This window comes from Mya arenaria, chromosome 5 (assembly GCF_026914265.1).
Source record: "Mya arenaria isolate MELC-2E11 chromosome 5, ASM2691426v1".
Lineage (NCBI taxonomy): Eukaryota > Metazoa > Mollusca > Bivalvia > Myida > Myidae > Mya > Mya arenaria.
Window position 1 is genome coordinate 36,476,532 of NC_069126.1, and position 134,696 is coordinate 36,611,227.

General features: G+C 37.3%; 10 protein-coding genes and 1 long non-coding RNA gene across 13 annotated transcripts in view; 5 read left to right on the plus strand and 6 right to left on the minus strand.

Annotated features, from left to right (window-relative positions):
* The first annotated feature begins 536 nt into the window (after positions 1-536).
* LOC128236265 (uncharacterized) lies at positions 537-1,650 on the plus strand. Its single transcript, XR_008261303.1, has 3 exons — positions 537-771; positions 937-1,103; positions 1,564-1,650. It is a non-coding gene; the product is annotated as an uncharacterized LOC128236265 (long non-coding RNA).
* A 2,162-nt stretch (positions 1,651-3,812) lies between these two features.
* On the minus strand, positions 3,813-8,455 carry LOC128235652 (uncharacterized). The gene is made up of 7 exons (XM_052950457.1): positions 8,428-8,455; positions 6,953-7,013; positions 5,764-5,917; positions 5,382-5,553; positions 4,783-4,991; positions 4,474-4,622; positions 3,813-3,954 (listed from the first exon to the last, which is right to left on the minus strand). Exons 1-7 carry the CDS (start codon positions 8,453-8,455, stop codon positions 3,813-3,815), a joined length of 915 nt encoding a protein of 304 aa, XP_052806417.1.
* A 7,966-nt stretch (positions 8,456-16,421) lies between these two features.
* LOC128236262 (uncharacterized) lies at positions 16,422-20,386 on the plus strand. Its single transcript, XM_052951147.1, has 4 exons — positions 16,422-16,534; positions 16,796-17,158; positions 17,549-17,683; positions 19,511-20,386. The coding sequence occupies exons 1-4, from the start codon at positions 16,504-16,506 to the stop codon at positions 19,588-19,590; spliced, it is 609 nt and encodes a 202-aa protein (XP_052807107.1). The 5' UTR covers positions 16,422-16,503; the 3' UTR covers positions 19,591-20,386.
* Positions 20,387-23,790: 3,404 nt separating this feature from the next.
* On the plus strand, positions 23,791-37,459 carry LOC128236257 (aspartate aminotransferase-like). Its single transcript, XM_052951141.1, has 13 exons — positions 23,791-23,925; positions 25,128-25,338; positions 25,496-25,630; positions 25,770-25,897; positions 26,143-26,206; positions 30,971-31,010; positions 32,845-32,935; positions 33,226-33,291; positions 35,206-35,319; positions 35,483-35,565; positions 36,119-36,272; positions 36,594-36,770; positions 37,196-37,459. Exons 1-13 carry the CDS (start codon positions 23,911-23,913, stop codon positions 37,232-37,234), a joined length of 1,317 nt encoding a protein of 438 aa, XP_052807101.1. The 5' UTR covers positions 23,791-23,910; the 3' UTR covers positions 37,235-37,459.
* Positions 37,460-39,755: 2,296 nt separating this feature from the next.
* LOC128235654 (uncharacterized) lies at positions 39,756-43,036 on the minus strand. Its single transcript, XM_052950458.1, has 7 exons — positions 43,000-43,036; positions 42,692-42,801; positions 41,812-41,983; positions 41,461-41,589; positions 40,998-41,204; positions 40,498-40,620; positions 39,756-40,285 (listed from the first exon to the last, which is right to left on the minus strand). The coding sequence occupies exons 1-7, from the start codon at positions 43,034-43,036 to the stop codon at positions 40,038-40,040; spliced, it is 1,026 nt and encodes a 341-aa protein (XP_052806418.1). The 3' UTR covers positions 39,756-40,037.
* Positions 43,037-51,218: 8,182 nt separating this feature from the next.
* On the minus strand, positions 51,219-66,953 carry LOC128236250 (methionine synthase reductase-like). Of its 2 annotated transcripts, none has more exons than XM_052951132.1 (13): positions 66,887-66,953; positions 64,729-64,884; positions 63,956-64,106; positions 63,081-63,198; positions 59,309-60,101; positions 58,609-58,752; positions 57,362-57,447; positions 56,385-56,541; positions 55,752-55,932; positions 54,897-55,174; positions 54,417-54,628; positions 54,059-54,300; positions 51,219-53,713 (listed from the first exon to the last, which is right to left on the minus strand). In XM_052951132.1, exons 1-13 carry the CDS (start codon positions 66,911-66,913, stop codon positions 53,634-53,636), a joined length of 2,625 nt encoding a protein of 874 aa, XP_052807092.1. In that variant the 5' UTR covers positions 66,914-66,953; the 3' UTR covers positions 51,219-53,633. The 2 variants fall into 2 exon arrangements, with proteins under 2 accessions (XP_052807092.1, XP_052807093.1); XM_052951133.1 differs by having other exon boundaries at positions 64,729-64,909; positions 66,887-66,952.
* A 2,111-nt stretch (positions 66,954-69,064) lies between these two features.
* On the plus strand, positions 69,065-110,008 carry LOC128236256 (limb region 1 protein homolog). 2 transcript variants are annotated; one of them, XM_052951139.1, is made up of 15 exons: positions 69,065-69,204; positions 80,863-80,956; positions 86,303-86,333; positions 86,485-86,624; positions 87,542-87,642; positions 89,067-89,196; positions 95,899-95,967; positions 96,394-96,458; positions 96,839-96,953; positions 97,942-98,028; positions 98,728-98,801; positions 99,404-99,481; positions 100,434-100,507; positions 101,779-101,936; positions 103,537-110,008. In XM_052951139.1, exons 1-15 carry the CDS (start codon positions 69,136-69,138, stop codon positions 103,782-103,784), a joined length of 1,533 nt encoding a protein of 510 aa, XP_052807099.1. In that variant the 5' UTR covers positions 69,065-69,135; the 3' UTR covers positions 103,785-110,008. The 2 variants fall into 2 exon arrangements, with proteins under 2 accessions (XP_052807099.1, XP_052807100.1); XM_052951140.1 differs by having other exon boundaries at positions 96,851-96,953.
* Positions 110,009-112,146: 2,138 nt separating this feature from the next.
* Positions 112,147-121,640, minus strand: LOC128236260 (acetylcholine receptor subunit beta-like). The gene is made up of 2 exons (XM_052951145.1): positions 120,896-121,640; positions 112,147-113,375 (listed from the first exon to the last, which is right to left on the minus strand). Exon 2 carries the CDS (start codon positions 113,230-113,232, stop codon positions 112,432-112,434), a length of 801 nt encoding a protein of 266 aa, XP_052807105.1. The 5' UTR covers positions 113,233-113,375; positions 120,896-121,640; the 3' UTR covers positions 112,147-112,431.
* Positions 121,641-125,109: 3,469 nt separating this feature from the next.
* LOC128236258 (prolyl 4-hydroxylase subunit alpha-2-like) lies at positions 125,110-126,413 on the minus strand. The gene has a single exon (XM_052951143.1). The coding sequence runs from the start codon at positions 126,390-126,392 to the stop codon at positions 125,247-125,249; it is 1,146 nt and encodes a 381-aa protein (XP_052807103.1). The 5' UTR covers positions 126,393-126,413; the 3' UTR covers positions 125,110-125,246.
* Positions 126,414-127,556: 1,143 nt separating this feature from the next.
* Positions 127,557-129,539, plus strand: LOC128235655 (prolyl 4-hydroxylase subunit alpha-1-like). Its single transcript, XM_052950459.1, has 2 exons — positions 127,557-127,977; positions 128,353-129,539. The coding sequence occupies exons 1-2, from the start codon at positions 127,557-127,559 to the stop codon at positions 129,537-129,539; spliced, it is 1,608 nt and encodes a 535-aa protein (XP_052806419.1).
* Positions 129,540-129,998: 459 nt separating this feature from the next.
* Positions 129,999-134,696, minus strand: part of LOC128236253 (RNA-binding protein 42-like) — a 9,322-nt gene continuing 4,624 nt past the window's right edge. The window contains exons 6-10 of the mRNA XM_052951136.1: positions 133,846-133,987; positions 133,115-133,206; positions 132,573-132,705; positions 131,588-131,782; positions 129,999-130,604 (exon numbers count right to left, since the gene is read on the minus strand). Of these exons, the coding sequence (XP_052807096.1) occupies positions 130,492-130,604; positions 131,588-131,782; positions 132,573-132,705; positions 133,115-133,206; positions 133,846-133,987 (675 nt within the window). The 3' untranslated portion in view covers positions 129,999-130,491. The remainder of the gene's footprint in view (positions 130,605-131,587; positions 131,783-132,572; positions 132,706-133,114; positions 133,207-133,845; positions 133,988-134,696) is intronic.

Sequence of the window (134,696 nt, forward strand, 5' to 3'; positions counted from 1 at the left end):
AGACTCAAATATAAGGCCTAAGATCTCGATCATTCGCATGATATGTTTCATATAAATATCATTCTCCATAAAAGTATTAATACAGTTCCGATTAAAAAAAAGTTTATTTTCTGGTAAATGGTTTCAATAAAGAAAGAAACCAAATAACCACTATGTTCGAAGGCAATCCAGACTCTTCCTTTCGGTTTCAAAAACAACACCTTGTATTGGTTGAAATTTGGCGATAAACTGTTACTGTTTAAAATGTATCTAAAGATATCGACACTGGAACTCATCAAATCTCTTCATTAATCTAGACCCTCTCAAGTAGAAAATATGACTTCCAACATTTCATTCAGTAAAAATGTTTAGTAATTTGGACTAGCAATGTTTTTGAAAAATATCCGGATATTGCGGTCAACGACGAAGGGTGACTGTGGTTTTGTTAAATTATCAAATTTGCTTATTACATAATGACGAATTTACGGTTTAATCCAATGTAGGTATGTGGCGGATTTGGTCATGGCTTTGGTTCAGTCAGCCAGGTTCTTATAGGCAAACGTCATGAATATGAAATGCTGTCAGTCGAACGACATGACGTAACGTCAGCAGGACATCATTCAAACATGGACAGGAGAAAACGTCAAAACATTATGATATCCTGCTGCGCCACTGATTTGTGTAATAAACCTGCATTACCTAGCACGACGGTTAAAACAACTACAGCAGCAACACCAACGACTAACCCCGCAACTACAACTGACCATGTGACTTCGACTCACACATTCAATGGTATGAAAACTATTTATTACGCCTACTTTCAATTGTACATGTATGAGAACAGTACTTCTGCTACTGCTACTTTTACACATCCACGTGGTCTCTCTTTGTCTGATTTGCACGCAATAGTCTGAGTCTTATGCTATTTTAAAGCCATAATAATATTCAACCCTTTAGGTTCCACGTGTAACCGTGACCTCATGTTTGTGCTGGATGACTCCCACAGCGTGACGGAGACCAACTTTCGGCACGCCCTCTCCTTTCTGTCGGGCCTCGTTCAGCGCGTTGATATAGGTCCCAATCAGGTTATGACGGGCCTCATCACATTCAGCACCACATAGCACGTACGCAGTTTGTGTTGTTATAGGGACGGTCACGTATTGTTTTCGCTACTGTACTTTTAAAGCTGCACCTTCACAGATATACCATTTTTACCATATAACTTTTTGTTTTTTTTTGTCTTGGAAAGAGCAATTTTTTGCGTAAATATCTGCAAACCAATGATATAAGATTGCTGACAAAAAATCAGATCGTAGATTTTCATATTTCCGTTCGAAAATTAATGTTTTATGGCTTAAACCGTTACTAATTGTTTAAGAAACATGTATAAAACATCAACTTTTGAACTTGAATATAAAAATCTCTAATCTGTTGTTTTTTTTTTGTCAGCAGTCTTATATAACTAGTTTCCATGGATTTTCATAAAAATGGGCTCGTTCCAAGACAAAAAATAAAAAAGTTGTCAAAACGTCCAACCTGTGAGAGTGCAGCTTTAAAGTGACACTTACCGTTTGTGTGTTTCAGATTCACTGGTTATTAAACACGTACGAGACGCAACAGAACGTTACCACCGCCCTGACTCAGGTGCCGTACGAAGGCGGAAGTACGCACACCGGCGAGACACTTGAGACTGTGCGGACGCGCATGTTCACCGCCAATGCAGGGGACAGACCGCAGGTGCCAAACGTTGTGCTTGTGATCACGGACGGACGGTCGAACACTCCTGCGGTCACCATCCAGCAAGCTGACCTACTTCACACAATCAGTCATGACGTCATCAGTGTCTACGTAGGCTCTGGTAATCTAATTTTTTTTGTAATTCCTATATGCGTTCTGTGTGCGAACCACCCTTTCCTCTTGGAGGAGAAGATACTTAAAAAAGGAATGTTTCCTGTTTGAATCTGCGTCTAAAAATAATCTGACCTTGGTTTATTTTTCAGCCGCCTACATGCCGGAGTTGATCGCCATAGCAACGGACAGCCACCACGTGTTGGTCGTTGACGACTACATCCGTCTCCATGCATTAGAAACTCAGCTTTTAACATCATCTGTAGCGCATGACCTCGCGCCAAGCCATGGATATATATGAATAGACTATGTTCTTTATTTATCAGGAATTTTAACTTCTTGTAATAAACTAAAAAGCTGTAAAATGGTTTCAAAATCTGGTTGTTTAAAAAGCTGTCATTTCTTTTTCCGGCTCGTGAAAAAATAGTGCTCTAAAAAAATTATATACAAGAAAAACTGTGATACAAAGTATCACAGCGGGCCCACAAACAGATCTACCATGTAAATATTTTGAAGTTGGTGATGGCTGATGTCGAGTCAAGCCTATGAAGGAATTAAAAGAGACCTATTTTTGTAAAACATTAGTCTATGCACAACTACAGTTTATATTAAACACTTCTTCCAGGTTTCAGTACAACTATAAGTTTTACAGGGGACAAAGTTTTGTGACAGACAAGACAGCACTAAATCAATATGTCTCTTGCTTAATCGGGAAAAGACATAAATACGGCAAACCAAAGTTACAGTTCTTGCACAAGCACAGCTGTAACAATGCTTTTTTTTATTTTGGTACGCATTTTTATATTCAGTAACAATTCTCGGGACATTTAGTTACTTATATTGAAAATAAGTTTCAATAACATATTAGTTAAATCGCTATGTAAATTGACACTAACTTTACAATGCATCAGAGTCAAGTTTTCATATATGTTACATTGGTCAGCTGAGGAATTGGTCAGTAACTTATCAATACGGCAGTATCGAGTTTTCCTTTAGTACACATTGGTCAGCTAAGAAATTGGTCAGTAAATTCTGAATGAGGCAGTAATTGGTCATCTATATGCACTGGACCATGAAATGTAATGACCATACAACAATTCAACACCCCGAGGGGCTTTGTGCGAAGTGTGACAACACGCCTTTGACTGGTGTATCAGTGAAAACATTTTATGAAAATTCATCAATGCATCTTTGTTCCAAATAAGAACAGATAATGAACGAAAGTTCTTTTAAATTGAACAGGGCATGAATACATGGCCAAATTACACTTTTCGGCATTTAGTGAATGATGATTGGAGAGGTCGAACGTGTAAAGAAAACAAAAGCGAATTATCATCGGATTTAAAACAGTTTTTCCAAGTTTTATCCCTCACTGTCAGAGATCAGTCTTACTCGCTTGCTTGAAAAAGGGTCGTTTTCCAGATAAAGAGGGACCACGCTTAGCTGTTGACAAATTTTTCGGCGTGGGTAGGGTAAAAAAAAAATGAGTTATTTGTTCATTCAAAGCTCCTCGGCCATCTTCATTTTGCATGTAGATCGCGTAGTAATTTAATTTAGCAGTTAAACTTAATGACTTTATTCTAAGTAATCTTAATTATGTTTGCAGTAATACACTTCACTGGCAATGAATTAAATCTAAGATTGATATAAGAACTGGCTAAAACGCAACATTTAATTAATGATATAATTCAAAATTTTACGAACTACTTCTACTGATGTACCGGCATACATCCGAGGTTGTGTTCGATGGAAAATGGCCGAGATGTTCCTAATGCGGATAACCTTAAAGCACATAATGCAATTGAAACAACAGGTACAACCCCGGCACTTAGAAATTGTTTGAAGGTAAAATGATTCAAGCCCGAGATATACACAACCATACGATGCATACAAACAACAACACGAAAGTTATTAGATCTAACATTTATTTAAAGCGCAAGCACGGTTGTTTTTAACTATAAATATGCATCTGTTCAAACGCATGACTATTTGGTGCAGGTTCCAATGTTGATATCGTTGCTATTGTTATCTGCGAACACCTCGTTGATGATGTCATACAGTGTGACGTCACGGTTGCGGAGTAGTGCCTTTCCTGCGTTCCCCGTGCTACAGGACGTTGAAACGCATCTATGAAGAAGCGTGGTAAACATGGTTATATTAAGCATTAGGAGGTATGATGACATGCTTTTGATTTTGCTTGAGATTATTTAAGTGGCTTAGAATACAACCCCATTGGCTGACTCATTGTCAATGCAAAATCTGACACAGGAAGACTTAGTCTGTATCGGATGAGTGGTAGAAGGCGGACCTTATGAACACCCGCGAAAGTTGATTAAGCCCAGAACTTAATTGGCTTAAAATGTAGGTTTTAATCTAAATAAATCAACATTGCAAAAATAATTGCATTTTAATGGAGGAATAATTAATACTATTGTTTCCCATTTTTTATTAAATATATGGTGCAATAAAAAGTTAACATTCAAACAGTAATATAATTCAGTGACGTTCGTCGTCAATGCTCTGCTTAAAGGAATGTAACAATGAACTTTGCAATATTGAGTCTTAAGTCTGAACTCTTGAGATTGTTCGAAATCATGGGCAAAGGACCTTAGTTTTCAAATTGTATTCAAAACACTGTCGGTTCACCTTATGTGAGGTCCGTTTAAGTTCTCTATCCGATGGTCGGAGTTGAAGAAAACGGAGGTGCCGACGGCGAAATACTCCATGGCGTTTGCCATCGCGTACGTGTCGTTCCAGAGCCGACGATTTCTGACGGCTGTATAAGCTGACAACAGCTGGAATACACGCCATTTTTTTCATTCTTGCATTAAATGGTTTAAAATGTGAATACTTATAGTCAAACACGTATTTCTGCTGTTTATAAAACAAAACTTTCTTTTTCAAAAGTTCTTTTACTTTCATGCGATAACTTAATACCTAATTAAAACCAAGTACCCTTTTCTTCATGCCTGTATCCAAGCCGTACTCGTGCACAGTGTGCGCAAACTCGTGCACGAGTACGTTAAGTGAACCCCGGTACGGATCCGCGGCAGTGCACAGTACATTGACGTCAAGTACCGCCGTTCGCTGACCACCCGCGCCCGCCACATTGATCCACTTCCGTCCGTCAAACGTGCATGAGCGGGCACAGCTGCCCCCACAACCTAAGACCGAACTCTGTTAAACTAACTAAATCAGTGACATCATGCCTTATCAATCCCTAATACATAGAAATGATTTATCAAAACAATGGAACTATCAGCAACACCATAACGGGAAGTAACGTACAGAGATGGTACACATCTGAAAGGGACAAACAATACAACAAGGTTAAAATCCCTTCTCCCCATGAATACTCTTTTATTTCATAATTGATTCCTGTGCGACAAATACTGTTAAACGCGATAGAAAGATTGCGTACCGAATAACGCTTTTATTTTTATTTGTTTGCGTACGGCATGCAACCCCCTTGAATACCGAGTTGTTTCTGAATACCGCGTACTTATAAGGTGGGTTTTAGCCTCATACAAGCGAGCTTATATCACGGGGCTTACAGTTATAGTCCTCTTGACAGCATTCCGGCGGGTTGGAGTTGGGGTAGTAGGATGGATACACCGTCAGCGTCTCAGCGGCCGTGAACACGCCGACGGTGACGGGACCGGTCGCAAGGCGAGTGAATATAGGCGGCGGCATACTCATGGTCATAAGGTGTATTATCTTTGTGGCCTGAAATTTAGACGACATAAAAGATCAAAAACGAAATATAGGCAAGGAGATAAATTAAAACGTGGCATATTTGGTACAAATCATGTCGTGTCGATTGCAAATACGTATGTGTAGGAACGTCATTGGATACGCGTGTGAACCACCGCACCCTTATCGTCATGTTTCGATTGATCAGAATAGTTATATCAATCAGAAGGAAAGATTCGTTACCGTATCAAGCGCGGCTTTCGACACGGCGGTCGTTGCATCCACCCGAATGTTAATGTCGCCAGGGTCCATATGGGAAATATGCGTCAGGTTCACCCAGCGGGAGTTAAGGGACAAGCGCGCAAGACGTTGCAGTCCGACAGGGGGCGCCCTCGTTCTCAATGGTAAATAGGAAACACGATGAGTTTTATTACAAGGATCTGATATATTAGGGTTTATACATGTTATGACTGTTATTTTATGACTGATAATCTTTTATATATAAGGCTTCTTATATTCATTTACTACCTTTCGTTCATTATCTTTCCATGTTCATTGGCATGGATTAAGATTTGACAGAATAATAACAAGTTCAAATCCTTTAACTTAAAGGAATAACATTTGTTTGCATGAATATAAACACAAAGATTATGTTTTAAGCAAAAATAAGATGATCAATATGATAATAACGAGGTATTTTTGCGATATATCTGAAAGGTTTCGAAACTTCACATGAATGTGTAGCTACACGAAAATAAGAAAGTTGCAGGTGATTTCATTTAAATTTAAACTTGGAGGCTGACTAATACTCGTGATCATATTTTAAAAGTGTACAACACACACCAGGATGACGAAGCGCATAAAAACTAGTCCACATGTAAAGGTATCCACAAGTTCTGAATGCTAATATATAGACCTTGGACAAGGTGTTTTTAATATAGTGTAATAAAGTGTTTGACGAACAAATACAACTATAATCAGGACTGATACTTCAATGGTCATATTCACATCAAATGTATACACAAAAATGGCCTTTACATTTCATAATACATTGTAGTTGACTATCGCTGCTGTAAATGATACAGTACCAATTGTTCTCGCTATTATTCCGTTTCTTCTATCATGTAACAATTCCCATCACTTTAACAATCACGCATTCAAATATCCCCAATGTTCCGTGCAAAAAATGTGTTCAACTCGGAAGACCCTAGGAGCCGTCAAGTGCATAAAAAGTCGTTGAACCTAAGCACCGTGGTTATGGGCCATGAATTTTAAAACGCCATTTGCCTCACTATTATGTCATGGTTTTAAACATGCTTTAGGGCCATATTTAAAAAAAAGCACATTCGGTTTAGGTCCATGATTTTAAAACAAACTATCAGTTTCAACTTTCAGTTTAAACTTAGATATGCATGCTTTATGAGACACTCACATGCTCCCCTCGAGACCCTCATGTGCAGTGAGCGCTACAGGAGGCGGCGTCCCCACGGAGTCTGAATGGAAACACGGAACTTATATAGCTAACCAGTCAAATATCTACATGCCAACTGACAAAAACACGTAACCTTAATACAATGTTGATCATTGACAATATTTATATGACTTTCATCGAACGATTATGTATCTAAAGAAGATTTTCAATAGCAGGATTTTTTCTCGGGAAATATTTCCTTAATGCGAGCTTGGTTTTAGAATTTATATTAAACAATAATATAACAACTATACCCCCCCCCCCCAAAAAAAAAAATTAAAAAATTAAAAAATAAATAAATAAATAAATAAAAAATAAATAAATAAATAAATAAATAAATAGATAAATAAATAAATAAATAAATAAATAAATAAATAAATAAATAAATAAATAAATAAATAAATAAAATAAATATTAATAGATTAATAGATAAACAAATAAATGAGTGAGTGAGTGAGTGAGTGAGTGAGTGAGTGAGTGAGTGAGTGAGTGAGTGAGTGAGTGAGTCGCAGGAAACATACAATTTAAACTTCTATAAAGTAACAAATAATTTAATAATATTTTCCATCAAGTGCTTTGGAAGTAAACACAATTTATGTTCTAATCTTTTTAAAATCAACACAAAACTAAATTTTGATAAAATCACTTACTTTTAGTGATGACAACAATTAAAAGAAATTTAAAGACCTTTTTTAACATACTGATAACTCTTATCTACCCGAATTAGACGTTGATATTAAAGTATATGCATAGATATACTTATGATATGGCATTAAGTATTAATACTTGGCTACTTTCTATCGGGGTCGTTAAAAATATCTATCTGAACAAAACTATAGCATTTAAAGGCCGATCAGATTGCTTTGATGTAATTTGAAAATAAAATATTTCAGAAAATTGAATAAGATAAAACAAACAAAAACAATAAAAGCAGACAACTTCATAATATACTTTCACAGTGTTTTATTTAACATTAAGCGGCATCACTTAACTCAAGCATAACCTACTCATCTCAGTCGGTAAGCTCGACGTCATTTCACTGCTAGGGGCGTCCCTGTCGCGGGGGATGGAACTTTACCCACGCTGTACTTACTCACCTCAGTCGGCAACGTTGACGTCATTTCACTGCTAGGGGCGCCCCTGTCTCGGGTGGATGAACTTTACTCACGCTTTAAAAACTCAGCTCAATCGGTTACGTTGACGTCATTTCACTGCTAGGGGCGCCCCTGTCTCAGGTGTTGGAACTTTACTCACGCTTTACCAACTCAGCTCAGTCTGTAACGTTGACGTCATTTCACTGTTAAGGGTGCCCCTGTCTCAGGTGTTGGAACTTTACTCACGCTTTCCAACTCAGCTCAGTCAATAACGTTGACGTCATTTCACTGCTAGGGGCGCCCCTATCGCAATGGTTGGAAATTTACTCACGCTTTACTTACCCAGCTCAGTCGATAACGTTGACGTCATTTCACTGCTAGGGTCGCTGCTGTCTCAGGTGTTGGAACTTTACCCACGCTATATTTACTCAGCTCAGTCGGTAACGTTGACATTATTTCACTGCTTGGGGCGTCCCTGTTGCGGGGGTTGGAACTTTACCCACGCTTTAGTTACTCAGCTCAGACGATAAGCTCGACGTTATTTCACTGCTAAGGGCGCCCCTGTCTCGGGTGTTGGAACTTTACTCACGCTTTACCAACTCACCTCAGTCGGTAACGTTGACGTCATTTCACTGCTAAGGGCGCCCCTGTCACAGGTGTTGGAACTTTACTCACGCTTTACCAACTCACCTCAGTCTGTAACGTTGACGTTATTTTACTGCTAGGGGCGCCCCTGTCTCAGGTGTTGGAACTTTACTCACGCTTTACCAACTCAGCTCAGTCGGTAAGCTCAGCGTCATGTCACTGCTAGGGGCGCCCCTGTCTCAGGTGTTGGAACTTTACCTACGCTTTATCAACTCACCTCAGTCGGTAACCTCGACGTCATTTCACTGCTAGGTGCGCCCCCGTCGCATGGCTTGCAACTTAACCCACGCTTTACCAACTCAGTTCAGTCGGTAACGTTGACGTCATTTCATTGCTAGGGGCGCCCCTGTCTTGGGTTTGAACTTTACCCACGCTGTACTTACTCACCTCAGTTGGTTAATTCGACGTCATTTAATAACCAGGGGCGTACGTCGCAGTATTGACGAATTAAACTGTAAAATGAATCACACACGGAGCACTTCTTAGAAACGAACGGTTGAGCATTTGAATCAATTTGAAATTAAAAAAAGACTGGACGGCATTTTAGAATGACTAGGGATGCGGGGGGTGGTCCTGTCGCATTGTATACTTTAACATCTACAATACAGAGTGTGAAGTGAAACAAGACTTGTGTTTATTATATATTGCTGGTACCACACACCTGGACATATGTAACAGTTGTTTAGATCTTGTACCCTTTCCCTACTAACTACATTTATAGTAGCATGAGCTAGCCTGGGTATACAAAAAGTATTTTTTTTTAAATATCCAGAGCAGCCAGAAGGTAAGCATAAGCTCTGTTGGTCACAGTTGGGATCGAGACTTGTCTATCCCAAACTACTTTTTTTTCAATTTTCTTGCGGTTCTGAAAACATTGCAGCTAGTAATGGGACTTGGACTGGGGACTCCCTGTTTGCAAGTTTGTGCTCTATCAACTTGGCTCACAGGCCCTTAGAACTTAAAATAACTGAAAGCTTGCAGTTAAATTTTTCAACCAGCTCGACAAACTGTTCCTGATAACTTAATTTGCAAACAATCTGACCTTAGTGGGTTAGTACTGGGACACACTCATGAACGGTATAATATTAGTATGGTAAACCTGGGTGCAAAAGTGGGACAGGTTCAGATCTTGAACCCCATGACTGATGACTACTTGAGTTCAAGCAATGGCTTTATTAAAACAGAAACCACCTTGCATTTAATGAAAAATGTCAACCATATTTTAAGCTTCACAAAGAAAACAGCCTGTTTATAAATAAATAGATTATTCATTTTTTATTTCAGATCCTGACATGAATCCAAGATGCTGGTAACTAGGCGGGACGGATTGTTACACAGAACCGCAGGTTTCTGGATGGGTAACTAAATTTCCATATTTCCGGTTTACTTGTGTTATTTATAAGCAAGAACTTATTAAACTGGCTATATTTTGTAAATCCCTTTTATCTAATGTCAAATAGTCATTCTCCTTTAAAAACAATACGACTTATTTGTCTTAGTATTTCCTATTATAGGAAACTGTATGTAATATATGTCCACTTTGTTTATATATAAATGTTTAATTAATTGTTTGTTAAAGCGTTATTGTTCTGATCACATGGTTGTAATAACCCATGATCTAAATAAATCTTGAATCTTGAATCTTGATAAAAGTAAATACACCACAAGAGCGAATCAAGTGGAAATCGTGCATTATGTATGTATTTACAGTCAGTTTGTAGCATTTTTTTTTACCAAATCTCAATTTAATACAAACTTTTAAGCTTATCATGCATATAGTTTGATGCACATTCTATAATTATAATAATAAAGATGTGCAGCATATATATGGAATGATCCACATCACTGGATACTGTATATATGTAACATTGCATGTGAAAATGCATAGCAACAAGTGATATAAGACTGCTGAAAAAATCACATTACAAGTTTTCATATTTATTTTCAAAAATTGATGTTTTATGCATTTTTCAAAAACATTTATTTGCGACAGAAATATGAAAAACTGTGATAAAATCTTTTGTCAGCATTCTTGTATCGCTGGTTTTCAGATGTTTACACAAAATTTGCTCATTCCTGGACAAAAGATAAAATATTATTAAAACTGTTAATCTGTAAGAGTGCAGCCTTGAAGAAAACAAATGAAATAAAAGGGTTTTTAATGATTTCTAGCAGATAAATCTGTTGTTAAAGAACCAAATTCAAGGTATCATTATAGCTGTCCGTCATGTCAGAGACAATACACTAATGTTATTGTATTATATTTGTATATGATGTATAGGTCCCAATTATTAGGTCTATAAATCCGGCTTTAAGTGATTTTGAGTTGTGCCCTTTATTTAACTGAGAAAACAACTGATGTTTTATTATACATATTTTACAAGTGGCTCTGTGAAATATTCTGTGACTGTTAAGAGGTGTAAATTTAAAATATTTTGTATATGTACTCAATTTTTTATCATTGTTTTTTTATCTTAAATAATTTTTGTTTTTCGTTTCAGAGACTCAGCACCATATCACAAATACTTCGGAACCTAGAATGAAAGTTACCGAAAGAGCAATAGACTTTCCAATCTCTACAAAATTCATCTTAACTGTTTTTCAAGGTGATACTTGAGACTACCAAAGACTTTTCAAAGACAGAATTCACAAAACAGTTTATGCCACCATCTCATATCAAAGGATTGTGCTTGAGTTGAACAGCCTTCAAACAGAAACTGCTTCAACACCTTCAATGGATTCATTCTGATTCAGTTTACCCTTGCTGTGATCTGAGCAACTATTTACATCAATTCAACATTGTAAATTGTTTAAACTTGAAAATTCTGTCTTCGTGCAACTCACATGAATCTATTTACTGTGGACTTTGATGTTGACTCTATACAGGAAGAAGAGACCATCTTTATACATGCTGGCATATCTTTTAAAAAGGAAACAAATATTTTAACCAACATACTACACTGTTATGTCATCCAAGGACTCAGCTACTGAGTCTGTAAACCAAAGCTTGTCCGAGTGATAACTCAACAATTCCTGGACGTATGGTCATCAAACTTGACATGAAGGTTGGGCCTGACCAGTAGATGATTTTAGGGCTCATCGGGTCAAAGGTCAAGGTCACAGTGAATGGTAAATTAATTTTAAAGCTTGTCCGAGTGATAACTCAACAATGCCTAGACCTTTCGTCATCAAACTTGATATGCAAGTTGGGCCTCACCAGTAGATGACCCCTATTGGTTTTGGGAATCATCGAGCCAAGGATCAAGGTCACAGTGACCTTGAATGGTGAAAGGTTGTCCAAGTGATAAATCAACAATGCCTGCCCCCATGGCCCTCAAACTTGACTCGGAGGTTGGGCCTTACCAGTAGATGACCCCTATTGATTTTAGGGGTCAAAGGTCAAGGTCAAAGTGATCTTGAAAGCAAACTCGACAATTCCTGGACCAATCATGCCATTCAGTCTGAATGGTCATCAAACTTGACATAAAGGTTGGGCCTGACCAGCAGATGACCCCTCTTGACTTTGAGGGTCATCAAGCCAAGGTCAAGGTCACAATATCCTTTAATGCAAAAATGATAACAAATCCTCTCTCAGGGATATCTCAACAATGCCTGAACCTATGATCATCAAACTTGACATGGAAGTTGGTCCTGACAAGGAGATGATGCTTATTGATTTTAGGAGTCATTGGGCCAAAGGTCAAGTTCAAAGTGACCTTGAATGCGAAAATGTTTCGAGTGATAACTTGACAATGCCTGTACCCATGGCCCTCAAACCTGATTTGGAGTTGTGTCTGGTCTGTAGATGAGTCCCTTTCATTTTAGGGGTCATCGGGTCAAACGTCAAGGTCACAGTGACATTGATTGAAAAAAGCTTGTCTGTGTGATAACATGTCAATGCCTGAATCCATGTCCCTCAAACTTGACATTTAGAATTTTGTTGACCAGCTGATGACTCATATGGATTTTGAGGTCATTTCGGTCCATGCTTATTTCATTCAATTGTTCATATAATCCTGACAACATGGCGGTCAGGTGGGACATAATGTTTGACAAACATCTCTTGTTGATACTTGGCTCATTTCTTACATGTAGCTGTAACATTTTGGGCAACTTCTCAATTATTTTGTTTAAGACATTTTTCATTCAGCTCATCTAAGCCTAAGTTAGTGTTCATGTTAACTTTTATGACTGCCTGTTTATTGTACTTTTTATAAATTATTTTTAATGACTTTTTCTCAAGAACCATTTGGCTAAGTATGTCTCCTCCTGAAATAGACTAATTCTTTTAGCTCCAGTTGTCTGTCTGTCCATCTGTAACAAATTGTGTCTGCTCCATGTCTCTTTAACCTTTTGAAGGATTTGATATAACTTCCCACAAATGTACACCATATTGAGAGGAAGGGTTTATTATTATAACTGTTGTGCAGTTTCTGAACTTGACTGTATTATATCTTGCATTTACCTCAAGCTGTTAAGTGAACAATATAACATTGACCAATACAAGGAACTAAACCTTCTAGGTCACCATTTTGGAATAAAGTAATACTTAAAGCTCATATTTCCATAAGAATCTGCTCATATACATTTTAAATAGCTTATACAAGTATATCATTTCAACATAACATCAGATCCTCCACTGTTTTATGTTTGCAACATTTTTTTTTAAACTTTGATTTATATATCATGACTTTTATGAACAAATACCAAACAGCAACTCACAGATCTATACTCATTTGGGTAGAATTTTGTAAATCCAAGCTTTGACAATTGATATTCAATGCTTTTTGGCAAATTGGGGCATTTTCTGTCACATTAAAATCAATATTAACAATAAATCTCCAACTTCAATATTCTTATATTTTTTGTGCCCATTCTTTGCCATTTATTTGTTTGACTATTGGTATACATGTATGTTTATTCATACTGTTTTTTTTTCAAAATAACGAATTGATAAAATGTTTGAAAAATGTTATTTGTTCATAACTTATTTAATATAACAAAAAGATGACTGCATTTTGTTTTATTTCACATCATGATCACTCATAGAGCAAGACTTAAAAGTATAGTGATATAGCCACAGGTGTTTGTCTGACTTTCTCCTACCCAAGAGGGCATGTGTTTGAATCCCAAGTTGGAAAACACAGTTCAAAGGTCAGTTGATGTATCCTGATTGCAGGCAAAGAGAAACACTCTTTGATGGGCACCTGTAAAATAGAAGATACATAATCTTTACTGTTATTCATAAAACGTGAAAGTTGTTAGTAAAATTAAAAAAAGAAATGGTCTAACATTTTTTTCAAATACAATTCTTGATAATATTTCTTGTAAAAGTACACATTTATCTTAAGGGATAAAAAAACATTACACAACAAATTTGTTTTGTAAAAGCCATTTCTCAAATTCAAATGAAATGCCTGCCTTGACAGTGATATTTTGTATTAAGATTACATATATTGGTAAAAAATCGGTAGTTTGCAAGAAGCAGTAGCAAGTATTTTCTTATTTCATACTATCTGTTTTTGAAAGACTGGGTCTAATAACACTAAAAAATATAATAATAATCCTACTCCCCGATTACTGTTTGCATAGTTTTTGAAATAGTTGGTTTAATAATACGCTGAGATATACAGTCATACTCAATGCTCTTAAGTGCTGCAACACTGCATCTTAGATGACTGAGTTTTTCTTTCAAAAGATTGCCTGCAATGAAAAACTTAATAAATCATATCAATTACAAACAAAGAGGATACTGTAATTGACAATGGGTCTACCTATTTGTAATGAAAAATATCATTTGTATACTGGTTAGTATATATGATTGTATATTAAAACATATTTGAGTGTGTAAACTTAAATACCTTAAGTAAACAGTTCAAATAATATTCCCTAACTAAACTTTTTCTTAAATTTGTACTTCCGGGGTTTTCAATCGAATAGAACAAAGAATTAACGAATGTAATAGTACATTTACCTTTTTGGATGTGATTATTTAACATGTTAACGCCAAAACAATTATTATACACAATACAAGCGATAAGAAATGAATACAGTTGGTATCGAACTGTGTCATAACCTGAAAACATTGCAATGTGACACAGGAAACAGCTGTTTAAACGGGTCAAACCATGCCGTAGCAACCGTAGTCGACAAAACGTTACCACCCACTGTATCTATCAAAATAAATAGTAAATGTCTATTTTGATTATTCGAAAAGCGAAGCAGATCAAATCACTATTTGTGAAATATTTTTAGTATACTCACATCTACGGTTTGTTTACATTTTCGTCCGATCCTTCCTCATTTTGAAGAGTAATTACGTACGAAAGCGTTAATAAAACGGTCGCAGAAATCTTCGCATGCAACTTCGTACGAAGTGATCGCTTGCTTAACATGCATTCATAAAAAATAGTCATGCATGACGAAAGTTGGCTCTTGAAATAACCAAACTGTCAATAGATGATAACAACGACACGATTTTGAAACCAGGCAGCTCTCCCTGTATATTTTTCTGCACATACACCAGAGGCACCGTCCCTCAGCACTTTCAGTGCTTTGATTATTTTTATTCGTAAATTTAAAGAAATACACAGCCTAGAGTGTAGCTCTTTAAGAGATTCATTATGCATCACTTAAGCAGAAAATGCTGAACACGCGTATGCAATTAAAAAGCAGATAACTATGGAGGCATATTACTGCCGTAAAATAACATGTTTACGTTTGAAAATTGTTTCGAGTTAGCCACTTAATTTTCGCGATAATTATCTAGCTATCTAGTTAATATTCGCGAAAAAAAATCCGTACAATAAATATTATAATACTTAAAACAGACTTGAAAGTGCCCATTTTTATCTGTACATCATTAACAGGTTATAACTTGTTATGGTTCGTTAAGTCCACAAATTAAGTAACATTATAATGCACCAGTCAATTTTAACCACGCCCCCCCCCCCTCCCAGGTCCGGGAAATAGCGGGGACTTTGACTTTCGGTCCAGCCAAGCCCGGGTAAAACTCCGCCCTACGGGGACGAACTGCTGGTAATATCCCCGCCAAATGCCCCCGCACCCGAGGCACCCTAGGTAAGGCCCATTACTTGTCATTTTTGGCGCGAAAACAAAACCACCGCATTCACCCGGCACTGCGGGGCCACCTGGAAGGTAAAAACACGGCCCATTTCCCCGGCTGTCCCAGATATACATCCGGACCTGGGGGAGGGGAGGTGGCGTGGTTATAATTGACTGGTGCATAACTGGTTAGCTAGAGAAGATTCGGCCTACCACTTATCTATTAAAATGCATTTCTGGCTTCGAGAAGTAACTGGACATCTATAGTTATGAATTGCGAGTTCCACTTGGTAAGTAACATAGTACTGCATGGTTTACTAGTCATTATGTTCACTTTTTTCAGATTCAATATTTACCAAGTTTAAGCACACTATTAAAGGATTAAGTGTGGTAATATGACATGGAAATTAAACAAGAGATATATGCACCACACCAAAGAATCACTACAGAATAAAGATGGATGTTAGAATGATATGCCACGTCTCATCTCTCACGTCTCGTCTGTTGCAATTCTTATGTAGAAAATCGGATGTGGAAGTAATGTACATTTCGCTTCAGAATGAATAATACAACAATGAAAAACACAGACAAGTAATCATCCATCTCGGCTGTTTCGTATCGTTTTATTTTCCTCAAAGTCATATAACAGTTCCTCGTTTAGTTGTGTCCATTGCAGGCGTTAACCTTACGTTAAGTAAATCACTCAAGATGGACATTATAATAGCGTACATACTTCTAGGTACATTGTATTTATGTTTTAATAGCTTACTTCATTTATCTAAGTCAACGAGTATTCTACCAGAATTGTTTGTCTTCATTTTTACAAGTTAACTTGACAACTTATTTATATACTGACTCGGCTTAAGAACACTATAATCTTTAAAGGTTTTAGTACAAAGATCACAGGCATGTTACAAAAAAAGTGTAAAGAATATTCGTCTGAGAATTAAAATCTTAGAAACGATTTTATTCAAACGTTTACACGTTTGCTTTCGTTTAGTACTTCCAGTGTATGCCACAAGTGCAGCAAAATCACCGACGTATGCAGCATTTCCGACAGAGGAAAGAAACCTGTATGGCACTTTGACAATGACGACCGACCAACAACTCCATGGAGATGTGATATTGAGGCTGACCCCGAATTTTGAAAGGAATATCAGCGTTGTTTGGAAATACCTTATCAATGGTGAAAATATTGCCCGAACAGTTTCTCAAAACGACACCAACTTCAGACTGTATGAAAATGGTTCGTTATACTTGATGCTGATAAACGCAAGCATTGGTTACAACGGCACGTACTTTTGGGTTGAGCAGTTGGACAGGAAAAAAGTTATGTCGCCATTTATACAGCTGATTCTGACAGGTATTTGATTTAGTATTCCAATTTACGCTAGGAAAGTTTTAAATCTAAAACTCCAACGGAATGATCTCCCCTGTTTTTCCGGTATTGCGGGTGAAGGTACCCACCATTCGGAGCTCCTCGGCAGATGAGTTCCGATAGGGTATCCGCCTTCCACCCAAGAGGCTGCGGGTTCGATCCCTCACTAGGAGTACTAGTATCTTATGGCCTTTCAAAGTGGTCACCATTTTCGGTTTCCACAGACTTGGGAGTGAGCAGTAAGCAATCAGCTTTCATTATTGGGCTAAACTAAATAAGTATAGACTAATTTTTGTGAATTGAAAAAAGTAATACGTTGGCATGAGTTAAGCATGGATCCTCTAATATAGAATGGTTAGTTTAGTTATTTTTCAGGTAACACAAATAACAACGGAGATGCAGATGATACTTTGTTTCCTCTCGTTCTGTCAACGACCATTGGAATCTGCGTTGTGTTCTTGCTCTTTATAGGAAACTTGATATTCTTCATCACTGCTTTCAAGAAAACGGGTAAGATTCGAGATACTTATTTATGAAACTTGCATGTAAAGCTGCGGAGATCTAGATGTATAGATACGTGTCCGCCTCGCACAAACGTGTTCATGTATTGGTTCGGTATAGATACGTGCCCCCATCGCACTAAAGTGTTCATGTATGTGTTTGTATAGACACGTGTCTGCCTCGCAACAAAGTGGCCATGTACTGGTTCGGTATATATACGTGTCTGCCTCGCACCAAAGTGGCCATGTATGGGTTCGGTATAGATACGTGTCCGCCTCGCACTAAAGTGGCCATGTACTGGTTCGGTATATATACGTGTCCGCCTTGTACCAAAGTGGTCATGTAGGGAGGGGTTCAGTAAAGGCACGTGTCCGCCTCGCACCAAAATGGTCATGTAGGGGTTCGGTAAAGACACGTGTCCGCCTCGCACCAAAATGGTCATGTAGGGGTTCTGTATAGACACGTGTCCGCCTCGCACCAAAGTGGTCATGTAGGGGTTCGGTAAAGACACGTGTCCGCCTCGCACCAAAGTGGTCATGTAGGGGTTCGGTAAAGACACGTGTCCGCCTCGGACCAAAATGGTCATGTAGGGGTTCGGTAAAGACACGTGTCCGCCTCGGACCAAAGTGGTCATGTAGGGGTTCTGTAAAGACACGTGTCCGCCTCGGACCAAAATGGTCATGTAGGGGTTCGGTAAAGACACGTGTCCGTCTCGGACCAAAATGGTCATGTAGGGGTTCGGTAAAGACACGTGTCCGCCTCGCACCAAAGTGGTCATGTAGGGGTTCGGTAAAGACACGTGTCCGCCTCGGACCAAAGTGGTCATGTAGGGGTTCTGTAAAGACACGTGTACGCCTCGGACCAAAATGGTCATGTAGGGGTTCTGTAAAGACACGTGTCCGCCTCGGACCAAAATGGTCATGTAGGGGTTCGGTAAAGACTAGTGTCCGCCTCGCACCAAAGTGGTCATGTAGGGGTTCTGTAAAGACACGTGTCCGCCTCGGACCAAAGTGGTCATGTAGGGGTTCGGTAAAGACACGTGTCCGCCTCGCACCAAAGTGGTCATGTAGGGGTTCTGTAAAGACACGTGTCCGCCTCGGACCAAAATGGTCATGTAGGGGTTCTGTAAAGACACGTGTCCGCCTCGCACCAAAATGGTCATGTAGGGGTTCGGTAAAGACACGTGTCCGCCTCGGACCAAAATGGTCATGTAGGGGTTCTGTAAAGACACGTGTCCGCCTCGGACCAAAATGGTCATGTATTGGTTCGATAAAGACGTGTGTCCGTCTCGCACCAAAATGGACATGTATGGGTTCGGTAAAACACGTGTCCGCTTCGCACCAAAAAGGTCATGTATTGGTTCGGAATAGTAACCTGTCTGGCTCGCATCAAAGTGGTTATGAATCCTTGCTCCAAAGTGGCCATGTATGATTTCGGTATAGATACGTGTCCGCCTCGCACAAAAAGGTCATTATTAGTTCGTTTCCAAACACGTTCTCTTGGCATCTCAAAAGGACGATGTAACTGGTCCCTACATTGTGAACAGACCCGAACTGTTTTTCAGCTTCGTCAAAATCGAGTTGAGATATATAATTATGTGATTCATTTAAACTTAACGAAACTAAACTAAAATAAACATGTATATGTTACAAAGCTTATACATATGGTAGTGTTAGGGGAAACAAAGGCTTACATTCCTTAATTTAACATGTAACAGACGATATTTGGTTTCCAGCTACTAGTATATTTCCGAATTCGACCCTATGATCACTATGGGGAGTTTGCTTGTAAAGTATATACATGTACATAATTCTACACATATTTCTGACTTGGTAGATGTATATCAAAATCTGGTGTTGAGAAGAAAAGGCGATGCTAACAGAACCCAGGACCAGGATTACATCGCTTGTGATTAAATATCAGATAAAAGCCGTCGTCTCGAGCTGACCAGTACGTACTCTTTGCACCTATACCTTCTACAGTAGCACCGCAAGGCCTCCCGAAACTTCCACATATAGCGCTCAGTGCTCCCGGAACACCTCGGCCAGTATCAAACAGAAATGAGCTTGCCGTAGATGGCCGAGTTATTACGATTGACAGTGCGCCCGGAACACCTCGGCCAGTATCAAACAGAAATGAGCTTGCCGGAGATGGCCGAGTTATTACGATTGTCAGTGCGCCCGGAACACCTCGGCCAGTATCAAACAGAAATGAGCTTGCCGGAAATGGCCGAGTTATTACGATTGTCAGTGCGCTTTAAATACCACATCACGTTGACAAAGTTATTCGTATTAAAGCACGTATTGAAACTCTTAAATGTATATATAAATAATACTTATATTTTCGTACTTTATCTATGCAGGTTGTTTTTGACAACAGTCAATTTGAGGCATAAGAGTAAATCGGAACTCACTCTTTTCGGAGCTTACGAGAGATGACCGAAGTGTTACGATTTCACGAGGGCGTCTAGATACATTAACACATTTTAAGGAAAGGAGGCACCAGCGACTACAAAATGCTACAATCAGTTAATACACAGAGGATTCCATTGCAAAACTGCTAGCTGTTATAAACACAATAAGCCGAACAGTGATGTTCATAGATATTCAGTCGTCCTGTGCCAGAAAAGAAACTGCATTTTTGTTCATGACATATACAATATCAACACATAACATTCACTGTAATCATGAAACCACATTTTTTCTCTCGTTATATCAGATTGGTTTGTATTAAATAAAGGAAAAAAAGTATTTTGGTTAATAGTGCTTGATACAATTAAGAATTAAAATTAATAGACAATTTAAGTAAAGACAGTGACTATAGAAGATGTTAGCTATGTCGAAGTCGTTTGAGCGTAGGAAATACTTCGAGAAAATGAACATTCGATATAACCGAAAAACAAATCACGTTTAATTCATCCCAAAAAATCGGAAAAAAGGTTCGACATACCAGAACATCGAGATAACAGAGTTCGACATCGCGAGTTTCGAATGTACAATTGCGGGTAACAGAGAATATTTAAACCAAATCACGATCATCGAATATTAAAGGAAAACATGAACCCATTTCTTACTCGAAGGAAAGAAACGTATCGAGCTGGATTCCTCATATTCCTACAAACCCTTAACTAAGCTGTATAATTATACAATGCTAATACCCTCAATTAATTAACCTACCTGTTGTAATATCAAACGCGGCCTTATCACTTTGGAACCGTAACTTCTTCAATAATTGAGACCGCGGTCGCGGCGCCTGCGGCTACGGCTCCGACGGGCCTGATTCAGTGCACTTAATTCATTATCACTACGGTCATTTTGGTTTGTCAATACCAGTAAAATCGTAACTTGTCTAAAACATGTAAAACAATGCTCTGAAAGAAACATAAATCAATTTGACCAAACCAAATTAAATCCCTTGAGAACAGTGTTTAGCCTCTTTAAGCGTATTTGGTATTTGCAACGTGTTTATATTATCTGACTACATTTAAATATGCATCTGAATCTTATTCTGAATATTATTGCCGCTATAAAGGGACCCACTCAAAGATTTTGCAACGTTTTTTTAATGGTTGCAATTTAGTTTTTCTACATCCTTTTATAAACAAACCGCACATTTTGTAAATACAAGCTCCAAATAAATTAATTTTCAGTGGCATATATTTCAATATTTGTTATCTATAGAACTCTTGTTTGAACTTGTGGTCGCGTGTTATCATTGTTGCAGTAATATTATTAAAAATAAAATTTACACGATTTTATGTCTGACCCAATAAAACGTGAACAACCCCCAACGATGGTCGCAAAGTACATTGTAAGTTAGTAAGTACAAAGTACATGCAATTTGCCTTTCATAATTATGAAAATAAATATATATGTGTCCATTGTCCTGGGACCGTTTTCAGTGAAGTCTTTTAGTGAAACCGTTCAATTAGAGAATGTTTTTCGAATTTTTAACAAAGGCTATTTTAAATATGTTCTATTATTCATAACAAATATTCATATGAATTTAATTTTTGGATATTTTTTCTTGCTTATTTTCATATCTTAAGTGTATAATCAGTTTAGTTTCCTTAAAATTCAACTTAAAAAAAGGATGTTGAACAATTTCACGAACAAGCTTTACGGACTTCGTTCCCTGATAATTGTTCTATCAATTGTTGAGAAATGCGACTTCAGAACAGAACAGTATGACCACACCATCTAGCGATCTTGCCTGCCTGTATAGCACAGTTACCGGTCTGACAACCACCTAGTTTCCGTTAATGTATAACCACATAGTTCCTAATATTGTATAAACACAGATCGAGTTCCGGGTGTTGTAGTTAGACATCCTTAACATAAAGTACGGACCTTAACCGAAAGTACGGACCTTAACATAAAGTACGGATCTTAACATAAAGTACGGACCTTAACATAAAGTACGGACCTTAACATAAAGTACGGACCTTAACATAAAGTACGGACCTTAACATAAAGTACGGACCTTAACCGAAAGTACGGACCTTAACCGAAAGTACGGACCTTAACATAAAGTACGGACCTTAACATAAAGTACGGACCTTAACATAAAGTACGGACCTTAACATAAAGTACGGACCTTAACATAAAGTACGGACCTTAACATAAAGTACGGACCTTAACCGAAAGTACGGACCTTAACATAAAGTACGGACCTTAACCGAAAGTACGGACCTTAACATAAAGTACGGACCTTAACCGAAAGTACGGACCTTAACATAAAGTACGGACCTTAACCGAAAGTACGGACCTTAACATAAAGTACGGACCTTAACATAAAGTACGGACCTTAACATAAAGTACGGACCTTAACATAAAGTACGGACCTTAACATAAAGTACGGACCTTAACATAAAGTACGGACCTTAACATAAAGTACGGACCTTAACATAAAGTACGGACCTTAACATAAAGTACGGACCTTAACCGAAAGTACGGACCTTAACATAAAGTACGGACCTTAACATAAAGTACGGACCTTAACATAAAGTACGGACCTTAACATAAAGTACGGACCTTAACCGAAAGTACGGACCTTAACATAAAGTACGGACCTTAACATAAAGTACGGACCTTAACCGAAAGTACGGACCTTAACATAAAGTACGGACCTTAACATAAAGTACGGACCTTAACATAAAGTACGGACCTTAACATAAAGTACGGACCTTAACATAAAGTACGGACCTTAACATAAAGTACGGACCTTAACATAAAGTACGGACCTTAACATAAAGTACGGACCTTAACCGAAAGTACGGACCTTAACATAAAGTACGGACCTTAACATAAAGTACGGACCTTAACCGAAAGTACGGACACAATGTTTATCTTCCGCAAAGGCGAGGTTAGGGAGTGTCTACTTACTTCTTGTAATGTCGATAAGACATTTTAATGTATAGATTAGCAAAGTTACAATAAATAGTATCATTTTGAGATGGTGAACATTTATATACTTAATAAGAATGCATATTTTACCGAGAGAACAACAGTAATTATTTCGCTCGTCGATACGCCTATCGTGTATATAGCTTTTTGTATTCACTCGGTGATATATATATATATATATATATATATATATATATATATATATATATATATATATATATATATATATATATATATATATATATATATATAATGCGATCTTACAATGAAACAAACAATTATACTCAATTTATACTATGTTTTACGGTGGTTAGTAGAGACTTATCAGTGAAATAAAAACTATATTTCACTGTTCCACCGGTGAAAATATCAGACCTCCTTTCCGAAATGACGAAATACACGATGATGCTTTTCTGAAAAAAAACTACAACTAACTGTCATTTTGTATTGTTGTGGGTCACAGCGTATACACTTGCACCGCAAATTCCCCAAAGTCAAGCACTGAGCAATGAAAATACAGATGTGAAATGAGTGTAGACGCAACAGTTTGATAATAAAATGCAACAATAAAAGGTTAACTATGCCAGAGCTACCCTAAAACCTACAGAGCGATAGCAATTGGATCATTAATATTCAAAGCCACGAAGTTAAAAGCGCAGTGGGCTGCAATCAGCCCTATCGAACGAATAAGTTCTCTTGGCCTATTGCATTTCACACTGGATATCGACCCGGTTAGTGTGCTTGTAACAACCGCTGAATCTCGCGTACTCTGGGAAATATATTTATCGGATTAAGCTCAATGTGTGGACTATAAACTAAACAATAGGAAAAATGGCTTTGCAAATCGTAAGTATCTTTTAATTTGTGTCACAGTATTAAAATTGTTAGTAGATAAATTAGTGTGCTAGTAATAATAGCTGAGTCTTGCGTGCTCTGGGAAATATATTTCTCGGATTAAGGTCACTATGTGTGACCTATAGAGGAAACAAAAGGAAATATGACTTTGCAAATCGTAAGTATCTTTCAAAATTTAATTCGCGTTACAGTAGTACATTTGTAGATATAAATGCATGTACACATGTATGTAAGTATGTCCTTTGAAGGTTATTTCCCCAATTTCCTCAACAATCCTAAGTCTAGGATCAAACTTTCTGTATTTGAAATGTTCCCCTTTTAACTTCAAGATTTTTAAAATCGGGCAGAATGATTTAAGATACTTAAAGTGTTAGGCTTAAGATATCTTAATAAAATGGGGCAAGGCGAGTCGTTAAAGTTACGTATTACACACAGGGGACAGTGGCATTGCCTACTTAATTCGAGATATTCCATGTCTATTTTGTAGCTCAGGTTACAGTACTCTGGTTTTGTCAATGTGGAAGTGGTTGATCCACGACAGAGTTGAATCGGATACCAGATATTGTACTTCCTAGTTAACAGCCAGAGCTTCAATTACAGGGTTTTAAAAATACTGTTCTCTCTTTACCATAATTGGGTTCTAAATCATTCTCGTGGAAAGACTAGATTTTAAAGGCACACTAACTGACTAGGTAAATCCACAAATTTGCTGAATCATGGGTGTCACAGTAAAATAAATATGAAGAGCTTGCGGAATACAACAAGTTGATATTATAATGTCTCCATTCATCATTCTTTAAGTCTGTAGCTACATTCACCGTAAAACAGGTCGATATTGCCAGTTTCTTGTGCCAACGACCCACAACCACCACCACCACCAACACCACCACCACCACCACCAACAACAACAACAACAACGACGACAAAGTTGACAACCATACATAGCTATATTCATGCTCGAGCCAGAATGTTCTTGATCTGCGTTGCCCATGTTAAGTCTGCCTGATACATCGAGCACTTTGGCGAATGTACCTGTTCTCGTTTGACGTTACTAATTCAGCCAATGAAATGCGTTTATATGTTTCGCCAGCCAATACAATTCCTGGCTTTAAGTATAATATGATGCGCCATATTACTTCTTAATTATGCATACCCAAAATGCCACATCCCGTTAAATTAACATTTTTTACCAGGACATTGGCCGGAAGTCGCTAGTTCGCGACACCCTGGAGAACTACTCGGCCGCCTCAAACCTAATGCACAACGAGCGCGTCCGGGAGCTTATGGCCGCCGGAGACACCATCTACCACTTCGGCTTCGGTCAGGCACCATTTCCGCTCATGGACAAGGCCGCCGACCGTCTTCGGAAGTTTGCAGACCGGAGCGCGTATCTACCAGTTGCTGGTGAGTGTCTCTGTGAGAGTCTACAGGCGATTCCGATTGCGCCCCTTTATATTTTAATAGCACATGTTCATCAAACATGGCATGTAATGCGATTTTTTATATCCTTCAAAACTGCTATACTCTAATTGAGAAGTAAGTTTATGTCTGTATTTTTCAGGTATCAAAGAACTAAGGGATGCGATCTGTGACTTCCATAAACTCCATGACGACATAGATCGAAGTGCTGATGACGTCATCGTGGGGCCTGGTAGCAAGGAGCTCATTTTTCTGCTTATGAACATATTTCATGGAGGTGAGTTATTGACGTCATATAGAGTGAATGCAATTCTCTATAACATTTGTCTGAGTTATGTTGATGATCAGCAACAGCTTAGGAAGACGTTGATGATGTAGTTAAGTTTATTATGCAATAATGATGATGATTCTTACAGACGTGCTGGTCATTTCCCCGTCGTGGACCTCGTATAAACCCCAGGTGCAGCTGTCCGGTCATAAACCGCACGTGATCACCGCGTGCCAAGCAGACGACTGGAAAATCACACCGCAATTAGTCAAAAATGTAAGTAGAGACGTCCACGCATGTATGACGTCATTATCTTACCAATTATATATTCATGACGCCACATCATGACGAGAGTTTTGAAAGGATATCCAGGGTAAGAAAAGTCAGTTTCTGCAGCATATCCTTGTTTTCATAGTATTCTCTTTTATATGACCTTTTTTACTGAGATGTCTCCTAAATCAGTGAAAATATAATACGAACGCTATATATCAAACAATGTTTTTTATGTACGTATATTCCAGTTTCTTCAAACAAGAGATCTTTCTCCGGTGAAACTGTTGATCTTTAATAACCCAGACAACCCAAGTAAGCATGTATAAATTACGTATTTTCTTTAGTGTCATAATAATTCAGCCTAAAATTTGCTCGATTAACAAAATCCAAGCTGCAATTTATAACGCTATGGTGTAATGTCGTACCATATTTGGGCTTCGCCTCGGACAAAATTGGTGATCGTCCTAGCGAAACGGCTTCTTACTCTGAAAAAGGACTCTTTTGAAGAAAAACTAGTACCGTATCTATTAGACGGTACACATTACGCACATTATACATTAACAGTAATAATAACTCGGGTAGAGGGTGCTGTAATAATAACTCGGGTAGAGGGTGCTATAATAATAACTCGGGTAGAGGGTGCTGTAATAATAACTCGGGTAGAGGGTGCTATAATAATAACTCGGGTAGAGGGTGCTGTAATAATAACTCGGGTAGAGGGTGCTGTAATAATTACTCGGGTAGAGGGTGCTATAATAATTACTCGGGTAGAGGGTGCTATAATAAAAACTCGGGTAGAGGGTGCTATAATAATTACTCGGGTAGAGGGTGCTATAATAATTACTCGGGTAGAGGGTGCTATAATAATTACTCGGGTAGAGGGTGCTATAATAATAACTCGGGTAGAGGGTGCTATAATAATTACTCGGGTAGAGGGTGCTATAATAATAACTCGGGTAGAGGGTGCTTTAATAATTACTCGGGTAGAGGGTGCTATAATAATTACTCGGGTAGAGGGTGCTTTAATAATTACTCGGGTAGAGGGTGCTATAATAATTACTCGGGTAGAGGGTGCTATAATAATTACTCGGGTAGAGGGTGCTATAATAATAACTCGGGTAGAGAGTGCTTTAATAATTACTCGGGTAGAGGGTGCTATAATAATAACTCGGGTAGAGGGTGCTTTAATAATTACTCGGGTAGAGGGTGCTATAATAATTACTCGGGTAGAGGGTGCTATAATAATTACTCGGGTAGAGGGTGCTATAATAATAACTCGGGTAAAGGGTGCTGTAATAATAACTCGGGTAGAGGGTGCTGTAATAATAACTCGGGTAGAGGGTGCTATAATAATAACTCGGGTAGAGGGTGCTATAATAATTACTCGGGTAGAGGGTGCTATAATAATAACTCGGGTAGAGTGTGCTATAAAAATTACTCGGGTAGAGGGTGCTATAATATTTACTCGGGTAGAGGGTGCTATAATAATTACTCGGGTAGAGGGTGCTATAATAATTACTCGGGTAGAGGGTGCTATAATAATTACTCGGGTAGAGGGTGCTATAATAATTACTCGGGTAGAGGGTGCTATAAAAATTACTCGGGTAGAGGGTGCTATAATAATTACTCGGGTAGAGGGTGCTATAATAATTACTCGGGTAGAGGGTGCTATAATAATAACTCGGGTAGAGGGTGCTATAATAATTACTCGGGTAGAGGGTGCTGTAATAATAACTCGGGTATAGGGTGCTATAATAATTACTCGGGTAGAGGGTGCTATAATAATAACTCGGGTAGAGGGTGCTATCATAATTACTCGGGTAGAGTGTGCTGTAATAATTACTCGGGTAGAGGGTGCTATAATATTTACTCGGGTAGAGGGTGCTATAATAATTACTCGGGTAGAGGGTGCTATAATAATTACTCGGGTAGAGGGTGCTTTAATAATTACTCGGGTAGAGGGTGCTATAAAAATTACTCGGGTAGAGGGTGCTATAATAATTACTCGGGTAGAGGGTGCTATAATAATTACTCGGGTAGAGGGTGCTATAATAATAACTCGGGTAGAGGGTGCTATAATAATAACTCGGGTAGAGGGTGCTATAATAATAACTCGGGTAGAGGGTGCTATAATAATTACTCGGGTAGAGGGTGCTATAATAATAACTCGGGTAGAGGGTGCTATAATAATTACTCGGGTAGAGGGTGCTATAATAATTACTCGGGTAGAGGGTGCTATAATAATTACTCGGGTAGAGGGTGCTATAATAATTACTCGGGTAGAGGGTGCTATAAAAATTACTCGGGTAGAGGGTGCTATAATAATAACTCAGGTAGAGGGTGCTGTAATAATAACTCGGGTAGAGGTGCTATAATAATTACTCGGGTAGAGGGTGCTATAATAATTACTCGGGTAGAGGGTGCTATAATAATTACTCGGGTAGAGGGTGCTATAATAAAAACTCGGGTAGAGGGTGCTATAATAATTACTCGGGTAGAGGGTGCTATAATAATAACTCGGGTAGAGGGTGCTATAATAATAACTCGGGTAGAGGGTGCTATAATAATAACTCGGGTAGAGGGTGCTATAATAATAACTCGGGTAGAGGGTGCTATAATAATAACTCGGGTAGAGGGTGCTATAATAATTACTCGGGTAGAGGGTGCTATAATAATAACTCGGGTAGAGGGTGCTATAAAAATTACTCGGGTAGAGGGTGCTATAATAATTACTCGGGTAGAGGGTGCTATAATAATAACTCGGGTAGAGGGTGCTATAAAAATTACTCGGGTAGAGGGTGCTATAATAATTACTCGGGTAGAGGGTGCTATAATAATAACTCGGGTAGAGGGTGCTGTAATAATAACTCGGGTAGAGGTGCTATAATAATTACTCGGGTAGAGGGTGCTATAATAATTACTCGGGTAGAGGGTGCTATAATAATTACTCGGGTAGAGGGTGCTATAATAATAACTCGGGTAGAGGGTGCTGTAATAATAACTCGGGTAGAGGGTGCTATAATAATTACTCGGGTAGAGGGTGCTATAATAATTACTCGGGTAGAGGTGCTATAATAATTACTCGGGTAGAGGGTGCTATAATAATTACTCGGGTAGAGGGTGCTATAATAATTACTCGGGTAGAGGGTGCTATAATAATTACTCGGGTAGAGGGTGCTATAATAATTACTCGGGTAGAGGGTGCTATAATAATTACTCGGGTAGAGGGTGCTATAATAATTACTCGGGTAGAGGGTGCTATAATAATTACTCGGGTAGAGGGTGCTATAAAAATTACTCGGGTAGAGGGTGCTATAATAATTACTCGGGTAGAGGGTGCTATAATAATTACTCGGGTAGAGGGTGCTATAATAATAACTCGGGTAGAGGGTGCTATAATAATTACTCGGGTAGAGGGTGCTGTAATAATAACTCGGGTATAGGGTGCTATAATAATTACTCGGGTAGAGGGTGCTATAATAAAAACTCGGGTAGAGGGTGCTATCATAATTACTCGGGTAGAGTGTGCTGTAATAATTACTCGGGTAGAGGGTGCTATAATATTTACTCGGGTAGAGGGTGCTATAATAATTACTCGGGTAGAGGGTGCTATAATAATTACTCGGGTAGAGGGTGCTATAATAATTACTCGGGTAGAGGGTGCTATAAAAATTACTCTGGTAGAGGGTGCTTTAATAATTACTCGGGTAGAGGGTGCTATAATAATTACTCGGGTAGAGGGTGCTATAATAATAACTCGGGTAGAGGGTGCTATAATAATTACTCGGGTAGAGGGTGCTATAATAATAACTCGGGTAGAGGGTGCTATAATAATTACTCGGGTAGAGGGTGCTATAATAATAACTCGGGTAGTGGGTGCTATAATAATTACTCGGGTAGAGGGTGCTATAATAATTACTCGGGTAGAGGGTGCTATAATAATTACTCGGGTAGAGGGTGCTATAATAATTACTCGGGTAGAGGGTGCTATAATAATTACTCGGGTAGAGGGTGCTATAATAATTACTCAGGTAGAGGGTGCTGTAATAATAACTCGGGTAGAGGTGCTATAATAATTACTCGGGTAGAGGGTGCTATAATAATTACTCGGGTAGAGGGTGCTATAATAATTACTCGGGTAGAGGGTGCTATAATAATAACTCGGGTAGAGGGTGCTATAATAATTACTCGGGTAGAGGGTGCTATAATAATAACTCGGGTAGAGGGTGCTATAATAATAACTCGGGTAGAGGGTGCTATAATAATAACTCGGGTAGAGGGTGCTATAATAATAACTCGGGTAGAGGGTGCTATAATAATAACTCGGGTAGAGGGTGCTATAATAATAACTCGGGTAGAGGGTGCTATAATAATAACTCGGGTAGAGGGTGCTATAAAAATTACTCGGGTAGAGGGTGCTATAATAAAAACTCGGGTAGAGGGTGCTATAATAATAACTCGGGTAGAGGGTGCTATAAAAATTACTCGGGTAGAGGGTGCTATAATAATTACTCGGGTAGAGGGTGCTATAATAATAACTCGGGTAGAGGGTGCTGTAATAATAACTCGGGTAGAGGGTGCTATAATAATTACTCGGGTAGAGGGTGCTATAATAATTACTCGGGTAGAGGGTGCTATAATAATTACTCGGGTAGAGGGTGCTATAATAATAACTCGGGTAGAGGGTGCTGTAATAATAACTCGGGTAGAGGGTGCTATAATAATTACTCGGGTAGAGGGTGCTATAATAATTACTCGGGTAGAGGGTGCTATAATAATTACTCGGGTAGAGGGTGCTATAATAATTACTCGGGTAGAGGGTGCTTTAATAATTACTCGGGTAGAGGGTGCTATAATAATTACTCGGGTAGAGGGTGCTGTAATAATAACTCGGGTAGAGGGTGCAATAACTATTACTCAGGTAGTTGATGCAGTGACATACATTGGAAGTGGGTGCAGTAGCTATAACATTGGTAGTGGATGCAGTAGCTATTACATTGGAAGTGGATGAAGTAACTATTACAGCTAATTATTCCAATGCTATATTTATGGTTGTTGACATCAGTTTTGTTTCAGCGGGAACGATGTACAACAAACCAGAGCTGGAAGCACTGAGGTAGGTGGCTGGTCTCTTTGCTGTGCTTACATTCAGTAAAACTGGAAAAGGAAACAATTCACAAAAAAGAATCACAGAAAACATTTTTCGGAAAGAGTATTTTCGAATTTACATGCAAACAGAGGAGCCTTTAATAATTAAGGTGGTTTCAACATTTCAATAGTTAGTATTGTCCTGACGCGTTTGTTGAAAGATTTTCATGAATTTTTCACTTATGAATAGGACGCTTACAAGAACAACATAATGTAATTTTCTCTTAAACATGGATATTACATTTCTTGTTTCGTAAGATGTTTGTTTTACAACAAAATATCAGCCAGTCTGAGCTGAGCGGACATTACATTAATTTATTTGGCCTTAAATTGTCTCTTTGGATCCGCTGATTTAGATAACACTCACTCGTATAGCACGAACCGAAACTGAGTGCAAATATCTTGAGTTTATTTAAGATACGAAGTACAAACAAGGTAATGGAAAATCCTGGTTTAATGAAATAACCATACATAGGACGATATGGGCTGACATGGATTTAACCTTTAATGTGCAAAAAAAATCCTTTCGTCTTCATATTATCTATTTTGAATGCATTTATATCTTGCTTTATGTAATGAAATGAATTGTAGAGATAGCAAATTGACAATGTAATCTGGTCGTGTTCTTGATTTCATCGTCGCAGACGCGTTACAAAATTGAGTCAATCACTGGAGGACATGCTGGTCCATTAATGAGGTCAAAAATATAAAACGTATGGTATAACGCGTCGAAAAAGTACAAATGCATATGAATTTTAGGATTTAGGAAAAGACCTCAACTATTTTCCGTCGCGATATTGAAAACGACACAATAAAAGACAGCCCACATGGTTTAGAGAATAATTAATTAACAGGGGCGGTTACAGGATTTGACGTTAGAGAGGGTGTAACTTATGGGAGTAAGCTTTTGACTTGCACCCCTCCTTCCGAACTGAAACTTATAGGGTTTAAGTGTTGGCAGAGGATAGGGAGTATTCCCTTAAGATATTTTAATCATTTCTAGTCCGAAATTGTTCATTTTGGGCGTATTAAAAAAAATCTCATATATTGAATTAAAAAATAATCGATTTTAGGGGATCCGCTAGTGATTGCTTATCTGAAGTTGCATTGGCTAAAGACATATAGGTTGATTACTTAGTGTATTTATCTTCACAGTATTCGCTGCAATGGTGATGAATCTCGACGTACATGTATGAATTTATGTTGTGTTACATAACACATGTAACTTTATGGTCGGCAAGCAATCCAGAACTCCCAGAACCGAATCATACTGCAAACCTAAAACTTTCTTTTCCTTTTTCACTATTTTTCTTTTATTGTTTTAGACGTTTAGAATACAAAAAAATAATGCATTTTTTATGTTCTTGTAAAAAATCAAAAATGTTTCATATTTGATAACTTCAATACCGCAGCTTATTGGCCTAAATTGTTCTCCATGCCCAAAAAACACAACATGTAAGCTAGCATGGGCGGATCCAGGAGTTGACGTGAAAAGGGGTGTAACTTAGGGGCGTAACCTTTTGATTTACGCCCCAAATAAGTTGGTTAAAATGTTGGCAGGTGGGTTTTGGGTTTCTCCCACAAGATCATTTTCACAATTTCTAGTCCGAAATGGTGCTTGCTGGGTGTGTTTTATAACTTGTTCCCCTATATTTAAATAAAACGTAAACTTGAACGATTTTACGGGGGCCTGCGTATGATTTAAAATGAAACTTCAGTTTGAATTCATTTACGTTTTAATAAGTATTTGTCTGGTAATGTACGTTGCCCATCGTCTGTAGAAAATGACGTCACTCTTTTAGCGAGGTGTTCCGATCGAATGGAATACTTGTACTAGCTGACGAGATCTACGCGCGACTCACATATGGCGGCAACTTCACTTCCATGGCAAAGGTAATTTGTTTTTCTACTGGGGTACAAAACTATCAAGCGTAGATATGTTTTGTTGTTAATACCTCTATAAGTTCAATATATAGAGAAGATACTTCATCCTGCGCACGTCCAAACCTATTCCATATGAGAGGCCATAAATTTGTCCGGCCCATGACTACATTTAAGTGTCTGTTGGGGATTGAATCTTGGACAGCTTTGTAAGACGTGTTGTGTCTTTTGTGGGAACGTACATCGGTTAAAATGGAGTCATGGAGTTACTTAAACGACGCTTTTGTTTTATTTGTTTCCAGGTGTACCCGGAAGGAACGATTCTGTGTTCCGGGATGTCCAAGTGGGCCAGTATGGGGGGATGGAGGGTAAGTGGGCCAGTTTGAGCGGATGGAGGGTTAGAAGGCCAGTATGGAAGGATGAAGGGTAAGTGGGTCAGTATGAGGGGATGGAGGATAAGTGGGCCAGTATGCGCGGATGGAGGGTAAGTGGGCCGGTATGCGCGGATGGAGGGTTAGTGGGCCAGTACGGGTGGGGGGAGGGTGAGTGGGTCAGTACGGGTGCATGAAGGGTGAGTGGGCCAGTATGGGTGGATGGAGGGTAAGTGGGCCAGCATGGGTGGATGGTGGATAAGTGGGCCAGTATGGGTGGATGGAGGGTTAGTGGGCCAGTATAGGTGGATGAAGGGTAAGTGGGCCAGTATGGGTGGATGAAGGGTAAGTGGGCCAGTATGGGCGGATGGAGGGTTAGTGGGCCAGTAATGGTGGATGGAGGATAAGTGGGCCAGTATGGGTGGATGGAGGGTAAGTGGGCCAGTATGGGTGGATGGAGGGTAAGTGGGCCAGTATGGGTGGATGGAGGGTAAGTGGGCCAGTATGGGTGGATGGCGGGTAAGTGGGCCAGTATGAGCGGATTGAGGGTAAGTGGGCCAGTATGGGTGGATGGAGGGTTAGTGGGCCAGTATGAGCGGATGGAGGGTAAGTTGGCCAGTATGCGCGGAACGAGGGTAAGTTGGCCCGTATGAGTGGACGGAGGGTAGGTGGGCCAGTACGGGTGGATGGAGGGTAAGTGGGCCAGTATGGGTGGATGGAGGGTAAGTGGGCCAGTATGGGTGGATGGAGGGTAAGTGGGCCAGTATGGGTGGATGGAGGGTAAGTGGGCCAGTATGAGCGGATGAAGGAGGTGGGCATGTATGTGCGGATTGAGAGTAAGCGGGCCAGTATGAGCGGAGGGAGGGTAAGTGGGCCAGTATGGGTGGATGGAGGGTAAGTGGGCCAGTATGGGTGGATGGAGGGTAAGTGGACCAGTATGGGTGGATGGATGGTAAGTGGGCCAGTATGGGTGGATGGAGGGTAAATGGGCCAGCATGGGTGGATGGTGGGTAAGTGGGCCAGTATGGGTGGATGGAGGTTAAGCGGACGAGTGTGTGCGGATTGAGTGTAAGTGGGCCAGTATGTGTGGATGTAGGGTAAGTGGGCCAGTATGGGCGGATGGAGGGTTAGTGGGCCAGTAATGGTGGATGGAGGATAAGTGGGCCAGTATGGGTGGATGGAGGGTCAGTGTTCCAGTATGGGTGGATGGAGGGTAAGTGGGCCAGTATGGGTGGATGGAGGGTCAGTGTTCCAGTATGGGTGGATGGAGGGTCAGTTGGCCAGTATGGGTGGATGGAGGGTCAGTGTTCCAGTATGGGTGGATGGAGGGTCAGTGTTCCAGTATGGGTGGATGGAGGGTAAGTGGGCCAGTATGGGTGGATGGAGGGTAAGTGGGCCAGTATGGGTGGATGGAGGGTCAGTGTTCCAGTATGGGTGGATGGAGGGTAAGTGGGCCAGTATGGGTGGATGGAGGGTAAGTGGGCCAGTATGGGTGGATGGAGGGTAAGTGGGCCAGTATGTGTGGATGGAGGGTAAGCGGGCCAGTATGTGCGGATGGGGGGAAGGTTGGCCACTATGGGTGGGTGAAGGTTAAGTGGGCTGGTACGTGCGGATGGAGGTTAAGCGAACGAGTATGTGCGGATGGAAGTTTGGTGCAATTAGGGTTTGTGGGCCAGTATGCGCGGATGGAGGGTACGACTGAATACTTATGTGTTTTATGTTGTCATTTTGCTAAATACACTCTATCCAACTGTGGACTTTCATCCGAGACGTTTCGGATTGGTTAAGAATTTCCTTTATTTGAAGCCATGTCAGTAAGGTTTTAAGTTTCATAAGAAATAAAAGTGTTTTTATTATATTTATTTTTTATTTTGTTATACCATAAACATCACTGTATTGTTTACCTTACAGTTGGGTTACCACATATACCCGCCCGGTCTAGCAGCCTTGAAAGAGGCCGTCCGGAGCGCAGCCAGCCACACATACACGTCTGTTGCTGCGCCCATGCAGTACGCCATGACTGAGGTACGTTTGCCTTTAATATCCATCCAACGTTTGTCAGAATGGTTCAAAACTGCGTTTTGAGACTAATTATATAATCATAATATCATTCTGTTTTACTCTTTTTATTCACGTTAATTAATGATATATTCAGATCGTTATTCTATTTATTTTGATGTCCGTCCAGGTTCTACAGGACACAGAAACCTGTCGACAATATCAGCAACACACGACCCGCATCATGGCCGCCGTCGCCAAATACTGCCATAGGTCTGCTGTTTGTTTAATTCACGTTCCATGTAACGCCTGTCTTGCCACCATCTCTGTTGTTTTCAATGGTTTGCAACGAAGCCTGTAACATCGTATGTGTCGGTCTTCCAGGCAGATAATACGACTCACTTATGTACATAATAATAATAATCCAAGTATTCTAAAACAAACAAAAAAATATCATGAAAAGGTAATCAAGGTCGGTATTCATAAAACATTCTTAGTTAAGTCAATTTCCTAGTATTTTTTTATAAAATATTATTTCCGTTTTAATTTGTTTCGAGTATTATGAAAATAAAGTACTTTTGACATTATTAAATGATGATGATACATTTCACTTAGGAAAATGACTTAAGTAAAGAAATGGCTTAAGATGTTTTATGAATACCGCGATCCTGGTAACACAAGAATCACTTTGTGCACTTACAGGGAGGCATGTCTCCACAATTTAAGCGATTCAATAGATCTTCTACCAGATCCTATGTGCCATGAAGGTATTTTAATTACGCGGTTCATTATTGGAAACGATAAAAACTCGAACGCGAATTTTCAGTGAGCTTACTGCGGTCGGGGTGACGGCCGTGCAGCCTAAAGGCGGATACTACATTTTCCCCAACTTCGAGGTGATTAGGGAGCAGCTGAGGCGTCGTGACGTCACTTCCTGTGAGCAGATGGTCAACACCATCTTCTGCGAAACAGCGGTCTCGGTGAGTAATCGAGAATAATTGTTTTCTTTAAGGGGGCAACATCGGTTATTGATATTAGGATATTAAACATAACTGAATGGATGACTTAAATTATAAATATATATCAACACTTTCTATGCAAATCTAGTACTAATCAAAGCTACGATTTGATCTTATTAGTTTGACCTGCGAGACGAGGATAACAAATCTATATTTTCTAAATACGTAAACCAGTAAAAATAGGAATGAAACTATGAAAGTAGTCAAGGCGTGCATACATCTAGCCGATCTGTCCTTAGGGTAAAAAATCGTGTTCACAACTCTGTCCCGACATTTCTGCAGCTGATGGCCGGTGGCCCTGGATTCCTACGACCGGAAGACGAGTTGACGGTGCGGTTGTGTTTCGTTCATTTTGACGGAGCGAAGGCGCTTGCAGAAAGCGAGCGTCTAGGTCTGGAGCGCCCCCTACCGGACAACTTTGTTCACACGCATTGTACTACCGTATACGAGGGCATTCAGGTAGGGCACCATGCAGCATGTTTTTAGGGGTGCAAGAAGGTTTTGAATGATTTCAGATAAAGAAGTATTTAGAACCATTTTGCATCAGTCCTTGTAAACATGTAAGTGTTATCCAATCACCAAATCAAAGCTCGGGTGTTAACGTTAAAAATAATTTATGATCGACATTCAGTGTTTTCAAAGAATTTTTTGAATAAATACCATGAAATACTTGTTTAAATATGTGGTATTTAAATGCCTTATCAAGTTTATTTACATTAATGTTTGAATACTTTTTATAATTCATATATATTTAAAAAAACTTAATTGAAAATATTCGAGATCAGGCAGTCACTATATATGAAAATGAAGAACAGACATTTAGATCCACGTTGCACTTTTTCAAAAACATTGGTGAGAAGATTTCTGTGATTTATTATTTTCAGAGACTGGTAGACTGGGTAAAGAAGTTGCTGTCGGAGTAAAAACCAGTAATTTACTCAAACAGTCCAGTTGGGGCGAAGCGGAGCTGACAAAACCTTGTATTTAATCAATAATATACGACCATCAACACCATTCAATTTTCTTTAACAAATTTATGTCTTGTATGTTGCAGCCTCCCATGTGCTCGCTGTGACGTAGTTTATTATTGTTGATGGTTGTGAATTTTAGATAAATTTCTAAATAAATGTGTTGTATTTATATCAGAATTCATAGTTGTAATGCTTTTGAGTTTACAGTGACAAAGAATGAGACATATACTGAAGAGTGAGAGTGAATGTACTGTAGATATTATGGAAAGCGGAAATGTAATTAGGCTACCATGACCTTTGGGGAATGCATCAGACCTAACACAGTTGAAGAAGTACTCGAGCTAACATGGAAATGTACTGGAGCTACAAGGGGGAGTGAAAAATGTACTGGAGGTAATAGGGCGAGTGAAAAATGTACTGGAGCTAACAGGGAAAGTGGAAAATGTACTGGAGCTAACAGCGACAGTGGAAAATGTACTGGAGCTAACAGGGAAAGTGGAAAATGTACTGGAGCTAAAAGGGAAAGTGGAAAATGTACTGTAGCTAACAGGAATATGGAAAATGTCTGAAGCTAACATTGAAAGTGGAAGATGTAATGGAGCTAACATGGAAAGTGGAAAATGTACTGCAGCTAACGGGAAAATGGAAAATGTACTCGAGCTAACATGGAAAGAGGAAAATGTACTTGAGCTAACATTGAAAGTGGAAAATGTACTGCAGCTAACATAGAAAATGGAAAATGTACTGGAGCATGTACATTATGAAATGTAATGAACCTACACGGATATGACGGATATATGTAATGAAGTTTACACGGAACTTCGGAAATGTCTAATAGGTAGCATGGACAATGCGAAATGTACTGCGGCTAATAAGGAGATTGGCAAATGTACCGAGGCTAACACGGAGATTGGGAAATGTACCGAGGCTAACACGGAGATTGGGAAATGTATTGAGGCTAACACGGAGATTGGGAAATGTACCGAGGCTAACACGGAGATTGGGAAATGTACTGAGGTATGTATTGAGGCTAACACGGAGATTGGTAAATGTACCGAGGCTAACACGGAGATTGGTAAATGTACCGAGGCTAACACGGAGATTGTGAAATGTATTCAGGCTAACACGGAGATTGGGAAATGTACTGAGGCTAACACGGAGATTGGGAAATGTATTCAGGCTAACACGGAGATTGGGAAATGTATTCAGGCTAACACGGAGATTGTGAAATGTATTCAGGCTAACACGGAGATTGGGAAATATATTCAGGCTAACACGGAGATTGGGAAATGTACCGAGGCTAACACGGAGATTGTGAAATGTATTCAGGCTAACACGGAGATTGGGAAATGTACCGAGGCTAACACGGAGATTGTGAAATGTATTCAGGCTAACACGGAGATTGGGAAATGTACTGAGGCTTGCACGGAGATTGTGAAATGTACTGAGGATTACACGGAGATTGTGAAATGTACTGAGGCTTACACGTAGACTGGGAAATGTACTGAGGCTTACACGGAGATTGTGAAATGTACTGAGACTAACACGGAGATTGGGAAATATACTGAGGCTAACAAGAATATTGGGAAGGGTACTTTAGGTACCAAGGATATTGGGACTATAATGAACTTAAGCAAACACTGAGATTGGGGAACCTACTGAAGCTAACAGTAAAATTGAAATTGTACTGACGCTATTACGGAGATTGGGGGATGTTCTTGAGCTAACAACGGTATATAGGGTTATGTAGCTAACACGGATATTTAGAAACAAACTAAGGCCAACACGGAAATTGGGAAATGTACTTAAGCTTACAAGGAAACAAGAATCGGGAAGCGAACTGAAGCTAACAAGAGCTAACAAGAATACTAGTAAATGTACTATAGCTAACAAGGATGTTAAAATGTACTGAAGCTTACATGGATTTCGGGAAATGTACTGGAGCTAACAAGGATATTGAGAAATGCACTGGAGCTGCCAGGAAGATTGAAAAACATACTGAAGCTTACACGGCGATTGGAAAAGGTACTGAAGCTAACACGGAGATTGAGAAATGTTTTTGAACTAACAAAGTTATCGGAGAATGTACTGCAGCTAATACAGAGATTGGGAAACATACTGTAGCTAACACGGAGATTGGAAAATGTGCTGAAGCTAATAAGAATATTGGGAAGCATACTGGAGCTTACACGGAGATTTGGAAATGTAATGTAGCTAACAAGGATATTGAGAAATGTACTGAAGCTAACACGGAGATTGGGAAATGTACTGTAGCTAAAAGGGATAAACGGAAATGTACTGTTGCTAACAATGAAATTGAGAAATGTACTGCAGCTAAGTCGCAGGGTTTTAGATGTGCTTTGGCTAAAATTGAGAGCGGAAAATATTGGAGGTCAAACAGGGAGTAAAATGATCAAATAAAGTACACGTACGATGTTTATTTCACACAAAGCACACACTACCCCGCCAACTTATGATATTTCCTCATTTAGAACTTATCACAGTGTCAATTGACTAGAAGAAATGTTCTTACATATAAAAATTACAAAATATAACATAAAATGAGAAATGATCAAGCACTGACAAGAAGCATAAATAAACATAGATGAATGAGATGCACAGAAAGTTTGTAAAAGGGTGAGCACGATAAAATAATGGACGAAGGGAAGAAAAATGTACAATTATTTGACTGGCTTATCAGTTATTTCCAAATAAATAGCACAGCGACACTGTATGCGCGTGGTTGTTAAATAATTCAGATAATGAACAGTGCTAGATTAACACTAACTACGAGAACCGACGAGATGATGCCATTTATTGTTTGAAATCCCTTAAAAAGGGGCGACGATCCGGAAGTCACGCTCACCGGAAGCGCTTCAGTGTTTACAGTTGGCAAGGGACGCGTCGTACTTGTTGATGACGTCATAATCGGGGTTGTTTTGGCAGCAGTTGGAGGACGTGTTGTCGTTGTGGTGATGGTGGCGGTGGTGGTTGTCGTTAACTCTGAAAAAAAGGAGAATAAGGTTTTGTTTTGGGGAGGGTCGTGTACTATGTGTTCACCGATTTCATTATGGATTGATAATATGGTCGGGAAAAAAAGAAGTTGGACATGCACATCTTCCCCTAGGAAACCCATACTTGAAACATGACACATTAAACATGGACATTTTAGTCTCTGACTAAAGTCAGTAACTTCCAAGAAATGAAGGCAATACCCTGAACGCAAGCAAAGCGATACTGATTTCGGCAAGAATCCGTCCGCCATTCCCACGAGCCATCTGGTCGCTTGGCGACAGCGAAGCACCTGTCTGACCTCTCCAGTTGGCTCGAATTGTCGTCTGCAAGAGCATAACGGTACATATATGTAGAAAAAAGTCGGAAGAGTAATTCAAAAACATTATAAGTGGAAGACTTCAATGTTTTTACAAGCATGATTGTCTTTTATGAGAACAATCTTTTACAAATGCTCTAATTTTACCTTGTAGCCAAACAAAGACATGAACACACTGAAAGTCCATTCAATATGTAGAATTGGCACATGCCAAATTGTCGTGATATGTACCAGAACCTTGTGTAAGCAAACCAGTATACGTTTTTGTCGATAATCTGGATGAACTCTTATATATTTTTTAAACACGCCATAGGAAAGATGCCTCGTATCGGACGTACGGTTACAAACTACTAATATTTTGTTAACATTTAAAGTATTGCGCACCATAATTCCAGACAACTATTTCTTTCCTGTGCAATCCCGTCCAGTAGTTTGGATTTCCGAGCACAACTCTGTCCTGAAAGGTCGCACTCAAGGTCACATTAACCGGTGCTAGGTAACCGATAGTCTCACACTGCGCACGCGCGCCGTACCACGTGTTTGCAGCATTACCATTGACGATACATTGGTTTATGGGCCCAGCACACTGCTCTAGAATATAGAGGGAAAAAATAATATTAAAATATAAATATTCAATACAGAAGAATACCGAATTTGAAAAAAATATTATATATAAGTCATATTATATTAATTATACTATCATGTGAATAATACAATAGTTAGACTCTCTCTCTCTCTCTACATATATATATATAGATATATATAATTTTAAAATACTAAAATATCAATAGATGCATTTTTTACGGATCGAATCGGATACTATAAACAAGCAAAACACAGTCCTCACTTGAAAGGCAGAGAAACGGCGTTTGGATGCCGCAGTCCCCGGGGGCCCATGTGTCCGTCATCAGGTTGTAGGCGAAACACTCTCCCTGGTTAGCAACGTTTTGCGCCCGCTTGATCTCCGTCGGCCGGACTGAAACAGTTTCACTGTTGTAAGATTATCCTGAAATATGTTGAGCTGACATGATTGTCTGCGTCAGTTTTACTTTAATAATAACTCTACTAAAACTCTAGACAGCCAGGGTGGCAACGAATAAGGGCTGGGAGAACTAGGTTTCCAAGACAACCGTTTCCTTCCGGCATATCATAAAATGCTACTGGAAGCGCATCCCCTTCCCATGCCCATCAAACTCACCTCTTCTGTAAACAGCCACCGTATCAACGTTTGGGCCAGTATTTCCGCACTCGGAGACAGAGGCGTCCGTAGGTGCCGCTGCCGCCTCACCTGGACAGGAAGTACGACAGAAAGTTCCCGGCACTGCAGCGCTACCGGTAACAATGCTGTCCAGGCAATAACACATCTGTCCCTGTGTACAGAAAATGCATTATTTGTAAATCCATCATAAAGCTGCACTCTCGCAGACTGTCGTTGTGACAACTTTTTTATTACTTTTTGAATGCGTTAAAGCTTCGAAACCAGCGATATATAAGACTGCTGACAATTATCAGATTGCAGTTTATCATATTTACGTTCGAATAATGATGTCTTATGGCAGTTTTACCAAACATTTGAGATTTTATGTTGTGAATTATCTAATATGACTGAATTGAAGGCATTGATGCACAAATCAGCCGACTCCGAGACAACTTTTTTTTTAAAGTGTCAAAACTGACAATCATTCAGAGTGCAGCTTTAATATGCATATGTGCGCTCATGACCGGCGAATTCTAGTTATTTACAAATCCTTGTCATTGACGATGATGTTAAAGCTGCAATCTTAAAGTAAGTTATATATATATATATTATAGTAAAGGTCACAATTGCCACTAAGGTTGACCTACTGACCTCAAAATCAGAAGCGGCCATCTACTGACCATGACCAATTAGCATACCAAGTTTGAAGATTCCTGTTTCAAACGGCGACAAAATGCAACAACATTCGTATGCATGACACACAATCACTGAGTACATATGTACAAGTATCCGTGACCACAAGTTTCAAAGCGTTGCTGTTGTTGTTTTTGTTGTTGCTGTTGTTGTTTCGACCTAATAACGGATTTAAATCCAGCTGTACCTGCATCCCTATGTAGAGGGATCCTGGACACTCTCGTAGACACGTGACTAGATAGTTGTCAACCAGCACGCGTGACTTCCGCGTGCCAAGAGTCTGGTTTCTATAGCAACCTGAAAGATGTAAAAGTTGACTGTTATTTCCATCTGCGTATCCGTAGCAAGAAGATCAAGGTGATTTCAAAAATCGACAGATGAATTTTAAAATAAAGATATAGCAAAATATCTTTTTTAATATTTAATGTTTCTATGTGGTTTTTTTTTTCTTAAGTTTAGACTGTTATTTAATGTCGCACAAACGCTTGCGTGTACCAACCTTCGATGGCGACAACGGCGGTGTAGCCGACATATCTGCCGACCCAGACTGGCTCTCCGACAGGTGGCGTCACCTGGCGGTTGAAAAGCCCCTGCAGCTCCAAATTATCCAGGATGGCAAGGCGACCGCCGCCTCCCCCACACGAGTCCGCCGCCGTTTCCCATGTGGCGGCCGTCGTTGACAGTCGGAACACAGCCTCGCTTCGGACGGCTATCGTTAATTAAAGCAATAAATCACATACTTATTTTTCCCATAATAAAATCTTCAAAGTTTACTGAAGTTGTGCTGTTGCAAAATTCAAAAGTAGTTTATTTAGAAATTTACGCGTATTGAATAATATTTCAAAAGCAGTTGAATTATTCTTGAAATAATAATAATATTAATTGAAAATATAATTATCAGAACGACATGCAAAACCATGTAAGATTCTTGGTATATACGAGTTTAAGTAGGTACAGGTCTTATAAATCGTTTCTGTTTAGTTTAAGCAACAATTCTTAATTTTAATACGTAAATGATCTTTATTAAAGGCAGTGAAGGGCGCTTGTAAAGTGGTCGCAATACGAGGATTTCAAAACACTATAAACGTTAATGATTTTCTTTATTTGTATACTATCAAATGCCTTTCTAATGTCAATGAAAAGTCATAATCAGTCACATGGCCTGAGGGGTTTACACGTTCTTCCTTGAATCAGTCAATAACATATTAACTGGGACAAATTATATCTTAGATAAAATATTTTACGCACTAGTTGAAAATAAACGTGATTAAAAACAACTGATTATAGTGGGTATTTTTACATAAATATTCTGCTTTACCGGTTAAGTCTAATAATCGACCTAAGAAAAACATACTACTTTTTGTTTGTTTTTACATTCAACATATGCTTTTGAATCTTGGTGTATAGCAATGCTAATATGATGGTGCCATCCCTTGAAAAGGCTTTTCTAGTGGTTATATAAAAATACGAGACCAAATGCATAGGGTAAATATTTTGGAGTGAAATTGAAGGGGCAGAAGCTATATAGGAACAAAGCAAGAGACAAGTCACAATGTATATACAGGTAACGTCGTGTTAGAGACGAGTCACAATGTATATACAGGTAACGTCGTGTTAGAGACGAGTCACAATGTATATACAGGTAACGTCGTGCTAGAGACGAGTCACAATGTATATACAGGTAACGTCGTGCTAGAGACAAGTCACAATGTATATACAGGTAACGTCGTGCTAGAGACAAGTCACAGTGTATATACAGGTAACGTCGTGCTAGAGACAAGTCACAGCGTATATACAGGTAACGTCGTGCTAGAGACAAGTCACAGCGTATATACAGGTAACGTCGTGTTAGAGACAAGGTAACGTCGTGCTAGAGACAAGTCACAATGTATATACAGGTAACGTCGTGCTAGAGACAAGTCACAGCGTATATACAGGTAACGTCGTGCTAGAGACAAGTCACAGCGTATATACAGGTAACGTCGTGCTAGAGACAAGTCACAGCGTATATACAGGTAACGTCGTGTTTCGAAAGGAAATATTTTTCATCATCATTAGATTATTTTTATATCATGGTGCATTTTAGATGCATGGCAAGACGATGTTTTATGATTAAAGGAAAGAGTATAAATAAGACACGATTGGAGAATCGTACTAGTACAATTTAACAATTTACCAACAAAATATGAAGATGGAAATAAGTGTGGTCATGTTTACAGAGAAGTATCAATGTATCATTTTAAGTAATATAATGATGACTACGTTACGGCTTCTTGATGATGATGATGATGATGATGATGATGATGATGATGATGATGATGATGATGATGATGATAATGATGATGTAATAAGTGTCTGTCAAAAGCAATGAAAAATCAAATTATAAAGTGAACAAGAATCGAGATGTGACAAAACCGGATTTTTAATGATTGGCAGAAGAGATTCAGTTTCAATTGCTTTCTCCTATTTTTTGTAACAGTGACCTTGATCCTTAGGGCCCCTAACACAATCCCATGGAAGTCCTCCATGAACTCTTCCTACATATCAAGTTTGGTCACAGTATGTCAACCATAACTAAAGTTATTCAGTACCAAACTGTAATCTATTTTTTAGTAACAGTGACCTTGACTATAGGGGGCCAAAAAGCAATCTGATGAAAGGTCTCCATAAACATTTTCGTATATACCAAGTTTGGTCACTTTATGTCAAACATACTTAAAATTATTCGATACATAAGATGACTTTGACACTGCCCTCCTACCAGCCCGCCCTAACAATGACGCAACGCATTCCAATAACTTTAGGAAAACCTGGTTAAGAATATGAAAATGTGCCTTTCAAAAGAAATTAAGAGTAAAATTTAAAAAAAAATCAAGGGCCATATTTTGTATTTAGGGTTAAAATGTAGTTATGTGACCTAATTGTTAGATGGTCGTCATTAATTGTGCGAAGTATTATGTGAAATGGATGAAGGGTATAGAAGTTTGTTTTTATTAAAATCCCAACTTGCCCTAAAACTTTAACCTAAGTTTCTAAGTCAATCAGGGGCCATTACTTGTTTTAAGGATAATACGGAGTTTTGTAACCTCATTGTGTGATGGTCCTAAACAACTGTGTGAAGTATTAAGTCTATTGAATGAAAGGTATATAAATTATTAATAAATATACCAAGCTTCCCTAAAACTTTAACCTAAGTTCCATAGTCAATCAGGAGCCATAATTTGTATAAAAGACAATATGGAGTTATCTAACCTCGTTTTGTGATGGCCCTGAACAACTATGTGAAGTACTAAGTGAATTGAATGAAGGGTATTGAAGTTATAAGTGAAAATCCCAACTTGCCCTAAAAGTTTTAACCGGACGACAACGCCGAGGCCGGGGCGAGTAGTATAACCTTCCTTATTCTTCAAATAGTCTTGCTAATAAAAAGGGTTTCATATTTGTCGAGTTTTATTCAACTTTAGCACTGGCGTATTCGGCTGTTTGGCTGCCTTTAGCAATCACGGCGACAAGTATTACAACAATTATGTTGAATACCAAAACTAGTATGATCGTTGATTTCTCATAATACCTTTACAACGACGAAACTTGCTGGCAATGACTTAAAAAACAACATATTCCTAGCAAAACAAGATTATAATGCATTTTTTTACTATCATATGGGTCATTTTCAAGAAAAACTGGTTGGAACAGAAATGCAGCCTAAAATTTCCGTATGCACTTTTTACTTGGCCAGTTTTACCATCTATTCTCAAATGTTTTACTTACCATACACGAAAAGAAGCCATATACAGAATCCTCTACAATATCCTTCAAAATCCATTTTCTAGTCTTGTTGTAATACCTCTGATAGAACACATCGAAACTGAGTCGGTAATATTGTCAATTTCCTATCCTTCGCAATTTCTCATCTACGAGTCACAATTAAAACTCATTCACTCACGATCTTTAAAATGGATCACTTACGGCAAATTTATTTCAAATTAGACATTTTACCACAAACTAATAAATTAATCACGTGGAGAACATAACTAAAAGTTTTAAAACCAATCACAATATTTTGAACCTGTCACACGGTTAATTTTCCTTGAAATACCAATAATTCAATAATACGTAAAACTTTAAATAGCTCATCAATATAATTATTTAATTTCAATTTAATATTGGATTGGAGAAGTAACGCACGCCAAACGTCACCGCCCGCGGCGTTGAACGGTGTTTACGGCGACTGACAGTCGTTGATGAATGACGGTCGGTCAGGAGAAGCGGACCGTCACTTCCTGCATCCCCACTGATAGAAACATGGTATTTTTAATAATGAAATGGGAGAGAAGGGACCGATGCAGAGTCGGGATGAATCTGACATATACAGTGATGCCAACGCAAATTTGAAAAAAAGGGGAAAGTATTTCGGAATAGAAGTATCCCCATCACAACACATACACAAATATAATTAGTGTATAGATCAGATAAAAGGCAACAATTTAGATTTTAAAGTTTTGTGGCCAAAAAAGACAAAATAAGCCGAAAAAAAGTCATCCCCGTATACAGCGGTCACTCTCGCTGATGGACGCAGAACGCGCTAATTTCACTTCTGTCATCATCGTGCACTGGCATTTTGACTAAACTAGAACCATCACTGAATTAGATTTATACCCCCGAACGCCGAAATCATAGGAAATGGCAGTGAAATATTTTGACATCCCACTTTAAATTGAAAGTGTTGGATAGAATATATGGTTCTTGTACATTGCACTTTCTCTCTTTGTCATTTACCATTGTATGAAGTTAAATTAAATTCCATCGATCCAGCAGTTTTCAAATTATACTCCGGACAACGAAAAAGTAACAAAGGGCAATAACTCTTTGATTGGCTAAAAAGTAATTGCTATTATTCACTGCAATTCCTCACATTTCGTTTTACCATAGTAGGGAGTAATTAAATTGCAACCAGTTATGTAGTAGTATTCCGTCTAATGGTTTTCAATTTATGATCCGGACAAAATAACAAAGGGCAATTACTCTTATTGGGCTAAAATATAATTACAGTTTTTGTACACTGCACTTCCGGACAATGTGCTGAACCATTGTCTGAAGTTTTTTTTATTAAATCCCATCTGGTAGTTTTGAAGTTATGCTCCGGACAAGATAAAAAGGCTAAAATATAATTACAGTTTTTGTACACTGCACTTCCGGACAATGTGCTGAACCATTGTCTGAAGTTTTTTTTATTAAATCCCATCTGGTAGTTTTGAAGTTATGCTCCGGACAAGATAAAAAGGCAATTTTTTCTGAAATAAAGGTAAATGAATGGTTCTTGTTTACTTTACTTACTGTATCATTTGCAATAACAAAGTTATGGTTCTTGTACTCTGCACTTCCTCTCATTGTGTTTTACAATTGTATGAAGTTTTAATAGATAGGTTCCGTCTAGTAGTTATAAAAATCACGCTCTGGACAGAAACTATTAACAAGGGGTAATAACTCTCTTATTAGCCAAAAAATAGTTACAGTTAATGTACACTGCACTTCCTCTCATTATATTATATTACTGAATTGATTTTAATTAAATTCCATCCACAATTTTCAAGTTATGCTCCAGACATGCAAACAACATATGTCGGGGGTATAATAACAACAGTCAGGGATGATAACAGAGCCAAGTTGCCAATCCTGAAAATGTCTGCGTGGGGGTCAGGGGGCCGCTCAAGGCCCCCGATGGGTCCAGGGCAAAGCCCTGGTGAGGGGACAAGGGGGGCGAAGCCCCCCGAAGCTTTCCGTATTTCAGGGATTCTAATACTCTTTTTTTGCCTTAGAATAGTGTTCAAGGAGTACACCTTTCGGTTTGGTAGATATAATTATGTTCAACACGAGACATCCACAATCAGAACAATTATCAGGTATCTTAGCAGTGAAGTTAACACCTTTGTCTTTAAACAAAGTTAAATTTACTTTTTTTTACCTGAAGTCACAGGCATTAGACATGTACCTGGCATTTTGGTTCAGTGGTCCACTTCCCATAAAACTCAACTGGCTATGATCAAATGACTGTGTATGAACAGTCTACACTGTGGGATGTTTGATTTATAATAATGAACAACATATCAATTATCATGCTTGCAAATGTTTATTGTAAAAGTGTTATTTATTCAATTTTTATGTATCATAAGAGTATTTATTCCATTTTCTGCACATTTGATGGGAATATAATGTTATTAATTAATATATATATTATTCCAAGTAATATCCAAACGCGACTTAAATGCTTTGGCAGTGTAGCCGTTGTGGACATGGTGGACTTTGACATATTCTGGTCCCCAAGCCAGATTTTCCCCTCATGGTGTTACATGAGTCCAGTAGCATACAAACTAGACCCACTTGTCCCACGGCAGTTCAAGTCTCTCAAACAGGGTTTCAAATTCCATGAAAATTGATTCAGAATCAGCCCTTGTGATTTTTAAGGAGGCCAAATGTCTCAACACTATTTCTTTCTCTATAGCAGAAAAATAGCTGCAACAGTTTTCTCATTGTTTGTGTTTGTTGACTTGTCTTAGTTGAAACAAAACCGAGATCCATTAACCCCTCCACATGTTCATCATTGAAATGGCTAGCCACTCCGTAAGTTATCTTGTATGATGATGTACACCTTTGAAGTTTTAATTCACTGAGAGCTTTTGTATCTTTGGCAAGTGTCTTAAGTAAGACACACTACTGTGGTGCCAGGGAGCATGTTCAGCCATAAATCCAAGTATCATGGCCTCTGGATTGAATTGTCAGTCAATGACAGGAACAACTGGATGCACTGGCTGAGTTGTCTGTTCATCCCTGACTTTTGTAACTATCAACATACCTGGAAATACAAATTACAACTATAGAATTTAAATCTCACTCAAACTGGGTCCTCAAGAAGTTTTGTTGAACTGTCTCAAATAGAAAATAAAATGACTGCCTCTACGTAATATATATTACTACTACAAAATATTTATTCATTTTTTTTTAAATTTGAACCAAACCAATTTTCATTTGAACCATAAAGGTCAACAGCCACTTCTTATTGAGAACAATGCTTCAAACATTATGAGAATAATAAAGAAACGGTTTACAGCGTAAATTTCCATCGGCCAAACAAAATTTGTAAAATAAAAATCGATTATTATGACACAATCCGAATCGGGATGTCCGAAATAATGTTACATGCGCAAAATTCATTCTCAGTTTGATCACTTTCTATTAACTTAAAAAGAAACGTTTCAGGAATTTCTCTTAAAAATAAATGGCAAATATACCCTTGAAATCGACGAATCGATGTTTTTAGAAGTTGGTGGTGGTCGTTTTTTTCCCAATTTTCAAATACCCGTTCATTCGTCTTCGTCGTCTGTCATATCCGGATGCGACCATCCGGATACTGTCTTCTGGTCCCATCGGTAATTTCCGTAATCACCGGAGGCTATCTTAACCAATCATATAGCTCGATTGCCAAGACGTAATTAGGTTCGTTAATTACCGGCTTTACGCTTCCGGAAAACTCACCTTTTGCACCCATATTGTTCGAACTGAGCTCGCATCGCTCCCTGTACCCCTCCCTCCTAGAAAAAAACTCAACGGATTTACATTAATCTCAAAATCGATCCGTGAGGCCTTCAATCCGGATTAATCCGGAAGTTTATCATCCCTGCAACAGGTATGGGGCGGTAAAATGCCGTCGGGGCTTATCCGACATTAATGTCACTCGAGTTAGCTGGCGTTTGCCGTCGATCACTGACAGAACGACATGGTACTTCGACAATGAGGGGGGGGGAGGGTCTTAGTTGGCTAGACATACGTCAATGAACATATATGTACATCGCATTCCTCTCCAACGGTTAAAGATGCACTTTTACTCCCAAATATGCAGTACCACAATTCAATTGTTTTAATTTACCGAAAAGGATGAAAACATATCAGAATCAATGGTTATTATGAAGGATTCCGTGTTTAATTTGAAAGAAAGGTGTTGTTGTTGCTGTTCTTGTTGAGTTTGTTAAGGTCTGCCCGCGCCCTATAGTCGCTGCATTATGGCTTGACCCCGTCACACCCCCAAGTGTGACTGAAACATTTTTGATGCCAAAGGGGGAGGTTTTCCCCCACCGTTTTGTGGGATATTCGCCAATGAGTAATTTTGAACTCCAAATGCCGCTGGCCCTACGATGAATGATATCTAGAGTGGTCCCACAGCTCTGACTATTCGATATGGTTTTATTTTTTTGGTCTTAACTTATTGTTATATAGAAATTGGATAGCACGCGTGTCTTAAAAATCTTTAACTATTGTAAGTTTGGTATTTCATAAAGGATAAAGCAATTTACAAGAAAGTGTTCTGAAAAAAGGTGCAGAAAACACTGTATTTCTACCTTATGAGAGGATAGTTGATCATTGTAAATCTTTTAGGACCAACAGTCTTTTAATTTTTGGGCGTCTTCAGCTAAATACACGTTACAAACTTGTTATCAGTAATTAATATTTTCCATGAATGCATTATATGGTATGTAGGTTTATCACTCATATTTTATGTTTGTTATACATGTGTATGCATTGATTTTAAAAAAACGAATATCATTACAAGTGAGACAATGCCGAATTTCTAAATCATATCATTTAAAATAATATGATTATTAAGAATCTTAACATTGGTTAACTTAAAACAAGATATTGCTTATACAACAAAACAAGTAATACTGATTTGATACATTTTTATAACTTAAAATCAAAAACATAATTTCTTTTACACCAATAAAACAAGAAACAACAACCGTTAAAAGTTGAAGCAATAACAATAACACAGACAAATGGATGAAGAAATGCAAAATGAAAAGGTGTCGTCTCATTTTATAACCATTCATTTTATAATCATTCGCCAGAGAATACAACTTGACTAAAACCAATTTCATATTCCCAATGATTCTTTAAATGCTTGAATGTTGTTATTAAAATATACGAATAATTTCATCATTTCATAAGAGGCAATTTCATATTTTGATGCCGGTTGGCTTAGCTAGATTATAATTTGAAAGGGTATTGCCCACTGATTACTCATTTTAAAATATAATGCCTAAAAAATCACTATAGAAAAAAATTACATATATTTTTTATTATTAACACTGAAATGGATTGAAATTATCTGTGTTTTGCATTGTTTCAAAGCCAAAAGAGCTTGTTTGAAATAATTTTGCAATATAATTTTCTTTTCATTTTTTTTCTGCTCAAATTGCTAGCTCTTCAAATGAAACCAGCCTTTTATGGGGTCATCAGGCATCCAAAAACAACATAATTAGACATCAACAAGAGGCCCATAATGGCCTATGCTCTACTGGCATGGCTCTTGTGGTCATTTTTAATCCAGAGCATGTATGTATGGGTATAAGGCAACAGACATATAGTTCACGTTTTGTGTTTGGGTTACCTGAAAACGTTGCACGTTCAACATCTGAGGACAGAAAGTATTGTAAGCAGATTAGTTGCATGAACTATTTTAATATGTGCCAAGTAAAGGTCATCTGACAAAAAAAATGCTTTCAAAACTGTACTCATGGTCAAAATTTCTGTAGTTTTAAAAATAAAAGTTGGTCAAAAGGTCAAAGTCAAGGACATCTTAGGACAACATTGATGTTCATTTGCAGAACTGTAGACATGGTCTAAATATCATTGCTGTAGCTTTGAACATAAAAAAGGTCAAAAGGGGCATATTTTCAACTGTTTTGCTTGACAGTCATCATATGATGCTCCACAACAAATATCAAAGGTATGAGCCTTGTGGTTAAAAACAAGAAGATTTTGAAAAAGTTCTTAAATAAGTCTCTAGAAAACTTGTGACCACCGGGCAATGCCAGTTTTGACCCCAGGGTCATAATTTGAACAACCATGGTAGCAGACCATTAAATTGTGCCTTATTCAAAAGAGCAAATGTCTGCATAGCTGGTTCCGACAAAAAGATTTTCAAACATTCCCAATTTAAGTATACCAAACCTGTGAACCCTGGGGGAGTAATGACCCCAGGGGCATAATTTAAACAAACATTCGCAAGCAAGTGTGCTGAGATGGATGCGCAAACACACAAAAAGATTTTCAAACATTTCCCAATTTAAGTTTACCAAACCTGTGAACCCTGGGCGTGGCAAGTAATGACCCCAGGTGCATAATTTGAACAAACATTCACAACCAATTTGTTAGATGAATGTGCGAACTACAGACACTTAGAGCTAAAAAATGGCCTTTGGGCTTTCAACAAGAACAAGGCAGTGTTATTCACAAAATCAACTGCAGAACCAAAAAGCAAGTTGTCTCCCTTAATCCTAGACTTGACTTTACATGTACATGTAAACTTGGCTAAAAATAGAATTTTTTAAAACTTTCAATGCCCATAATCTAGGCATGCATGGGCGGATATGGCTGGTTTTTGAAAGGAACCGAGCTCTAATGGATATCTAAATACTGTACAAGTTTCATCGAGATACAATCAAAACTGAAGACTGTATCGAGTTAACAAAAAATTGTTTGCAGACGCACGGACACACATACTACGTACACATTACCATCGCATAAGCTCTTTTGGCCTTTGGCCAGTAGAGCTCAAAACCCAAGGGCTCTCGCAGTCGGTGACTTGGACGAAGTGGTTGCCTAAAATTCCCACACTTCGTCCATTTGTAACATCAAAGTGACATTGACTTTTTTAGCGTATTGTAAATCGGTCAATCAGGGAGTATTTGGCTACTGTTCCAGCAGTTTAAACCTGATCATACCTAATGCCTCACTTTTCAACTGCTGGCAAAAAAGTAAAACATGTATTAAAGAAACAATTTGAGATCAATTGTAATCTCATAAGGTTTCAGCTAAGTTTCAACCAGAGTCTAGTGCCAATGTAGTATTGCACTTGCATTCTCATCAACTCATGATCAGTTAAGCAAACAAAGGTTCCAAGTTGTTCTATAAAAGTTTATAATTATCATTTCTACATAGGAAAAATCACACTGGGAAAGGTTGTTCACTGTCATGGCGGGCAGTTGTCTGGATGTCATCTTCACTGTTTGATTGTCCTCTGTCTTTCCTTGATTCTGATTAGCTGCCTCACTCTCATCCCCTCTTCTGATTGGCTGTTATGTCCAGACGTCCTCCCTGTACCGCCTATCCAACCTCAGTTTCATCACAAGATTTCCTGCCTCTTCCTCAGTAATACCTAAACATTATAAAAAAAAATGTTCCAATACATTTTGCCATCAAAACATATTTAACAATACTTGCCAAATATTGATACATTTATACGTTTTCTTTTTTTGTGTTACTAAGCCATTAATGTGGCATAAACTGGGGCCCTGGCAAAATAGTTGTTTAAAAAGGAAATCAATATTATTTTCTTAATGTTTGGTACAAATGGCTCTTTGTTAGGCGGAATAGTGCAAGTGCTTTCAAAATGATTAAATCAGGATAAGGTCATGTAATCCAAAGATTCTGTAGCTGTTAACAAACCTCAGTTATTTTCTGCATACTTGATTATAATTGAAACCTTTACAATCATTCTTACCTTTCTCCTTGGCTATGATGTCTACAAATGCTTTGTTCACATCCTTGGCCATGTTTGTGGCATCCCCACAAACACAGATACATGCCCCCGACCCCTCTATAAGGCTAACTAAGTCAGCATCATGGGCCCGAATATTATCCTGTACGTAGCGAGGTGATCCCTCTGGCTGTCCAATATCACGAGAGAAACTCACACAAAGCTTTGTCAGGACCGAGCTCGACTCAAAATCTTCTAGCTGTTCTCTGTAAGCATATACAGATATATCATTGACTTGAAAGATGCTTTTGATTTTCATGTTAATTTACAGAATGATCAATAATTCCTATTAAATATTATAATATATAAATCATTTGCTTACCTAAACAGATAATCTCTGTCTTTATGCCTGCAGCCAGAGAATAAATAGATATCCCCATACTGGACCTCTGATTGGTTATGCCTTTGCCATGCCCTTTCTTCCAGGTAGCCAATGAATGGTGCCACTCCAGTCCCTGGACCAATCAGAATCAAGGGCACTGTGTCATCATCAGGCAGACGAAAGTGCTGATTGGTTCTTGTGAATATTGGTACCTGAAAGCATAAATGTTGAGATGTTTGCATAATTGGTTTTCAAATTTTTCCAGCTACAAGTCTGTCAAGAAAGCAGAGGAAAACATTTAGCAAAATTCACCTTTGCTTCTCCTTTATAACCAATCTTTATACATCTCACAAGATATGTTAATTAATTAAGATGCATTTAAAAAACTATTATGTATTGAATCAATTTTGTAACAGTATAAGCATGAATCAAACTAAATAAAATATTCTGTGGACAAATGTATCAAAGATAAAAACAAACCTTTATATGATTTATTTTTAGTGCTTCCAATTTTTCAAGTAGATCACCATCGTCCACCTTCGATACACTGAGTTTACTGTCCCCTGACCCTGCTGTCTGTATCCTTCCCTGTGGCCGGAGTGAATCCAGCCATCCTGTGCACACTCCCCTTCTCTGGTAGGTGCGGCCCTGCTTGGCAGATATCTCAACAATGTTGAATACAAATTGCAGACTGCTATGGGTTGTACGTTGAGATGTACACACTGAATATGGTCTGGGTTGTAGCCTTGGAAGATGCTCTAAATAAGAAAAACAAAATAATCATAAATAAACTACAAATGGGGACCATTTCTTTGCTTTGACCCTATTTATTCAGATAATATAAATTAACATAGAGGTTTCATCGTTTTCATAAGAGGTCATGCAACCCTTTTTAGTCAGTATTAAGTATTAAGAAAATGCTTAATACTGACTAAAAAGGGTTGCATCCAGGCACAAATAGCAGATGGTTATACTGTAAACTAATTCACTTTAGCTTGAATGTGAAGACAGCTCAAAGCCGCTTAAATCCCTTTTAAGTTGTTTTCCAGGGCAGAAAACAGTTCTGTTAAATTTTTGAGATGCATTAAGAACATTCTCTGGTGCAGATCGAACCGACTTGGGTGAGAGGTAATTCAACATAGACCACTCTCACCTGCTGCAGGTGATTTACAAAATCATATTGTCATCTACCTGGTATATCTTCAAATTTCAATTTGACATAATAATCAATTCATCAAACACCTTCACTTTTTTTTTATCTTTGTATGGTATTTTAGTATACAAAATAAGAATACATGTATAATAATAATAAGTCACTTTTGAGCAAAAACTGACCAATCAAAGCCTCGATAGGTGGGGTGCATGATGGGAAATGGTTGAGGATATCAAGAGGGCTAAGTTCAGGCTCTCTGATGTACTGGCTGTAGTGGGCCATTCCTTGTTTACTACACAGTTCCTGCAGACGACGTTTCTGCTCAGGGTCTTTCGTGTGATCAACTAACACTCTCAATAGGGCCTGAAAAAGGAACAGTACTTGAATGAGTATTATGATGGGTGCTAACAGCTAGTCATTTTAAATCCTGAAAAATAGCTGAGGGTCTGTTTAATTAACAGGGATTCATGCCAAAAGGTTTTGACCTCTTTGGAAATTGTTTCCAAAGTCATTTATATTCATTTCACAGTACTTCCTACTGTTTTTGATGCAAATGTTTATGCAAAAAACAAATCTCTGAATCATGAACTTACTAATCCTGAACTTTAGAACCCCTGTATAAAACATAGGGTGTAGGATGATGACGGGATCTCAGCCTTGTTTGCATCTCAGCTCTTGTAGACAAGGTTTCTCTCTGGGTTACAAATTCTGATAATATAAATTAACCTTGCCCTACAGATACTTTATATGAAATACATGCATCAGATTTATATTTATTATAATTGATCTATGATTCATATCAGTACAATCAGTACCTTCTTTGGTGGCTGCCGAATATCAAGGCAAGTCATAAGTAGATGTCTGGGGGTACAGACAGGTGGCACGTGACTAGGGACATTGGCATTTCTCTTCTTCGTTGCTGTCAATACAGTTATCTGCATTGTTGTGTCTGCTTTGTCCTCTAGGCCTAACCTGTTGAATTGATCTTATTTTGTAAATGTAAGATAATTATAACCTTAAAAGTGATTTATGGTTTATGAGTGATTTCACTTTATTTAAAGCTTTTCAGCGGTTTCTGGAATTAATGGTGGATTATCTTAATAAACTCTCTGTTTGAAACAGTGAGTCTTTAAAATATAATTTCACTGCTTCACTAACTTAATCCAACACAGTGCTGGGTAGAAGAATCAATGCTGTCATTTGGCTAATAAAATATGGCAAGATTTCCAGTTGAATATAAATTAAATATTGATTTCCATGAATTATAAACATGAAATAAACAGAAATATTTTTTTGCTTCAGTGTAAGATTGCAATATATTTCACCCCATTAACTTTAACTTTTGGTGCTGCTTACTCAGTGAACTATAATATATTGCTATTTTACACTTTAATGACATTGTGAAACCTCGCTTTTAGGAATGTTGGAGTATTTTTTTAATAGTAACATTTATAAACATTAGTATACATTATTTTAAACATCTTCAAAAATGCAAAACAAATGGTGCTTGTTACAATAAGATAACTATATTAATGACGGAAATATTTAATTTCATAAAAATGACATTCAAACATCTCTGATTTGGGTTTCAGGACTGGTCTCGGGAGCTCAGAGCTTAAACAATTATTTTAAGTTATTTTCAGAGCATACATGTATAGACAATAACATTCCTGCTGTGGCTTTCTTTTGCAAACAACTTTAAAAGCTTAACTGCATTATTTTTAAAAAAGGTTTACAGGTGTGCCAGAGTTTTGCAGCCACTCAATTATTTGCATAACAAAACAATTTGTACCTTGTCAGTAGCATGTCTACTTCCTTGGCATCATTTGGGCAGATGACAGAGATTGCGTCTCCTGGCTGGTACTCTATACCACTGTCCTGTAAAAAGCAATACGTACATATGAAATATTCTTTATTTCCATATAAAATATTATTAAATGATTTTTTGTAAAAATAATCGTAACTTTTTAATGGATACAGCATCTAATAAGGTCTAGTAAGGTTGAATGGCCCCATTGTTCAGAACTTGGTTAAAGTTAACTATGTGATTTAGGACATTATTGTTAACTTTTAAAGGTGAAATATCTGATTATGGGCTCATATATTTAAATAAAACGAGTACTGCTAAAACAGATATTGTTAGTTTGGTTAAGGAAACTGCAAATCATAAATGTGTCCATGAAACTTACCGGTACACAGCAGAAAAGCTTTAAAATTAACAACAATTTTATCAACATAGTCATTAACTTTAACAAGGTTCTGAACAATCTGCCCAATGACTCACTGTTCACGGAAGTGTAATAAAATTTATGTTCTTTGTAACTTAACTTCATTCCATATATTTTTATTTGGCAAATGCCCAATTCTGGTCACTTTTTAGATTATTTTTTAAATACCAATGTTACGTATGTTCATTGTTTACAAGAAGGGCATTTCTACCAAATTATCTTGATTCCTTAGTCGCATTTTCTCAAAGTTTGAAAAGTTATAAAGTTCTGCTTAACCAAGAAAGTTGCCAAGCAACACCTGTCATTTTAACGCCGCAGAGTGCCTTAATATTCAAACAATTTCAATACGTGGATTTTCCCTATTTTATCTCACTACACACCACAAACACATGAGTTGTTGTTGTAAACATCCATTTATATTGTCTTACCTTACCTTAAAACGTTTTTTTTTCACTTCATTATCATATAAACATACATTATTCCTAAATATCATACTGATCTAAACTTACAAATGTATATATTTACATACACTGCTGGTGTATTGATTTATTAACTGGTAAGATTTATTTTTATATATCTATCAAATTGATAGTATTTTGAATATACTTCATTGGTTCTAGTGTCAGACAAATTGTAATAAAATAAATAATAAATGTTGCTGTGTTATTTCTTTTCATTTTCTTTGTCTGATTATATAGGCACTGTCTAGAATAAGGCACTTGCCCAGAATAAAACACTTTTACTCCATAATTCACTTTTTGCAGGAGACTTAGAAGAAACTAAAAGTTAAGTAAACAAAGATATAACTAACAGAGATATCAAGTTCCACAGCAAGAGTTTTCTTCACAGCAGTGGGGTGTGTCAGCTGGTTTATTGACACCACTGTTGCCATGGTAACAGGAGAGGCAGCTGAGGGCATGGCACATCCATTCTGGAGCGGTATTTGCTCAACATCCTGTGGAATTACAAAAACCATGATTTTTAAATGACATTATCATTTTCTTTATGTCTTATGCTTTATATAAGAGTATATTTAAGAAATGATTTGCGTAATTGATGTCACAGGGTATGAGTGCAGCTGGGCTGGTTCAAGTTTGTGGAGTCCGAAAAAAATGCACTTCTCAAACGGATCCATGATCTGTTACATAAAGTAACAAAACCGGATGCACACAAACACATACACAAACATGTCTACCATTACTATATCCCCTTCGCCTTTCTGGTAGGATGATTAGGAGGCCTTATGTGCTTTGTTACTTACTGATTTTTAAAATAATTACGGTTTTCTATGATTTGCGGTTTTCTATGATTTTAATTGGGTATTTATGTAAATTAGCACCTTTTTCTGTTACTTTGGGACTTTTGCAAAGAATTCTTTTGAATTTGTTTTGAAAAACAAGAGTATTACCCTTAATCAACTTTTTGAAAAATGTTGAAACCATGACTGTACTGGTGTAAGAAATCGGGCTTGTTCATTAAAAAATTTCCTATCACAACTATCCCATTCTTACACAGGTTTGTTCTGGTAGAAACTCGACCTTCAGATACTCAGCGGGTAGAGCAGGAACTGTCAAAGTACTCTCCGACAATGGAGGTACCGAAAGTCGAACTCCACTAGATAGATTATCTCCCCCACTACCAGTACATGTTTCTTTGGTCTGAGTGAATTGGCTACTACAATTTGCGTTTTTGCTATCATTCAAATGTTGCACAGAACTGTCCCCAGCAGGTTTGTCATCAACTTTTACATTTTGCGTCCCATTTTCTTTTTTTTCTGTATCACCTGAAGCTTTTGGGTCTGAGTTTGGAATATCACAGCTTAAGCTTATTTCATGATCAGTCTTGTCTGTCTGACTGTCACTTCCACTTGATCCCCCAAAAGTCACATTTACACTGTTTTGATCTGAATTACTGTGTTTTGTAACATTGTCAGCACAACTACAATTTGCACTTTCATCGGTAGTGATATTAGTTTCAACAAAATTGCTCTCCCCATTCACTAGTTTTGCTACTTCCGGGCTCAGTCCAGTCTCACCTTCCCCATTTACAGTTTTTGCTTTTTCTGGGCTCACCCCAGTCTCCCCTTCCCTGTGTATTGTTTTTGCTTTTTCTGTGCTGAACCCTGTCTCCCCAACCCCATTTACTGTATTCCTTCCTTCCCCATCCAATGTTTTTTCATGATCCTGGTTCAACCCTACTTTCTTCCCTCCCCCTCCTCCATCCCCTTTGGGATCTGGCAGGTTCAAGAACGTTCTCAAGGCTGGAAATAATCCCTCTATCCATGGTTCTACAACTACCTCCAATCTGAAAATAAAATCAATTTTTTTAATTAAATCATTTATTTCAAAGATCTCAACGTGAGAATGTTTCTTTGGGAAGAATTTGTGGGTGACCAGTTGAAAAAGATGTTTGTGTCAATTCTTTGTAATAAAATAGAGAATAATGTACACACACATTGTACATAAGCCAGAAAGCTTGTACATTATTTCTCCCATCTCAGATAAGTAGATCTAACAAGAGCTGTCACAGTATGTGACGAATGCCCCCGAATGTGACCTACGAACAAGGTCAGTACATGAAAAGTTGATCTTGCCTTACGTGTCAAATACATATGGCAAGTTATTTTAAATTGCCTCTGAACATAAAAAAATACCACCCATACTTGACAACCTACACTGTTATGTCCTTATATTCAGAATTCCCTTGTGAATAAACACTTAGTGTATCTTTCACTTTAGAGGTAGGGACATGGGTCTTGCACACGACACGTTGTCTTCATATGTGGAACACATGTAGCAAGTGATTTTAAAATCTGTCCATACAAGGGAAAGTAACAGCCCTGACACGACAACCTATACTCTATGTCCTTATATGCAGCACTCCATTGTGAATAAACACTAAGTGTGACCTTGACCTTTGAGGTAGGGACACGGGTCTTGCACGTGACACGTCGTCTTGGTATGTAGAACACATGTGTCAAGTTTTTTTAAAATCTGTCCATACAAGGGAAAGTTACAGCCCGGACACGACAACCTATACTCTATGTCCTTATATGCAGCACTCCATTGTGAATAAACACTATGTGTGACCTTGACCTTTGAGGCAGGGACACGGGTCTTGCACACGACACGTCGTCTTGGTATGTGGAACACATGTGGCAAGTTTTTTTAAAATCTGTCCATACAAGAGAAAGTTACAGCCCGGACACGACAACCTATACTCTATGTCCTTATATGCAGCACTCCATTGTGAATAAACACCTAAGTGTGACCTTGACCTTTGAGGTAGGGACACAGGTCTTGCAGGCGACGCGTCGTCTTGGTATGTGGAACACATGTGGCAAGTTATTTTAAAATCTGTCCATACAAGGGAAAGTTACAGCCCGGACACGACAACCTATACTCTATGTCGTTATATGCAGCACTCCATTGTAAATAAACTCTAAGTGTGACCTTGACCTTTGAGGTAGGGACACGGGTTTTGCACGCGACACGTCGTCTTGGTATGTGGAACACATGTGGCAAGTTATTTTAAAATCTGTCCATACAAGGGAAAGTTACAGCCCGGACACGACAACCTATACTCTATGTCCTTATATGCAGCACTCCATTGTAAATAAACACTAAGTGTGACCTTGACCTTTGAGGTAGGGACACGGGTCTTGCACACGACACATCGTCTTGGTATGTGGAACACATGTGGCAAGTTATTTTAAAATCTGTCCATACAAGAGAAAGTTACAGCCCTGACACGACAACCTATACTCTATGTCCTTATATGCAGCACTCCATTGTGAATAAACACTAAGTGTGACCTTGACCTTTGAGGTAGGGACACGAGTCTTGCACGCGACACGTCGTCTTGGTATGTGGAACACATGTGGCAAGTTATTTTAAAATCTGTCCATACAAGGGAAAGTTACAGCCCGGACACGACAACCTGTACTCTATGTCCTTATATGCAGCACTCCATTGTGAATAAACACTAAGTGTGACCTTGACCTTTGAGGTAGGGACACGGGTCTTGCACGCGACACGTCGTCTTGGTATGTGGTACACATGTGGCAAGTTATTTTAAAATCTGTCCATACAAGGGAAAGTTACAGCCCGGACACGACAACCTGTACTCTATGTCCTTATATGCAGCACTCCATTGTGAATAAACACTAAGTGTGACCTTGACCTTTGAGGTAGGGACACGAGTCTTGCACGCGACACGTCGTCTTGGTATGTGGTACACATGTGGCAAGTTATTTTAAAATCTGTCCATACAAGAGAAAGTTACAGCCCGGACACGACAACCTATGCTCTATGTCCTTATATGCAGCACTCCATTGTGAATAAACACTAAGTGTGACCTTGACCTTTGAGGTAGGGACACGAGTCTTGCACGCTACACGTCGTCTTGGTATGTGGAACACATGTGGCAAGTTATTTTAAAATCTGTCCATACAAGGGAAAGTTACAGAGCCGGACGGACGGACGGTGCGATTTTAATATGCCCACCTTCGGGGGCATAAAAAATTGGCCATACTGTAAATCCTTATCTTGCCCAGGGGCAAAGATAAAACAAGTACCCGTATGGAACTTCTTTTTAATTGTCATCACACAATTACCTCCCTTGCTGCAGACAGTCGTCTGTAGCATCATCGAAACCTGGTCTTGTGGCAATATTTTAAATCTAAATTAATTATTTCTCACTTCAAATGGCACCCAAAAAAGGTTTTCACGCTGCATTCAAGAAATTATGCTGCACTCTCAATAGAACTATTTAAAGAACGATTCGACTATTTACATAATCTGAATCAATGTGCACATATCCATGACAACCACGAATTATCATATATCTATACACAAATTGTTTTCACTATGCATAAAAGAGTACCAGTGAATAAATTTTAAATTTATATAGTTTAACTGGTATATAAGGTGGGAGAAAAAGAATCTACCATAGCCGCGGGTGTAACCTTGTTTTCGCAAAACAGCCTACGCTCAGGATGGGATGCACCTATCTCACACATTCGGCCATGGATGATACATGTACTTATATTCTTTGCACTTTAAACAAATAATCTCAAACAATATTTATCTGTGATTGGTAAAATGTACATCTGTGACATTATAATAAAGCCAAACTACAATAATTCAACCATCTCTTCGCAAAAGTTATGTGCTGTTATATATATATCACCTGGTACCAATAACAAATCCTACTCAAAAACGCCACACACACAGACACTTTCTCCTTTTAACTGTTAAATAATCCACTGTTCAGTGAACTCACCCGACAGCATCATCAGCAAACCCAGGCGAGTACAAGTGACCGGCTCCCAGCTCTTGTAAACGCTGGTCCAACGTCTTCCCACAGTTACAGAAGTTGGTGTAGTTTGAATCTCCAAGACCTTGGGAGAAAATTCATATAAGGTGTGATAAGACTGATGACTTTAATTGGTTTCCCATACTCAATTATGTGAGCAGGCAAAAAAATGGTTTATTCTTTGGTTTCGTTAAAGTTAGTCGAAATGTTTATTGATTGGTCAATATAATGCAATAATGACTGTTGACCATTGAATTGCTTGCATGTGCAAACTTTCCAAAAGATAAACTTCGGAGAAGTTATCCAGTTTTATACAATTGGCCACTGGCAACCCCATGTTATTTTGGTACCATTTTAAAGGATTTGATGTGACCAAAAATATTACAAACAATATCTTTTGGCCTTGAAAAATAGCTGAATATCTGGTATATTCTTTTAAACGTCCCAATTTCAGTTGAAAACCAAAATAAAGCACAAACTGTAACAACTTTGAAGTGTTCTTCCAGCCATTTATTTTACATATAAGTAAATAGCCAGCTTTATCCTTGCAAGTGGTACAAAGATATTAAGGGGTTGTCAGCCTTTAACATTTATCATTAGTTATTGCCAATGACTCTGGGTGCCTATTCACTAACGTCTTGTTTGTTGGAGTTTCAGACTTTAAATGTCTATCACTTAAATATTTTGTTAATCAATGATACTCTTTATTTTCAGCTCGTACCATAGATTGTTTGTTCTTCAGTTTAATTTAAATGGTTTTCTACTGAAAACCATTCAATATTCTTATTATAATCAAAAATACTTTCAACAAGGCTCATAATTTTTTGCTTGTAAATGTTTACCCAGTAATGTGTATTTCAGACCGGAAAGGTAGTTGTCCTTCAGTGTCTTCTTCTTCAGTCGACGTACAAACTTGAGGGCTGTATCTGGGGGTTCCCCATCGCCGGTGGTGGAGATGACTATCACAACACACTTAATCCTCTCGATGTTAAACTGAAAAATAAAAAGAATGTGAATAAACTGTATTAACAACAACTGTAAGTCAAAATAAATAAGTGTCATTTTGGGGAGGGGGTCATGAATTTGTGAAACTACTTATGGTACCTATAAATATAATTTGTTCAAGATTGTAATAATTATGCAACTCTGGTCAACATGATTTTAATCTCTGCTGATCAAGTTTCAGCACATTCATTGCTCCATACTTAAAAGAACACAATATAGAATAATTTAGGCAACAAGCAATCAGTAAAATATACATGTGCTCTCTCTGAGAATTTCACGTTGAGAGCAGTCCTAACATTCCTCTCCATTAATACTGTAACGGTCCGCTGTAGGCGGCCGATGTGCGTTCATAGTGAAACGGTCAGCTGAAAGCGGCTGAGGTGCGTTCATAATCATATTCCGTATAAAACGGAATTACGTTCATACCGGATGTAAACTTGGTTGGTAATATGCAAATAAGCAAAGCCCGGGCTATGTGAGAATAGAGAAGTTAGTGTATATAAAGACCAGTGGACCCCTTCAGGGTTGAGCATGCTTTTCCCTGAAGGGATCTGTTGGTGTTTGTTTGGCTCGCACGTTACAATACTCCTACTCTAAAAGCAAAAGGTACCTTTTTCTCAGTTTTGCTGAGACAGTGCATGTCAGCCTGTAGCCCCTCTGCTGCTGACCTCTCGGCTATTTCCTCTGCTATGGCCTGAGCCTGCCCCGTCTGAGAGCCATACAGAAGCAGGAAGCGATTTCCAGCAGAGACTGGCATCTTTTTGGACTGTTTCAATAGTTATAAACTTCAGCTGTAGATTCATTAAAACAATATAAGTTGATAATAAACACATGCACCATCAACAGCAGACTAGTTATACTGTAAGGGTCCGCTGTAAGCAGCGGATGTGCGTTCATAATAATGTAACATGCCCCTGTAGGCGGAGGATGTGCATTCATAGTATAACATTCCGTCTACGTTCTGACTTCATAGTATGTATGTTTACTTGGTTGGTAATATGCAAATAAGCAAAGACCGGGCTCTCTATGAATTGAGAGTTTACTGTATATAAAGACCAGCGGACCCCTTCAGTGTTGAGCATGCTTTTCTCTGAAGAGATCTGTTGGCCTTGTTAGGCTCACACGTTGCATGTTACAATACGTTATAACAAGAGCCGTCGTAAGACAGCGCGCTCGACTATGCCGCTTTGACTTAGAAGTGAATACAATAATGATGTAATATTACCAAGTTTGGTCTCTTTATGTCAAACCCAACTAAACTTATTTGATACATAAGGTGACTTTGATGCTGCCCTCCCACCAACCCGCCCGAACAATGACACAAGTCATTCAAATAACTTGATTTCCCATTATGAAAATGTGGTTAAGAATATACAAATATGCCTTTCAAAAGAAAAAAAAAGAAAATCAAGGGCCATAATTTGTATTTCGGGTAAAATGGTGTTATGTTTCTTGTTGTAAGATGGATGTAAATAATTTTGAATTTTATTAAGTGCATTGAATGAATGGTATAGAAGTTTTTTTATTAAAATCCCAACTTGCCCTTAACTTTTACTTGCCTAAAACTATAAACTAAGTCAATCAGGGGCCATAACTTGTATCAAGGATATGGAGTTATGTAACCTCATTGGGTGATGGTCCTGAACAATTGTGTGAAGTATTAAGTCAATTGAATATAGGGTATAGATGTAATTAATAAATATCCCAACCTGCCCTAAAACTTTAACCTAAGTTCCATAGTCAATCAGGGGCCATAATTTGTATAAAAGATAATATGGAGTTATCTAACCTCATTATGTGATGGCTCTGAACAACTGTGTGAAGTATTAAGTCAATTGAATGAATGGAATTGGAGTTTTAAGTGAAAATCCCAACTTGCCCTAAAACTTCAACCTAAGTCAATCAGGGGCCATAACTTGTATTAAGGATAATATGGGGTTATGTAACCTCATTGTGTGATGTTCATAAACAACTGTGTGAAGTATTAAGTCAATTGAACAAAGGGTATAGAAGTTATTAATAAATATCCCAACCTGCCGTAAAACTTTAACCTAAGTTCCATAGTCAATCATGGGCCATAATCTGTGTAAAGAATAATATGGAGTTATCTAACCTCATCATGTGATGGCCCTGAACAACTATGTGAAGTATTAAGTCAATTAAATGAAGGGTATTGGACTAATAAGTGAAAATCCCAACTTGCACTAAAACTTTAACCGGACGGCGACACCAACGCCGGGGCGGGTAGTATAGCCCACCTATTCTTCGAATAGTTGAGCTAAAAAGTAAACTAATCATATAATTTTACCATTACAGAAAAATTTAAATACTACCAGTTTCTTGGCACCAAAGAATATTTTATAATATTTGTTGTACTTTGCTGAATTTTGCCCCAACTTGAATAATAAATTGACTAAACTTAAATATCCAATTAACAATTAACATTGCATGATGTGTCGTCATCGGTCTCACCATTAATTACTGTACATGTATGTGTATAAGATGATCCAATGCAAATTGCAGTGAAAACCTTCAAAATGATTTTAAAACATTTGTATCAAAATATTTTTACAATAAAAGAATCTGCAGAATCAGATATGTGACTTCACTGCAAATGCAATTATCCGAAATATCTATGTCCGAACTTAATACAACTACGATTACGAAACATCAAGATTTTCGTTAGTATCGTCTTAGTCGACATTGTTTACGACACGAAAACAATTAAGGTAATTAAATAACGTTTTTTCGCTTTTAAATATACTTACAATTAATCGAGCAAAGTTTTCATTCATGATATTAAAGACAAAATCAGCGACGGTCTGTTCACTGCGAAGTCCGTAGCAAAAATGATCAAGAGTGTGGGTTAAGCGTAAAGCCCGGCTTCCGGTACATGTATCAATTGTGATAAGGATGTTATACCAAGACCTCAGTTACTTAAAAAGTGCTACCAAGGCAAGATTTAGCATACAAAACAACGACAACAACTCTTACATATAATATGTTTTGATATGACCCAGCTAATAGATAATTTTTGCTTAAGAATGAACGGCCTCTGTTAACAAGATCGAGTACCGAAAACCATTTTATATTTTCCCAAAGTTGAATTTTGCACCTAACAAAAAAACAATCACATAAAGTAGTGAGCATTTAGAACAATTTATACAGTAGGTAATTCCCGACAGGCGTTTTTACAGGCCTGATGAGACCACTGCCACCAGGATTTTGACAGGCCTGGTGTGACGACCGCCGGGGATGTATCAACGTTTCCAAATATACATTTTTTATGGATGAAACAACTTCGATCGCAATCGGGAAACCTCGGCCATTATTCAACAAGTACGAAGTTATCCCGAAGCTAGCCGGAGATGGCCGGGTTGTTACGATTGCTTGGACCGTATTTAGAGTCTAATAAATTTCCCTGCTCCATGATTGGGGCCATGATTGTTTATTTCAATTGTCCATGTATGTGCATTCCTTACTGAAATAAATCTATCTGTAACAAATATTACTCCCAGTGTATGGATTTTAAACAACTAAATTTGCATATTTTCTATTCCTAATGGGTTTGTATGCTACGAATAAATGATGAATACCAACAACTAGAACGAACCCCAAATAAATAGCTAAACCAATGTTGACAAGTTCATTTAGGACAGCTATAATTTATCGAAATTATGTATTTTATAAAACAAGATCGAGTTCCGAAAACTACAATTTGCCATATTGTTTCACCAATCCCTAAAAGAAATACTAGAATCAATGTTAAAACATGTATTTAGATGTAAACAAAGATGCCTCTATTCAATAATTAAAAATAATGAACGATCAAATATTGATATTTATATAAGGCGTAAAAATCAACGAAATGACGTCTACCGGAATAAAGATCCGATGGTCCATAATGTTAAAAATATAGTCGGTTATGTTCCTATAGATGGTCTGTATTAAATGTCCCAAAATACGGTCCATTATGTTTGGGACGTAATGTTCATTGTCCGTAATGTTCTGGCGTGCATGTTTGTGTGTCGCTTTAATTAGTCCTCTTTGAATTACACAAGAAGCAAAATCAAAAAATAAAATAAAATGATATTAATTAGTATTTGGCAATGAAGTCCGGCCGGAATAGGTACGACATAACCTATAGATTCAAACGTGACTCATGTACGTGTTGTGGGGTCACGGTTGATTGAAGAAATCGATTTTCTTTGCACGGTCAGTTGTTATCACCTTAAGGTCTGGGACCCATAACAAGGTAATGATCGATGAGGTCAAGTAAGTTGTCCCACGAAAGCTGTTTTCGGTGCCCGGTGCTAAAGGTCATTATATTTCGTATTCGCATGATTGCTCGATGTTAGCCGGCTCTGTCAGTTTGCTCGTGCTTCACTCCTTGGTAGTGCATGCTGGTATAGGAATATTTGTCTTTTATGCATTGTCTAAAATATACTTAATGAATTTAAAATTCCAACCATTTCAGTTGTTTTATGTATACGTATACGATCTTGCAGATACACCATGCAGATATATTTAATTATAAAATATCACTAATCGCTTTGGTACAAAAAACACCAGCACTGTATTATAATAAAAACACCTTTTTTATTTTATCACATGTTAAAATACCAAGATCTTGAACGAAAACAACGAATGATTAAATTTTATTAAAAAATATACATGCGTTTTATTGGTGTATTGGTCTAAAAGAAGACCATTCAACCTATCCAAATAAGTCAATGCCCAGCTATATGTATGAAAAAAAATAGTATTAGCATATATATATACTGCGTGTTTATCGTGCAATGATATGTTTTATTGAAATGCAGTCAGTTTCCATAATTAATTTCAGAGATGATGAAATGCTGACCGCTTATTTATTCTTTAATGTGATTGTCAGGTCGGTGACCGACTTTTAGTTTATACTGTATTACTTTTCGTTCAGTAAAAATCTGTTCTCTTCAAAATGTCAACAACGAATTTGCTGCCCATTTCTTCTAATATTTACGTTTCGAAATGAAAAATGATAGATGACCAGACAGAAGATGATGAGGAATTACAGAAATTCCACAATGCCGTCCGAGAATACATTGTAAGTTTTTTTGAATGAACAGAAGTAAAAAATATCTTGTCTGTCACACAATCATGACAATGTCTGACGGAGTGACGCATTTTCAGGATTTTGGCAAAAAAAGCCATCATCTCATTACGTCCATGAAAGCCATAACTCTACTGATTTTGTTTATATTGATCACTTTACACCATGAGGATTGTGCGAATAAAAAATGTACTGCCTGTTTGACGGTCGGTGGAATTACCGAAAACCCGAAAATCCCCGTAAATACCGAAAATCCCTTCCATTCTCTGAGGTATATAGCGTTTTCTTTAATACGCCCGGATTTACTACTTTATTGTGTTCGAATGTTGTATGCCGTAATTGTTGGAGGTTGGAGAGGGGTGGGGAAGCCTGGGGAGGGTGGGGATGGGGGTCGTGGTGACTAAAACCCGGGACCCCCTTTCATTTTCAAAAGTTCGTACAAAAGAAGAGTATGCGAGGAGGTTCTTACGCCGTTCCTTCAAAACTGCATTGTGTTTTAGTGGGTTGTATGCTGTATATCTTGGTGGTTGGAGAGGGGTGGGGGAGTCGGAGTAGTTGGGGTGGGGCAGGGAGTGATTAAACCCCGGTAACCCCATTCATATTTCTAAGTACATACACAAGAGTATGCAGTATGGTTTAAAACTGTATTGTGTTTAAGTGGGTTGTATGTCGTGGTTGAGGTTGGTTTGAGGGTGGTGGGGGAGTCGGAGGAGGGGGTGGTGGCTACGAAGAAGTCTCAAATACTACTTTCACATATCTCATTTCAAATTGTAGAGGTAAGGGAGGGTAGGGTCGTACCTTACCGTATACAAAAAAGTATGCGAGGGTGTGTACGCCGATATTTAATACTTCATTTTGGTCGTCCTGTATGCCAAAGTTGTTGGTGGGTGGAGGGGGGTGTGGAAGTCGGACGAGGGGGATGGCTAAATCCCGGGAAGTCCTTTTAATTTCATATATGTTAATGTTTTAACGACTAGTTCAATATCACATTTCATTGTGTTTGGTTGCTATTCGTATTTTAAGTATATCGTATATTGAATGTTTTAAAGGTGTATTATTTGTTATTGCTATTTCCTGTAATAAGTTATCCGTTTATTTCGTTGTAAAGCGCCTTTGAACGTGTGGTTAAAAATGGTGCTGTATAAGTTAATCGATAAATAATAATTGTGTATTGTGAACAAGTTGTGTGTCGAGAAAGGTGAATAATTGGTATCAAGCGGGAGTTGATTATATTCAAAGTCAAAGTCAAACACGGTTTATTCTCTCATACCATAAACATGGCAAATGAGGTCCTATACAAAACATATATACATGGCGGCAGATATAACAAAATTTCTAACTACAATTCATATGATACCCAATACGAGTATCAGACGGTCATTCACATGAAGCCAGAAAACATTATAGTCAAATCACAATGAATAAGGTTGTATCAATAGTAGAAATATTACCTTTGAATCACTTGTACATAAGAAAAAGAATATCTAACAATTGTGTGCCTAATTTATACAATTGTTCTTATGTGTATCATAACGATTTGTATGTGTCTCAACTGTTATGTGGAATCGCTTGGTATGTTTCATTGCACAATCTCGCGAAGAAAGAAATGCAAATTGCACAATTTCACATAAATACCATCACTGTACCTAAATAAGAATCATCAACATATTTTAACATTTGTCATGACAATGATAGGAAAGTGTATTTAATGAATAAAGGCTTAATATAAGATTTAATATCATAAAGCATACTATTTAAATTCATACATGAAATATTCGTCTCAATATCGATATGGACATGTCATTGTGAGATATTGGTCCATGTCTGATACCTATCAGTAATGACACCCCGCTGTGACAGATTCTTATCGTGCGGTCAGTACTTGGAACCATGCTGTCCCTGATGACTATAATACGATGTGTATTGAACCCCAATGGCGGTCAGGTTCAAAACGGGATGCTCCTGTGAACCAGAAATTAAATCTTGTATTTACACAAAGGAGTATTTGAAGATAAACTTTAAATATTCACTTATAATTATAATAGTTTTGTTCATCCTCACCTGATGTGAATATTTTTTTGAATGTATTTATGATTCTATTTCATATTATGTATAACCTATGTCATACCATGTGTTTGTTTATTTATTATTCATTTGTGGTTAAGAAGATGATGTACGTTGTACAAGTCTTAATAAAATATCTGTTCTGTTCTATTTACACGAAGGTAACAAGTAAGAGTACGCGGTGTATGAGAGAAACATCTGAAGTCGGAATATTTATTTCTTAATGCAATGCAGTTCAAGAGTACATTTCACGTCAGTGTTTCTATTTATATATATATGTATGTTTTATCAATTATATTCGTATTGTTCTTGGTATAATAATAGTACAATATAGATTTAGTGAATACATTTTAGGAAAAGCGTTGTAAGCATTTGCTTTTTAAAAGAAAGGCGAGGAATATTTGGGGAATAGTTGAAAGCGAATATGGATTTTAAAATTGGCTAATGAAAGTCGGAACACCTTGAGAACATGATATGTTAAATTTCACGTGTTTGGTAAAAGGGTGTGAATTCGCAGTACCTAATGAAAGCGCTTGTTGATATATCAAAGTTAGAACCGTGTAATGAGTGTTTGTAGCAGAATTAACACCTTGGGATGGCTTGAGCACAATCGTCAGATTGTCAGTATATATAAAGGTGTGTTCAAATATATTGCATGTATGTTGTGTTCACTCTTGTTATTAAAAATGGAGAAAGTTGCAATTTTCGGGGACAGTCACGTCTGGCGACTAGACGCATTCTGCAATGAGGACCTCAAGGTGCGTTGTTTTTTCATGTTCACTCACTATGTACAGTAAAACCTAACTTCCTATTTAGTTAGCTTACATCGGCGATTTATACGTGTTTGTTTCTAGTTGTCATATAACGACATTCCAATATACTCGTACTAAAAAGTTTTAGGATGGTCAATCTGTGAGAGTGCAGCTTGTAGACTTTTTGTAAACACCTACTGTCACGATTTAATGACTCAACCTAATTAAGCGTACTAAATATTAGGTCTGAATGTACAATGATATATTATGTATTCATATGTGATGTTTAAGCACTTTGCACACTGTGAAATATTACAGTCATAAGTTGTGTAGTAATTCTATAATTGAAAGGCTGCATATATATTCTGTTTTGTATATATTATGTTTTACTTCAATTGAATATATACGGATGACAATTATTAAAACAATGTTGCAATGAGGTGATAATTGAAAAGAATATTACAAAGGCAACTACTGTGAAGCCATTTACAATATTAAATGTATTATTTTAGGTGCCTATGGAGGTGCGTTTCTTTGGTGCGGGCGGGATGAAAGCTTCCAAACCCAAACCAGGACTTTTCAAACAGGTGAAGATGTACGGGGCGGACTTGGTGGTAGTGAGTTTGGGCGGCAATGATATCACAACTACATCCGTACCGAAGGACATAGTGGCGGCCGTACTTGACATTGCCCAGGACTTCCTTGACAGTGGTGTATCTACCATCCTGGTGTTGGAGATTGGGGAGCGTGGAGCATTCCGGGACGGGTTGGGGTACAGGTCTTTTGCAAGCCAGCGCGCACGAATTAACCAGTTGCTGGGGAAGAGAGAGCTCGTTGAAGTTTTGCGGCTTCCCCACATACGTTTTCCAGCCGAGTTCATGCGAGACAAAGTACATTTAAATGAGAAGGGACTGAAAAAGTTGTTTCATAGAATTAGGTCGGCAGTGTGCCGGTACATGTAATTGTGCTCGTTTCATTCGTCAATAATGTTAATTTGTATCTGTTCATGTGTTCAGCATAATAAACATTGCAGGATGAAGTTTGTCTTCATTTATTGTACTTTTGCCACTGACTACAGTCAAAGCAGTTGTGCGTGCTTGCGTGCGTGCTTGCGTGCGTGCGAATCCAATTTGCCGTACAGAAAGCGAAATCCCTCAGCTTGTGATTAATAACGCGATTTATTCTAGCCAAGCGTAATCACAAAGAAGAATGGTAGTAGCCGTTCACTGCCACTAAACCGATACACATTCCTTGCAATGTGTTGTTTTCTAAGACAGTTATATGAGCTGAAATTAAATCATGATGATTAAGAATGGGCGAATTGAGTGTATAATCCAGCTATTACTCAAAACAAGATGACGTGTCACCAGTGTACAAATAATATGAAAGAACATTGGGGAATTTAGAAATGTATTTGTACAGTTCCTGAAGTATGCGACCATTAAGGTAGCACACCCCTAATAAAACCTCCACTCGATACTCAATGCTTTAGCCTGTAGTGTTAAGCACAGGGACTAAGAATATTTTGAGGGTTTCATGATAGTGGTTCGAATCCAGCCAGAAGCACATTGCAATATTTTTTTATTTTTATTTTTTGGTTTCATTACCTAACATTTCTATACAAAAGTTCAAATTGTATTTTAATTAAAAGTAATGAGATAGATGTTTACACATATTAATATATTAGCTTCTGTGACGTTTTTTAACTCGCAATTACGGCTGAAATAGATGTTTGGGATTCACCAACTTAATTTGTTAAGAATGAGACGGTTTAACATTTCGATATTTTGGCATAATGTTCTCAGAAGACAATTCTTAATACTAAACTACATGAGTATTTCAAGATAGTGTTGTTTTTGTATATATGTTAATATTATATGTAATGTGTGTCACCTTTTGTTCTCTAACTTGTGCAGATTTTCTATTGTGGTTAGCCGACTGTTTGATAAAGTAAAGCATCGCTACTTGCTAAGTAAGACAAGATTTCACAGATTGTAACAACTGTAAAAATTTACGAAAAGATGTATATGGTATTATAATTTAATTTAAATTATTTTTCAAGAATTAGCTCATTTAGGACTTTTAATGCTCACTGCAAATTCACATTCAGTTACCAATCAGTTCACATTAAAGTCGGTGACAGTAGCACATGATTTTGTAATGTTTTATTTGTATTGTATCAGATATTGTGTGCAATGAGTTGATGTTGATTATTCTATGCAATATTGTTTTCGTGGTCACTTTGTTATATTTATCATCTATGCAATGTTTTCATTCGGAGCACCTTGGCCATTTCCTACGAAAACAACCTCAAATGTCTATGAACGGTTTACAAAGTAAGAAATCGGTACACTTTAACTACGCCGCACGCAAGTAGATCGCGTTGTACATTGTATTAAGCACCTGTACTTATGTTTGCAATTTTATAAAATTAACGGGCAACTATTTTCAAATTAAATCTACACATTTTTTTCATTATATAATGTAAAATTTACGGACCTTCTTAACTGAGGTTGTTCTCGAAAAAATGGAGCTCAACATGAATACTTCTATGCAACCATTATTTATGTCCATGTCATGCTTGTGTTGTTGTGATATTTGCCACATTTTACCAAACTTAATCTTTTGGTGTATAATTTCGCGTTTCTTTTGCCCAGTTTATTTCCATCTTTTCAACTGTCACTTGGTCCCCGTTTTTTACTGTTTGTAGAAATTGTGTAACCTCCACTTGTGTTCACAGTCAGTTAAGGGCGCTGTATGAAATGCAGATAACTTTTCAAAATCCTTCTTTAAAATGAAAATAATACAACAAAATAATTCACACAGCTACCACCGATTAAAACAAATATAGATGAAAGCAAAATGGCAAAGAAATTAAAAAACATACATTTAAATCCAGTCAGCGGACATTTAAATATATTAAAGACCTATGTCATGTATCAGTTTGTCTAGCTGTGCTTCGAAAACGCCTTAATTGTGCTTCTCAGTTGTGTTGTAATTATGTGTGTTAATTGTTTCGATATATATATAAGATCACCGGGTATGGCGCTCGGTAACACCAGAACATTTGTTATGTACACGAACATCTAGATTAATTAAAACTACGTAAATGCTGATGTCGTTGCCTTCATCATGTCCAGCTACTTACGGACTAACCCCAAATTTTGCTGTTTTTTTACCATATCTGATAGGGCGCCTCATATGGGAGATCATGTGACGCCGACGTACCCGAAAAAAGCGTGTTGAAAATTACCAAACGAAAATTTCCCATTATATGGAGTAACATCAAATTCATGCATAGGCGCATTCAATTGTTTGTTGTGGATTTACTGTGCGCCATTGTCCGGTACAAAAAAATTGTCATTTTAGATGTTATGTGTTTTATTGTATGTCTTTTTGTTCATATAATGTGTTTTTGAATTGTGTAACATTTTGTATCATTTTTGCTCGTGCCATGCTGTGTCTACTCTGGAAAACATGTCATACCTTTTGAAGTGCTTGCGCGTGAGTTTGTTGCTACAGAGACCCGCTGTGAATCCCATTGTAGGGAAACTTCAGTCGCACTGAGGTGGCATATCTCTCAGCGCAACTCGCGTCGCAAGTGCAACTACTCCTTTTTCCAAATTGCGTTAACCTTTTGTCGTCGTCGAAAACCATGCGCCAATAATAAGCAATAATAGCGGCTAGCTGATGTCAACATGCACTTTTAGGTCAAACGATATACATGGTACATTCAATTTTGGGGTGTACCATTTATGTCAGAGCTAGACAATCAGTGAAACCCATTTAAGCGCGTGAGTTTGTTGCTGCAGAGACCCGCCGTGAATCCCATTGTAGGGAAACTTCAGTCTCACTGAGGTGGCATATCTCTCAGCGCAACTCGCGTCGCAAGTGCAACTACTCCTTTTTCCAAATTGCGTTAACCTTTTGTCGTCGTCGAAAACCATGCGCCAATAATAAGCAATAATAGCGGCTAGCTGATGTCAACATGCACTTTTAGGTCAAACGATATACATGGTACATTCAATTTTGGGGTGTACCATTTATGTCAGAGCTAGACAATCGGTGAAACCCATTTAACCGCGTGAGTTTGTTGCTGCAGAGACCCGCCGTGAATCCCATTGTAGGGAAACTTCAGTCTCACTGAGGTGGCATATCTCTCAGCGCAACTCACGTCGCAAATGCAATTACTCCTTTTGTAAACGGCCAGCAATAAATACGGTTAGCTGATGTCGACTACATTTACTGGGATGGATTATTCCTTAATCATCGCTTTATGATAAAATATTTCTCTATATCGCATCAACAACAAATAAATAAAAATAGTTCAGGACAAGTTCTTGAAGAGTTCGAACTTGCTCGACAACATGACATGTTACAGGCATATTTTCCTCGCGTTTCGCTTTCGAGTCTTTGAGGTACGCATGAAGTAACAACTGTACTTAAAAATGAAAAAAGGGTGCTTATGTTTTCAGTTTATGTCCCCCTTTAGGGAAAGCTGAGACATATGCATTGACGTGACATTCAACAGTACTGCCAACAATGTCACACCATTATACCTATCTTTCTAGCCATGGGTTCTTTGTATGCTTTGATTGATAATTGACAGTCATTATACAACTGTTTTGTCAACTCAGTTTTACATCTTGTACATATGTTTTTTTTATTTTGTTTTATACACTGAATGTTCAGGCTATCATATGTGTATTTAACTTCTATTATTATACATGCTTTACATTTGCCACAACCCTTGCGCGTTAGTGCTACATTGCTGCTGAAGAGAGCCATTACATAGCTCTCTTACGTGGACTTAAAACATTGCATTTCCGTATGATTACTAACCCATTTAAATGCTGGTATGCCTTTATGTGAATAGTTCTAAAACGGGATATTAAGGTTTATAGAAAAATGTTTGTGAGCTAGATAGGTCTATATAACAAACAAGGTACAGTTCACGAGTACTGTCATAGTGGCAAGACGGTTGTTAATTACCTTTAATTCGAACATATCACTTTACGGTCATTCCCGTGAATGTTTCGGCAACCTAACTGTTTTCGCAGAATAGGATGATTATTTCAAAATAAGTATCGATTTCTTTCGGGATTAATTGATGAATATTTTTAACATTGCATAAGCAGTCCGTCTTAAAATAATACGAAATGAAAGTCCATAAGGGAGGGAGGTTATTTGCAATTAGACCAATTTTTTATGATTTACGATATAAAATATTAGATTATGCTTTTATTCATTAATAACACTTTCCTATCATGACCAATGTTAATATGATGTTGATGATTTGTATTTAGGTGCAGTGATGGTATTTAAGTGAAATTGTACAATTTGCATTTCTTTCTTCACGAGATTGTGCAATGAAACATACCAAGCGATTCTACATAACAGTTGAGACACATACAATTCGTTATGATACACATAAGGACAATTGTATAATCAACTCCCGCTTGATACCAGTTATTCACCTTTCTCGACACACAACTTGTTCACAATACACAATTAATTATTATTTATCGATTAACTTATACAGCACCATTTCTATATACACGTTCAAAGGCGCTTTCAACAATATAAACTAATTACAAGCAATATCAATACAAAAGCTATTAAACAATCAATGTACGACATATTAAAAAAAAGAAAATCAATAAAAAAATATAATGTGATATCAATTGAATTACTAGTTTGAAGTTGAAACATTAAATATCAATATCTACGATAACAAAATAACTCCAGCCCATGTAAAGTACACAACTTCTGTGTATCTTTATTACCGTCTGCTGTCGTATCAGATCACACATTTAAGTGTCTTGCTGTGCGGTGTCATCCAATACAGTACAATTTTCATAAACAAAACTGAATGAATAAATCTTGTTATCATACTTCGTTGGTTTTGATTACGTTTAAGTCACCCCAACACCCCTCCACCGGCTCCCCTTCCCCTCTCTACAACCAACTATGGCATACAAGCGATGACACTAATAATAAGTAATTACTCCCGGCGTACAAACCACCTCGCACACTCGATGTAAAGTGAAAGGGGGTCCCGGGTTTTAGTCACCACGACCCCCATCCCCACCCTCCCCAGGCTTCCCCACCCCTCTCCAACCTCCAACAATTACGGCATACAACATTCGAACACAATAAAGTAGTAAATCCGGGCGTATTAAAGAAAACGCTATATACCTCAGAGAATGGAAGGGATTTTCGGTATTTACGGGGATTTTCGGGTTTTCGGTAATTCCACCGACCCCCTGTTTGACCATGCAGGGCCTGTCAGCGCCAACGTTTGGGTTCAAGCTAGTCCAAATAATTGTATGTTGACATTTTTTTTTAGATTTTTGATATGGCAAATCCTTCACATACAAATTGTTTAATATCAAAAGTGGGTAGTTGTTCCGATCAGGATTCCGGGTTAAAGCATATAGCGTCTATAAAATATCATAAAACAAGAAATATTACCAGATAATGTTATTTTATATTAGTTCCGTACACAAAAAATAAATATCCAACTTATAATTATGAGTTTGATGGCTTTTCTTCTTTTCATTCTGTCAAAACATAACGATATATACATGAAGGGCACCTGCAAGGCTTCAGGGCACAGTTTTAAATCGCTCCGAACATTTCGGCCATGGCCGAGTTGTTACGATTGTATAACTAGGTCTACCTTGAAGCTTTGTCGGAGGAGGCCGAGTTATTACGATTGTATCGAGCTGTTCCCCTTCGCATAATTGTTTTCTGTGTCAGTCAACTTTCGTTTTATTGGAAAGGTAAACAACTTGTTTTAATGCATTAAATGCTTGTTTAGTGCAAAATAGCATTTCACTTACATGGTAACATATGAATATAACTCTTTATGATCAATTTCAACCATAAAATACTTCACTTAAAAGAATTTCAATATTTTTAAAACAACCCCTTTTTTTGCACATTCCTGTTTAGACGTTAGGGATTGGAAGAATCCCGTAAAACACGTCTATTATTTTAGACTAGGTTCAAGCTAGCTATCAAGAGCTCTTTTCTATCTAGGTTTATTTTACTTGTGTCAGAAGTTCCCTGGATGGTGATTACTGGTGGGTAGTCAATACAGATGCAATACTTTTTACATTTGGTGGTATTGGCAGAGTCTTTGTATCCAAAGTTGCATAGAATCAGTGCGCTGCATTCACTGTTGAGTGAATGACAAGGACGACATGCCCTAAAGCCTGACTTTTCAATGTCTAAATCTATATTAAGCTTCAATTGATGTAAGACACTCTATTAACCCTAAACATTTCTTCTGGAGTAAACATTAAAATAAAAATAAAACTTAATATTAGACATAAAAATATGTTCAACTGCTAGTCAGTGCATTCTTGTCACAAAGTTTTCCTGCATGGTGTAAACAATAAAGACAAAATGTATTATAAGCTTGGTGAATATATGTTTTTATTAGGGATGGAAGCGAATATCCGAGTATCTGGCTATCCGGATATCACGCAAGTATTCGGATGCCAAAATGGGTATTCGAATATTCGTTAAGAATTAAAATTTCAATGAAATAGCTTAGCAGAGACATAGCAATTGTTATAAAACTTTTCAGATGAAATATTTCAGGTTATCAACAGTGTCTGTCGCGAAGTGGGTATGTGTCACAAATGGGTGCTAATTGGGTGTTTACACAAGCCATGATATTGTGTCCTTGTGCAGCACCCTTTGAAGTTCTATGACCTTGTTTACAATGACAAGTGTTGTTTTATGATCTCAGATGTGCTTAATTGACACTAGTTGTTATTAAGGGATTGATCATTAATCCGTAGGAATCACAAGTTAAGGGTCGTGCAATCAAAGCTATGAATGACCAATCATATTTTTGATGAATATGCATGAAGAAATTATTGCTATCTAAACAATAAATACAAAAACAAATTTGTTTATCTTTTCACTTTTCAATCAAATTTCCATCATTTTGCATCTTGTAATTGTGTTTTGAATTATTAATCGTTATTCCTGTATCACGACTACGGAAATATGCCTCCAACATTGACTTCAAGTGTTTGGAAGTATTTCACAAAATCCGAGGATGGTAATATCCTTCATTACAAAACACCGTAGAAATTGTAGGTATTGCATTAAATCAAACAATGTAATGAAATAAAATTACAATCGACTATCAAATAATCAAAGTGTCATTTAACATGAAACCTGCTGATAAATAACAAACTCGAAAGCACGTGGCAGTAACCAAGCAACCACCTCGGCCGAAGTGACTATTCGCGAGGTGTTTATGTGGTATTCATCATGAGTTTTATGATGTAAAATAAGTTGTTTAGCTTTGATTATAACATTATAAATTATTAAGACTGAGAAAGAATGAATGATTAAGTGAAATTGCCATATGACGAATTATAAATTAAGTGGACAATTATGTCAAATAACAGAAGGTGGGTGACATATAATAGGAAATTTACTTATTATGAAAACAATTTGATACGAGTATCCGGATAGTATTCGAATACTTGATACGAATATCCGGATACCGATTTGGTATCCGGTTTCCATCCCTAGTTTTTATGTGTATTTGAAAACAATGCATAATCCATTACTTTTAGGGAATCTAAAGTGAAATACTAAATATGATATTATGTTGGCATGGGATATACATTTGAGAGTTGTGGCCTTACAGGAAAACACAGAAATGTTAAAATTAATTTTCCTAAATGCCTATTATTGTAGCGATCTGTTGGTATATGTGCCTCATTTGTTGCTAAATTCTCATGGGCATGCAAGGAAAGGGTTCTTAAATATGCCGTTTGTGAGCACTACACTTTTTATTTTCCAGATATTCTTCCTGTTGTGCATCCTGCTCTATGTGACATCATATGCAATTCTCTCCTGGTTTAAGAAGAGAACTGACACAGAGGAATATGTGACAGGTAATTACAGAAAGAGGGTGTGAGTGTTCTAGTGGTATTATAGGTGTTTACCTCTCACCCAAGCAGAAGTTGAATTTAACACAAGCCCGCAAGCCCTGCGCTGGTTAAATGTCTTCCGGGCTTGCTCAAATTCTGAATTTTATATAGCAGGGCTTGTTCGAAAAATTGATGCCAAGCAATAGTATAAGAATTTGGGCTTGTTCATTTAAAACTCTTAATTTCGATGACTGCCCAAGGGATGGTGGGTTCACTCGCCACCTAGAAAATAATAGCCTCTCAAATTGGTACCAGTACTGGTTTCTGACTGGTTTCTTCTGTACTTCACACTTCATTTCCGCTCAATAACTAAAGGTTGCTTGAACACAGGAACTTCATACTTGGTATGCAGGTTGGTCATGATTAGAAGAAGACCTCTATTGATTTTGAGGGCAGTATGTCAAGGTCACATTGACCTTAAGGTGACCGTTTCCACTCAATAACTTAATATCCGAGTTGTTAATTACTAGTTAATGACCTCTATTGATTTTGAGATCTGTAGGTCAAAGGTCAAGGTCAAGGTGACCTTCAGGTAAAAAACAATATGTTGGTAGTAACCTTTTGCTGAAAAATGGTTTCTGCTCAAAAACTAGAGTATGCCTGCACCCAGGAACTTAATACTTGGTTTTCCAGTTGGTCATGACTAGTAGATGACCCCTAACTTTGAGATCAGTAGGTCAAAGGTCAAGGTAGCAGTAACCTTGAGGTGAAAAAAAAAGGTTTTGTTGAATAACAAAAGAACGCTTGTTCCCTGGACCTTCATCCGTGGTATGTAAGTTGGTCATGATTAGAAAAAGACCCCTGATTTTGAGGGCAGTATATCAGGTCATAGTGACCTTAAGGTGACTGTTTCCACTCAATAACTGTAGAAAGGCGGACCCAGGAACTTACTACTTGGACTCGGGAACTTCATACTTGGCATGCAGGTTGTTTATGCCCAGTAGATGACCCCCATTGATTTTGAGATCAGTAGGTCAAAGGTCAAGGTCGTGGGGACTTTGAGGGGAAAAACCGGTTACTGCTCAATAACTTAACTTTTTAATAACTTAAGTTTGGGTACAGGAATTTCATTCTTGGTATGCAAGCTCTATGACCACACAATTGGGGAGACAAACGCTTTTTCAAAAAAACATTCTCAAGAAATTATAGATGTACTGCAGAATGGATTTTTAAGTCGACTATTCGAAGAATAAGGAAGGCATTACTACTCGCGTCGGCGTCCGGTTAAAGTTTTAGGGCAAGTTGGGATTTTCACTTATAAGTCCAATACCCTTCATTCAATTCCCTTAATACTTCACACAGCTATTTATGGCCATCACATAATGAGGCAAGATAACTCCATATTATCCTTTATACAAATCATAGCCCCTGAATGACTATGGAACTTAGGTTAAAGTTTTAGTGCAGGTTGGGATATTTATTAATAGCTTCTATACCCTTCATTCAATTGACTTGATACTTCACACAGTTGTTCAGGACCATCACACAATGAGGTTACATAACTCCATTATTATCCTTAATAGAAGTTATGGCCCTGATTGACTTAGGAACTTAGGTTAAAGTTTTAGGGCAGGTTAAAGTTTTAGGGCAAGTTGGTATTTTCTTTTATAAGTCCAATACCCTTCATTCAATAGACTTAATACTTCACATAGTTGTTGAGGGTCATCACATAATGAGGTTAGATAACTCCATATTATCCTTTATACAAATTATGGCCCCTGATTGACTTTGGCACTAAGGTTAACGTTTTAGGGCAGGTTGGGATATTTATTAATAACTTCTAAACCCTTCATTCAATTGACTTAATACTTCACACATTTGTTCAGGACCATCACATAATGAGGTTAGATAACTCCATATTATCCTTTATACAAATTATGGCCCCTGATTGACTTTGGAACTTAGATTAAAGATTTAGTGCAGGTTGGGATATTTATTAATAACTTCTATAGCATACATGTGATAACGTCCCGTACGTCCGGGATTATCACGGAAATCGTATCTCTGTCTTGGAGTCACGTAGGGTGCATGTTTGTCCCGGAAAGTCATAAAAAAAATCTCGAAATCCATTATCTTAATTTTACCAATGTAAGTCAGCTATTTTGCCTCTCTGGGACACTGGTTGTAAAACACAGGACATGTTGACACTAAACCTTTAATTGGTACGTGTGTCGTCTAGGTCATCGTCAATCACCCGTTAATTGATCTATTGGCCTATTGTTGTGATTAACAAGTCGGGGAGTGTTCTTGTATACAAATTCATTGTTTTCATATGGATTTGTTTGGTCTTATGAATGATAGCTTTTAACTGATGAATTGATATTTTTCACACATTTTACCGACAAACGAGCATGAAGGTAAGTTCAAAGAAAGTGACAAAATTAGTAAAAAAAATAATTAAAACACGTAAAACATCCCATATTCCATTCAAATTTCAAAGTTGATAGGTCGTTATACTTTAAACAACTTTAAACAACCTACGCGTCCATAAGGAATTTTAGTGTTTTGATCTTTTTTTCGAACTATCGTTGTGTATATTATTCATAAGACATGAGACAGACAAAATTATATGCATCTCCAAACGGAAAAAAGCTCATCAACTGGAAAATCTTCTTGATCGTCTGGAAAATATTGTGTGTCATAAATTGCAAACGTTTTAAATGTGATGAAAAAATAAATATTTTGTAACGCATGTTCTCAAAAGCGCGGGAAAACAGGTGCCCGTATAGTTGATTATTTCCTGTTTTGATGAAACCGAAAGTAGACTGCATATCCTTCTGGTTAGCACTTCATTTAAAGCCTGGGAAAATATCTGGTGGTTTTATTTTTTCAAGAAAATGCAGAAAAAAACAAACCATGTCAAGTAAAAAATATGTCTTGGCAGTCAAAATAGGTACATTTTCCCGACGTTAAAAACGACTGAAATAGCCCCAGATATGCTGTAGAATGCACCAAAGACGTTCCCCATTTAAAAAAAAATCCCCAGACCCCCCTAGTGTGCGTTGACCTTACGACGAGTGTCCTGGAATCAACCCACAAAATTATCACATATATGTCTATAGCCTTCATTCAATTGACTTAATACTTCACACAGTTGTTCAGGACCATCACACAATGAGGTTACATAACTCTATATTATCCTTAATACAAGTTATGGCCCCTGAGTGATTTAGGAACTTATGTTAAAGTGTTAGGGCAAGTTTGGATTTAAATAAAAATAATTCTATACCCTTCATTCAATAGACTTAATACTTCGCATAATTAATGACGACCATCTTACAATAAGGTTACATAACTCCATTTAAATCCTAAATACCAATTATGGCCCTTGATTTACTTTTTTTCTTTTGATTTCTTTTGACAAGCACATTTTTATATTCTTAACCAGATTTTCACAAAGGGAAAACAAGTTAAAAGAATGACTTGTGTTATTGTTTGGGCGGGCCGGTGGGAGGGCAGCGTCAAAGCCACCTTATGTAATAAATTACTAGGTTTGACATCTAGTGACCAAACTTGGTACATAGGAAGAGGTTATTGAGACCTTTCATGAGATTGCGTTTGAGGCTCATAGGATCACGGTCAAGGTCAAAGTTATTATTAATAGAAAAATGGTTGGTATTGGTAAGGGTACAATAAGTAAGGGTTGACATATTGCGAGCAAACTTGGTATATATATAAAGAGTTTATAGAGACCTTTCATGAGATTGTGTTCTGGGCCCCCGAGAGTAATGGTCACTGTTTACTTTTTTATTTGATTTTTTTTTTGCTTTTGACAGGCACATACATCAATATTCTATTCACTTCCAAGTAGAAGCAGCGTAGTCGAGTGCGCTGTCTTACGACAACTCTTGTTTTTATTGTTGTATGATGTAATAATTAATCATAACAGTAAGCTTTTATTATTTTCAACTTGTAGAGTGAAAAACATAGGACTTCTGTTAAAACTATTTTATAGTCTAATCAAGTATATGTTTTTACATTCACAGAAGGCAACATAATTGTTGGTTTAAGTCCTAGATCTGTTTATTGCTCATGTTTATCTGTTTTATATGAATAACATTGTGGTATATTAATGATTTTTATGCCCCCTTTTGAAAAAAGTGGGGTATATTGTTTTGCACATGTCGGTCGGTCGGTCGGTCTGTCTGTCTGTCGGTCGGTCGGTCGGTCGGTCGGAATACCAAATGGTTTCCGATCAATAACTTGAGAACGCTTTGACCGAGGGACCTCATACTTGGTATGTGTATTGGTCATCACAAGCAGATGAACCCTATTGATTTTGAGGTCAGTGGGTCAAAGGTCAAGGTCAGTGTGACCTTTACATGAAAAACGGTTTCCGATCAATAACTTGAGAACGCTTTGACCCAGGAACCTCATACTTGGTAGGTGTATTGGTCATGACCAGCAGATGAACCCTATTGATTTTGAGGTCAGTGGGTCAAAGGTCAAGGTCAGTGTGACCTTAACATGAAAAACGGTTTCCGATCAATAACTTGAGAACGCTTTGACCCAGGGACCTCATACTAGGTAGGCTTATTGGTCATGACCAGCAGATGAACCCTATTGATTTTGAGGTCAGTGGGTCAAAGGTCAAGGTCAGTGTGACCTTTACATGAAAAACGGTTTCCGATCAATAACTTGAGAACGCTTTGACCCAGGAACCTCATACTTGGTAGGTGTATTGGTCATGACCAGCAGATGAACCCTATTGATTTTGAGGTCAAAGGTCAAGGTCAGTGTGACCTTAACATGAAAAACGGTTTCCGATCAATAACTTGAGAACGCTTTGACCCAGGGACCTCATACTAGGTAGGCTTATTGGTCATGACCAGCAGATGAACCCTATTGATTTTGAGGTCAGTGGGTCAAAGGTCAAGGTCAGTGTGACTGTAAGCTGAAAAAAGGTTTTCTGATTGTCCATATTTTATTTTCTTATATAGTAGACAGTAGAAATTTATATGTCACTAAATGCATGAGTTGAAGTATCAGTTTTCAGTGAACATCTAGTTTAATTATGCCCCCCTTCGAAGCAGAGGGGTTATATAATTGCTTTGCACATGTCGGTCGGTCTGTTGGAAGACCAAAGCTTGTCCGAGTGATAACTCAACAATTCCCGGACCTATGGTCATCAAACTTGACATGAAGATTAGGTATGACCAGTAGATGACCTGCCTCATATGCATCCAATGACAAATCAGCTGTCATTTCAGTCCATGCATATTTCATTCAATTGTCCAAATATTTCTGGCAACTTGGCGCTCAGGGGGCATAATGTTTGACAAACATCTCTTGTTTTTATTTAATTTCCAGGGGAAGAAGATGCATGTGTTTTCAGAATCGCGTATGTATATTTCGATTCCTCATAACTTTGAATACACCAACATTGTAGATAGAACAATAATTTAATTTATCTTTGATTAAAAATTGCAAAACAAAATTAACATATTAAAAGGATTTTAAGATATAGTTGAAATGTGTAATAATGTTTCCAGGTTATGGCTGTGCACATTCACCCTTGCGGTGTCTGTGGGGGCCGTGCTGCTCCTGCCAATCTCCATCCTGAGTAACGAGGTGCTGCTTAACCATCCACACAGCTACTATGTGCAGTGGCTTAACACCTCCCTTATTCACCGTACGTATTATGTCACATCCCTTCCCAGTGAGTTCACTAGAGGTATAGGTCCCTGTTCATAATACATACATCATACACATATTTTCACTCTACTGGATGCCCCTCTTAGCTACTAACACTGATGCATGCATAAGCTCAATAGAGTTAATTCATCCCTCATTCAAGAGACTTATAATGACACATACCTTCACACTTCACTCTATTTTAAATGATTTTGTCAAAGGACTTCTCTTTATGTTCACCCCACAGTCTATACACAGCTACTAAACGCAGTGGCTCAATCCTCCCCCTTTTAGCGTAAACGGTATATATTGTGTCACATTCTTCCCCAGTTCACCTTAGGTACAGTGTAATCTATCAGTTGCTGGACGTAATTAACACATCTTTTGCCAATAGTATTTAAACTATATGGACATATTGTAAATATTGTAAAATTTAAGAAATCTTTTCTGAGCGTGATTTGGTGTCTGAGTGTCACACTGAGACTCACTGAGACTCACTGAGACCAACGATGTCAGTGTAGATGGACAGTAAATTGTCAATGTACAATATCTGCTTTTCTCCAATTTCCTGGACACAATAAGAATTTTGGACACAACAGGAATTTAATCCAGACTTTATGATGAAGATAACCAGTCTGTGAGAATGTTGACCAGATTTTTTCGTGTCGATGGAGCAGAACAATATCTATATGATGGCACTTATTAGATGAACTTAAGATATACGATATTATAAAATAAATGACGAGAAAAATAAATGACGAGAAATATAAAAAATCTTTAAAAATTCTGGACAAGGACTCTGAACATGCCTTAATTACTATATTTTGTTACCATTGATGATAGTCAACATTACATATTTTTGAAAACATTCCTTGTGCTGAGAGTATCATATCAATTTCAATGGTTATATTACAGGACTATGGAACTATGTATTCCTGTTCTCCAACACTGCCCTGTTTGTGTTCATGCCGTTTGCCTACTTCTTCACCGAGTCTGAGGGGTTCACTGGAACAAAGGTACAATGTAGTTAACATCATTTATTATGCTGTTAAAATAAGTTACACAAACTAAATCATGAACTAGCACTGTAATATATGATATTCAGATTAAATAACTAGACTAATAGTCAAGTGTATTTCCAAAAGAAAAAAATAACATTGAAAAAAAGATATTGAATAATAAAGTGATGAATTTTTATGCCCCGAAGGTGGGCATATTAAAATCGCACCGTCCGTACGTCCGACTCAATAACTCAGAATATTATGGACAGATTTTAAAATAACTTGCCACATGTGTTCGGCATACCAAGACGACGTGTCGCGTGCAAGAACTGTTTCCCTACCTCTAAGGTCAAGGTCACACTTAGGTGTTTATTCACAATGGAATGCTGCAAATAAGGACATAGAGTATAGGTTGTTGTGTCCCGGCTGTAACTTTCCCTTGTATGGACAGATTTTAAAATAACTTGCCACATGTATTTGGCATACCAAGACGACATGTCGCGTGCAAGAACCGTGTTCCTACCTCTAAGGTCAAGGTCACACTTAGGTGTTTATTCACAATGGAATGCTCCATATAAGACCATAGAGTATAGGTTGTCGTGTCCGGACTGTAACTTTCCCTTGTTTGGACAGATTTTAAAATAACTTGCCACATGTGTTTGGCATACCAAGACGACGTGTAGCGTGCAAGAACCGTGTCCCTACCTCTAAGGTCAAGGTCACACTTAGGTGTTTATTCACAATGGAATGCTGCATATAAGGACATAGAGTATAGGTTGTAGTGTCCGGGCTGTAACTTTCCCTTGTATGGACAGATTTTAAAATAACTTGCCACATGTGTTCGGCATACCAAGACGACGTGTCGCGTGCAAGAATCGTGTCCCTACCTCTAAGGTCAAGGTCACACTTAGGTGTTTATTCACAATGGAATGCTGCATATAAGGACATAGAGTATAGGTTGTCGTGTCTGGGCTGTAACTTTCCCTTGTATGGACAGATTTTAAAATAACTTGCCACATGTGTTCGGCATACCAATACGACGTGTCGCATGACAGACCGGTGTCCCTATCTCTAAGGTCAAGGTCACACTTAGGTGTTTATTCACAATGGAGGTGTTTATTCACAATGGAATGCTGCATATATAAGGACATAACAGTGTCGGTTGTCAAGTATGGGTGGTATTTTTTATGTTTAGAGGCAATTTAAAATAACTTGCCATATGTATTTGACATGTAAAGGCAAGATCAACTTTTCATGTACTGACCTTGTTCATAGGTCAATGGCACAATCGGGGGCATTCGTCACATACTGTGACAGCTCTTGTTTAAGATTTATTAATTATATTTTATAATAGATGTAATGTTTTACTTGCTAGCCAAAAACATCAGTAACTGGTCATTAACAGAATGTGAGATCTATTCCTCAATTTATTGTCTCAGGGTATATGTGCACGAGTCAAAGAGACGCTGGTGATGCTGGTGTTGCTAGCTACGTGTGTAATGGGACTTTTCTGGTCCTCGCTGGCAATGTTTGGAGCTGATGATCATCACAACAAGAAAACACTCGCAGGTACTGGAAGTTTGTATAACACAGAATATGTGTAATATCAGACAGTGGGTAAATATTCAGACACCTAATAAAAAGTAAATGTAAATGCATGATAAAAATTAATAGAAAAATATTTATAAAAAAATAAATCATCATCAAAAACTTTGAATTAAATCTTAGAATTTAATATTTTAGTTTATATTTTACCTTTTTTTTTGGAGGGTGTGGGGACTATGACCTAAGCATTGGGAATTTTCATGTCATAATTTTTAAAAACTGAAAATTTGTATATACTATCAATGTGCATAGTTATTGTCAAAAAACTTTAAGGCACTTGCCATATTCATGTATCTTGAATCAATCCAGATTAGGGTGGAGACTATATTAAGCAAACAAAAAGCAGGCGCTTGCAAGCATAGATGGCACCAAGAAATCTCAAACTGATCTTGTGTATTCTTCAGTATTGAAATAGTACTGCACTTTTTGCAGGATAGTAACCATTTTATATATAATTCACCAGCATTTTTTGTGGGCACAAAAATAGGGTTTATCATCAAATAACATGTAAGAAAGCTCACAATATATCTTTCTGACAAACCATTTACCTTTAAATGTGGGGGCATTGTCTGTTTCCTTTGACATTAATGGAACTCTTAAGTTGAAATCTGCCCTTAAGCAAATATTTATCTTTGTCTTAAAGGGATCACTCATGTTTTTTGGATTAAAATTAAGTTTTCCTGGTAATGCATCTGAAAATACTTATTTTATCATCATTTTACTGTATGATATTGAAATCGCTGAATAATATATTATTTCAGTATAAAAAAGTATATTGGTTTCAGTGGAATACATGCCAGTAAAGTCAAGATTATTTTTTTTAAATATGACACTTTAACCAAGGCCATCAGGACTTAAACACAAGTAATGGATATTGTCACCTTTAAACAATGCATTGATAACATCAATGACATCGTTATGTCAATTTACCAATCACACAACAACATAACTGTTATTAAGGCTTATGAGAATTGTGGTCTTTAAAGACGACATTTGAGCAAATAGAACATAACATAACATAAGGTCTATTTTCGATATATATACAGTTTATTATTGCATACAAAATATAATTACAAACATGCATGAAAATGAAATGTATAATAATAATTCGATCATAGCATACAAAAATGGTAAACCACAATTATCGCGGGAGTGCGTATATACATAGCTGTACAATACATATCACACATGAATGTTGATTAAAGAATTTCTCACTTTATTTGCTTTAATCACATAAATAGCTAATTTATGTAATAATTGTTTCTTTAAGAGGTATTTCAGAGGTTTACAAATTTAAACATACTTGGTCTTCCCCAATAAAACTTTGGTATATAGTGTTCCCGTAAATCCCCATATGAATGGCAAATTAACACAAAGAGGAATTTATCTTTTGTCATTATTTCCATAAATGATTCATTTGCGGTCACTTCTTGGAATGTTTGAGTACGGTCTTTGTTCAACAAAGTCTGTGTGATGACGATCTTAGTTTACATATTTCATGCTTGATATTATCAATTGATGTCAAGTAGCTAGACATGTCAAAAGTTAGTCTTTAGCGCATTAAACAGTGACAATGCAGACGATGCCTGAACGCCATTGTGTAATGTAAAGATCCTTTAATCTCAGTTTAATTTGTTCAATAAAATAAGGAACATTGATGACAGGGTCTCTAAATGTCCACACATCAACAAAAACCTGTCAATTGTAACATATCCTTTACATTTTAAATCCAGTTACGTTTGCCCTGACCGCATTTAAGTAATAAAGCGCTATACACAGTGTACAATATATAGTTTGTATTGCAACAATTCATGATTTTAAACCAATATTTTATAATCTTAACTTTTCTATTTACAAAGAGTGGAAAACGTCCCATTTCACCGTATAATGCTATATTATTAGTAGACATTTTTACACGAACCATTGTCCTTAAAAAATTCCTATGTAGTCTCTCTTAGATATCGGCCGTTGAAAACCCACATATTTCAACACAGTAATTAAGAATCGATGAAACATAGCCAACGATATATTTAATGGTTTGTGTACATCATTTGTCATATTCCAAAGTGACATAATTCATTTCATTGCTCTACTCGCTATATTGTCAATTCCTTTACGTAATGATCCTCCAGAGCTCATGATGAATCCCAGGTAATTATAACTGTCCACAACCTCTATATTTATACCGTTATATGTGAAAACATCAGTTTGTCGTAATTGGCTGCCCTTGTGAAAAACCATTACTTTTAGTTGTGTCTACGTTTACTTCAAGTTTCAATTGTTCACAGTACCGTTGTAGCATGTTAAGATGATTTTGTAGTCCTTCTACCTTTTCACTTAAAAGAACACAGTTGTCTGCAATCATTATTAAGAATATTGACAACTGGTCTAATGTTAAGTGGGAATTCATATTTTCATGTAACATTGTCTCAATATCGTTCACGAAAAGGTTAAAAATAATCGGCGAGGTGATCTCCCCTTGGAATAAGCCGATGCCATTCTTGAAGAAGTCTGATAGATTATTGGTATGTTTAACACATGACTTGTCTTCGCTATATAAAGACCTAAGGATTTTCAAGATTTTTCCATCGATCCCTTCTTTTATCAATTTGTACCATAATACACTTCTGTAAATCCAGTCAAAACACTTGAAGAAGTCAACGTAAGCAGCATTTACCCTTTTCTTATCGTCCGAATGCATTTGTACAAGATTATGCAATACAAATATCGCATCAGAGGTACAATGGTTTGCTTTTTACCCAAATTAGGCGTCTGTTAGTCGTATTTCAATGACCAAGATTTAAGCCTGATATTTACCAATTGTAAACAGCTTACCAAAGCATCTAATTAGTGTCACACCTCTATAATTATTTACATCATCTGAAGGTGATTTTTTAATATTGGCACAAATATTCCTTTAGACCATACATTTTGGAAAGCCCCAGAGTCAAGAATATTATTAAACAATATTTGTAGTGGCCAAAATAGATTGTCTGCACATACAATAAAATATTTGTTCAAAACATTGTCAATACTGGGAGATTTATTTCACTTTAAGTGTTTTATGCCGTTTCGAATCTCACTGACAGTAATTTCCGAGTTTAGTTCACTGTACATAGTTTCATGGTGTGTTGTTGTTCATCGAAATTATGCAAGAAAGACTCAATTTCCTCGGCATCCTCTACCTGAGAGTTGCTTGAAATGTTCAACAAAAGCATTTTAAGAAACTCTGTTTGTTTCTGATTTTATTTTTTTGAATTTTTCCAGAAAACCCAAGGTTGTTATCACCTTAAGTCATGCATTTGTCAACCCCTATTTATAGCATAGTTATGCTTTTTGTTGTCCTTACTACACTGAATCATAGTATTGAAATTAGCATAATTACGCATGCAATTAAAACGCTCCATCGATTCCTTATACCTTAAAAGGTTATCCTTACATTCATCGTTAAACCATCATTTTAGTTCTTGGTAATCTCCATTCAGATATGTTCGCTTATTCGAACGTACTTTCTTTTTAAAGTATTTATCTGCCCTTGAAACGATATACTAGAGAATTTGTTATACAAATGCACTTTAAAGTGATTAATATATTTAAAATTGCTGTACTTTGTTAATGCAAAGTCAACAGCCTTTCACCGATGTGTGTGTAACAAGTGTATTGACCATTATTGTTATTGACGCCTGAACAACCATTTAATATACAAATATTAGTAGATTTACAAATGTGGATCAGTTGATCTCAGAACCTATTATTCACATAATCCATCAATCACCATCTCGGTGGTACATCATTTAAGGTATCATACAGATCACGTCCGTGACCCTTTCATTTTCAATATAGTCTCTTTTTTGGCCTATTCTACAGTTAAGATCACCAATTAAAAGGGTTCTTCCGCGCTGTGCAAAAGGGTCAATTCGTCTTCAATCTTACTAAAAACGTCTGTATCATACAAAGCATGTGCTGGTGAATTTTCAGGGGGAATATACACCACTGCTATACCAGTCTTGGTCATTAAGGAAAAAGTGTTTTTCTAACTTAATCCATTTCACAACACAGTCAATATCGTTCTTGATTAATTTTACACATTTTCTTATTCGATCATCGATGTAAATAATAATACCCCCACTGGACCTTTTCGCGTGTCAATGTTGAAACCTTCTTAATGAATGTATTGGGTTGCTTAATAACCCTTTAAGTGTATAAATTATCCGAATTACTATTCGTCCACGTTTCTTGAAGGCAGATGATTTTATATTGTGAAATAAAGTCTGAGAAATCACTAAAAGATTTTTTTGCTTTTGTCAAACCTTCAACATTCCAGGAAAGAAGACTAATGCTTCCCCCGGGCTGATCGTAGTGGCCATTGTTGTTTGTAAGCAAGGGGATGAATTCCACACCATCAATGATAAGCTTTTCATATCTAAAGAATGCCTTTTTTTGTCACGTCTTGCCTTTTGAAACTCCGCCATGAGAGGCTTACGCTTTTCCGTGATTTCCTTGGGTAGATGTGGGCTAAATCCAATATTGGTATCCTTTAGCTTTGGGCATGCTTGTGGCACTTGTTCCTTTTCCTCGAATTTGTCAAACTTGACTAATATAGGACAGGTTAACCCAGCCCTATATCTCCCGGATCGCTCTACCTGAATGCACATCCTTTCCCTGACGTCATTCAGTCCCATCTTTCGAGGATATCCACCACCACGCCCTGACAGTCAGCCTCACTTTAATCAAATCCTCTACTCTTAAGAACAATAAATTGTTCTTTAGCTCATCACATTAATCTTGTTCATAAGATCGTCGCATGTTGACCTGTCATTTTCAATGTGTTTTAGGTGTTCGATGAGTTCATCTATTTCATCCAGGCACTTGAGTCAACGTTGTTTGAATTAAATTGTCTACAAGAGAGCTCTTAATTTGCTTAGTTTCCTTCCCATATGTAAAAAAAAACACTTTTGCACTATCAATTCCATTCACAATATTTGACAGAGTTTCAAATTTTTGGGTCCGCCATTCTCGCACATGCGCACAAACAATATACAGTATTATATCATGCATAGGACGCACTTTTTTATCCCCAATTCTCGTCTTAAAAATTGCCTGCGTCCTTTCTATGCTATTAGAATTTCATCTGTTTTTCCCATTTTTTTCCAATCCTTTTCAGGTCGAAAATATCAAATCTTTTCAAATATGCGAAGGTGTGAAAAACACCCGCTGTCTGTCATTAGAAATACATCAATAGAACAAACTATTGCGATGGTAATACCGTATGGTTGTTTGTTCCCACTTTACCCGACGTGCCTTCCACTGGCAAGGCTAATTACTGACACGCATTAATTATGCCGACAATTAATCCGCGCAGCGACACGCCTTAACAAAACAATCAGTTCAGTTTTGACAATACACAGTTGCGATTGCAACGGCTGCAACGGTTGCAACGGTTGACTGTTATTCAGAAGGCATGTGGGGACTATTGCAACGGATGCAACGGTTGACTGTTATTCAGAAGTCATGTGGGGACTATTGCAACGGATGCAACAGTTGACTGTCAGTCAGAAGGCGTGTCGGGAATATTACGGCATTTGTAATATGCGTGAATGTTCTCAAAATGTCAAGACATATCATTGTTGTGTACGCTAAATTACCAAAATACGACGATAATTATCGAAATACACAATACAGTTATAGAATTATGCCTTATATACAATTTTTTGTTTGTTTTTTACTTCAATATATGTTATAAATACTTTACCAACCTCAAATTTTCGGCTCCGATTTTGACATTTTTCCACTGCGTCCTATCTTATATATTAAGGGTTTTTACCCGTTTTTTCAACTATTATTTTGCCTGCGTCCTATCTATGCTAGCGTCCTATACATGATATAATACGGTATACATTTGCTGAAGGATCCCAGCTTTTGTTATCTTAGTTAAACACTCCTAATGATTTGCCACACTTTATTTTGTCATACAAAAAAGTGCATTTTACAAACATTAGCGAGTCTTATGGCAGCACTCACATAATCAGTCAGTGAATAATATTTTGATCAATTTATGCAACACTGCTATTGACTTGTAATATAGTTATAAACTCGTCTGCTGTAGAAAAATTGTCAGGGTATGTGATAGCCCTGATATTGGTTGTCATAGTACAAATGCTTAAACTTGGCTATAACTTAAAAGTTCAAATATTCAAATGAAACTTCGTAGACATGTTTCTAGAGACAAGATGTACATTTATGGCAAGGTTCATTACTCCAGCTTTTATAATTGTTGAGTTATGCCAGTTGTTTGACTAAAAAAAACCTCATCAAGCATGGCTGTTCACGCCATGGATCTCTTGTTTGCAATACATGGCTGTGTAGACATTTATTTCATTCATGTTCAACTATATACATACACTAAACACATAATAAATTAGGTACATCTTTATGCATATAGTAAACAATAAATACCAGAGAGAAACATTAAAAACTCAGCTTTCGTATTAATCCGCTTCAATATATCATGTATATAATGACATCAAATGTTGCAATGTATGATATTTGTGTTGAATAAAATATGTTTAAACTAAACAAAAACATGTCCATTTATTTGCATAATTTGTTAGAGTAAACAACTCATTTAGGATGTCTGCAACTATGGAGTGTCTTTGTACTTTTCAGATGTATGGACCGTGTACCTGCCGATGCTGTACTCTGTAATCTCCTTTCTTGGTGTGCTGTTGTTGTTGTGTAAGTTTGTTTATATCATAGTTTTTTAAATGAAATGTTGCCACTATCATGAAATAACATCATTTTATATTTTTGATATTAAACAAGTGTAGTAATATATCATTTATGATGATGTGGCATAATGACCAAGTGTCGTCAAACAGGTGCGCGCAATAGAGAGAAGTTTTACGTCAATATTTTTTTTCATCACCTGTGCTTTCCATATTGGAAATTTCGTGCCACGTTTGGAAAGTACATCATGCAAAATAACTGATAATTGCAATACATTTATACTGTTAGCTATATTCTATGTATATAAGATATGTATGTTAACATATTTATATGCTTGAACCTGCATTCTGCATTCTAAGGTTCATAATTACTTTCATATCATGAAAATTAAAGAAAATGTATGATAATAATTACTTTATTTACACTGTTTTTCAGTATGTACACCAGTTGGATTTTTCAGCATGTTTACATTTATGGGGCAACTAATACAGAGACCACAGGTATGGTAGGGAGAAGGAAATGCATGTTTAATATGTTACCAATATTCATATCTTATAAGGCCATCCTTAAAATAAGATATGTGTCCAGTCACCCAACTGACTCAGTAAACTCCGTCCAAAAAGGTTTTGGACTAGCATGGGAAATGAGGCCAAATTTGGGCCCCAAATTGTTCCAAAAAAACACTGACATATTAATACATTGTATACACAGACATGTAGGACATTGGCAAGATTAGTCTATGAGACCCTACTTTCTGTATTGACTGGTTTTTACATGTAATAGGTCCATCAACTTTGTTTTAACTTAGGTAAATTGATATTTAATTTTTTTTTATGAAAAATGAAGAAAAATATCAAACATTCACTTTTTCCCGCACAAGTTGTGTTTTCAGTTTTTGCGAGACATTGACGAGGAACTACACACCTACAAGCTGCAGGAAGGCTCACTGAGAACAAAACTGAAAACACAGATACAGAACTCCAGGGATGGGCGTGGTCAGTGATATAGATTTGTAAATAAATTTTAAATACAAGAGAAAATCATACCTGTAACACTGATTTGATTGGCAGTCTTTCAAATGACCCACTTTGTTGCTATAGTTTAATTTTGAAATGATACGCTGACGGGCCCCAATTTCTCGAATTTTCTTAAGCTTAACAGGCTTAAGAAGCTTAATTCAATTAGCCAAAATGCATACTTAAATTGAATTTTTATAAATGAAAAATGTTTTATTGTAATTATCATGAAGATTGATGTTACGTATGAATACTCTAAGAAATAAATAATAATAATAATAAATAATGCAAATTATTGAAAAAATAAAATAATGATCTTAGCTTAATCCTGTCATATGGGACTCACAAAGTTTCAAGAAGTACCGGTATTTTTAGACACAAGTACAAAAAATGCTTTCACATATGTTTATTGCTATAAAAACCTTTAACTTTTTGAATATACAGAATTATTTTATATATCATGATTTATCATACTCTTGTGATACACTGTCATGTCATACTATAATGCACATGCACAACAAAATATGTCATTTGGAAAATATGTTTTTGAGACAATTAAATTGGTTTACCTTCCTCCAAAGTCTTTTAAAAAATCTGCTCAATACTATTAGCTATGATGATGTTTAGACAATAAGAGAATGGAATAAATATTGATAATTTCTTCCTTTTCCAAAATAGTAATATTTCTTTGCCTTTGATCATTACTACAAATAAAATAATCACTTGTTGTAAAAGTTTCCTTTTGGCATTTATCAAACCTTTTTTAAAATATTCATTGTGATTTATACAGTCATTTCTACCTTGTGGATTTGTCTGTTTACACTCAGTTTCACATGTATGCACAATCTCTGTAGTGTAGTAATATGGTTGGCGTCAGGAGAAAAAAATGCGCCAGAATGCTTAAACATGTATAGGGAACTAATTTAGTGTATGTAATACTAATACATATAATGTTATACATTTGCAGTCCAGGGAACAATTTCAAATGGTCATGCGAGTCAGACAGAGCTTGAAAACCAACTACAAGAAGTCGAGTATGACATACAAGAGCTAGGTATGTTGGCGGTTGGTTTTAAGGTATCACATATTCAAATAAGCCCCATCATTTCATCGACCAAGTAGTAATAATGTTAATTTTTTGCTTCCCATTAATCCATATAATTTTCATATCCAATGAAAGGGCACTGATTGCTGACTAATTTAATATTAAATAATTTACTGTAGAAACTTTAAGAAAAAATTATTGCAGATAAAGTTGAGTTTTAGCTTGAGAGATATGGAACGGTGCTGCACCCTGTCCCTTCTCCATAGCACCCTTCTGCCCACATGGAGACCAGAATGGGCACTCTTCTGCTTTCATAGAACTAAATGCTTAAGATAATCAAATCTTTCTTTTGTTTTAAATACCTACAAATTTATTTTGCATATAAAACCTAAAATTACTTCAATTGAATACATTTCTTACATTTTTGTCAATTTTATTAAAGTTATTTACAGCTGATACAATATGCTTGTTTCACTCTAATTTCCTGCTACCTTTTCTGCAGCATCCTGTTCTCTTTAAATCCTGGCTAAAACCCTAGTTTGAACCTTTTTTTCAGGTTTTAATCAATTATCAGAAAACATGTATGAATAGAATTAAATGAAGTCTGTTAAAACTAATTAATGCCTTTAAATAATAACTTCCACCAAGAATGATGACTCTTTATGTCTAACAATCCATGTATCGTCTATGTTTATGACATGTTTCCAGAGAAGCGGCGCCGATTTTCGCGTTTACACTCTCTGCTGTATCCATTCCTCATGTTGATCTCTCTGGGACTCACAGTAAGTTACACAGTAGACTGTAGTGTTTGGAATACTTACACAGGGTTTGATGTTACGAAAATAAAAAGCAAATAAAAATTTACAGATAATCCACGAACGTTTTAATCAGAGCCAGTATTAAAAAACAGTTAATCCAAGAACATTATGATTAGGTAAATTTATTAAACATAGGTCATTTCCTTCGAAATAATATTGTTTATTTTAAACAAACCAGAATATTATTGAATATAAAGTCTTTAAAATTATCAAGTAATTTTGTCATATGACCTGTAGTATACCTAAGGCAATTGACTTAAGTTTAGAATTTAATGAATATTGGCTCAGACAGATTTTCTTATGATTTATAAGGGGCATTTGCCTCATACTGGAATATTGACGTTATGTTAATACTAGTATGGAAAAACTTGTTATCAAAGAGTTTTTTAGAAATTAATTCAAAACCATAATTATTATCATCTTGGAATAGTTCCACTGGAAATTAAGAAATATATTCTTGTGTAAAATCTCATGAATTGATTAATTGTGTGGGTATGGAATTCCTCTGTCTGTGCAAAACTTGATTAAATTAGCAATTTGCTTATAAATTTGTATACTTTTTCCAGGTGGTTATAGTGTTCATGGTGGCCCAGAACATGTTCCAGCTTCTCGTGGGCATCAAGGCACTTCCTGTAGCAGCTAAGGTAAGCTGTCATTACAATATTTACTATAGTTTCCATCAGATAGTACAGTTTAGTTTTCATCCCATAGAATAGTTTCAAGTGATAAGTATAATTTCCTTTTGAATGGAATAGTTTCAATTGAATAGGTATAGCTTTCATTGAAAAGTATGGAAACCATTGAAAAGTGTAGTTTCCATTGAATAGTATTATTTCTATACTTTCCATTGAATAGTATTATTTCTATACTTTCCATTGAATAGTATTATTTCCATACTTTCCATTGAATAGTATTATTTCTATACTTTCCATTGAATAGTATTATTTCTATACTTTCCATTGAATAGTATTATTTCTATACTTTCCATTGAATAGTATTATTTCTATACTTTCCATTGAATAGTATTATTTCTATACTTTCCATTGAATAGTATTATTTCTATACTTTCCATTGAATAGTATTATTTCTATACTTTCCATTGAATAGTATTATTTCCATACTTTCCATTGAAAAATATAGTTTCCATTGAATAAAATACCTTCCATTGAATTGAATAGTAAATGTTGCTGTAAAATCTTTAGAAATAGCTTTAAACTGGTACATATAATGATATATTCTGTATACACATGAAGATGGGTCTTATACTTATATGTTATAGTAAAAATGCTTTCTTAATAGTATCCATGACCATCAATACATGTGGCACTATGGCATCTTATTTGCTGCTTGCTTCATATTTACAATAACACCCATTTCTTCATTTTGCAGTTCACATATTGTTCTGCAGTTCACATATTGTTCAGGGGTTCTAAAAATCAGGACTAATCCTGCAATCAAGATTGCGAGTATTTGACTACAGATAATTGTACAGTTGTACTGATGTTTTATATTTGGACTGTTGCCAAACACAAAAAACATCAAAAACGGTAGAAATGTCCTTAAAATGAATATAAATAACTGTATTTTGAATTGCAGGAGATGTCCCTTGGTATTACTTCATTATCTGCGCTTGGCTGGCCAGGCAGTATTTTAGAAACCGTTCTTATACTGTATCCTTTTTACTACGCAGAAATTTACTTTCACCACAATTTTTTTGTTGTAATCAATTATGCTGGTCTCATATGAAAACTTATACCTTCAGTAAAGACAAAAGATAGGCTTAAATTGATTTGACATACACACAATCTTCATTACTGATAATCCATAAATATGCTGTATGCCTTAGGTGGGGTTAAAACCCAAGTCCACTGGCTCTGCAGGTTGACCCTCAACGGTGTCTCTTAAGCTACCTTGATAGCAGGACAGTATTAGGACTTCTATACAGACGAAACCTGTTGGCTCCCAGGGACCAGAGAAAATACCTCCAGCCTCAGGCAGTTCGAGCCAAGTGGGAATGCTTTCATTCAGTAGAAAGAAAAATCGGTTTTTAACATCCAGTTCGAGTCAACGAGAAAATCGAGCCAAACGAGTTCGAGTCAATGGGGTCGACTGTATAAACAATGAACAAAATTCATGGTATTGTCACAGCCTCAGTGCAAACTGCATCATCTGGCAATAAATCTTAACTGTTCAAGATGTTCATGTTCTTTACATATTACCATTGACAACTCACATACATTTAGCAAGGTTTACATTTACATTTATGCCCCTTGATCTACTGAAGAAATAAAGACAAGCTTTGGCATCTGTTTTCTGTGCTGCTGTTGTTGTGTTTTAAAAAAAAAAAATATGAGTTTTATCTGTGAGACCAAAGCCAGGCAAAAGAAATGATGTTATTAATGAAACCCCAAAAAATATCTTGCCATTTAGCTTTTCTTATTTTAGAAAAAAAAGAGTCTAGGTATTGTACTGGCTTTCATGTTGTCATTATAGTGTAATTACTAAAACCTTTGTCATAACTCAATTATCGTTCAAGATCAATCAATTTACATGAATGATGATGCCATAGACAATACACACGTGTATAGCAAGGCCCATAACTCTGACTTAAATATTGTGCTGTAAGCACTATGATCAGTGCACTCCCTTCTACTTTAGGTGATCTTGGTTCATGTAAGTTTAGTTTGTGGTCACCGAGCTGGACAAGTGGGTTTTCTCCGGTTACTCCAGATTCCCCAACATCACAATACCACACTCTGGCGTAACATCGTGCCAACTTAATTGACTAATATAATGTTGTAATAAATTGTTCACAATCGTTAAAAATTAAATTAGTTTAAAGTAATTGTGGAGTTATGTCCTTTGTATGACTGAAAAGCAACAGTTGAGCATTGCTGTTTGCTCGCCAGATTTCTTGTTAATGACCCTTGACTCCTACCAGCTACCTGATGTCATCGTCCGTGGTGGGATTTTACAGCCTGCCGGTGTTTCGACGGATCACACCGCATCAACATGACACTTCCATGCTGTTCATCATACTCAACTGTAGCGTGCTGCTTATACTGAGCTCAGCACTGCCTGTCCTGTCTAGAACACTTGGTAAGGTCTTGTTGTGATCTTTATAGAACAGTTGTAATTTTGGGGCCTGTTTCAAGAAAGATCTTAGTTGATTTTAGTTTTAAATGGAAATTATTTAAAAAAAATTAGTGTGCTACATATTTGAGAGAATTGAACTTTAGCCAGTATTTAAATGTACTCAAAAATGAGGAAATAAAAAATGCAATATTTGTGACCTTAACACAGATTTAACATTATTGAAGATACGACTAAAATCAAGGGGTGGTATTTATCAAACTTCTTAAATCATTTTCCAACTTAAGCCAATTTCAAAATTCAGTATCTTTTTAGTCATTTATAATAGAAAGTAAAGAATTTTCAAAATACAATAATTTCATTGACCATGTTGAAAAAAAAATTACTTAGATGTTAAAAACACTTAAACATTTCTTTTAATTTGACTTTGAAAATTTAGTTAGGAAATGACTTAAGATGCTTTATCATTTAATGAATATGGCCCCAGCCCCCTGAATTCCACTTTCTTGATATAAACCATACATTAGTAAGCCTGTTGGGATCAAATCCAAAACTTATTGAATTAGAGGTTCACCTTTATCTACACATGAGTTTACTCTCATCTGAGTATACCTATTAACTGCATTGTTAAATTTTTTTAAACTTTATTTTAATGTCATAATCATTTTAACAGCTTTTTAGAAGAGCATAATTACATTTATCAAACACAGATATGTGAACTAAGGATGCTTGGGTCGATGATTACGAACAGTCTCGACTCTCAAGTCAGAGTTCAGACTCGAGTGGCAAAACTGCGAATCTTCATTTCGCTGTTACTTTCCTTCTTGAGTTTTGTTGATGAAATTTGCTGAAATTAATTTCTTTTGAAATTGTTCAATAATTTACATTTATTTTTGTAAAATGAATGGAATAAACTAAGATTCTTCTTAATTTATTTTGATAAAAGTGCTTTTTTTCTGAGTCCCTGTCCAGACTTGGACAGATATGGTGGTCCCATATTATTTTCGTATCATTTGAAAGGGTTTTATTTGCACATCAAGGACACAAGTATACAAAAATGCCTAAAATGAAATAACGAACGATTATTTTTGGTCTTTAAACATTGCTAACTAGGTCATTTTACATCCTATTTCAGTTAAAATAAAGAGCATATATCCGAGCTGTAATAACTTAATGTATAATGTAGTTTTGGTCATGTATTTACAATATAAGTAATTGGCAAGACCTTTCAAATTATACAAAAAGTATGGGGGCTCACCAGGCGTCAAAATTGGTTGAGGTGGTAGAATTATATGTGCTAAGTTAAACTAAAAGTTGCACTTCCACATATTGATTAAATAAGTTATTATATTTACATTCAACAATTGATGTTTTATTGCTAAAAGCATTACTAAAGCTTTAAGAAAAATGAAATTTTTGGCAGTTTTTTAATAATTGAGATCTATTGTATTGCACGTTATTGTATGTGACTGAATTGAAGGCATTGATGTCAAAATCAGCTGATTCTAAGACAAAAAAAAGACAAAAAAGTCAAAACTGTCAGAGTGCAGCTTTAATGTCATGGCCGGTTAAGTATTTTTGATTAATTCATATTTTCTTTTGACAGGTATTACAAACTTCGACCTGGTTGGGGATTTTGGTACAATGGACTGGCTGGGTAACTTCTACATCATCTTTATCTCGAATGTGGTGTTCGCTGGTGCTACTGTGTTGTGTCTCGTCAACAAGTTTACGGACAAAGTGAGGCACAGCATATATCTACGGATAATGACTGTCATCAGTGCATTCATAGATGAACGTCGGACAAGAAACCAATCAGCATCTAGTCTCAACCAGAGTTACCAAAGTAATTGATGGAATTGTTAAAATAAAGATAAGCCAAGATACTAGATAAGATTTAATTTCAGCTAGTATGACAAAGCGGGGAGTTCCTTGGCACAGAAACCCAGATTACCTGAGGCAATTTAAAGCCTGGGACTACCATTTTGAACTTCTGAACATCCCTATTGAAATCCCCAAAAAGCATTTTACCCAGAGTAAACCTTTATATAGGGGGACCCCATATAATTTCAAAAGACACCCAAGATGTTTACAAGAGCCCCAGCCCAGAACCCTGCAATGTACATGATTGTGTGTTAGCTTTGCATAAGCTTTGCAGAGCTTTTTGAACAGACAGAGCTTTTAGAACAACGTAAATACAGCAGATTTCCATGTGGCTTTCTGTACAGTTGGTTGGGTCTTTTTAATGTTTTATCCAGATGACAAAATTCATTGTCATGAGATTTGCCTAAATTCAATCAGTTTTAATTTGTCTATGATGTTCATGTTTAGGTAATGTTTTATGGTGTATTAGATACAGTTGTCTTTCAGTATTATAAGTACATGTAAGTAGAAATGATGTATATCCTTCGAATTGAAGATATGTGGTTGGAAACAAACTGTTTTAGGCCTATGAACAACCAACCACAGTGTAATAATCGTAGACATATATGCTACAGGGAATTTGCATTTATTTTCACATGCATATTCTGCTACTTGTGATAAAAATCCAAATAAATGTACATGTACTTGAGTACATATATTACTAGTATATATACTATCTTGCCTGTACAAATCAAAACAAAGTATGATTTTTCAAGTTAATAATTGAAACAGCTGGCCTACAATGTTGTGATAACTGTTTAGAATTAGAGATGTGTTCTATTGTTGTGTGTGATGTATTCATGTACAATAAGTGTGTTTCATAGTCAGTTTTTAGACATGCATTTAACTACCGGTACCAAAAGCATTGATGATAGTCAAACTGTACTTTAAGTTTTTATTATAAAATTCAATACATTAATGATGAATAAACTAAATAATACATTTAATACCTGAACAAAGGGCAGATTTCACCTGTTTGGTCAAAATGTTATACTGAGTATATACTACTTGATGATTGTAAAATTGACCATAGCCGTGACTAAAAAAATATTTAGGGGTCAAAATTATATTTTGTCCAGTGGGATTTTATTATCTTTAAAATTTGCCATACATTTATTTGGTAAATCAGCAGTCAGCCATTTTTTTTTATTTTAATTACGGTAGGTGAATTGGTAGATTTGAGTAGAGACTGGGCCAGTGGACAAAATATAATATTGACCACTAAGCTGGTTAAAGGGTTATCAGTATGCATTAACTGAAATAATATGGTTATGTGACATGTGTCACATTAAAATTTTTATATTGGTTTAGTATGTTCTTATAGCCCATATACCCCTACTTAATTGTGCAATCATTCTCTTCTCAGGAATTGTGGAAGAGGCAATGAATGGGAGAAACTCTGATTTATTAAACATATTGATCAATACTTGGAGCATTTCACATATAAATTGCACTTAAAGTGCTATGACTTACAAATGTAGCTAACCAGATAAACAAATGTTAGTTATTTGAAAACTAACAGAAATTCTATTTTGCTATTTTTCTTAGCAATATATTACTTGATAACACTCTGTCGAAAAAACTTGGTAGTAAATATTCTGCTTTAGTGATATTTGTTAATTTAGTTTTTGACTAAAGAAGATCAGTGCAATATTTTGTTTTTGATTTTTTATATATTTTTGCAATTAAGAAGGATGAAATTATTGCTTGAATGGTTCCAGATTGGCAGATCTTTTATCGGAGGTAGAGAATGATTCATCCACAATTTTGCCAGCCATGTCAGATAAAAATGGTGGCTATTACATCATATTTGTATTCATAAGATTTTGAGAGTGAAAAAATGTATTATTATATGACAATATTTAAACATATAGAGTCACTCTACTACTACTAATATTATATGTTATGAACATGTGTATTTGAATATATAGCTGATTATTTATGTTAATAATGACTATATACATATAATTTAACCTACAGTATCTACTGAAATATGGTTATTGCCTGAGGAATGTTGTTAATGTACAATGCTTGTACACTTACCTTAAAGGGACTAGACACCATATAATACCAAAGCCAGGAAAAAAAAAATGTTTAAAACTTGACATCGCTGTGTACAAAAAAATGAATCTTATGTACTGATGTATCACATCCCTTACGGCACATGCACCGTTTTTCGTGAATTGACAATTCTAGGCTCGTTTTGAGGATATACTGTATTTGCCGATTTTTGGACCATCTGGTGTCTAGTCCCTTTAATAAACATACATGTAACATATAAGATGTAACATATCGTTATCCATGTAGGCCATACACATAAATGTTTTATGTGCAATATTTCTACAAATCTCTTATCTTGCCTCTAAATCTTCCAAAGTGTGTGTGTGATCAAGGTCGAAGTGTGTATCAAGGTCGATGTGTGTGATCAAGGTCGATGTGTGTGATCAAGGTCGATGTGTGTATCAAGGTCAATGTGTGTGATCAAGGTCGATATGTGTGATCAAGGTCGATGTGTGCGATCAAGTGGTGTATACATGTAGGAAATTGAGCTGCATTGAATATTTGTGTGAAATATATTTTGTCACATGGCATTGTTTGTTTAGTGTGTAATACAACAACTTCTTATTCTATTATATTACACTAGTGTAATGGGATTTGACATTGACCTTATTTTGCCCTACTTCAAACTTTTTATAAAAAGGTGAATTAAATACTTTTTTGGTGATGAATATGTCATGTGATAACAAGAATTATTGAATTTGTTGCTATTTAATACAAGTTTTTATGAAACTCATTGTGGAAAAGCCTGTTTTTTATCTTTTCCTATACTGGTCTCATTATTTTGTTCAAGCAGTCAACATTCTAGTTTCAAATATTATCTTAAAAGATTGATGATTTAATGACTGAACAAGCTGCTGTTACCTACATTACAATAACGGAACATTGTAATATTGTTCATAATAAAATTACCCATTGTTTAAGGGAATGATGATGTAACAGCTTATACTAATGAATGAACACATTATGACTCAACTTATACAGGATAATCGTTTGCTTCAGTGTAAGATCGCAGTTTACTCCAAAAGCTAGTTTTCACAAGTGGTATAGCCACAGGTGAAATATTTAATTCTGGCGATCATGAGGTGAAATATATTGCAATCATTCACTGCAACAAAAAATCATTTTTTATCATTCCCCTAAACCAGCCATAAAATTATGTTTAATTGTAGTTTTTAAAAAACAACAACGCCAAATTGTATGCAAACAGAACGTTATTTCAGAAATGATGTTGTTGTATTTGTGTTCCAGCCCTCTGCACCAATTTCATTATAATCAGATCCCCAATACACGCTTCACAATGTTACGCTTTGTTAAGCAATGTACACTTCGTAATGAAATGAAGTGAACATCATGATGTGATTTTAATGAGATTGTCTCCGCGCTAGTATTTGATTTGAATCTAAGAATTTGCTAAAATTTCTAAACATCTACAAAATTGATATTTTAACTGTTTGAAACAGTGCAATATTATGTTTATTTCACTGATAAATCTCTATAAATCACTGGACAACATATGATAAAAAGCTGTTTTATGAAGCTTAGTTGAAGGAATAAGGCTTAGAAAATGCTGTATAATATAACATTTTTCGATCTTTTGTGGTTTAGTCCTTGGTGAATGTTAGTATGCTTGGAAGGATGTTTCTTTTTCCTTCTAATTTGTATTCTTTCGTTAATTACAGCATCCACATTTTTGGCCAGTTACTATCATAGAAGATTCATCGTTGTTTTTTGTTTTGTTTTCTTTCATCTCATACTGCCAAAACATGGTAATGACGGTATAATGCTTGGTTCATGTCATGTCATTTTGCTTGCAGTTTTGTTTGAAAATGTAATATTCTTTGAGTATTAGCTTTCGGCCACCCTTAAATATATCTGTAAGCAACGTTTTCGGGGCCTGAAGAAGCGAAGAGCAACTAATTTCGTACCATGTTGTTTTCTTCTTTACTTATAATTAGACCATGAGTAAGTCGTAATACAATCATCAATGGCCTACAGTAGACTTGCAATAACAGTCTGGTTTGGGGACTGAAAATCAGATATAGTTTAAGGATGGCCCTATTGTCATTACATTCTATGAATGCCAAATATGCTCATATGAGCTGATTGGAGCCATGCTATGGTGATTTGTTTTTCATCTGTTATTTTTAGCACCATTAAAATTATCAGAAAAAAAATCTATTTTATTTTTGGAAATTTTTGGAATGTGGTCTAAAAACTTATTTTTAGCTGCAAACAAGGGTCCAGTTTCATTTACATTTTTATTTCCCTTATCAAAAAATCTCTTAACATTTACTGGTTTCTTCAATTCCTCTAATGACATGGGTTAATTAATATGAGGCTTAATTTGAATTACGACTGCCGTCAATTATGACCAACTTTGTTTAACAAATGAATGTATTGTATCCAACTCCAACTGTATTGTTTTTGTCGAAGGTTATGTTAAATGACTAGTAAATTTGGTAACTGGTTAAGCAGTTATGGATATTTATATCAGGTTGGTTGGTTCGATGTCAATAACACTTTTTTCAATTATCCATTTACTAGTCACTTTTTGTAACATACTTATCATCAACGATTGTTCAGAACTTTGTTAAAGTTTACAACAATGTTAACATCATCGTTGTTAACTTTTTAATCTTTACTTCTCTGAAAATGGACAAGCTAGTGATTTTCAATATTTCTAACAAGGTTAGCGATAACTGTTTCAGCTGTATTTGTTTTATACAAATACATGAGCACATCATGAACTATTACAGGTTTTAAAGTAAACAATAATGCCAGTAACAACGTTGTTAACATGAACAAATCTCTGAGCAATCAGCAAAATGTCTGTCTTTTCATATTTAAATGTTTCTGTTCACTGCCAAAAGTGTGCTAGTTTTATATTTCAACTCATTTGTTTCATTTCATCCACTTCATGCACAGTATTCTTTTCATGTATTGTATTACTTGTCACAAACATGCTTTAGAGAGAAAGCTGATAAGCATAATGATTAGTTTCTGTGATTGCCATCATCATTTATACTATTTTCTGAACATTTTTTTCTTTTCATTTCTTTGCTTAATTTCAATTGCTGGATACTATTTCATAGGAACTTATCAGACCCATACCTTGAAAGATGATTGAATGTCAATCACTCATTAATGATTGAATGTCAATCACTCATTAATGATTGAATGTCAATCACTCATTAATGATTGAATGTCAATCACTCATTAATGATTGGATATTACTTGTCTTAATATAAATAAGTAATAGTTAGTTTGCCAAATACCTTCATGAAGTCAACAGACTTATAATCTTTTATTCAACATACATTCTACGCAACTAATCATGTCTTCAGCGTTAAAGTGCTATATGTATTTAATGTTAATCATATTACCCGTTCATATATTTAAACATAATAATCGACCGACATACAAAACTTTCATCAAGCACCATATACTGAGAGAGTTAGGTCCTTTTGAATTATTAAGTAAATTAACTCATCTTCCCCATTGACTTATCTGAAGATCCATATTTGACCTGTAAGTGACCTTGAAAAAAGTTTCAGAAGCCTGACACCATAGATAAGACACGAGCAAATTTAGGATTACGGACATCTAGGGTTAAAAAAGTGGATAGACATTTTATGATACTCATTAACTCCTAGCTGAGCTTGAGCCATGGGCTTATCTCAAATACCGTTCGAAATATTCCCATGAAACTTTGTAAACTTCTAGCAAATCTTAATATTAACTATGGTCTTAACTCAAATACCGTTCAAAATATTCACATGAAACCTTCCACACATGTTACCAGTGACAAGTACGATGTTTTTGCCTGTAATAAATATTCAGATTTGGCCTTATTTGTCTTAAAACAAACACATGGACGAACCTTGGCATCTGCTTATCATACTCTTGTGGTATGTGTCTGTTTTTCTGCTGGGCATTGTTTTGAAAAGATGCTCTGAGATGGTATCCACTTATGTCATGATTTCCTATGTCATGTTCATGGTCAGAATGCATCCGTTTATTGAATTCTGCTCATCATTGTTGTTTCAAGTATTTTGTATTATAGTTTTACTGTATTAAATTATTTTACTTTTAAATATCTTGTTTTGCTTTCTATCCTTTTCAGAAATATTCGCATATACAGGCAAATCTTATTATTTTTGCTTCAAGTAATAGTTAGAATATATTAGGTAAATTTTAAAGTGGCACTCGTGTTTAAAATCAATACATACACATGTATAACACATGTATAACAACCATAAATTTCAAGTGATAAACCTTTAACTTCTTACTAAATAATGCATTTATGGAAAATATTAATTACTGATAACAAGATTGTAACCATGTATTTTAATTGCTGCAACACACAAATATTAAATGACTCATGGATTCTTAAATATTTACAATGATCCACTATTATCTCATAAGGTATCATCTTTCTTTCAATCTAAGCATGGCATCCTTCATAAGAACCATTGTTTACGATATTTATTCATCCTTTCGGTAAATTAAAACATCGTATTAATTGTGGTACATCTTATTTGGGGGTGCATCGTTAATGATAACCGGGAGGAGTGAGCTTTAAAGGCCGATAGTCCAAATGTATGGTATAATTTAAACACGATTGATATGTATAGTGAAGAATTGAAGAAATAAAATTTAATGTTCTATCTGATAAAGATGAAGATTTGCTTGGTATTATTGGTTAAACATAAGTAACAACATGGCAAATTTTGGCTAGTTCCTATTTTGACTAGATATTTACATGAAATATATAATGCTTCTATTTATTTAAAATTCTGCCAACTGATTTGACGGTAAATAATATCTAACAAAACCTAGTCCAAATAATTGTACGTGAACTGTTTTTTACGATGTTTTATATGGCAAATCCTTCACTGTTTAGGGATAAGTAGAATGTTGTTTCCTTTTAAAAGTCTTTTATATTTTAGACTTTATTTGAACCTAGCCAAATAGGAGAAATAAATGGCCATTTCAAATAAGAGACAATATTGTTGATTTTATTGTCTTGTTGTATAACAGTTGGCGTTTTTATAAGGTCAAGGTCTTGCAAACCAGTATAAGACCAGGAATGATTTCTGTTAAGTATCATTGGGCGTGTAAGATTTTTTTTCAGAAATATAAATAAAGTAATGAAATACGATTTTCTGGAGATTAATCATTAACATATCTATAATCTGAGTCCAGACATATATCATATACAGGGAGAAATAGAATTTCCTAGATGTTTGAACTCTCGCCCTTTATACAAAAAAACATCAATTTTGTCGAATAATTCCACCTTTTTAAAAAATATAGCCTCATATTTTTATATTTTTTATTTACACTAAGATTCCGGTTATAATAGTTATTATTCAACAACAAACCATTGTGTAACTAATTTTCAGATTCTGATAAAATAACACTCCCATCAGCATACAATGAAATAATATACAAACATTTGCAGCATATTATTCCCCCCCCCCCCCCAATCGTCCAAGTTTTCTTTTTATGTTAAAATCGGAGAAAAAAAGTCATAAAATACGCTTTTTGGGGGGAAAGTACTCTAACCCTACCCCTCCCCCCGGATCCGCCCCTGATTAAGATACATACAAAATGAGAGGTGACAACAAACCCTGTCTTGTTTTTAGTTGCCGTCAAACAATTTGCCTACACTTAAATGTAGCAGCCTCATTTGCAACCCAATTTTCGTTAAACTTGATCACAATGATTTGAAATATTGGTCACTTTCGATTATTGGCTATTTTGTGTCAAAAGGTCAATCAATACATTAGAGGTAAAATGGTAGAAATACAACACCGTTTTACATAAAATTGAGCTCTCCTGTTCTTCCCTAACTTGGCCAGAAAGCTTGTCATTGTGAAATAGGTCCGGTTTAATACTTTGTTCGCTCAAAAAGGAGGTCAAACGTTAAAACAACCAATTTGGGTCACAGTTTTTACCTTATATTTATGATGTTTGTCCGAATGAATGTCTGTAGGATCTTGGTCAATTTTAATCAGGGATAACTCTTGGTCAAAACGGTAACAAGTTAAAGAAAAAGAACGTGTTAAGTTTCCAATGCAATCGTCCATTTGTCATGAAATTTAATCAAAATGTTTGACTTTTTAACTCTTTGTCAAGTTCGATCAAAGGTCATATTCGGTCAAAAAGTAGGTATTTTAGTGGGATTTTTTTTCAAAACAAAAACTAACACTTTAGGCCACAGTATCCATGATTTTTGGGCGATACATTTATTGATGTCTATAGTTCAGGCTTGTTTTCAAATATAAAGCTGTTACACTCGATGAGCGATAGAGCATGAATGACACTATTGATTTGATTACTTTAGGAGTTGAACTGTTTGTCTGCATATTTTTTCTGCAATACATGAATAACCGTAAAAAGTATAAATAATTTTACATTTAGCAACATAATATAGTTTTATTGCTTCAAAATAACATGTTTTGTAAGTTCAGCACAATGCCTAAGTACTTGACTCTTCAAACTTTCATGAACTTCATGCTGGTGGCAGATTATCTTCGTAGACATACGGTTCCTGGCCCTCCTCAAGCTCCTTATATGGCACTTTGTCCTTGTCTCCATTGCTCAACCACGTTAATATGGAAACGGCAAATATAGCCTTAGCGGCGTATAGACCAGTCACAAGCCACTTGTCAAGCGCAGAACTCACGTGTTTCCACGTGATTTTATAGCGTCGCTGCTTTTCCGAAGTAAGGACGCGATTTTGTTCGTCGTCTTCTACAAGGTCGCCGTTCTGATTAGCTAAAATAGCTTCCTCTTCTACTTGGTCGACAATACAAAATAGTCTGGCTGTGAAGAAAACAAACTGCTGGATGATTCGGGGGACAAGGCGTTTTGGGTTCATTTTGTAGATTCTCGAGTTGACGAGTACAACGATAACGATCATCGCGTTTGAAATGTACCAGACGAAAAACACGCTCGTGACTATCGGCACGGGCTCGGAGGCGTCCGGAAGTCGATCGGCAACGAGAGTCATGTACACGGAGACGGCCAGGAGGACGGTGAGCGCCAGCCCCATTCGGTCCCCGCCGTCTTTCGGGAGCAGAAACACTAGAGGCGCTAATAACACAAGAACGAACAGAGGAACTATGAATATAATAAGATGAGTGGTTGGTTTCCGCTCAAACATGTACACGAGAGTCGCCGTGTAATAACGGCGGTCCTCCTGCGTGTATTGGTAAACTCGATGATCCACGAACCGCCAGTTTCCGTTCCCAAGTTTCCACCTTTTCTGTTGGTTAATTTTGTGCTCGAAATGAATGGCACAACCGAACATGTTCACATGGGTGATACTTTTAGGTCTATCTCACAGATTTGTCGGTCGAAGGGGTAATATGTGGAGTCCACCTCACATATCGTGTCAATGGGCCGTACAAACCGCCAGGAAACGCTGCCGTCATAGATCACGTTCAGAACATTCTGAAAAAAATGGTACAAAGTATATATCTTAGTTAAGAACATACCGCAAAATTATCAAATTAAAGTGAAACCATTTTCAGGCAAGTTGTAATTGCGAATTGAATTACGTGAGAATTAAAGTTATCTCACAGAAATGTAACACCGTAGGAAAGGTAGACCTTACACTTTACATAAATAACACTTTTGGGTCATAGACCTTTCTTTACATTAACGTGAGAAAATACGACTTCATAGTAAAAGATGTAATTTAAAGATCTGACACATAATACACCGCATCGGATTTATAAAGAAAACAGTTAATAGAGAAGTCTATCTGAAAGTTAAACATAGTTTCACCATTACAACGATATTGTGACCGTAACACTATATGTGATACTCGTATGAGCCTGAATGATTTCGTATCGGACCTGTGATCGTATGAGCCTGGTTGATATGGGATCAGACATGTGATCGTATGAGCCTGGTTGATTTGGGATCAGACATGTGATCGTATGAGCCTGGTTGATATGGGATCAGACATGTGATCGTATGAGCCTGGTTGATTAGGGATCAGACATGTGATCGTATGAGCCTGGTTGATATGGGATCAGACATGTGATCGTATGAGTCTGGTTGATTTGGGATCAGACATGTGATCGTATGAGCCTGGTTGATATGGGATCAGACATGTGATCGTATGAGCCTGGTTGATATGGGATCAGACATGTGATCGTATGAGCCTGGTTGATATGGGATCAGACATGTGATCGTATGGGTCTGGTTGATTTGGGATCAGACATGTGATCGTATGAGCCTGGTTGATTAGGGATCAGACATGTGATCGTTTGAGCCTGGTTGATATGGGATCAGACATGTGATCGTATTAGCCTGGTTGATATAAGATCAGACATGTGATCGTATTAACCATAGTTGATTTGGGATCAGACAGGTGATCGTATGAGCCTGGTTGATTTGGGATCAGACATGTGATCGTATTAACCATAGTTGATTTGGGATCAGACATGTGATCGTCTGAGCCTGGTTGATATGGGACCAGACATGTGATCGTATTAGCCTGGTTGATATGGGATCAGACATGTGATCGTATTAGCCTGGTTGATATGGGATCAGACATGTGATCGTATTAACCATAGTTGATTTGGGATCAGACATGTGATCGTATGAGCCTGGTTGATTTGGGATCAGACAAGTGATCGTATGAGCCTGGTTGATATGGGATCAGGCATGTGATCGTCTGAGCCTGGTTGATTTCATGTGATCGTATGAGCCTGGTGTGTCTTGGATCAGACAAGTGATCGTATGAGCCTGGTTGATTTCATGTGATCGTATGAGCCTGGTTGATGTGGGATCAGGCATGTGATCGTCTGAGCCTGGTTGATATGGGATCAGACATGTGATCGTCTGAGCCTGGTTGATATGGGATCAGGCATGTGATCGTCTGAGCCTGGTTGATTTCATGTGATCGTATGAGCCTGGTTGGTTTTGGATCAGACAAGTGATCGTATGAGCCTGGTTGATATGGGATCAGACATGTGATCGTATGAGCCTGGTTGATTTCATGTGATCGTATGAGCCTGGTTAGTTTCATGTGATCGTATGAGCCTGATTGATTTCATGTGATCGTCCGAGCCTGGTTGATTTCATGTGATCGTATGAGCCTGGTTGATTTTGGATCAGACATATGATCGTATGAGCCTGGTTGGTTTGGGATCAGACATGTGATCGTCTGAGCCTGGTTGATTTCATGTGATCGTATGAGCCTGGTTGGTTTTGGATCAGACAAGTGATCGTATGAGCCTGGTTGGTTTTGGATCAGACATGTGATCGTATGAGGCTGGTTGATATGGAATCAGACATGTGATCGTATGAGCCTGGTTGATTTCATGTGATCGTATGAGCCTGGTTGATTTCATGTGATCGTATGAGCCTGGTTGATTTCATGTGATCGTATGAGCCTGGTTGATTTCATGTGATCGTATGAGCCTGGTTGGTTTTGGATCAGACAAGTGATCGTATGAGCCTGGTTGATATGGGATCAGACATGTGATCGTATGAGCCTGGTTGATTTCATGTGATCGTATGAGCCTGGTTAGTTTTGGATCAGACAAGTGATCGTATGAGCCTGGTTGATTCCATGTGATCGTATGAGCCTGGTTAGTTTTGGATCAGACAAGTGATCGTATGAGCCTGGTTGATTCCATGTGATCGTATGAGCCTGGTTGGTTTTGGATCAGACAAGTGATCGTATGAGCCTGGTTGATTTCATGTGATCGTATGAGCCTTGTTGGTTTTGGATCAGACAAGTGATCGTATGAGCCTGGTTGATATGGGATCAGACATGTGATCGTATGAGCCTGGTTGAATTCATGTGATCGTATGAGCCTGGTTGATTTCATGTGATCCTATGAGCCTGGTAGATTTGGGATCGGACTTGTGGTCGTATGAGCCTGGTTGGTTTGGGATCAGACATGTGCTCGTATGAGCCTGGTTAGTTTCATGTGATCGTATGAGCCTGATTGATTTCATGTGATCGTCCGAGCCTGGTTGATTTCATGTGATCGTCTGAGCCTGGTTGGTTTTGGATCAGACAAATGATCGTATGAGCCTGGTTGATATAGGATCCGACATGTGATCGTATGAGCCTGATTGATTTCATGTGATCGTATGAGCCTGGTTAGTTTTGGATCAGAGAAGTGACCGTATGAGGCTGGTTGATATGGGATCAGACATGTGATCGTATGAGCCTGGTTGATTTCATGTGATCGTATGAGCCTGGTTGATTTCATGTGATCGTATGAGCCTGGTAGATTTGGGATCAGACATGTGATCGTTTGAGTCTGGTTTATTTGGGATCAGACATGTGATCGTATGAGCCTGGTTGATTAGGGATCAGACATGTGATCGTATAAGCCTGGTTGATTTGGGATCAGACATGTGATCGTATGAGCCTGGTTGATTTCATGTGATCGTATGAGCCTGGTTGATTTCATGTGATCGTATGAGCCTTGTTGGTTTTGGATCAGACAAGTGATCGTATGAGCCTGGTTGATATGGGATCAGACATGTGATCGTATGAGCCTGGTTGAATTCATGTGATCGTATGAGCCTGGTTGATTTCATGTGATCGTATGAGCCTGGTAGATTTGGGATCAGACTTGTGATCGTATGAGCCTGGTTGGTTTGGGATCAGACATGTGATCGTATGAGCCTGGTTGATATGGGAACTGACATGTGATCGTATGAGCCTGGTTGATTTGGGATCAGACATGTGATCGTATGAGCCTGGTTGATTTGGGATCAGACATGTGATCGTATGAGCCTGGTTGATTTGGGATCAGACATGTGATCGTATGAGCCTGGTTGATATGGGATCAGACATGTGATCGTATGAGCCTGGTTGATATGGGATCAGACATGTGATCGTATGAGCCTGGTTGATTTGGGATCAGACATGTGATCGTATGAGCCTGGTAGATATGAGATCAGACATGTGATCGTATGCGCCTGGTTGATTAGGGATCTGACCTGTGATCTTCTGAGCCTGGTTGATATGGGATCAGACATGTGATCGTATTAGCCTGGTTGATATGAGATCAGACATGTGATCGTATTAACCATAGTTGATTTGGGATCAGACAGGTGATCGTATGAGCCTGGTTGATTTGGGATCAGACATGTGATCGTATTAACCATAGTTGATTTGGGATCAGACATGTGATCGTCTGAGCCTGGTTGATATGGGACCAGACATGTGATCGTATTAGCCTGGTTGATATGGGTTCAGACATGTGATCGTATTAGCCTGGTTGATATGGGAACAGACATGTGATCGTATTAACCATAGTTGATTTGGAATCAGACATGTGATCGTATGAGCCTGGTTGATTTGGGATCAGACAAGTGATCGTATGAGCCTGGTTGATATGGGATCAGGCATGTGATCATCTGAGCCTGGTTGATTTCATGTGATCGTATGAGCCTGGTGTGTCTTGGATCAGACAAGTGATCGTATGAGCCTGGTTGATTTCATGTGATCGTATGAGCCTGGTTGATGTGGGATCAGGCATGTGATCGTCTGAGCCTGGTTGATTTCATGTGATCGTCTGAGTCTGGTTGATATGGGATCAGGCATGTGATCGTATGAGCCTGGTTGGTTTCATGTGATCGTATGAGCCTTGTTGGTTTTGGATCAGACAAGTGATCGTATGAGCCTGGTTGATATGGGATCAGACATGTGATCGTATGAGCCTGGTTGATTTCATGTGATCGTATGAGCTTGGTAGATTTGGGATCAGACTTGTGATCGTATCAGCCTGGTTGGTTTTGGATCAGACAAGTGATCGTTTGAGCCTGGTTGATATGAGATCAGGCATGTGATCGTATGAGCCTGGTTGATTCCATGTGATCGTCTGAGCCTGGTAGATTTGGAATCAGACATGTGATCGTCTGAGCCTGGTTGATTTGGGATCAGACATGTGATCGTCTGAGCCTGGTTGATTTCATGTGATCGTATGAGCCTGGTTGGTTTCATGTGATCGTATGAGCCTTGTTGGTTTTGGATCAGACATGTGATCGTATGAGCCTGGTTGATATGGGATCAGACATGTGATCGTATGAGCCTGGTTGATTTCATGTGATCGTATGAGCCTGGTTGATTTCATGTGATCGTATGAGCCTGGTTGATTTCATGTGATCGTCTGAGCCTGGTTGATTTCATGTGATCGTCTGAGCCTGGTTGGTTTTGGATCAGACAAGTGCTCGTATGAGCCTGGTTGATATAGGATCCGACATGTGATCGTATGAGCCTGGTTGATTCCATGTGATCGTATGAGCCTGGTTAGTTTTGGATCAGACAAGTGATCGTATGAGCCTGGTTGATTCCATGTGATCGTATGAGCCTGGTTAGTTTTGGATCAGACAAGTGATCGTATGAGCCTGGTTGATTCCATGTGATCGTATGAGCCTGGTTGGTTTTGGATCAGACAAGTGATCGTATGAGCCTGGTTGATTTCATGTGATCGTATGAGCCTTGTTGGTTTTGGATCAGACAAGTGATCGTATGAGCCTGGTTGATATGGGATCAGACATGTGATCGTATGAGCCTGGTGGATTTGATGTGATCGTATGAGCCTGGTTGATTTCATGTGATCGTATGAGCCTGGTAGATTTGGGATCAGACATGTGATCGTATGAGCCTGGTTGATTTGGGATCAGACATGTGATCGTATGAGCCTGGTTGATTTCATGTGATCGTATGAGCCTGATTGATTTCATGTGATCGTCCGAGCCTGGTTGATTTCATGTGATCGTCTGAGCCTGGTTGGTTTTGGATCAGACAAGTGATCGTATGAGCCTGGTTGATATAGGATCCGACATGTGATCGTATGAGCCTGATTGATTTCATGTGATCGTATGAGCCTGGTTGGTTTTGGATCAGACAAGTGATCGTATGAGCCTGGTTGATATGGGATCAGACATGTGATCGTATGAGCCTGGTTGATTTCATGTGATCGTATGAGCCTGGTAGATTTGGGATCAGACATGTGATCGTATGAGCCTGGTAGATTTGGGATCAGACATGTGATCGTCTGAGTTTGGTTGATTAGGGATCTGACGTGTGATCGTATGAGCCTGGTTGATTAGGGATCAGACATGTGATCGTCTGAGCCTGGTTGATTTGGGATCAGACATATGATCGTATGAGCCTGGTTGATTTGGGATCAGACATGTGATCGTCTGAGCCTAGTTGATTTCATGTGATCGTATGAGCCTGGTTGGTTTTGGATCAGACAAGTGATCGTATGAGTCTGGTTGATATGGAATCAGACATGTGATCGTATGAGCCTGGTTGATTTCATGTGATCGTATGAGCCTGGTTGATTTCATGTGATCGTATGAGCCTGGTAGATTTGGGATCAGACATGTGATCGTATGAGCCTGGTTGGTTTGGGATCAGACATGTGATCGTATGAGCCTGGTTGATTTCATGTGATCGTATGAGCCTGGTTGATTTCATGTGATCGTATGAGCCTGGTTGATTTGAGATCAGACATGTGATCGTCTGAGCCTGGTTGATTTGGGATCAGACACGTGATTGTATAAGCCTGGATGATTTCATATCGGACTTGTGATCGTCTGAGATTGGTTGATTTGGGATCAGACATGTGATCATATGAGCCTGGTTGATTTGGGATCAGCCATGCTATCGTATGAGCCTGGTTGATTTGGGATCAGACATGTGATCGTATGAGTCTGAATAATTTTGGAACGGACATGTGATTTTTTTAACCTGATTGATTTTGGATCAGACTTGTGATTCTTTGAGCCTGGTAGATTTTGGATCAGACTTGTGATTGTTTGAGCCTTGTTTATATGGGATCAGACATGTGATATTTTGAGCCTTGTTTATATGGGATCAGACATGTGATCGTATGTGCCTGGTTGAAATCGGATCTGACATGTGGTCGTATGAACCTTGTTGATTAGGGATCAGACATGTGATCGTATGAGCCTGGTTGATATAGGATCTGACATGTGATCGTATGAGCCTGGATGATTTCATGTGATCGTATGAGCCTGGTAGATTTGGGATCAGACATGTGATCGTATGAGCCTGGTTGATTTGGGGTCAGCCATGCTATCGTATGAGCCTGCTTGATATAGGATCTGACATGTGATCGTTTGAGCCTTGGTTGATTTGGGATTAGACATGTGATCGTATGAGCCTGGTTGATTTGGAATTAGACATGTGATCGTATGACCCTTGTTGATTTCATGTGATCGTATGAGCCTGGTTGATTTGGAATTAGACATGTTATCGTATGAGCCTGATAACGATGAGATCAGACATGCTATCGTATAAGCTTTGTTGATTTCGGGCCAGATATTTGATCGTATGAGCTCGGTTGATTTAGGATTAGGCGTGCTTTACTATGAGCCTGATTGATTTCAGACCAGACATGTCATCGTATAAGCTTGGTAGATTTTGTATCAGACAAGCTATACATTTACTATGAGCCTGGTTGATTTGGGATCAGACATGTGACCGTATGAGCCTGTTGGTTAAGGGTCAGACATTTGATCGTTTTTTGACATGTGTGAAGTTCCCATTTTGGTCCATTAGTTTGGATGCATGGTGTAAGGTTCGAAACTCACTAAGCAGAGTTATATGGTTGACCATTTCATGCCAAATTAATACATACACTATCAAATATAATTTTATATTTAACACAACGATTATTTTAGTCAGGTAAAATGGCTTCAGAATAAGACTATTTCGATTTTTAAACTTTTTCTTATGTTTTTTTTTTCAATCGGAAGTTTGATTTGCTCATAAAAGGGAATTAATTTGTCCATATATGATTCAGACAGATTCGAAACAAGACATGTTCAACCTCCAAAAACGTTTCGTTTTTTTAAAAAAAAGAACAACAACAACAATTGCTAAACATATTCCGCCTGCAGTTATTTTACATGTATTATCTGTTCTGAATGTGTGTAAAATTTAAACAAGAACCTACTCGTTGTGACTTGCTACTCTGGGCCACTTTGGTGTCATGAGGATTTCCTATTTCAATCTTCGGCGTCCATATCATGTTCGGATCATGCGGCACGTAATACCACTCCGTTTCCGTTATATTCCACGCCAGACGTTCATCCGACCACTTTAACTGGAAGTCCAAAATGGTGGACAGTCGTTCATCCAATTCCGCCAATTCTATCAGCGCCACGGGAGCCGTGGTAACGTTAAGCCAGCAGCTGGCGCTCAACACGCCTTCCGTCGGAGACAGATACTTTCGGTAGTCATTGAATATTGCGTCCATAGTTTTTTGGAAACGCTTACGGCTCTCGGCGGTTTTATTCCGATTGAGGTTGTTTGCCTCAGATATTCGACCAAACGGCGTGCGATCATTTTCCATTGCCGTTTGCTTGACGTTGATAGTGGTCGCATCAACTGGTACAAAAGTAACATTGTTATGCGGCACAGCGACTACTTCCAAATGCGCTAATAGCAAGAAAAACGCAGTCAAAATTTCCTTTACCGATAAATGCATTTTGCGTCGACGTTTAAGCCAAAATGATATGTTCAAAGGCAGATTCACAGCTTTTCTTTATCATGTTTGAAATAATAACGAAGACAATGAACTATTAGAATTACAACAACGTTAATCCATAGATTTACAATTAGGTTTCAGTTGGCGTTTGTGTTCACCATTCAAGGATTGGCATGGCAATACATTTGTTCGTTATGAGCTTACGTTTTGATTTATGAACTATTTTTTGTGGATGTGTAATTAGATATTCGAAAGCGGTGTCGAGACATTGAACAGAATGGTATGTTATTTAAGCATAATTATATCTACATAAAGAAGCTGAGTTCACTGCAATCCCCCGGTACGTTTAACAAATGGGCTTGTATCATACAAAGAAATAGTACACTCTGTAAACATCCATTTATTAATATTTCGCAATTACACATGAAACACGAGAGAACAAATTTGAGAGTAGATGACATATTCGTCTTTGTCAAAGAACTATGTAAACCGGGACGACATGATTGTGACTCGTACCATATTAACCCATATGGTTCGTTTGTGTATGATTTAATACCCTTGAATTTAATCTAGACTTACCACAGGAGTGATGATTATCCCTGCATGCCACTTTTTTATGGAAAACAACTTTGTGTCAAGTATACACCCATAAAAAACCTGCTTCTCAGAATGATGATCATTTTCTCCCCCTAAAATAATATGAATCTAGTTAAAACTGTTGATGCATTGGAGTCACAAAGTGTTATTCCAAAGTGTATACCTTTACATTTATAAGAATACCTCCATATCGGTCAAGGTCTCTACATTGTTAACCATTACTAATGTATTGTACTACTATTCATCCTTGTCATTATCAATACGAATAGTTTATTACGTACTACAAGGACTCCAGCCCAAAATACACAGTATCACATTTGTTATATAAATGACATATTCATAATTTAAATAATAAATAGACATGCACATGTATGTACAGTGACACATATAATGGTTATGAAACAATAACATTGGTGCATAAATAAGTATATAGGCAATATTTAAACATGTTTGTAACATATAATTATGTTCGTAATTGAATGTTGTTTAAACTTGAATAGTTGTATCTCTTAAAGAAAATGCATTTAGTAAAAAGTTTGCCAAACAACGTATATGTTCTTCCTGATCACTCGACAGGATAGCATTAAATAGAGTAACACTCACAAATGTATTTAGCCATTGTGGCATAAAATGTTCATTTCTCAAGTCGTTATAAAGTGGACAAATTAACAGCATATGTAATTCATCTTTGACAGTGTACACATTTCGACTTAAGCAAAATGGGCAAAATCTATACTGTCGTTCTATATTCACATGCCTCCCCCTTTCTACCATCAATTTATGGCACGAGCATCGAAAGTTCGAAAGGGCCTTTCTATGTGAATATGGCATATTAAGTGTTAGATATTTTTCAATGTCAAGTAATGATTTAAATTGGCAATAATAGATTGCTTTTGCCGATGAGTTTATGTCAGCATTAAGTTTCTGTAAAGCATAGTCTTTCAGTCTTCGAGTGAATGCAGCCATAAATGTCTTAACATCACCGATTTCGTCTGCAATCCACGCGTAACCGAAACCATGTTGAAACAGTAGCTGTTTAACATGGGACGTCCAGTTGGTTCTTCCTGCTTCTGACTGTCTACGCATCATCAGGTAACATTGCCGTGGGTATCGTTGTGATGACATCTGTAGAAGTCTCGTCCAGTACTTAATACATCTTGTCATATAATTGACAAACAACGGTAATCGTCCACATTCGCTAAGTGCGAAGAAGTTTGCTGTATTCGTATGCACTGCACATGTTCTCTTACAAAAGTTTATTTGCACTCTTTCTGTGTTTATGGAAAGTTCATAGCCCCATATTTCGGATGAATAACAAAGAATCGGCACAACCATTGCATCAAATAATTTAAAAGATTGCGAGGGTTTGAAATGTCCAAAGTATTTTTCATATTTATATATTGTAATGAGTGCTTTTGAAGCTTGTTTACACAGCATATCTTTTGTCATTGACCAACTTAGTTTTGGAGTGAAGTATGCACCCAAATACTTATAAAAGGACACAACTTCAAGTAATTTCCATTGTTCATAAGCTCTTAGTGGCCCACCGTTTCTAAAAACCACCACCTTTGATTTATCTGTATTAACTTGCACACCTACTTCGTCACAAAATTGGGATATATTGTTTATAAGTCTCTGTAAGCCTATGGCGGTTTCTGAAAACCCAGACACGTCATCTGCGTACATAAAGGCATATACTTGATCAATATCATTTGCTATTACCACACCATTGTTCATTTTTAGTCTTAAGTAGCCAATACGATCGTTTATGAAGAGGGCAAAAATTATTGGTGAACTCAAACAGCCCTGCTTTGTTCCTAATTCACACTGGAAGATATCTGTCAGTCCATGTTTGAGTTTAACACTTGCTTTCAGTTTACTATACATTGAGCGAAATATTTGCAAGAACGGGCCATTTATATTGTTCCTGGACAAACATTCGAAGATCTTTTGGTGTTTACAGCTGTCAAAGGCCTTGAACAGGTCCACGTAAAATACATAAAACCGCCCACGTTGGCGAGTAGTATATTTCTGAATAACAGACTGTAAATTGAAAATATTGTCAAACGGCAAGTATCCTTTTCTGAAGCCTGCTTGCGATTCGTCAATAATCGAATTATCATCGGACCAGTTCATGAGTCTTTTGGAAAGAATTTGCATGAATATTTTACTAAGGCTACTCGATAATGATATAGCCCTATAATTATTTGGCTCTAGTTATGATCCTTTTTTGTGAATGGGGCATATAAGACTGGTATGGGCACCTCCGGCTACCTCAGGCTGCTGCCTAAGGTGGTCTGTCTGTGATAGCTGAGACAGCCCGGCGTCGATGTCGCTGGTTTCCGCATTGTGTCGACCGGCGGTAGATACTTGGGAAGAGGAACGATTGATACCATTTAAATGGCCATTTCATGAGTAGTTATTCAAGTCACAAAATGGTCAATGTGATGGTCATGGTGAAAAGTCAAAGGGCAATTACTCTTAGTTGACAGTGTCAATGTCATCGCAAATTATGTCTTGACCATAACAATAAAACTCTCAATTAAATATTAAAAAAAAACCATAAAAAGCTTTTGAACGTGAAAGTTCGTTTCGCAGAGTCGTAACACAAAGTCCATAAATAGCCCTACTTTTTTGCAATTGATTACAATTCCAAGACCAATAAATTTCTGTTAAAAAGTACAAGGTCAACAAAAAAGTAGTGCACTAAGTCTCATTACGCTTGTCACTTCTACCAATTGTGAAATATTTTTAGGACAAACTGGACAATCGTAGTGCACTATATGACAGCCTCAAGGTCAATAAATCAGTAAGCTGGCAAAGTCAAGGTCAACGAACAGATGCCTTTCATTGATTTCCCTCGTGCTTGTCACTTCTACCAAATAGAGGTCCCGTGGATAACTGTTGTGGTAAGGAAACAAAAAAAAAATACCTTATAAGAATAAATATGATAAAAAGACCATCAGAGTGATTCCTATATGCCATATTTTATAGGTTCGTTTTGCAGCGGTATAATTATAATAATGAAGTTTGTCAGTCAAAGAAAGATCTATAATCCAACTCGCATTCTGCACTCGATTCAATGTCTGTTCCGTTTAGTTGTATGTTACTTATATATGTAATTAAATATATTATCTTATTTACCAAACGAATTTAAATCATTCGATGAACACACATGGTGTACATATATGACAAAACTATATATGTATGCAAGTGTTCGTCACTCATTTTCGTCTAACCCGCACGGTTTCGTAAATTCGTTCCCATATTTCTTGATATTCTGTATATAGATCCATTTGTCGCCTTGTATGACGGGACAAGCACCATGTATGCTGGCCCGCATGTTCCGGCCACTCCGGTATTGATTATCCCAGAACACTGCCGCCCCCTTAACCGGATGTAGTTTCAGGTTGATCCAAGGGAATACGGTATACCCGCCCACCACCTCGTTTAAGTACACAAGCATCGTCGCCATCCGATTGTTCTCTTCAATGCTTCCATTTTGAAAGAAATCCGAATGAAGATCGAAATACCCGCCAACCGGATAGTTTGCTATTCTCGTGTTTTCCGAGAATTTTGACTTCAGAACAAATCCGGAAATCGATTGAAGCCTGTTCCTAACTTTAGTCATGACAGGCATAGCGTCTTTGTCGTCTGTGAGGTCAGAAAGGTCCCCAGTCCTCTTGTCGCTGGAGTAAATGTTGCTCCCTTCGGAGAGAAAACTCCTCATCAGATCCGGTTTGCCCAAGTCTATAAACTGAGCTATCTCGGCATCGTACATCGCTTCGTGGTACATCGTTACCTTTGGTTTGGCGGAGTTAAGTTCTTCAACTTTCATTGGCCCTATCATCAACCAAGGGTTGTTATTGTGTTCGTATCGGCAACTTCGCATTCTGGTCACCGGTTCAACGTAATCTGGCTTGACGTCGGTCACAGATTTTCCTTGACAAAGTGCACAGAAGTATTTTCTCATTTTTTTGAATGGATCTGGCTTTGGACCACACTTCTTGAGCACCTGTCCACTGCAGTCGTTGTCGTCAGAGCGCTTTGGAACCGTGAGGTTCCGGTTCCTTTGTATCCAATGCCTCTCTTCCGCCATTGCTTGTATGGAACATGTACAATTTCTTTGCTTGTAACTCTCCCGGGTCATGTTTAACAAGGACACTTGTAACCTCGTAGCAAGGTCGCTCCGCCCCTCATCGAGACAACGGCGACTGGAGTACTCTGTCCACTCGGTAGCTAGCGGCGTTACGTCACCCAGGACATTTATCGAAATGACGATCTGGTGAAATATGAAGGCGACATCCGCGCACTCCTCTGTGGGGAGTGACCGAGAACCACGACCGACCATCAGGCCTGCAACCATGTCAGGAACTTTAAGGGCGAATATCAGATGCATTCGTAAGATCCCTGAAATGAACAATAGTGCATCCTGTGGTACATTACTTAATGTATAAGTATACAATATGATTTTAGATGCCAATTTGTAAAAGCTGCAAAATGCAATACAGGAAAACATATTTGCTGAAGTGGACCTTGTCTTAATATAGAACAACAATGGTGCTTAAAATCACGTAAACCTGACATAACTTATAAGATGTTATATTTATCACCTTTAACTATCTCGCTTAAATCCTCATATTTAGGCATTTTCTTCCTAAACTTCAGCAACTCATCCACATCAAATTCTTCTGTTAATTCAGCTACAACTTCCGGTAGCTCACTTCCAAGCGTAGCAAAATATCGCAAGGCCTTAGCGGGATGCTCGTGTGCGCTGACGTCATCCGAAGTCAAGTCGATATCAGTCTCAAAACCGGAAATGAATGATTGCAGAGCTTCCAAGGCAGCTGTCTGCTCCCGAATGTTATGTTCCAGTGACGTCAGAGGATCGCTCTTGAAAATAAAGTCGTAAAATTCCTGCTGTTCAACTGGAGACGTCCCTAGGTCTGCGGACGCATGGTCCATGAACATGAACGCAACCGTGTAAATAGCAAAATAAAATCTTTTGTAGCGAAATTTTATGTCCATTTTGTAAGTAAAGTTAGCAAATGTAAACATTATTGAATGAATACTACCATAATAACGATCGATTATTCGCCGCGGGGACTATATTTCGTTTTTAAGTTTTCTTTCCTCATTAACAAGCAAGCTGAATCAATACGCAATAAAAGTAAATATGAAAGTATAAGCAAATGTTTATAATCATGTCTTGTTTTTAAGTATTTTTATTCACATGCACCATAAGCGTACCTACCATAGAAGGAAAGAAACAGGGGGGGGGGGGGGGGGCACTATGGTCGTTTTTTGAAATATGAATTTAATTAAAACACGACAGAGCTATTTTCGATGAACATGTATAAAACTATATAAAATATATAGTTTCAGTTAAAGCAATTTATCGATTTTGCCAAAGGCGATATTAATTGAGTGTATATTTCATGACATATCAGCTTATTCCACTCGAAACATAAGCTAGTTTTGATATTTAGCTGCTTGATAGTGAGGGTCACTGTTGTTACACATAAACAGGATGACGCCTTTTACAAAAAGTGGATTCCTCATAATTCAGATATTGTTCATCGGACTTTTCATCAGTGCGTCCATATGTGTGGATCTCATCCACAACCCAGAGCGTCTTCAAGACGCCTTGGATCACGTGATAACGGCAAGCGTCCTCGAAGATCTTGACACCTACGTTCATGAGCAGGAGCGCTGGCTGGCAGTCGCGGGCGCCATAGTCAGGACCACCAATGAGACGATGACTTATACAGACGTCGTGCGTGTCAACTATCCGGAAGTGGCTTTGAGATATCTAAGCACTTTGGCGGATACGATTCCTTCCCTGGTTTCAAAAATGACGTCACTCTCGAAAAACGAATTTAAGGAGGATGCATTTTATAAATTTACAAATTACTTGCCTGGGCAAAGTGATCTGTCAGATTCAATCAAAGGTTAAACTTATTTTAAGTTTAGTTTATACTTCAACTTATTCAGCTATATACGTTGAAGCCAGCTATAAATTTATGGATATGATTCACTCTTTGGTACGTTCACTTTGTAACAACCAGTATTGCATGCGTTGCTTTTCTTTAGAAACGTGCCAATTGGGAGTTGGAACCCACGACTTCTTAGCTGCGAGAAGGCACCTCCATATACCATTAGGCCACTTCTGTCTAACTATAAAGAATAGTGTATGAATAATTTTTTCTCAAGTCAAAATCAATTTAGAAAAATAAAATAATTACAGCCAATTTGTTTGTGTCTGAAGACTGTTAAAAGCACAGACAAACACACCATGTAAACATCCATTGTTTCTTTAATTTCAGGTATCATCCGATTGGCTGACGTCTATCACTTGTCAGAGGTGGACATTGCAGCCGGAAGTATATACGGCCGGAAGTCATGCCCCCTCACACCCGAGGAATGCCTAGATATAGCGTATACGTTCGCAGATTTTGTTACAGAGAATAAAGACGTCGGAGATTGGATAGACATTGCCACAAACTGGTTGAACTTTGTCGCGAAAATGTATGACGGCAAAGGCCAGGCAAACGAAGCAAACTCTCTACGTACACGTTTAATACGGATGATAAGGCACATCTATAAACGCAGCAACTGCGAGTGTTCAAAACAGGATTTACGAGCGGACAGGATGTGGCAAAATGACTTTCCAAATATACCGTTACCGCCTAGGGAAAAAGACTGCAGTTTGGTGGTTCCTTACTCATGTAAAAGTCAGCTCGGTTCAATGACCTTATATCGAAAGGCGTATAACCAATTTTGTCGCGGTGAAGATATAACGAAACTAGACCCAACAGAATTTGTTGATCCTCCAACAAAAGGGAGATATTGTCGCCTCTTCCATAACAATGACCCTAGGCTTATTCTTATGCCGGCTAAACTTGAGGAACTCAATACGGACGATCCTTACGTAGCACTGTTCCATGATATATTGTCGGACAGTGAAATGGAACTTCTTAAAGATCTTGGACGCCCGCGGCTGGAGCGCGCGCACATTGCCGAGGGCAATCAAAGACAATCCAGTGATAAGCGTATCGGAGAAACAGGATATCTCAAAGACGACGAGCATTCTATACCGGAAGTGGCAAAAATTCGACAAAGATTTGAGGCAATTACTGGCTTGAATGTGAATTTGCGCGCTGCCGAGAACTTCCGGCTAACAAATTATGCCGCATCCGGTTACTTTTATCTTCACATGGACTTCCGCGAAAATAACACCTTAACACAAAACAACCGCCTTGCAACCCTCTTGCTGTATTTCAACGACGTGGACGGAGGAGAAACGGTCTTTCCTTTCATCAACCTAAAAGTTCAAGCGCGGCGCGGCACCGGCGTGCTATTTTATAATCTATACCGTAGCGGCAAGGCAAACATGAAGAGCGTGCACGGAAGCTGTCCGATCATTACCGGCTACAAGTGGTTGCTGACACAGTGGATCTCGCGCTACCATCAGGAATTCAAATATCCATGCTCAACACTTCCGAATGAATAACAACCAGATGTAGATAATAAAATTATAACATTACAAGAAATTACATTACAAGACGCCAGTTGATGTTTTTTTCCAAAAATACTTAAGCTAGCATGAAAACCAAGAGAGTCATACAATGTATAAAGAAGGGCTTCATCGCTCAAATGAGGACTCTATAATTGTGTGAGGTACATTTATTTTGCACAAGCTGAGGGGGGAGGGGGGAGCGCATATCCCAATTTCAACCTCATTTACGTCAGATGTGTAAAACCCATTGATTACAAAACTCTCACATGCATTGTTAAGATTTTCATTGCAGATGGTGGGGTGGGGGAGGGAGACTTCGCTTACTTACTGATAAAATGCATGGCCAGATAAATTGTTACCATGATACATACTCAATAATTCTCCATTGTATAAATTTTATGACATGTTGTCTTCTTATGCAGTAATAAAGGGAAAAAATAGGTTTTTGTCAGTCAACATTTATTTTGTTGTACACATTTTCATGTAAATTTAAGTACTATAACATGTATCACATTTGAATAGTACTTTTTACCATACATTTCCTAAACAAGTACATTATCAAAACAACAGTATTCTCTTGTTGAATCCCATGGCAAAGGCAGTTCCATTTTGACATAACAAACTTCACTGTGTGTCTGTTCATTCAAGTTCATTTTCACAAACAAAGGAGATAATATCCATTCCATTCCAAACTGCTAATAGATTCACACATTCACCAAGTAAAGGATAAGTTTCATATTATTGTATGGTATTTAGGCAACATTGGTCCTTTAATGACCTTCATGTAAAATAATTGTTCTGTTCTGTTCATACTGATGTTCTGTTCTATTTGATGTATCAGCTGAGTAGTTACTCAGAACCAATGAAACAATTATTCTTGGACCTCTTCTCTCTTCAAGGTAACTTTATACAATTGCTAGGGAATAACACTATATTTACGACACAATCATTTAAGGCCGAGCTTCTTCTTTTCTCTTTCCTTTTTCTTAACAACTTCAATATTTCTGTCTTTCCAGTTACTCTTACGTAACTTTATAGGTCGGTTCCCCACGTATTTGCCTGAAACAAAAAGAAGTTGTCACATTATTGATTAAACAATTGTTTGTGATATGACAGGGAAATTCTTTTAATATTTACAAAGGTAAATAATTTAAACATTTTGGGAGTGTAACCTTGTTAAACTTGTACTCAGCAAGGTCCATTCGGTAAGTGCTCCAATAAAAATGTTAGTCTTTTAAGGTTTTTGGAGCATAGTGCACAGACGTGCATTAGTGTATAGCACTGTCACACGGGACCCCCATTTAATGTCCCTCCCGGAAGATAATTAGTATTTTTTGTTGTTGGTGCGGCAGGGCTCCGCAACAAATGGTTTAATAAATACCAGATTCTATTAAATATTCCATAGCAGTACTACACATCTGTTCAATAGGTGTTGCAAACAATCATGATTATTTTAATATTTGTATTCCCTTGATTAAAGCACATCACTAATAATTTTTGTTACAGAAAAAATCTTATGAAAAATAATTTTCATTCAAAAAGATGCTCACATGAAGGATATATTTTATCTTCATGATACTTAAAATTTACCTCATTCCAAATCCCTTTAGACCATCTTTTATTGCGTAAAATAATTAATTCATGCAATTTTAAACAATATAAGTAAATATATGTTTATAAACTGTGTTTTGGGTAGACTATGGTGTGTTGATTGCTAGCACTTGAGCTCTTTAAGAATAGATATGCAACGGTATTTTAGCAGAGCCCTTCAAAGCTCCCCATGGACAGAATTTTGGTTCCACAAAGAGAGCCTATTTTGATTCATGTCCTTGCATAACTATCTGCACTTTAAATAAACTCTAAAACCCATGTGAACTCACATTTCCTACACTTTTTCTGTTGGTCAACGTATTTTATTTTTAACCAAAAATGACACAGGCCGTTAGGTAAGGAGGGTTTTTACATGTTACTCTAGAATAGCACTCTGCACCTACAGAACTCACCCCTAGAATATTGAATACAAACTGAAACAAACCACCCACCATTCATTTCCCTCATTGCTCTCACGTAGTCATTTGGGTCTCTGAAGCTCACAAAGCCGTAACCCTTTGTCTTATTGGAGCGTTTATCGCGCACGACCTTCGCTCTAACAAATGAAGGGTACTTGTTAAATGCCCGGGCTAGAACCTCGTCAGATACCTCATTACCAAGGTCACCACAGAATAGTCGGAAGTCGTCTGGAATAGAGACACTGTGAAAGTTAAATGCTTCATCCAAGTAGATTTTGTAAAAGAAACCATTACATTCTTTCTACCATGGGCCAAGGCCATTAAAGATGCACTCTTGCTCCCAAATAAGATTTACCACAAATAAAACAACTGGTTTGATATACTTAAAAGGATAAACAAATGTCGTAAATAATGGTTCCTATGAAGGGTACCAAGTTAAATTTGGAAGAAAGGTGCAGACAACATGGTATTCCTACGTTATGAGCCTAAAGTATATCACAGTAAATCTTTTAGCATTCACCAATCATTTAATATTTTTGCGTTTTCAGCTATTAAATACACGGTTACAATCTTGTTATCAGTAATTTATATATTCCATAAATGCATTATTTAGTAAGTAGTTTAAGGTGTACCACTCAAAATTTATGTTGTTATACATGTGTATGTATTGATTTTGAATAAGAGTATCACTTTAAGCAAGTTTTTTTTAAACTAAAATCATGGTCAATTTTACATGAATTTCGGCAGCAATACACAAATACATGTACCGTACATGGATGTACACCTTGAACAAAAAAATAAATCTTATGAAACAGAATCCTCCAAGTAAGAGAACAGATCAATGACCAGAATTGATTTCATTGACTCTGAGCTTCATGTAACATTTAATCTGTACTTAGGGCTTTTTCTGCCCATTTTGGAAAAAAACCCTGCAAAACTTTGTTTGTTTTCATTAAGAAATGAACACACTAGAAATGAAGAATTTAAAAAAACACTGATAAAATCCCTAGTCCCATACCTGTGTCCCATTCCGCCAGTGATACGTCCTCCCATGTCGTGCCTGCTGCCATGCGGACAAACTTCTTCTTTTTCTTCTCCTTTTTTTCTTTCTGTGGATGACTCGCCCCAGCGTCCAGCTCCATATCGGCAACCTGCACAGACAAATATGAGGTTTGTGGAATGTCGGCAGAATGTATACAGTGACAGTCACTGGCAAAAACAAATCTTTTACTAATTCAAAGTAACGTCTTTGGACCATATTCAATCTTATTCCAAACAAAATGGAGGGGGGGGGGGGGGGGGGGATTTTCACTGGGCTGGCCGAAACACTGATGTTTCAGAACAAATCACTGAGGCATGTGAATAGAAATGATATTGAATATGGTCCCTGAAAAGCATTTTTGATGTGTGGGGATATTATCAGCATATTGCCTTTAGAATTCAGCTTCAGATTCAAAACAATAAAATTATTGATTTGAACTATCCAGATATATACAGTCTTTTTAGCAATCTCAGTGCAAAATTTGGCTAACAATGGTAACTGCATCGAAGCCCATGTACCTGAGTGTTGTCCACTGGCTGTGGCATGGTGATAGTGTAAGACTTGAGACTGTTGGGAAGTTTGGGACCTGAGGGCTCACCCTTGGAGTCACCTGAAAAATAAATAAGTACTCCTGTATGTTGCTCAGTTTCCTTGCAAAGGCAGTTTTTGGTGATATAAATCTCAATCAATTTCTGAGTCAATACCACATAAAACACTTCCCCCTTTTTCAATATCAACTCATTTTACCACATAAAATCATAGCATGATACAATATCTTACATGGTTTTTCTCTTTTAATAAAAGCATAGATTCTCATACTGTATCTTGATAAAATGATTTGTATAACATTCTACAGGAAAACAAATCTGGTGCCAGAAATGTACAAGGGCGAAAGGAAAAGGCCATTGACTGAAATGGTGGGAAGCATCAAAATCAGCCTGGCTACGTCCCATGACTGTGCTGTGAATAATCTAATGGAAATGCTGAAAAGTTCTTGATTGGTCTATAAAGGAAGCAGTGTTTTTTGTTAAACCCATCCCTTGTTTTCCAGTCCACGAAATTAAGAAAAAAGCACTAACCAAAATTTCAATATTCTTATATAAATGAAAAGGAAGGACAATAATTAATGCCATGGAACACTGGGGGGAGCGTACCATACGAAATAAAGATAATGCAAACATTCTCCAGGTATAATTCATACATGGATGATTATTATCTAAAACCTGCATTAAAATGCTCTGCTACCCACCTTTGCCATCCCCTGATGTGCCATCACCTTGTCCTTCCTCCCCATCAACATGCTTTTTCTTCCTCTTCTTCCCCTTTTTATCGCGCTGTACGGTGATCATCGGAGCCGATGCATAGATCACCTTTGGCTTATCTTCTTCCACCTTAAGATGTGTAAGGATAGTTTATATTAATTTATTTTCACTTCAATGTGAAGACAGGTTAAAACTCATAAAAAAAGCACTGGAGCATATACTTTTATTTCCTGGGAAGAAAGTAGAAACCAGTACTGGTGTCCCTGTTGAGAGGCCAGGATATTCTTCCCTTTGAGGGGCTAACAGCGGCAACCTCTTAGCAGAAACAAACACATATACTACAAAATCACTCTCACGGTCATCGAAATCAGACTTTTGGATGAACAAGTCCAAATTCTTATACTATTGCTTGGAGTTTTTTAACAAGCCCTGCTATATAAAATCTAGAATTTTAGCAAGGCCGGATGACATTTTACCAGTGCTACTGCAGCTTGTGGGCTTGTGATAATTTCGACTTCTGCCTCAACAACCATTCTTCAGTGTCAGGTTGATATTATCCAAGTAAAGGGAAATAATCCAATTTATAAAATTATACACTGGATTTACTGCACTGACCAGTTAACATTGATACGATATTCAAATTTTTACCATGATCTTGACTTAAACTAATAATTCCTGCTGCAAATACATTTTCAACCAGCAATGATAAAGAAATGTTTGTAACAATTCGAAAAAAAGTGTTTCATTAGGAATCATGGCTTCATCAACAAGCAATTCTAAAACAACTGTGTTATCTCCCTTTACTTGTAAACAAGTATTGAAAATCGCATCAGTTACA

Excerpts from the sequence above, each read along its gene's own strand:
- LOC128235652 (XM_052950457.1), bottom strand. The coding sequence starts at position 8,455 with ATGACGTCAACGTTATCGACTGAGCTGG. Across the intron at positions 7,014-8,427 it reads AACGTTATCGACTGAGCTGG|ACTCCGTGGGGACGCCGCCT; the intron begins GTAAGTAAAGCG and ends GTTTCCATTCAG. Across the intron at positions 5,554-5,763 it reads CGAAAGCCGCGCTTGATACG|GCCACAAAGATAATACACCT; the intron begins GTAACGAATCTT and ends TCTAAATTTCAG.
- LOC128236262 (XM_052951147.1), top strand. The coding sequence starts at position 16,504 with ATGGACATTATAATAGCGTACATACTTCTAG. Across the intron at positions 16,535-16,795 it reads AATAGCGTACATACTTCTAG|TACTTCCAGTGTATGCCACA; the intron begins GTACATTGTATT and ends GCTTTCGTTTAG. Across the intron at positions 17,159-17,548 it reads TATACAGCTGATTCTGACAG|GTAACACAAATAACAACGGA; the intron begins GTATTTGATTTA and ends GTTATTTTTCAG.
- LOC128236257 (XM_052951141.1), top strand. Across the intron at positions 25,631-25,769 it reads TATGAACATATTTCATGGAG|ACGTGCTGGTCATTTCCCCG; the intron begins GTGAGTTATTGA and ends TGATTCTTACAG. Across the intron at positions 25,898-26,142 it reads CACCGCAATTAGTCAAAAAT|TTTCTTCAAACAAGAGATCT; the intron begins GTAAGTAGAGAC and ends CGTATATTCCAG.
- LOC128235654 (XM_052950458.1), bottom strand. The coding sequence starts at position 43,036 with ATGTCGGCTACACCGCCGTTGTCGCCATCGAAGGTTG. Across the intron at positions 42,802-42,999 it reads GTTGTCGCCATCGAAGGTTG|GTTGCTATAGAAACCAGACT; the intron begins GTACACGCAAGC and ends TACATCTTTCAG. Across the intron at positions 41,205-41,460 it reads GCCGTTTCTCTGCCTTTCAA|AGCAGTGTGCTGGGCCCATA; the intron begins GTGAGGACTGTG and ends TCTATATTCTAG.
- LOC128236250 (XM_052951132.1), bottom strand. The coding sequence starts at position 66,913 with ATGAATGAAAACTTTGCTCGATTAATT. Across the intron at positions 55,175-55,751 it reads ACCTATCGAGGCTTTGATTG|AGCATCTTCCAAGGCTACAA; the intron begins GTCAGTTTTTGC and ends TTTCTTATTTAG. Across the intron at positions 53,714-54,058 it reads CATCATAGCCAAGGAGAAAG|GTATTACTGAGGAAGAGGCA; the intron begins GTAAGAATGATT and ends TATAATGTTTAG.
- LOC128236256 (XM_052951139.1), top strand. The coding sequence starts at position 69,136 with ATGATAGATGACCAGACAGAAGATGATGAGGAATTACAGAAATTCCAC. Across the intron at positions 96,459-96,838 it reads AACTAATACAGAGACCACAG|TTGTGTTTTCAGTTTTTGCG; the intron begins GTATGGTAGGGA and ends TTCCCGCACAAG. Across the intron at positions 101,937-103,536 it reads TGTCCTGTCTAGAACACTTG|GTATTACAAACTTCGACCTG; the intron begins GTAAGGTCTTGT and ends TTCTTTTGACAG.
- LOC128236260 (XM_052951145.1), bottom strand. The coding sequence starts at position 113,232 with ATGTTCGGTTGTGCCATTCATTTCGAGCACAAAATTAACCAACAGAAA.
- LOC128236258 (XM_052951143.1), bottom strand. The coding sequence starts at position 126,392 with ATGGTTGCAGGCCTGATGGTCGGTCGTGGTTCTCGGTCACTCCCCACA.
- LOC128235655 (XM_052950459.1), top strand. The coding sequence starts at position 127,557 with ATGACGCCTTTTACAAAAAGTGGATTCCTCATAATTCAGATATTGTTC. Across the intron at positions 127,978-128,352 it reads TCTGTCAGATTCAATCAAAG|GTATCATCCGATTGGCTGAC; the intron begins GTTAAACTTATT and ends CTTTAATTTCAG.